Source organism: Pelmatolapia mariae, linkage group LG16_19, assembly GCF_036321145.2.
Source record: "Pelmatolapia mariae isolate MD_Pm_ZW linkage group LG16_19, Pm_UMD_F_2, whole genome shotgun sequence".
Lineage (NCBI taxonomy): Eukaryota > Metazoa > Chordata > Actinopteri > Cichliformes > Cichlidae > Pelmatolapia > Pelmatolapia mariae.
Window position 1 is genome coordinate 55,057,780 of NC_086241.1, and position 144,179 is coordinate 55,201,958.

The following is a 144,179-nucleotide window of genomic DNA, read 5'->3' on the forward strand; positions in this document are numbered from 1 at the left end:
TCCATACTACAATCATGGTGCACTAGCATTGTCTGAAGGCACAACTAATTTGATTTAAACCAAATGTTGGGCTTAATCACTGCCTATTTAATTATCCCAAATTGTGTTATTGGGTCTGATGACAAAGGTTTTTTTGTGCACGAACCTCATTGTCAGATCATTTTTCTGTTGTCTTTTTCAACTCAGTCAAAAAAACAAAACAAAACAGCTGCCAATATGCACAGCATATAGAAACATTAGCCTTTAATGAAGGATGTGCACCAGATACCAGAACAGGAAACAGTGCATTAGGGGTTAAAAAGCTTTGACTATAAGAATGCTTTTTAATTGAGTTCATTCTGAGATTAGGTATTTAAACTGGTATAACATAACTACAATACAGTAAATATATATAGAGAGATTTTTTGTGTCTTCGCTCCCGCTGTTAGGCTAAGTAAAGTAGCACAATATATATAGAGCAGTTATACAGTTTTAACTGGTCTTGTTAGCTTGTCACATAAGTGTCCTATATTTTAAATCAAATTTCCAGAGCAAGTCAAATTAACAGTGAAGTCTGACACATAAAGAATGAAAAGTGCAAGTCAATCACCTTCAAATAAAATGACATAAATACCATGAAATTCCATAAGATCTTATTTCACCTCACTCTTCTATTAATGCCTTTCTCTCATTTGAAATGACATGATATTTTTCCCTGTGATACGCACTGTAATTGACAAAGCCCGGCTACACTTTGCCAAAGAGTATTGAGCTGCTGTCTGGTTGAAGAATACAAATTCATCCTGAAATCGGAGGTGCTCAACAAAACTGCTGCCAATTATCTGAAGCCCTGTAAATGATAACTCTGTGGCCACTCGAGCATAAAACAAGGAGATGAAGATGAATCTTGCTCTTCCCCATCATTTCATTCTATTTAATTGACAAGCTCTCACTCGCTGTTAAATTTAGAAGATTACAAATATGAGCTGAATCTCGAGCACTCAGTCCTTCTGCTCTAATCATATGCAGAACCAGTCGCAAATTAATCTACATATTTTAATAAGGTGCCAGTAGCGGGGAAGGTGTGTGCAGACATTTAACGGATTATCATCCGCCGTCCCCCGAGTTCAGAAATTGAATAAATATCTTTCACATAAATACATGGGAACCTAGGCTGATAGTGAGGAGCTTTTCTCTTACCAACTTGCTTATAGTCTTTTCTCTCCCCCCTCTCTTCTTCTCTCGCACACGAAAATGTGGACAAGGCTTTCAGAGGCTTTCACTTCACTTGTGGACCATAGTCTTACACTCAGACCGATTAACAGTCCCAAGCACTTATTGAACAGAGAAGATGTAATTTCCCCGGCTTGCTAATACCAACAGCTCCTGTATTTTTGTACTTTCAATGTAATCTTTGTGAGCACAGGAGTGAAATATTGAGAATTAAACCTGCTTTGGAGATGATGAAGCCTTGTGAGTATAAAAATGGCCACGACTAAAGCACTACTATGAGTTTAAAAAGTTAAGTAGGCATACTCATACCAAGAACTGTAGAAAAACTTAGGAAAAGCAACTTTGTGATTAAGCTGATTTTATTCTTATTTTACCTCGAAACTTTTACTTTGGACTCTAAATTATTTAATAAATCGTCTATACTCCAACAGATTTCTATCAAATTGTTTCAAATTCTGATCATCAGTCTAAACAATTAAATGTAACTACAGGACTATTGGAAAGTATCAATTATGTGTTAGTTTAAATTTAAAGATCACAAGTATCTCTTTCAAGCTATATGTGACCCACCATTTATATTTTCACCATCTCTTTCTCCTGCTTTTCTGCATCTGCCTCCTTAACCACTGCTCTCTTCTTCTTCATCTCTACTTCATCCTCTTCCTCACATGGAACCTTATCTCCTGAATAGAAATCGGAGTTCTAACATAAGAAAACATGCAAAAACGTGCTTATTTATGACACATAGCCTAGCTAACATTGGGCTCAAGTGTCCTAAAAATCAAACTTTGCCTCTGATAAACAGTTTGTCTTACATCATATGAGAGTTTATTCACTAACTGTCTAAGTCTCACCATGTTAAATCCAATACAAAGAAATTTTCAGTAAATGCAGCTAACAGTAGCAAAAACAACAGCCCTTACTGACAGAAAAGCACTTTATTGACTTTATTGAACCATATCGGATTCCTTTCAGTTTTTCAGTGTAAATAGATGTGGATGTTTCACAAATAGCATTGGACACTTACTACAGATTAATATCGATCAAAGCATTTGAGGTGAATCTGAGATAAAAATAAAATATCACAAAATATTTAAGTGGCACACGTCCCTTATTTACTCCCAGTGTATTGTTTAGTATGTATGTATTTAGTATAGTATGTACAAAAATGGTAAATGGACTGTACTTATAACTTTACTTTCAGTAATCAAAGTGCTTTTTTATTTCAAGCCTCATTCTCCCGTCAGACATGTTTTTTTCGATGCTTAAGGGCTTTGCCTAACATTCACACACCGATGGGGCAATGCATCTTGCCCGAGGATACTTTGGCATGCAGACTAGAGGAGCCAGGGATCGAACCACTGACCTTCCAATTAGTAGACAAGCTGCTCTGATTCCTTCAACGCACCATTGTATATATATATATATATATATATATATATATATATATATATATATATATATATATATATATATATATATATATATATATATATATGTACATACATATATTTATATTTTTATTTTTTTTACATAGACAGCAGTGAAAATGTGCTGCTGGTGTTACAGAGAAATGTAGAATGGCTGGCCACAGCCATTATGGGGTCAAGAGGGATAAAGCATAATACTGAGTAATCATACCCAGAACAAGGAAAGACTCCTAATTTACTTAAGTTTCTACCTACACAGTGCACAGTTCTTTCATACGATGGCCTTGACATTTCCAAAATTAACCATTTATTTTTCATGTGTACTGGGAACACAAACAATGATGGAAAGTGAGGTTAGCTTGAACTGAAGCACAAACGGTAACCCAATAACCCATTTGCAGCACTTTTGTCATTGTTTGAAATTGAACCCAAAGTTTCTAAAAATTTCAGAAATTTCCCCACTGTTAACATTTTGACATGGTTCTGGCCTGTGGGAGTATGGGCCAAGGAAATGATAATGCCACATTAGCTGAAAAGCATGTTAATAATAGGGAATTTCCTGCTGTGATGACATTGCAGGTGAAAATAAAAGAACTCCACTGGGACATGCAAAAATACTTGCGTTTGCAGCAGCAGCAGACGATTTGGCTTATTGGAGAGACTTTTTTGATGGGAATCTGCTGATTTAGAATTTAAAAATACAGAGCTGTTTGCCATTGTGGACAGTGCTTATATATTTTGGATGTCACAAGGACTTTAAAACTAGAACAGGTCTAAACAGGTCAGTGATTTTCTAAACTGCACATTAAGGCATATTTTGGTGCACTTCCAACTACTTATAGTGGTAGGAGGGTACACATTATGTTGACTAAAAATGAACTACGCTTGCCATACACACATATATAATACGTTAATGTAAAGAAAACAATTATTTTATTCATTTTAAGGTGAATTATTGTCTTAAAAGTCATGCTCACATTTGTGTGTCATATGTATCTACAGTGTATCCACGTGTTTTAATCCCTGCTCTAAACACATGCCCTCCAAACCCATAAAAAAACACCAGCACTGAACTTGCAACTTAACCTGTTATTCACCTTCCTAAACATACCTATTTTCCGTATGAAACACTGAAAATTAAAGGCTTCCTCATTCACTGCAAATAAACTGGTGGTGAAAGTCCTTAAGTGGCAGTACAAGGAGTTATAAATTGTTTTTGTCTCACCTTTTCACAATGCCAGAAGGAATATAGCCCCATTACACTCTTGAGGGTCACTTTTAGTGTCTGAAGGCAGTGCTTACACAGACTTTACAGCATTTGTCATTATAGCTTGCCATATAAGGAAGCAGCTAGGATGGGAAAGGGAAAGAAAGAGGATGTCACTGAGGCTGTCAGCTTCCGAGAGGAGGTGATCAACGATTAGTGCTAAATTATCACTACTTAAGTGAAGTGAATCCTTTCATTCCTGCTATACCACCTGTTTGTGAAATCAGCATTTTGAACATGTGGCTCGTCATATAAAGGCCTAATATCTTTTCTTTGTTTCCATGTAGCTAAAGATCTCTTTCTGTGGCGATATTTGAACCCCTCTGAAAATCTGAAATATCACTCTCAAACAAGTGTATTTATCTTCAATCAGTAAGAGACATATCTCAGGACTAAGACAAAACGGTGATAAACCACCACCGCGACAGTGATTTGTCATTTAGAAGTGATTCGTCTTGTGTTGTCCCATCTCCTGGCTGAGTAAGACATCACATGTCAGCACTGATTGACAGTTCCCAGTTCTGTCAGTTAGCTGCAGGGGAGCTGCAGGGAGAGATAAGGACATCTATCTGTGTAGTCCCTAATGGCAGGCTGGGGTCACATGAAGGTCCCCTCCAACCATGATGATATCTGAATCTAGTAGACCTGGATTGACTCCTACTTTAACATCTGTCCTCGACTGACCTTTCAACTCTACCTGACACTGTTTATCTGGATAAATTCACATGATCAGTTGTTAAATAAAAAACGTGACTAAATATAGCCCCAAAAAAGAGAAAATTTCAAAATGAATGCCTCTCGTTAGCTCCAAAGATTCTGTTGGTTAACACGTCATCAGCTTTAGAAGAATCAACGATTATTCTCATATTTTTGTCTCAACCTTGGACATTTGTAGTTATTTTAGTAGTATAAATAGGTGATCATGCCAACACTACATTGGGCTTTATTCTGGCAATCAGTGCTCCCAGGACTCATAATTCTGTAATTTTTAAATAAGTATTGAAAAATGTTCTAAAGACATCATTTTTTATTTTCTGACTGTTCAAAAAGGTCAAAATTTTCACTGAACAATTCACTTTAATGGGAACTTTAAGCTATCAGCTGCGGAAGCTAAGGCTCTTGATAGACCTAACCTTACCAGACTGAACAATACCATAAGTGTGTTAGTAGATTTAAGTGCCCTTTATTTTTATCTCTTCAAATCTCCTTATTTGGGTTTATACAAAAGCAAATGGGGAATCAGGCATTGCAGGGGGTAGAGTGGGAGTGGTGGTGGCAGGGATGGTGGATGGGCTGGGGGGACGGGAGGCACTTAACCCTAAAGTACCTTGTATTTAAATCCCTCAACATATGTAGTCTGGATCTCAGATCTGTGTCAAAGTTTGTTTGAGTGTGTTTAACTGAATTGCTGTTTTGTAATGTTATTAGCTCAGCATTACCATGTTGATGTTACAGTTAAGAGGTCTGGGTGCCCTGGTGTGCCCTGGTGGTTGAGTATATTCTATCCATACCCACGTGGAGCCATCTGAACTCCAATTACTTTACCGACGTATTAGAGGACGGATGGGTTTAGATCAAAACAGGACAAACACTTAAACAGAAAGACCTTTTAATTACAGTTTAGGTTTCACTGTCCATCTGTCACTGCAATATCAGGAAAAGCCTCTTGAGTGATCTGATTGGGGTAACATATGCATCTGCGTATATGTGGTGGCATGTCGACTTTTTTTTTATTAAAAACGAAGACCCTATGAAGCCACCTGGGGTACTTTAGTAAGCGTACTTACCAAGATCTTCCATGTAGGTCAGTCTGACCACATGGCCTTGTGATATTACTCCTTATCATATATGAAATCAAGTTTAGCAACACAATTATCATATAAAAAGTACCAAAAGGCACTAATGCAAAACAAAAACAAAAATAGCCGCTCCAAATTCATAAACGACCTTGTCTGTGAAGGGAGCGAAGAAAAAATTCAAATAGCAACGGGAAATGACAGCGTGGAACAACAGGACATTTAAAGGAGAAACGAGACAGGAAAGAATCGGGGGGTGTAAAGGGTACGAGAGAAAGGCTTGCCTATTATCCCAATCATTGAGCGGAATAATAGGACAACAAAAAGCCTGAGTGTGCCTGAACCTAGCAGCCTCTCTGCCTGCCAGTTGGGCCTGATGTGGTTAAAAAGAGTTTGGCTAATCGACTAAGCTCTAGCCGTCCCCACCCCAGTGACCCAGAACAGCCATCTTCCTCTCCCTGCGAGACCCCTACAGAGCAAACACTGCAGGGACATTAAACACTCATACACATTTTTAACCATTATCCTAAATGGCAAGGACTGTTCTTTTCTCCTTCCATAAGGTTTGAGCCATTGAATAAACTCAAATGATAATCCATCAATTTATTTCTACTTAGGCTGGTGAATAATGGTGCAATATGAAGCCGAGAAGAAGCATTGGGGAGTACAGATAAGTTCTTGAAAAATTGACATGATGTGTTTCAGTAGGAATTTCTATTTAAAACTTTGCAGGGAAAAAAATGCTGCCAGTTCTAACTTCTGCACATTGACTGTCATTATTTTCCTACAGCCCCATTTCGCCCTCCTATAAACACTCACATATGGCTATGTGGCACTAACATGGGCATCGTGCCAGACCCATTGTTAGTGTAAATACTCCAGGGCTAGTGTTTCCCCAGAGAAATATAGTTTGAATAGTAGCTCTATCATAACCACCTGTAACATGTGAACTAAGTTTGTTCCCTCAAACATTTCCTGTCCCAGTAGAGAACATAAGGCTCTGTGGTGAAAGGTGGGTAAAATCCCCATGTGTGGATTTCCTGCAATTACAATAACATTTGAAGTTAATTATGTACAAAGCATTTTAACAGCACGGGTTGCCTGATCTTCTGTGTCATAAATTATTTAAAAACAAGAGGCAAGTTAATTTTGTAAAAGGAGATAAAAGAGAAGTCAATCTACTAAAAAAGTAAAAATAGAAAATGAATATATTGAAATATAGTAAAGCAACCCCAGTATAACATCACTCAGTGGCTACTGTTACTGTCTTGATTATTTTTAGTTTACATTTTAGAGAAAACTGCAGTACTTTAGTACAGTTAGCTGTGGTATTTTTATAATATTTAGTTCCATTTTTTGCTAAGACGTTTTTCTTTGTCTACTATTTTTAAATTGTGGTATTAATAATTTTTCTCTTACCTTTTCAAAAACAGTTGAAACCTTTCAACTACAACTACTGCTGTGAACGGATGTCCACACATCTCAATACAGTATAGATAGAGTAGTAGTACCACAGCCTGTTAGAAGTACATTTTACTTCATCTGTGGCATGGTAAACTGGTAAGGAATGGTGTTATTCATACCAGTGTGGACATAAAAGCATGAGATTGCAAGTTGGAATCATCAGTGAGGTGACTATTTTATTATTATATATATTTTTGTGTGCATTATTTTATTCAAATCGACAAAGAAAGCAGACTTTCTCCTCCTCAAAGTCTAACCTCGATGTCTAGGCGAGATGTTAAAGGCATACCTCGAGCAAACGCTGGGGTAACTTCTGTGCTGTCAAATAAACTTTCATTTTGGAGCTATTTGTCAACAAGAAAAGATGGCCAGCTGATGGTTACTACTCATCAAAATGTTTGCTGGCAATTCACTCCCTGGATTCCTGACTACTAATAGTGTTGTGCAGTATTTTTTTTTTTCTTCAAAGGAGGTTATTGCATGTAGGCCCCTGGACAAGTAATTTTGGTGACAAATGCAGACACAACTTTTGTTTACTTTGAAAAAAAATCTCATTGCACTTGTTTAGTCCACCACTGGTTTGAAAGTCACGTTAAACAGCTCTTTTCACGTGGCACTAACTTATAAAGTCTTCCAGGCAGATAAGAAAACAATAGCCCACTCTTATCAGATGCTCCCCTAATTTGCTATTTGCTTGAAGGACGCGAGCAAGTTGGCATGCTGACTTCCTTTGTGCATGTGTGTGATAAAGTACGTGTGTACGAGTTTGTTATAGCGAGGTGATTGTTAATTTACATCCGTTCATTGGCATCCCCTGGTTTTAATTCTGCCATTAGAGCATTAAAGGCGCTGCTGCCAGAGGCCCCATTACTCTGTAACGGGGGGATGTTGGAATGAAACAGTGTTATTATATAAATACCATTGCACTTTTGACTCCAGGAAGCTACTTCCTGAGGTGTAACCCTTAGTCATTCAGGGACCTGATTTACAGTAACTGGCCAGGGGTGGACGTGCTTCTCTAACACTTTATTTCACCCCTCCGCGCTCCTTCCCTCCCCTCGCTCCTTCTTCTTCCCACTCTTCACAGACACCCAGGTTTCTCATCTAATTTTAGGACTGGAAATCTCACTCTTTGACATGTCCTGGGGTTTATTTTCACCTCGACCACCGGCACAGCTGTCCATCCATGTGACGTCCAGAGGCGAGATGTTCTGCTTTATTAAAAAGTGTGAATATAAAAAAAGACTGGAGCGGGAAAGAGAGTGAGACACGCATGCACAAAAAGAGGTACAATGGCACAGACTGTTAACATACATCTGTCCAATTTGTGCATGCACAGATACAGCCTTGCACAAGCTGGGGCTGAGGTGTGTTTGTTTGAATTATAACTGGCCGCCGTGCGTGTTATGTAGCCTACAAATCCTTAGAAGAAAGCGCAGCGTTGCGAATCCATTCATCTGACAAACTTCTCAGGCAATTTGAGGTAAAAGACAATAACAATTTACATGACAGAGACAGGAGGGGTGGGGTGGGGGGGTGGTGGAAAAAAGATGCAAACTCCCCGCCAATCAAACTTTCTTTTGTGTACACCACAGCTGATAAAAAAGAACCTGACTTTGGAATCAAAAGATTAAAACAAAAGCTCCCTCGTTGAGAGTCTGTAATAACACAGACTCTCTGGCTACTGATTATATAGAAAACAAGTGCAATTACATTTCTGGGCTCAGAAGACAGAGGCGAAGAGGCAAAACCAGGCCCAGGAGAAATGATTAATATTCGTACTTTTATTCAGACACAGCCAATGCACTGACAGCCGCACCGTCTCACCATTTTCTCATCAGCCAAACGCTAGGCATGGCCACCAGGAAAAAAAAAGGCTGTGTTTTTCTGGCACAGAAAACACATAGGCATCCCACTCTTTTTCTTGCAGTCTCACATTTGATGAGAGAGCAACAGTAGCGTTTTAATTTAAATGTGAAAATCCCAGTTCTCTGAAGGAGAATGATGCTATTTCCCCCCTAGTGAGTCTTTGGAGAAATCCTCAGCTCCCCTGCGCCTCTGTAACTCCTAATTTATTTCAAGAGTGAGTGTGATTAGAACCCCCCCACCCAACCCCAGCCCTCCTCAAATTACTGTATCACAAAAAATGGTATAATTAAATTAATATTGGATGTAATAATTACTTTGTGGATTCTCATTTTTCATACACACGGCTGCTTTGTTGCCCGAACCATTAGCATTTGTCTACTGCAATTAACAAAGGCTCTAATGAGATTTCTGTGTACGCCCGTGTGTGTGTATATGTGAGTGTGACTGTATGGAGCCTCGTTTGAGCGTGTGCTTTCGTGTGCGAGTGCTTATGCATGCAGATTTCGCTGTATAGGAGTGCAGGTTAGCAGGCGTGCACCTCACACGTACAAATATATAACCGCTCTGTATTTCATGACGTGCTAAAAGGGTTTTGTCATCGCAGGTTTTTTACGAGTATCTTAGGACAGAGTAATTTAGCTTCAATGAGAACATGAACTTTAAGGAAAAGGTGGAAAAGTTCCCACTTTTTAATGACTAAAGGTTGAAGAATCTCTGTGGTGCCAAGAAAGGTACATTACTCTCAATCTCATCTGTAATGTATTCCACTACTCGTGAAAAATAGCTACATTTGTCTAATGCATGTCATGGAACTGACTTAATTCTGAATGATGACCCTGTCCACCGATTTCATTCACATTCTCACACTTACCAAGGACATGAGTCATTTTGTTTCAGCTTGGAATTAGAGTTTTCCGTTCATGGTGTACAAAGAGTTCAACACGGATGTTTGGACTCAGGGAAATCCAATCCAGATACACTTTCTGAGTTTCATGTCAGCAATAAATAAATTCCATGACATAAATAAAAGTGCTAAATATGTCAGTTAGTCAATAACTGTCACATCCTGTTGGCAGGTTGTGACCCGCTCAACCACCTCCAGTGCTCCTTGAGATAACTGTCCATTTGTAATGACTACAGTGGGTGTCACAGTTGTGTTTTCTGACTGGCAGGTGAACCTCTCTTTTCTTCAAACAGGACAACAGTCTTCTTCCCTCTCCCTCTGTCTCCCTCTCTTCTTCTGTCTACAACAGACACACTTCTGTGCCAGCACTGTCACCACGGATGAAAATGTCCCCTAGTTATCTGCCTGTGTAATTGCTGTCTTGTTTGGTTAGGAGATTAGAGGGCTGAAACTCTTTGTGTGGTCTTGCAGATTGAACAAACAGGCTGCAGTAGGAACCCCTGTCCAAAAACCACAAGACAGACTCTTGTCTGTGTGACGATAGCGAGCCAGATGGACTGGCGCAGGTGATAATTGTGGTGGTTGGCGTGTTGATGGGCCATGTTAGGATTTGACGATGTAGCCTCATTTGAAAGCCATTCCACGCTGTGCTATAATGTTTCCAGATGAGAGCTGAAGTTTTCCTGCAGAGTGTGGAAGAGTATTTGGACAACCCTGCTCACAAATGCATACACATTACACCTGCTGATTTCGATCTAGTTAGCAACGGCAGAAAAAACTGTTGTGAAATGAGGCAAAACTCTTTTGAGCTCAGAACTAAAGTTTGCCTCTATTAACTGACCTGCTGTCTTTAGCATACTGTATACAACTGGTTCACCTCTTCAAGCAGTGAAGTCTGGTTAGGTCTTTTGTGCACTGTCGCTAGTCAGAAGTGACAGCCTATATTTCAGCAGTCTGCACTTTTCCTCCCCATCTCTGAGGGTGGTATCCCATCACTAGCACAGCCTCAGCCTCAGCCCCCACACAATACCGCACTCAGGTCTTCACTATTAAGGCGAATTTCCATCCCAAGCCCTTCTTTGGCTCACATGCTTTTATTTCCCCTCGTCTCACTTCTTTTTCCTTTTTCTTTCTGCTGTCCTCCCTCCCGTGAAAAGCGAAGGGAACGTCAGGCTCCTCTTGTCACGGTGGTTCCAATCAGTGGGGCAAAGCTCAGGGATCATGTTTGATACTGTCAGATGGCCTGGAAAATTAAAAACCCAATTAAAGTGGCAGTCCAGAGGTCAGCTCTTCTGCATATCAAAAGCTCTCCTCTGGCTATTCTGCACAAATTATATCCGTTAACAGCTCACTTTGCTTAGACTGCAGCAGCACAGCACTTAGGGAGTAATAAGTGCTTTCCCGCTCTCTGTTCCATTTTAAATGTAAACCTATGTGCCTGCTCAGCCAGAGGAAATAAAGATGAACAACTCATTACCAAATAATTTTTTTGTTGTTTCGTTCTTTGAGCAAGACACAAAGGTCTGTCGTGGGTGTGTTATTAATGTAGCGGGAGGGAAAGAACTACAACCAGGAGTTTATTTTTAGATATGTTGCCACCTTACTCTTTTTTTCCCCCTTTGTCCACACATGACATGTTACATTTTCGCCCGTATTTATCTTTCGCTTTTGAGAAATAGCCACCAACCACGCTCCTCATTTCTCTTTCACTTTCTCTATCTCTCTTGTTCTTTTGTGTACCCTGTTTTAGCCACGATTCATTAATTCCTGTACAGTGGTAGGGAAAGGACAGAGAGAAATGGCTAACCAAGCTTAATGGCATGCATCTCGAGCCAGGCCATTAATATTCAGCTTAATGTTTCTGATAACAGGGCTGGGGGCCATGAGGAGCTGCTGGCCCAGACAGCCTTATTAAGCAGCTGGAGTGGAATGATGCTCGCTCACGTCGGGGATCAAATGCAAGAGTAAACACATATGCACGCACACACTCGTGCACACACCCACTCACAATCAAGACAGTTATCTTTGGGACTTCAGACAGCATCAGGATCTTCCCACTAAATCGCTCTCACCATCCGCCCTCTCTTTATCTGCGTGTCAGTAGCAGCCTCAAAGGTTTGGTAAGTTCCAGTAGCTGTTTGTAAATGCATCACAGTTCGTTGTCATGGGTTGGTCAGCTTATTAAATGTTTACATCCCCACAAATGAACATAGCTTGACATTTTTTCCTCTATTTTTTTCCGCATTATGGAGTTGTTTTTTTCCCCCCCTTTTCCTCTCTTTGTGGAGCATGCCACAAGTCCTTCGCTTTGGGTCTTTTAGCTCCATCTCATTTACATTTAATGACATGATAATACACATTAGCAGACTATTTCAAATAATTACAGCCTTTCAATTGCATTTTACCCTCACCTCTCTCCCCCAAATGTTGTTCTACATCCTGCAAGCGCTTTTGTCCCACCCCCCCAAAACTTTCATATTTCTAATGGAAATAATAGAAAATGCTTTTCCTGGAAACAATATATAATAATATGTCACAGGGACAGAAAAAAAGGGATTGAGCAATTTTCAGGGCGGACATTAAGTTCTTTTCTCTAGTAGAAGTGGTGAGGGTTTTTTTCCCCTCCGTGTCACGGTGACAGGGTTTTACGTTGAAACAGCAGCCAGGTTGACAGGAAGGTGACAGCTCTCCTGTCAGGTTAGCCATGGCTGATGTTGAATAAGAGCTGCTGTAATTCTCCTGTAAGTTCAAAGAAAACAGGCTGAAGATGCATTGCTTTATGTTCCCTCATAGATTTCCTTGTTTCAGAACTGCATTTAATTGAAGGAGTTTGGAAATATATTAGTTATATCTAAACTGAATCCGACTGAATTAGACTTCAGCTATATTCTTTTTATTCGGCATTTATTTATTTATTCATTTATTGCCCTATGGTCTTGCTCTGTTACTGTAACTAGTCTGTAGCTAGCCGTGAATTAATAGTAAGGGAAATACTGTATCTCCAAAATACTTCAGCATTCACAGTTCCTATTTGTAGTGCATTTACACTACATCCTTTACATAGAGTGTGCAAAAAGCGAGCGATCACCAACCAGTTTTCAACCAGCTGAAGCAGGATGGACGATATCATAAGCACAGACTAAATGCTAATGCTAGCTAGCTAGGTAAAGGCAGCAGATTTTTATGTGCTAATGTGTGTTGTGGGGTTTTTGTGTGTGTCTGTGTGTGTAAATATTGGTTATCAATAAAGAATATTTAAAACAACACGTTTAAAGCATTAGCAGAAGCTAAAACCTGTGGTTTAAGTAAGTGTATTGTAAGTGTCTTGCTGTGCTTGACTTGAGAAAACTGAAATTCATGCATTACACAAGAGAATGAGTGTGCACAGTCTACTTCATGGGATTGTACCTGCAAAAAACACAAGTTGAAACACAGAGAAAGTTAGCTTCTTGTCCAAATTTCTATTTTATTTGATGCATATGTTCACATTACATTATGTTTAGCATGTTTTAAGATTTGTTTTTGGCATATTCGCCTTTATTAGACAGCACAATATATAGAGAGAGAGGACAAGAAAAAGTCTGCTCAACCAGCACCCTACTGCCATGTTCAGGATCAGTGGTAGAGATCATTTTAATACTTTGTGACACACAGTAGAGAGGTATTTCAATATTGCATACATATCAGAGAAAACTGAATCAATGACACAGGAAGAAGAGCCTGAAAATTGTATCTTTCATTTCAGTTTTTATTCTTTTAAATTATCTTTAAAACCTGCCAGTAACACAAACACAGTACAAACCAAAGTTTAGTGTAAAGCTCAATGATCAGTTTCTGTGATGTTTTTCATCCTTGTTTTCAATTCATTGAAATTCTTGTATGAAGCCTTATTGGGTCTGGAAACAGTGAGGAAATAGTGCTGGCACCCACTGTTCCCTCTAGTCTAGAAATGGCTTCCAATTCCTTTGCAGTTATGGTCCCCTGCAGAGTGATCACTGAACCTAATGACTCTGAAATGTTGGCTGACCGTACCGTTCCAGCACTACACCTTGTTTAACAGATGACAACAGATATTGTGGGCTGAGCCTAAAACCATTTGAATTTAGGCAAAGGCGTTAAAGATAAATCACCATCAGACCATTATATTTCTTTGTTATTGTGCTTTTCATACCAAGCAATGCCAGTGCTGGCTAGTACCTATACACACAATACAAGTCGCTTAAGGAAATGGCAGTTTTGTTTAGCATATTTTGAAAGAACTTTCGAGGTTGCTTGTTGTCACAGTCAGTTTATTTTGAGGATTTTTTAAATGGTTTTCATTCATTGTAAATGTGTTAATCAAAAGGACATTTTGCTTTGACTTTTTCTATAACTGACACATCAGTAACTGACAATGTCCCACCTGTGAAACTGCCTTTGTGAATTTCAAAGAAGTTTTATTCAGGGCTATTTAAGTGTTACGCCAGGTCACTGTAACCTGAGGCCTCTCTACAAGTCTGCGCATGAAGCACATCAGCATCTAATTATTCATATTGCAATGCAAGTTGTCCAGTGGATACTCTGGCGTTGATGCGGAACTACAGCATCAACTACATTTGCACATGAATGTCAGTTCGCGCATGCGAGCGTGTGCCTGGGAAGGAATGGAGGGAGTTGTAAATTAAATGGGGTTTTCTAAAGTGTCTATTTTTTTAAATAACATTTTGTGATAGAATTAGTCATGTGGAAGAGTAAGCAGAGCTCCCTCGTGGTGCCTGCATGAATCTATTCCTCACAGTTGCACTGTACTGGTCAAACAAATTAAATTACTACACCAGTATGTAAGTAATTTTATGTAAATTATGGTGTTAATGTTCTGTGTCGTGCTGTTGATGATGAGCTGGTGTGTTCCTTGTCTGGTGGCTCTTGTCTACAGGCCTGCCTGAAAATGAACAAGTACATTTGCCAAGATTGGTCAACAGTCTGCCCTATTTCTTTCTATCGACTGTCTGCTCTTGTAAAAGAATTTAACATGCCTTTGTTGGCTGGAGGCTAGAACACTAGTGGGACTTTGTTAGAACAGTGGCTGCGCTGCACATGTTGGTCTGTTGCTGTGAATAAAGATCTTGCGTCTGCGTCCTGTTTTGTAGATATTTTAGACTTACAATGTCTGAGATATAAATCAGTATATCTCCATGCCACGTGCTTCCAAAACATTGTTTTATCCAACTTTCAATCCATGAAAGTAACCATTGCAAAACAAATTTGGACTTTATAGGCACATCTTCTTTCTTCCTCACCTCAAGTCTCTCCCACTGCCTCTCTCCCTCTCTCTTCCTCCCTCCTCTGTCTGCTACAATTTATACAGCCACAGAGGAGTGCAGGATTTACACTGGATTTTTGTTTCAGCCATCTACGGAATTAAGAAGTGTATCCTTGCATTTCATTAAATCCTGCCTAATGAGATGACTGTCTCTCCCCAAAGAGCAGATGATAAAGTACCCTATGCCATGGTGCATAAATTAGTATGGTGAGGTTAAATGCTGGAACTGACTCATGTTTCACAAGAGGACCCTATCCAGCAGTTAAATCAACTCGCATAAATACTGCCAACTGCACGCAGGCTGAATTCACCTGCCTACTAGAGTCTCCATCCAAACTAATGGATCATTTGTTGGAGCGTAATGAAATGAAAATGTGAAGCAATGAAGTTAAGTAGGAATTAGTAATATTCCCTATGCACTAGTTCTCAATGCGACACAGTATTGTATGGGATTTCATGTAGCTGTGTACTGTAAGAAAAGTAAAATATTAACAGCTTGATTTGCTTGAAATTGAGGCATGTTGGTGTTCAGCTTGTCTTTGTCTGCACTTTCAAACAGGACTGGTAGTGTAGCTCATTTTTAGCTTTAACTTTAACATTATGAGAAAAGTCACTCATCTAGTGCCACCAGATTGGCTCTGGCGGTTGTTTTCTGCTGGGTACAAATTTAAATTATCTCAGAGGTCTGATAGATCTTGTCAGCTGTCTTTAGAAAATAAAAGTTTTAAAAGGTAACGACAGACAAGATTATTTGACAACATATGTAGTTTTGCAGTGTGTGCTGTAAGTAGTAGCTTCTGGGTCCATCAGTTTAACAATGCATGATTTGCCTTTGAAATGCAAGAATATTATGTGGCATAAAGTGTAAATGCTCAAGTGAAGCAGAAGCACCTGCAAGCTGCAATAAAATTCCTCTGATACATTTGTGTAGTATAGTATAAATGCATGTATATTTTGTGTATACTAATTCAGTTGATCATATTTTTCATTGTTATATCCCAGCTGCTTTTTTCTGTTGATGTGGGGTTGAGATTACTAAATGAGCAGTGATAATCAGTTTGATAGCTTTCACCCTAAATTGTATTACTACAATGAGGAGCACTTTGATAGAGGCATTTCCAGTGTATTAGTACAAATATCACTGATGAGAAAACTAACAAAATTTTCTTCTGTGAGTTCATCTGAAGCTGGATCCACATCACACACACTCATTTACTCACAGGTTAAGACTAAGAGTGTAAAAAGAGGCAGAAATTGGAGAAATTGCTGAGAATTCACGAGTGGGGTTCATGTATGATTTGATCATCGCTTCTAATTGGAAGATAATTTTCATAAAGCCTCTCAAACAGCCGACAGCTTCCTCCCTCCATTCCTGTCTATCTCTACGACGCTTTGGTCGTATTTTTCCATGCTTTAAAAGATGCCCTCAGCCAGATTGAGAGTGATTAGAGGAGATATTGTGAGTTTGCTGATATTCCAGGTATTTTAAGCTTTTGGGTCCACATGGGTGTAATGGACTTATTCTCAAGCAGTTCTTGTCTCTCTAATTAGTGGTCCCCCCTCGAGCCGTAACAAGGGCACTGACGAGAGAGGCTTTTTCCCAATGATAATGTGAATGAATACCTGCAGGGGGAGATTTCTGCACTGTTCCTCATCCTGTCAGCCACTCTGGGTAACACTGGGGCTTAATGAACCTGAAAACAAGACACTGTGTGTGGTGACTGGTGTGTGTGTGTGTTCTCATAAATTCAGATAGATACATTATAGTATCTTTTAGAGGTGGCTCTAGTACAGTATGTCTTGAAAAAAAATACAGATATATCTCTGAAAAAAAAAAATGGACCCCCTGTATTGTGATGATGAAGTCAATTATTTGTCTGTCTGCTTTGTATTTGGGAGTTTACTACCTGTAAGGGTGAAACAGGCTCTGGCGAGAGTCACAGAGACACAGTTGATCTTATGTAAAATCGTCAGAGAATCTGAGTCAGGCCGCATACAGCTTCCCTGCTGGAGCTGCTGAACATGTATTGTGATATGTATGTCCTGTCTGTGAGATGGTTTGACTGATAAGTTGACACCGCGGAGATGCATATCTAGGATGCATGCAGTGTCACAAATGTCACGTGTGATCGATCGAACGCCGCACTGTCAGAGTGAGAGGTCATTGCTCTCCATATACAGCCGGGGGGGAGGACTGGGACAGAATGCCTGGTCAGCACATGGTCACATTTTGGATGCACCATTTTCCCTCCATGCCGTCCTGGGTGTGTAATGAGCTGAGTTGTTGTTGGTGGAGCACACGTCACTCCTGCTGACATTAGACTCAGTCAGTGCAGAGCAGACCCTGCGCTTTATCTTGGACACTCGGCCCTTCACTGAGGGGCTGCACCTACCTTCTCGAGCCAACTGACATGAATGATGTATTTGTTTATTATGGCAGATAGGTGTCATGTTAGACATGCATTAAGTCCTTGCGAAGTGAGCTTTGCAATTTTTTTCCCCCCAGTAATAGTGCTGTTGACTAAAGTGAGGCTGAAGTGAGTGGGAAAATGCATGACAGACCAGAGAAAGCACAAGACTTGTGGACAGGTTGCATGTTAGGGAGGTCGAAAGACAAAGAGAGAGAAAAACAGAGACAGAAAGAGGTAAAGACTGAGAGACAAAGATGGAGGAAGGGAGCCACAGATGTGGCGGGGCCTCGGGCAGTACAAGTCATTATGGTGTAAACTGCTCCAGTGGTGATGTTGTTGAGAGAGCATGGAGGTCACCATCTTGGGGTGTGTCAAGCAATACATGCACGCATACACATAGCAGACACACACACACACACACACACACACGGAGGAAATTGAGAGAACATCTGGATATGTGCCACCTGCCTAGAGGAAGTCATCTAGTTTACACGCAGTACAGGAGGGGGTTTGTCCCTTCCTGGATGTGCAACCTTCATGCTAGTCTGCACCACTGGGAGAGGATGGAGGACAAAGTGGAGAGTGAAGAGCGTGCAAACCGAGTGACACACTTTAGGGGTATTAAATGTTAAAGTAAACACGGATATCGTGAGTCAGGACAGGAAATGGGGAGAACTGCACACCACGGTCTCCACCACAGAGCCCTATCATGTCCTCGTTGATGCTTGTTTTACTCAGCTGCAAGTCCCTGGTCAACCGTGTCGGAAGGACACATACCTAAAAGGTATTCATGCAAACCGTGTCAGAGGTAGTAAACTAAGATAGAAGCAAGATGTAATATAACAGAAGGAAGAAATTGTTTGTTTTGTTTTTGTTTTTAGCAGAAAAGCAAGAAAAGAGGAAAAGTAAGATAAGCGCCACAAAACTCTGCACTAAGTATTGACCATCTGGCTCCAGCCCAAGCTAGCGTGCCACAAAACAATTGCATTCATTAGCTTAATTTATCATGGTGGTAAGCTCAATTTACTTTTGCTTGTGCGAGTGTGGCTCATTAAGATTCAGTCTGCTGTTTCCTCAGGCCGTCTTGTGATCACTCACACAGGGTTCAAGCATTCTGGACCAGATAGGAAGCACTCCAGGGTTATCTGCCAGACCTAAACTGTTTAAATAAAGGCAGCGTAAAAAGAGGTGGAGAGAGGGATTGTAAAGGCAAGTCACAGAATGAGAGAGAGCGATGGGGGGAGTATCAGCGGAGGAGTGATCTAAAGAAGAATGCTGTTGAAGAGGACTGGCTGGAAAGAAAGGCTCAGTTCTCAGTTGACAGAATGGATGTTGCATGGCTTTGGTGGAAGAGGAATGGAGAAAGAGCACAGGAAGGGAGGCACGTGACTAAATGTATTCTGATAACTGAACAGCAGATGTCTCGCATGGAGCTCCTTTGTTGCCTGAACAGCAGGACCCTGCACTTCAGTGGGCTCACTTCACACTGCATTCATTTGCCTGCCAGCTGCCAATTTAGGGTAGAGAGTGAAAAAGAAGGAGAAAGAGAGGGAGTGAGAGAGAAAGGAGGGTGGCTCACACCAGTCCGTCCCTCCCCTCCCTCACTATGTCTTGCAGAGAGGCTGCCATTCCGTTCTCTCTTTCCCCGGTGGCCTGTACAATTAGTGATCTGCATAACCACCCACACCTCCACGCACTGTTCTCGCAGAGCAGAGGGGGAGCTGCCTTTGTCTTTTGGCTGCTGTACAATGAGTCGCTTTGGACTTGGCTGGAAGCCAGAAGCTGTGGTACAAAACTGCATGTTCTTGATGGATGACGAATACTCCCGGAGTCTTGTTTCCTTGCGCAGCTGATTTGCCAGGTCAGAGATGAACTGCATCAGCGGCCATCAACAGCTCTTTTGTTAAAACACCATATAAGCGGTAGCGAGGGATACGTTTGTGAATTGTGAACTCTTATTATCCTCCCAGGTACCTTTGCTCAATAGAGGCACACTCTCATTAAGGCCGCAAAGCCCACAGTTCATTAACGCCTCCGTAAAAACAAATTCACACCCCTCTGCTAAGTGATGCGGGCCGACTAAGGCATGATGGCATCGAGGCTTTGGTGAGCTTAGCTGTGTGAGGAAAGAGACAGGTAACTACAACCACAACTTCACAGCTCACCTGATGTTTGATCTCACTGAGAGCCAAATCACATCTCACTTTGTGCCGCACATTTCCAACTTGTGAGCACGAGGAAAAGATGATTGTGATTGTTCCGTTTTAGTTAAAATAATTGGCTCTAGACACTCCTCATATAGAATAGGTTTTCAGAAAATTAGATTTAAAATGATGTTATTAGGCTTCATTTCTATATATCCATGCCTTATTGCCTTCTCCACTATTACAGCACAGTACCACGAACTTTGCCACCATGTTATTTCAAATGTGTTTGCCCTGTTCTTAAATGGTAAATGGCCTGTATTTGTATAGCGCTTTACTTAGTCCCTAAGGACCCAAAGCGCTTTCCACTACATTCAGTCATTCACCCATTGGTGATGGGAAGCTACACTGTAGCCACAGCTGCCCTGGGGCGCACTGACAGAGGCGAGGCTGCTGGACACTGGCGCCACTGGGCCCTCTGACCACCACCAGTAGGCAACGGGTGAAGTGTCTTGCCCAAGGACACAATGACCGAGACTGTCCAAGCCAGGGCTCGAACCGCCAACCTTCCGATTACAAGAGGAACTGCCAACTCTTGAGCCATGATCGCCCCTTAAGACCTGTATGTAAATAATAAAGATTTTAATTTACAACCTTAATTTACAAAACTTTATTGCTAACATTGGAAAAAGTTGGACAGGCCAATGCTTTCCACTGTGTAGCATCCACTCTACTTTTAATAACAGTCTGTAAATGTCTGGGAACTGCAGAAATCCCTTGCTGGACATTTGGGAAAGAAAACTGTCCTATTCTCATCAGATATAAGATTCTAGCTGCTCAGCTGGTTCTTCTTTGTCATGTGTTTTCTTTCATGATGTGGCAGATGTTTACAGCTGGAAATTGGTGGTCTGGACTGCAGGCAGGCCAGTTCAACCCCCGAACCTTTCTACTATGGAGTCATGCTGTTTATGCAGAATGTGGTTTAACATTGTCTTGCTGAAAAATGCCAAGCCTTCCCTCATAAAGACGTCTGGATGGGAGCATATGGTGGTCTAAAAACTGTATATACAGTCCCAAACGTGCAACAGGAAGAGATAGGAGTGAGACAAAACATTTTTTTTGAGCATACAATTTATTGAAAACAACACTTTAAGTAAAACAGGCTGTTTTACAGCTGATTAGAAATTTAGGAATACATGCCTTTAAAAGGGCAAATCTGTGAAAAAATGTGGATTCATTGTCATTTTCTGTCAGGTAGTCACACTGTCATGACGTTCTGATGGCAAAGGCAAAAAAACGTTCCCTTTTTGAACGTGGTCGTGTTGTTGAACTGCATAAGGAGGGTCTTTCGCAGCGAGCCATTGGTGCTGAGGTGGGACGCAGTAAGACAGTCATTTGGAATTTCTTAAATGATCCTGAGGGTTATGAAAAAAAAGTCAAGTGGAAGACCCAAAAAAATTTCACCAGCACCGAGCCAGAGGATCCAATTAGCTGTCTGTTAAGACACTGAACAATCCTCTACCCAAATTAGGGCCGTTACTAGTGTCGACTGCAGCCCCACCACAATCAGACTGAAGAGCTTGAAAACAAACATGTCTTCAAAGACCTCATCTCCTTGAACGCCACAGAACTAACCATTTGGACTTTGCAAGAGAGCACCAAACATGGGACATTGAAAGGTGGAAGAAAGTTTTATTCCCTGATGAGAAAAAAATGAACCTTGATGGTGCTGATGGTTTCCAACGTTACTGACATGACAAGCAGATCCCACCTGTTTTTTCATGAAATAGTAAATTATGTTAGCTTAAACATGTGGTGAGTTTTCCATGTTTTAGCGTGAAGATGTGGGTTCATGAGATTTTTGTAAATCATGGCAATCTATTTTTATTTACATGTTACACAGCATCCTAACTTTTTTAGGATTGGGGCTGTGCTTGCTTGTCACAGTACAAAAGACAGCATTAGCAGATCCCTCTCATCACCCACTACAGTGTCAATTCAGGGGATGAGCAATGGAACAAGCATTATGCCCACTTCCACTTCCAGGTTGGGGTGCGGGTGGGGGGGGGTGATAAAAACTTTTTGATTAAGGGAAGGGAATTTTCTATTTCATTCTGATTCAGAAAGCAGGAGAAAGAGGGGAGGATTAATCTTAAGGCCGTCGTTTTACTGCCTATCCCCACTCCTGTCTCAGAGCTGAAGAAACGCAAGTGAATAATGGGGTGTCCATCAGCCGTGGGCTCAAGCCCAGATTGGGATTTTCTCTGGAGATAATACAAAGCAGGGCGACAATTGATGATTCATAATGTGCAGTTTTAGCCTTGTGCTACCGCTGGCTATTGTGGTGGGGTTGGCATTAGTGTTAGTGTATCTGCCATAGAGGTGTTTCGCTCTGACAGCAATCTTTGGAAGCGTTCTTCTGCTGAGGATTGTAGAATCATGAGTTTATAAATATGGATATGTAGAGAATCTTGTATTCTGTAATTCAGATGATAAATTGCTCCTTTTGAAAAAAAAATTCTCATTCAGTCATACATGCACTGTGTAATATTTACGAATCCTCTGAAAGAAAGGGAGGATCTAACTGGCAGAAACCAGAAACGAATAATGGCATCTTGTTATGTTCACTTGCTTCATTTTGTACACAGGGGCTTTACACTGAACCAAGAATAATCCCACTAACAAAGTTGTCTGGCTCTCCAGTCATGTGAGCAGCACCTGTCGTGGCAGGGAGTGGAGGCTGAGGCGGGGCTGGGGATCCATGGAAGGGACGCTATCCATCAGTGGTTCCATTTGATATTTAATTTAGACTTTTATGAGCCTTAGAGGATGGGCCATGTCATTTTCCTCTCGCAAGCTCTCTCTATAGGGATGGAGGATAAATTCCTTCCATCCGTGCAGCAGCCTTACCAAGGCTCCTGCAGATTTATAACTGTATTGTGTGCTGGTGATGCTAGTGGCGGTCAGTGAGTGGCCTACAAACTGCGTGTAGCTCACAGGTGTCTGTCCAGGTCATATCGCTGAGAAAAGCTTCTGCAATTTGGATCGAAGTTGCACTTCATGGAAGGTTCTAATAGTTCCCATAGAGGTTGACCATGGACATTATTGTAAGGCATTATATTTGCAAGGAGAAACTACTGTGATGGTAATTTTGGAAAGACCAATATTCCCATTTTAAAGCAGCACAAAATCAATTAATTTTGCATCAGTCAGCTGAGTTAGTGATATTATACATATATGTTTTTCTCCATGAGTGATGGATGAAGTAAAATAGGCGCTATCCTGAGAAGGTAATTTTAAGGAACAGCAATGGGTTTTATAAACTATTTCTCTCCTAATGGTCTGTTTTAATGTAATTTATAGCTTCATTCATTACCTCTTTTGTATTAGTAATTATTTCTAAAATACCAAAGAGCCATCTTTTCTTTCCTGGTTCTTCTCCGGCTTTGATTTATGGCCACGGCTCTGGCCTGATGCTGTCTTCCCAAGGTGTGACATTTCAAAATATTTATAGCTCTGGCACATTAAAGGCCTTCCTTTGAAGGTGACCGACCACTCTTCCACACCAGCGTAATTAATAGAATCTCAGCTTGTTCGCCTTGTGTTATTTATCTGCTGTTCTGCTATTCTGTTGAAATTCTATGGAAAACAGCAAGGTGTTGGCTCAGCTACTTCATCTCATAAACAGACTTTTTATACACGCCATTCGGCAGGATGCATTGCACCGAGGGCGACAGGGAGACCATTCCACTTCAAAGCCCCAAAAGTTTAATATTTTATTGATTAGATCTAAACCTTCTGTCCAAAGTGGCAATTAAAATTCAATTAAACTGACTGAAAGCATCATATTAAATTTCATCCCTTTATGAGCTCCAAGATAATGCTGGAGGACAGGAGTTGAATATAATCACAGCCTTTTTAGATTATATTATCTGGTTCATTCACTATAAAAGTGACACTTTTAGGTATACTTTCAATATTTCTTAACTATAACCTTCTAATGAACACATTTTATAGCCATTAAATCAACTGTTATTGGGCATTGCAATAAAGAGAGATGGCTGCTTTTTTGTTCTGCTCTCCACATTAGAAAAGAATGAAGCGTTCCCAGTCTTCATACAGGTAATGAAAAGTCTACCTGTTATGCAGAAACAGACTGATTTATCTAATTTATTAAAAACTTCCATAATTGTTAGTAACAGTGCATAAAACTAGTGACAAACCGTTCTAGCTAATCAGTGCTATTTTATTTTTATTTTCACAAATATTTTAAATGTTATGCTTTGTTTTAAAACTATAGTCAGGGTATTAATCCAGTACTATTTTTTACTGGGCTCCACTCTCCAGCCCTGACAGTGAATTAAAGTTGCAAAGGAGAAAATAAGGACGTAAACAGATGACAGCTAAGCTAACGCTTTTCTGCAGTACTTCTATAAAATAAAATAAAGACCCGCTGTATGTGGACTTTGATCAAATAAATTGGGATATAACCCAAACAACCAAGCAAGTGATGTGTAACCACATTCTGCAGTGAAATGTGGTCACTAGCATGAAAAAACAAAGGCTACTGTTGCTAGCACCGCTACAGTTAGCCAAACACTGCAAACAAATCTGATATTGTGTGTGCCTGCAGAGGCGTTCATGGCACAATTAACGAGGAACGCAATTAATGGGTTCGTATAGATACAAAATATACACATATACAAAATATTTGTATATTTAATATACGACCAATCTTTAACTTCATTCATTTAAAGTGTAATCTTAAATGCTTCCTGTAGATTTTACATTGAGCTTCAGCTATGGTTTTTAAATCCTGGCTACTGCTACCCCTACTGTTGTTGTGACACTAGTTGAGTTGTACAGCTCCAGTGGAAAAGTAAGAGGATCCCTAAAATAATCTTTAGGTGTCATCCATGAGGAACCATCAGTGTCTGGGTAAATTTAAACTGCAATCTCTACAATAGTTGCATATTTTACTGGAAAATCAAAAATTACAAAATGATTGTCACACCAATTGAAAATGTACTAATGTGAGTAGGATTATTCATCTTTGGACGATAAATTTGCTTGGCAGCAGCTGCCGGAAAATTATGTCAGGACCAGAGTGGTGAACTGAGTGATTGAGTACTACCAGAGTGGCCAAAAATATGACCAATATGTCTCAATTATTAAAAGAAAAAGGGCACTTCTCTTAAACTTGTATATCAAATATTCTGTCATGGCTCGTGTTGTACCATCACTACATCCTTTCATCCTTTTTTTTTTTCCTGTAGGCTCCTCCAAGGTGTCAGGTCAGCGGTAAGCCACAGCAAAGCCATTGATCCCACAGCATCCACCACAGTAAGCAGGCTATTTAGATGTACACAGAGAGCAGTGTCAGAGACTGAGAGAGGTTGTTATTACTGAGTGCCTCTCTGTTTCTCCCTAGACTGTTTGCTCTGTGTGATTATTCTCTCCAGCTCCCCGAGCATCCCAGCTTCTGCCTCTGTGATAAAGATATTCATTTACCTGATATGAAAATCTTGTTCATGGTGATCCCAAATGACTCTAGATAGAAGAGGAAGAACGCGGGGAGGTGAGACGCAGTGAAGGTGGGTAGGGTAGGTGATAGAATGGGAGTGCATGAGGGAAAGGAGAAAGAATGACATGAAATATTAATACACCGTGAGACATCGTGATGCCTTGAATTTGTGTGATAGCAAAATAATACTTTTGTATAAAAAGTGGGAACTGATTTCTTTTTCTTTTTTTAATGATTTGTGAAGAAGGCATCACATAGTCATACAAATCAGTTAAAGTGAAAAACATAAATATCTGCTAGTGATTCTGGGAAATGAATGAATGGATGGTGTGTGTTACTGTGCGTGCACAAGCTTATATTATAGGTGGAAATGCATGCGGCTGTTTCTGTTTTGGCTGGCCAGGAGTGTCTCAGTACACATCCTCCCCTTTGTGCTAATGATGAGACTCGTATCATTTTTACTACGTCTGAATGAGGAGGGTTTGCATGCGGTTCTGGCTTCCCTGCACTAGGTCTTCCTCCTGGATGAAGCAGGGAGAGATTGATATTATAGAGGAAGAGAATTAAATGTGTCTTCTCAAATGCATCCTTGTGGTTAAAAGGGTAAAATGAGATGAAGGGGTATGATAGTCACTTCTCCTCATCTTGTAGCCAGCCCCATCCTCTCTTCCTTTATTTTGTTTGAGTATATGGCTCACTCATCTCAGGTTTTATTGTCTCTATCTTGGGAGTGCTGCTTTCCCCTATAACACGGTCACCATGCGCAGCACATCAGGCAAGTTCTTGATTCTGTACTCAGTAATTTAAAGCCTTTATAGAATTGCAATTTCAGGGCTCAGTGCTTGTTTTTCTAAAATGTACTCAAGGAATTAGCTACTCCAGCCACAAATCAGTTGAATTTATGCCCAGTTGTAATACACTTTATGGGCTCATGGTACATTGCTTCAAAAACAGCAGATGTGAAATTATGATAAATATAATGAGGTTTTTTTTCCCTTCTCACTCGCCTCTTGCCTGTCCCTCACCCTCCTTCCTCCAGTCTCTCTCTACTGTGAGAGAGAAGGATGTGAAGCGTGTTTACTCACCCCATACAATACATTTAATGTCTTAGTAAGGGCCGCCAACAAAACCTGATTAATGTCCTCATCTCTTTTATTAAAGATAAGAGTGGCACTGCAGTCAGGAGATAGAGAGAGTGCCATAAATCTTAGGCAAAATGAGCAGTCAAATAATCACTCATCAGAAATGAAATCTACATACATTAACACTCGCAGACATTCTGCTGTGAATATAAACACGGGGCTACGGGCGATGAAGCCGGCTCCATTTATCCACATATTCGCAGTCGGGGGGAGGTAAAGGTGTCTGAAGAGGGTAAGCTCTCAGCTGGTGATGATGTTTAAGGGGGTCCTGTCCTGCTAAGCTACAGTCCGCCAGACTACCCATGTGTCCAGAGGAGCAGACGCACAATCATTAGGGCAATGGATGAGTTGGATAGCAGAGGCAATTAAGCATCTCCCTGAATAGGACATAATGTTGATCCATCCCTACGATTAATCAAGGCATGCACTAGACAGTGATGGGCGACCCTGTGCCTTTGTGACAAAATGATTCTTCATTGCATGTTTGGGGATTGGGATCCTGAGGTCCCTAATGCGCCTTAGAGGTGCCCCAATGAAATCCTGTCATCTATTTTGCTTCTGTCCCTGACAGCTATCAACCTGTCTTCTGTCAGCCACGGAACATTATCTGAACTCCCAAGGCGGTTAGCGACAGGGACTAAGCTTATGAGTGGTGGTCGCAGGCAGGCAGATATGTTAAGTAATGATAATGCTACCTTGCTTTTGTCCTACCAGCGTCAACTCACGTGCATGTTTCCTATATGTACATGCAGACAAAGAAGGACTGCATATAGATGCATGCAAGCTTGTCTTTACTGCAGAAATTTTATGCACACATGCAGAAAGCATCATATATAAACTCTCTGTTGTGCCTCCACCACAAATGTGCCTTTTCAGTCACATCACAGAGGCCTCCCGGTGACAGATGTCATATATTGTGATTAGAAACTTGTGGAAAATTAAAAACAAATGCACAATGCACTATGACTGCTCTTTGTTTTGGTGTCAATCATATCTTAATAATCAAAATGAGCTGTTTTTTTTCTTTCACTCATTCGCCACTACTTTGGCATCAGGCAGGGACAGGCTGACAAGGTGTCTTTGCAGCGGAAATTACAAGAAATGAATTTTCAATGCTTGATAAAAGTCACACACAATTAGTGGGAGTGTCAAACCACTTCATATAGAGTTGTGCAAAGTACTGAAGCTCCACTCATAATATTGACAGCGATGCGTAACAACGTCAGTGGTCTCACTGTGATAATGACTTGTTTGCAAGCTGATACTTTACATGTGCTCCATAGACACAATGCCATAGTTATTTTTTTATTAGTATCTCATGATCTAATCATGATCTCTTATGAGTTTGTTATGTTTAACTCTGTTGCTATTTAACTGCTCTCACCCTGTGAGTCTTAAAAAATGTTTAACAGTATAATGATATGATGCAATAATCTCCCTTCGTTGAATTTATCTTTACACATTTTTCAATGTGTAAGGTGTCCACTTGTTCTACTATGCAGTTTTTCTCCTTTATGTCCCCATTGCCCATGCGGTTATCTATTCACCTGTATTGCTGGATCATGAGATCATTACCTCCATCATTGAGCCCAGGCATCTGAAAGCCTGTTAACCTGGAACAGGCCTGGCTGTGCAACCCTGTGCTGATGGTACAATATGCTCCTTGTTATTCTAGGATCATTGACGCTAAATCCCTGGCAATCAAGTCAGTTTTGTTGAAGCTCATTGGCTCAGTGGGGTCTCATCTCATCTGCGAGCTTGGAATGAAGAAAGGAGTGTTCGGGTTAGTTGGGTCGTTAGGTAGAAATTCTTCGATAATGGTGCATGTTACATTAGACCCTTACAAACCAAGGATAAGTGTTTCAGACTCTGTGTAATGTAATTTGGGGAATGGTTATGGTAGATAAGAAATTCTCTTGAAGTGTGAAGTGTGGAGATGAATAGTTCCTTATTAATCTAAACTCATCACATGCTATTGAGCCAATACAGTTAGAAAGTGAAAAGATTGAAATGTATCATGGACATTTTTATTGCAGATGATATATGGCTTACAGTAACTTTTTAAACTGCAGCTCCAACACAGCAAGCAGAAGGGTGTGCTTGTTGCTGCTATCATATTACTTGTTTAAAACAGTTGTCCAAATAAATGGCTAATTTCATGTAGCATTAATAAGACATTCAGAAACGGCCATTAGTTGTGAGCAATCTCTCAGCATTAACAGGAGCCGGATGAAATGTACACGCATGATGGAATGGAAACAGCTGAGCAGCTGAAGCAGGAGGGCTGAACTCCAGCCACTGGATTCCCCTCATGTGTAACAATGTGTCATGTGACACTTCTTAATTTGAGCTCAGTAAGACCACCATCGCATCACAAGTGATGGACCAAGGTTGTGTTCTATATAACACTATCACGAGGATTCAGTCCTACATTACTGTATGTGTAGCTATGCGGCCGTGCAGGTAAAAGCAGCGTGTCCATCCATGCATCCACCCCGGTCCCATGGACACTATGCTTAAGAAATTGGCACAAACTGAGCAGAACTTGGTGGAGCAAAGACAAAAACCAAGGTCAATGTGACCTTACGCAACACTTTTTTGGCCAAAACGCAAGAATTCACACTAATAATGGCAAAACTGTACAGAAGAAGCAGTGATTACATTTCACTGTGAAATCATAATGTTCTGCAAATAAACCTTTCTGGCCACGTTTCAGTGCAGTCATTTAGGAACTGAGGGGGGAGTTTGTAACCTAAGTTTCACTCTATACTAGTTTAGGGATAGTAATTAATGTCCTGCTTGAAAGTTTCTGTATAGTTTACACTACATATGTATTAGTTTGGACAGATACTCTTTCACTCTTGAAAATAAGTCATTTTTTACACTACAAGCCACATTCACCAGTTCATAGACATATCTGTACAGGGCTTTTTTTCTACACACTTCTACCATCTACTCATTGAAAGGTTGATGGTTTGATCTCCGCTTCAGTCGGTCTTCATGTCAAAGCTTAGACAATCCACTCTACCTCCTGAGCCACAGCTGCCCTGTGTAAAATGCAACTGAAATGTTTTGCAGAGGCAAACAACAACAAGGCAGTAATTCTAGATTTATATCATGACATGGATAATATCTGTTTTTCAACTCGTGGATACAATACTGGAAAAATCTAAGCGCTATGTGAGAAAAAAAAAAGAAAGCAGATTTGAACTCCATTAAAATCAACTCTTCAAACAAATACAGAATGCTTGCCCTTTCTTATTATTTCTAATCTGTACACTTATATAAATAAGAATAAAAATGTTGTCATATGTATATATATATATGTATATATATATATATATATATATATATGTATATATATATATATATATAGTGGGCACAAAAGCCCACTGATCCAACTTGGAACTGGTGCAGATTGTCGAGACTGTTACTCTTGTGGAGTACTTTGGTTGCTGTGTCAGTGCAGCGTGTATGTACGTTTTTACATGGATATCATAACTTCGAGAAAACCAAAGTGTGATTGTGATCATTATTATATTAATACTATTTTATCACTCTTCAGTCCTGGGCTGTCCTGAACACTTGAGCTTACGTAATTTCCACAGAAGTATTTCCAGTTAATCCCTCTCCCTTTGAATGTCGGCCTTTCAGAGGAAGAGCAGGCCATCTTTGAGAAGGTGGCGTCACACATCTGCCACAGCCTAGCAAAGCTCCTTGAGGAAAGACATGTTGTCAGTGCACATTAATCATCGGGCCCGCCATCGGAAACAGATTCCCCTCATAAGCAATTTCACTCATTAGAGTTACTGTGCTGATTTGCTGATTGGAGTTACGCTGAGGCTACTGCACTGCGAGGGAAGGAGAGGAGAAACGACAGCGAGAGGAGAGAAGGAGGGAGGAGAGTTGGGGGGGATGGGGGAGAGAGGGGAGAGAGGGTCTGACACATTTACAGTGACGTGAAAGCTGAGATGTTGATTAATGTGCATTGTTCCTGTCACATAAACTGAATAAATAAATATCAAACAAAAGCAGAGGGAGAGACTCATTTACAAACCAGGAAATGAAAGTTCCATTTAGTTACGGAGTAAGACAGACTGGGGTGACAGTCTGTAGACATGGCTGTAAACAAGAAACCACCACAGTGTAAGTCAAGCCTGTGTGCCCACATGCTCAAAGCACCTGGTGCGCCTGATTCAGGCATTCCTTAAACTAATGCAGTTCACTTCTTGTGTCATAGACAAAACATTAAGTGGAGAGCCCCAAAGCCCTGCCAGCTCCTCTGGAGTCGGCCACTGTGATAAGTGGCCTTCCTGGTAAGAATGACACGTCGCAATCAGCTCTTGAAAGCCCTCCGGCTGCATTTGGTCTCAAAACAATCTAACAGCTCACAGTTCAAGCAAGTTATAAAATAAACACTTTTTGGCAAATTGAAAAACCATCCTGCATGCTGCAAGTGATGCATGATGATAACAGAATATTCTACAACAGCACAACCCCATTCAGGTCATTTAGGGTAGGCTGTTTATATTGATCTTCATATCCCATCCACAAACACCCTTGTTTACATAAATAAACAATATTATGTTTGCTGCCATGGAAACAGAGTTTACGCAGGCCACAAAATCACCATTTAATGGACTAAGATGTTTACATGCCTGAGAATGCTGGCTAATAATGGCATATCTCAGCTGTCATATTCTGAATTCTCATAACTGGGAAATGTGTTTATCCAGGCTGTTGGGAGTGGAATGTAGCATTTGCAAACTGCAACTCTTAAACTTTACGCTGCTTAATACCAGCTATTTTCAGCAGATTTATGCGAACATTGCCCCTCTGATAATTCTCTGGCAGGAACAGATTTAGAGATTTAAAAAACCAAATTGTTGATCGTTACGATGAATTTTATTTCCGTTTATTTTCACACTCGCAGTTATTGCAGCTGCAGGATTTAATTACTACAAATTTGTTCCCCAAGACAAATTAAATCCACTTGTTTAACACCGCCAGCACTGCACTGTGTTTTGGTTTCGATCTTATCTATTACATCCTCTCAGTCAGGTCTCATGACCCCTTTGCCAGTCATTTGATGATTACTCTGTTTTAGGGAGCGGCAAATGTCTCAGGCTGCTTTAGCAACCAAATGGCTTAATAATTAGTCACAAACATAAGCCAGCAGTCACGTCAACAACAGACATGAGGTTTGGCCAAATACTACGATTTAGTGTAGTTACATGCATTTATATGAGAGCATGTTAACTAGCACGATCCATTTGATATTTTTCATGTAGCGGTTTGTGCATGATTTTTACTAAACTGTGTGCAGATACACTCTGCGTGCTAATTAGCTGTTATTTTGGCAAGTTAGCTATGGCTCTATTCCTCTGCCATTTTCTCGATGGGAAAATGCACTCCTGCACAAATTCCTCCGCTTGCTTCCCTCAGCTCCTTTTTTCTCCCCGGTTTTGCAGATTCCTCCTTCTGCTCGGGCATCTTGGGAGAAGTCGTTTTACAGTTCAATCAGGAATTCTAATAAACTGACCTGTGCTTTAATGACTAATTCATTGTCTCCTTTACTACCTTCATGGGTATAAAGCAGATTAATGACTTGAGCAAGGTTAAAAACAGTACCACTGTGCTTTTCCTTCATCTGTTATCAATCATCCTTTAGATTCTTAAGAGAGCAACGGAAATTGAAGGAAAATTAGTAATCCTTTTGATGGATGATACCATAGGTAGGAGTGTACACTTAAGATGAGAGTATGGCTATAGCATTAAAGGGAAATCGGCTGATAAGAAGCATCACGCGAGGAGCTTGCATTTCATTAGATGGCACATATGCTGTATATGGAACAAACTATAATGCCGTATGACAGGAGAATTATCGTTGTCTGACAACAAAGGCGTCACAGTTTAAGTTAACCCACTCGAGGAAAAGAAGTCATAATTTTGATTATCCTCTCAACGCTGGACTTCCAAATACGGTTATCAAAATGGCCCAGAGACATAATCGCACTGCACATATTTTTTTTAACAATATTTACAAAGAGAGCTTTAAGAAAAAACTCTTGAGGAAAAACTCACAGCAGTTTCGAGAGTGGAGGCTAACAATTTCACGTGAGTTGTTAAACTTCTTTGACAGTTTCTTTACTTTTCCTCATACTGTACTCCTCTCTCTTGTTCGGAAATCCCATGAAAGGGGAAAGCAAAAGAAAAAAACAATACAAAGAGGAGGCAAAGGGGAACAGCAAGGAAAAGGAAGAATGGGTATAAGGCTGTGTCTTTGTTTACCATTCTATATTCCCATCACATGCACGTACGCCTTTGCTGCATCTCTGGGCTCTTCCCACTCTTGGCCCAGTCATTTCTGACAATGTTAATGATTTAGTGGAGAGCCCTCCACAACGGATGATTTGTGACATGTAGGAAGGCTCGAAACGAGGGAGGACTAGGCAGGTTTCTGTGGGGAGTGTTTGGGATCCAGGGATGCCTTGAAGATAGTGATTCATTATATTTAAGACAAGTGTGACATCCTACTTCAAGGAAACAGCACACATATGTATGGAGGGGGAGATTTTTCGGGTGGCCAAAGTGGGGAGGGGTAGGTAAGTACAAAGGAATGCCTCTGTGTTTTTGGAGATGACATAGGGAAAGGAGGCAGGCATATGGAGACGGCAGACTGGAAAATAATGGGTAATGGAAGAATTTAGCCTGAGGCTATATGCCTGCTTTGCCTACTTCTGTATAACTAGTATATTTATAATTCAAATACATACCTTTAATAATTAACCACCAGTGAATATTAAAGGAGAATGTGGGATATCTCTTCTACAGATGGAGTCAGGTGAAAACAGGATTAAATTTCAAATTTGACAACAGCACAGAACAAAGGGCCGGAGAGCAAAAACAAAAAGTTGTCTGGCGTTTTTGGGGGCCAATTCCTTATTTTGTGTTGGTGTAAACAAATAGCAGTTTTGTATGAGTGTGACATTTATTTTTATACACAATAGTGAGTTTCCGCATCTATAAAATTTAAAGTAATAAACCGTCTTAGTGTTCCTGGGTTAAAAGATATGTTTATTCACTGTACTTTCATTTCTGTTAAAGGGCAGTTAGTCACCATCTGTACTGTAATCTAGCCGAGGGCTACTCCCTGGAAACATACGTCTAGAGTTACACAAGCAAACATCTCACTGATTTTCTCCGAGTGTCTCATTCGCTGTTTGTCACTGTGAACTTTTTGCTCTGCTCTAATCTCATCAGTCTCACAGTACCAGAAATGTTGACAACCTTTTGTCTAACCGCAGCGTGACGAATCCACATCACCTATGACATCCGTGTGACTGAGTGATAGCGATCCTGCTTTACATTCAATTACATAATTTCAGCCACATTTAGGCAGCTGCAATTTGGAAATAAGAGCGCATTGAAATTCGGTGTATTTATGCCGCGCTCCGAGTGTGCCTTTTAAAATAAAATATCCCAGAGGACAGTGTGTTTTGTAGTCTGTACACAAGTGGCACAGAAGAGCTCTCACAGACTGTGTCATTCGATGTTATGCAAACACCAGAGTTCAACAAGAATCGATGTATTTGCATATTCTGGATCTTAAATGTGTTCCGCTTTTATTTTTTGCATGTGTGCAAGCCCCATTTCTATCTCGGCTCTTTGATGTAGCTCATACATATTGACGAACCCATTCAAGAAACCAACCGTGTTAACTAAAGCATGAGCTCAATTTGTGTATCCTCTTTTTTACAAAAAATGGAGCATTAGTTTGTCCCATTTATATTTCCTGGGTTAATTAGCAAGTGAGAGATTGGACAATTAGTTCATCCATGCTAATTGATTATAATATTACAACCCAGTGATGATAAGATGAACATAGTCTTCGTTCTACATTCCTCTAAGGGATTCAATAATATATACAATGCTTTTGCGTAATGAGGGTTTTAAAAGGACGCACCAACTAGGGAAATTGTTAATTCATTTCCGCTCAGAGTTTTCCAGGACACAAATGACTTGAATGGCAGGGATGCAAGCATCTTATGGTCCTTTTTGCTTCTGAGTCATGTCAGCGCAAATGATGTGCATCACTGGTTCACTTTTTTTTTGCTTTTTTGGAGGGGCCAATCTGCATTTTGAATCTATATAAAGCTTCTACTTGAGCGAAGCTTTTTCTACTCAAGCAAACATTATGAGTGTAAAATTACACTTTATTTAACTCTTCACTGCTCCTCCCTTGTTCTTTACTCAACCATACAGACCCAGCTCTCTTCTTAGTTGTCAAATATCTGCAATTTGAAGATCAGGTATGGCCCTCTAACCACCTCTCACTGGTGGCCCCACTCGAGCTCCATCACAGTGTGACAGTTTGTCATGAGGCCGCAAAGCTGAGCGGAGGGAAAAAAAAAAAAAAAACGCTTCAGGAATGTGTGCCAATGGAGTTCACCTGGAAAGTTAAACAGGAAGCGCTCAGACTTTCATGTTATTCGTTTTAGAGTGGCCATGCCCCTAATTTTGATGTAAGAGAAACGTTTCTGCGCTCCGCTGTTATCATCAACTTTCTTTGCCTTTTAGCTATGATGTTAATTATGTATATTCATACATATTTCGCATGTTCTGCTTGATAATTATTGCTCTCTATTTCTTAACAGCTTTTCTTCAATTTCTACAGCCTCACCGGAAGAACAGTTTTTTGAAATATGACCCATTTCACCTCAAAATGTTCATCCTCAGGTACAGCAAATAAAAAAACAAGATTCAAGTATTACAGTTCTATGCTGTGCTTAATAATTAATCGCCCATCCCATCACACTATGAATATTTACATGCAAAGCGTCCCTGGGAGCCATCCATATGCCAGAGGGAGGGAAGTCTGTGTGTTTATAGCATTAAACGCTCAAATATCGTCACAAACCCCATTTCGCCTCCAACCATGAAAAACACTTACTAAAGCATTGCAAGCATTTTATTTGGTGTTGCACAATGTAACCTATTCAACTCCCATTTAGACGTGGAGAGTCAGATTACAGGTACTCTCTCTATGCTGAACAGAAATCCCAGGATGCCGCTTGTCTAGTTCGAATGTGAAGGGATCAGAAATGAGTTTTTTTTTCTTTAGGTGCTGTTTCCAGAGCAATGACATTGTTCGCTGAGGCCGACCTCCACTTAATGTGTCAAAATGTCAAAGGTCCCGTTGTCAGTGCTGATTGAATTGAGGTGTAGAAGAAATTACACAGTATATTAAATTATGTAGTGAAAGCAGAAACGTGAGGTGGGAGCAAAAAGCGTGTGTGCTGATTTAAAAAAGGAAAAAAAAGTTTTAGACTGTAATACTTTGAGCAAGAAGAAAATCAAAAACAAATATTGCTCATTATAAATGATTATGTGGTTCTGCAGCTGAGGACTTGCACTGCCAAACATTAATGCACTATTCAGTTTTAATCCTGGTGACTACCTTCTCTTTATTCCTCCCTTTGTATGTGATCCAGAGATATAGAAAAAGTGCTGCTGCAGAACATTGGAAACACGGCGTAACAGTGCTGCCTGTGACTGCTGCTTCAGAGTACAATACCATTCATAAATTTCCAACCTTTGACCTCTGAGGGAGACTCAGCAGGATGCACATCAGGAGGGTCCGGGGATATAGCAAAATTCATCTTGTTAAAGTTGCACTGTGGCCACTTTAAAGGATACACAAGCTAATAATGGATAAGTGGGATATGTTATACAAATAAATATGCTGTTACTAGTGAACCTGGGCATGTTTGGCTCTGTTGCTCCCATTGGTGATATTTATCCAGGAAGGGAAGGCTGAATGTTGTTGTTGCCTCCCTGCAGGTCCCCGAGCTCTCAGATCTCCTCTCTGTCTCCTGTGCGGATAAGTAGTGGCTGCAAAGGCAATGCCGGTCTTTGATATTTCACTCCTCATTTGAATCAGTGGTCGCTTTATTTGACAATGCCAGGTAATTACTCGGGTACCTTGCTTGATCATGTGAACTCCTGCAGAACCAGAGCAGAGGGAGGGAGCGAGGAATGGAGGGAGTTTTGGGAAGGAGGGGGGTGTACTGGGCTCTGAGAGAAGATGGAAATGGCAATGCATAAACAGAAAAAAAAGCAAGGGGACCAAAACAAAACACACAAACACAAACAAACCATCTGCATTTGTTTACCTGCACTGTTTCAAAGGGGGGGGGGGGGGGGGGGGGGTCATGCGTAAGAGCTGGACTGTGTTGTGTTAAGCAAGTCCGATTTGGTTTTAAATTGTCCAGCAGTGCTTTTTGTAGTGGGGCTGTCCCATACTGTGAAGGGAGTAAGCAAAAGGTCAGACCATGCAGGTTACAAACAGATGCACTTAAGTGCATGCTTACCACCATTCAAATCAATAGGGGCTGTCTCATGGGTTGAGTCATTTGATTAGTTATAGTCGCTATGGCATAGGGGGAAGAGCGGGGTGTCAGCTAATCCTGGGGTTGGAGGGTCGATCCCTGGCCCCTCCACGTGCTTTGGGTAACAGAGCAAACCTCAACTTGTGCAAGCCATTTGCTATATGTACGAGACAGGGGAGTGATTCAATGAAAACTTACTGAAAGTATGTTTTTTAAAAAAGAGAGAGAATCAAATGAGAGTTTTGAAACATTTTAATTGCGTTTAGATTCAGGAATTTATAATTAAGTCATAAGAATCACAAAATACACAATACATTTATTTTCAGACAAAAAAAAGAAATTTTTTTTAATAAAGGCTATTTATGATACAGGCTAAAATATATGTGCAAACAACAATAAATGCAATGTCTTCATTAACAAAGTAAAAAATAAATGCTGATGCTTAGTTTTTGTATTTCAGATGGCTTTGATATGGGGTCCTTATCAATGATGTTTATTGAATAAGAGAGCAGTGTTTACTCTGTTGTGTGACTGGAATATCAAACCCCGTCGCACCACGTGAATGCAGCTGCGTTCAGGCTGACTAACTGAGCTCTCCTCAGAGGAAACCAGCAGACAACTGAGGCATGGACCTGAAGTTTAACTGAAAGCCTGTGCCAGCAATAAAAAATAAAAATAAAAATAAAATAATAAATCCCTTTCCTATAGGGATGCCGGAATATTAAAGAGGAATTTTATCGGTAGAATTTTAAGTAATAAATACATTTTTTTCCTACACACACGCGCGCACACAAATCTCAAGAAAAGCCGTGACCGGATAAAGGGAGCGTGTATTGTAATGGTCTGCCTGTGTACTAATTCATTAAAGCTCGCTATAAATAAAGAAGAATGACGGAAGTCACGTGAGCCTCTAAATATATCTTGTCTTGGGGAAGTTTTTTGCCTTTTTCTCACCTTTAATTAATTTTTCCAATAAAGCAGCTGCCACCTGTGTACACACACATATATATTTATATTTGTAATATTTAGATTTTGACATCTAGAATTTAAAAAAAAAGGGAAAGAAAAAATTCTGCCACACTCCAGTTTTAACGTCGTGCGCGTTATATCCGCTCTGGGCAGGTTTGCAGGCGCTTGCAATCTGCATTTACAGTTTTATTCGCCTCCTAATCTTGAACCGTGGCGGACCTCCGCACTCACGTTTCCTCTCTTCCGCGCTGGACAAACAACAGAAGAGCCACATTTATATTCGTTTCAAAGTGGAGAGGGGAATTAAGATAATTTAATAAAGACTTAAACCGCTGGGGTGTCTCTGTGGCGCCTAAAGACACGTTTCCTCTGATCAGCGGAGGAGGGCGACTTTATTGGACGTGTTTCTATTTCCAAATCCGCATAACGGCCAACGATGCATGTATTTCCTATAATGCAGATAAGGGAGAGAGGGTTTGATATGTAATAAAAGGTGGGTCTGCGTCGCCTGTTTAAGCCCCTTAAGCCTGATAAATGATGAGCGACAGAGGCACAGCAAGAGGGTCACCGCTATTAACTCCTCGGTTTCCCGGCCTCCACTTAAACTTCTCTCAATTACATGTGGTAATGTGGCTGGATACGGGACTTAGAGGCTTCGACCTGTTCAGGCTGACTGAAAAAAAATAAAATGAAAGAAATGAAAAAGAAATCATAGTCAAATCTTTGCAGTGTTTTTAGGTTGCCCCTAAAGCCACGTGTTCAGGGGAAAACACAGGGATTACGGTCTGTGGCGTTACTAACGCATGCACACCAGGTATTCTGGGACAAACACCCAATGCAAGCTCATTAAATCAGCATTTGGTGTATCCGAGCAGGCGTTAACGACGGGCTCTAATCTCGGCGGTGACCTGCTCAAACTGTGTCACAGCCGAGCAGAGCTGAGACTCTCTCTGCAGAGCGGCTGCACGCACTGAGGAGGGGAAATATTAGTAGTTTGGGTAGTTTGATAAGGGGGGGGGAAAGGAAAAAAATATTTATACATGTATGGGGAAAATGCGTTGGTGAAATACGTCAATATATAATTTTATACGTGAAAGATTTTTTTTCCTGTAAAAAGAAGAATGAAAAATAAAGCACTTTCCAGCGTTAATATTTTATAAATAGTTTTTAGGTGCTGAGGTTGTTTCCAGAATCGTGATGTGAATCGATTTGCTGACTTTTTTGTGCCTTTCTTGCGTAAAAGCCTGTAAAACGTTGAATTTGTTTATTAGTTTATTTCAAAATCGCTTGTAACAGAAAAAAACGGATTTTCAGATTCTATTATTATTAAAATAAGCACGTGAGCGTTCTTATTAAGTGCTGTTGGTTTTCTTTGTCCAGTTTATTTAGATTTATGTGGCTGCAGAATTGATTTCAAAATTGGCTAAAAAAAAAAAGAAAAGAAAAAAGAAACAAATAAAAAATCAGGTAAACTCAATAACTCAAAATATACGCGGTGCCTTAAATTAAATGCAGGCTAGGGCTGATAAAGGCCAACTTTTTTTTCCCTCTTTGGTGTCACACGGTGACCGTCTTATAATAGAATCAAATATAAAGGACGCAGACATTTGAACTTAATTTATTTTTGAAGCACCACAAGAAAACAAATGGCAGATTATAAAAAAGAAAATGCGTGCACTATTTAGATTAAATCACTAAAACAAAAAAAAGGCATTTTATAAAGTTCAGTTTTTGATTTATGGCCTCCTGTACCTCAAGAATAAACAGTTTGATGGAGCTACATTTAATTTTAATTTTAAAACACATTTGCGTGGTCATTTTTCTGGGGATTTATTTCGTGTTAATGTGCTTAATTAAGTTAGGCGTATTTTTGTGGGCCTTCTCGCCTTTGTGGCAAACCTTCCGACGGCTCGGAATTCGCTGTGGCCGCCAGGTGTCGCTAGAGGGCAGCATATTTCATGCCGAGCCCGTGAGGAGGGGGGAAAGCCGCGGTTACGTTTTGTCTTGGTCTCCTCGCTCTCGCTCTCTCTCTCTCTCTCGCGCTCTCTCCCCTCCACCCTTTACTAACCCTCTGACACCAGGCTCCGAGAATCGGTGGAGGGGAAAATGAGGCTTTGGAGCTGAAGAATTTACAGTTAGTCGCGAAACTTTTACAAGTATTTGAGTTGCTCACTCCGCTTTCTGAAACCCTATAGTCACATTTCACTCCGGGGTCAAAAAGAGTTCAGACGCAGAGGACTGAGGTAATGCTTTGTGAAAGAAGGAAACAAAAAAGGGGGGCAAAATATCCTAAACAAATCATGAATAAAATAATATAAAATATGTAATAAATAAATAAATAATCGCATAGTATATGGAGCTGGTAATTATGGATTAATTAACAGTCTTCTGTGGAATTGAAGACATCGGGAAAATGTCGAACTGCCTTGTTTTTATTGAGCGCAAAATTTAATACTGAAGTAAAATTCTGCCAAATTACGTGATTATTTTATTATTATTATAATTTCTAGGAACTGGTGCAAACAAACAAAAAGATACTGCAAGGTTTTTATTTTCCGCGCTCCTCCTGCAGTCAGTCCATGAGCCTGTCTTATCTCAACCTCTCTATACATTAGCTTTCCTAATTTGCATAATCTCAAATACTGAAGTGGGCCAAAGAAAGAACAAAGTTACAAACAAGATTAGGGCGATTTTATTTGTTCCTGCGGTTGAGGGCCAATTGTTTCTTCAGGAGTGTTTAAGGTCACTAAGAGGATTTGAAGCTCGTTTCATATCAGTGATCTTTTTGAGGGAATTAAATCAACAATGCATTTCTCTCCATATTTAGCAACAGGCTTGTGTGTGTGTGAACAACCGAGCCCTGCAGGGCAGGAGAGGGGGAGAGGGATTGTAAGTCCCGCAAAGAGTAAACAGAGGAGTGGGACTTGGAGTGCTGGTGCTCGGGTGGCGCGCAGGCGGTCCTGGTGCACCTTAGGATGTGACATGCAGTGGATCTTTAGCCTGGTGACTGTCCCAGTAGTGTTTTCCTTGAAATGGATCCTCTCCCCCCCCTAATGAATCCAAACGCAGCTGGCCATGTCCCACGCGGACACCGAGAGCTTTAACCCTAAACTGACCTCAATTTGACACCACCAGATGAAATTTTACCGCCTGTTAATGCCATCTACTGATTTTCTTTTCTCTCTCAAACGCGCGGGAGTTGTGCACCTGAAAAGAGCCTTAACGTGAAGAAACATAAAACTACTTTAAAAAGTCTAATTGTCTGTGTTAGGTGTCCTCCTGGAGGTATCTTCCTTGTAAACGCCGTCAGGTTATAAGCTGGGGAGTTTAGGTTGGCACATGTCTTGTTTATGAGGAAAATTAATTTTAATTAACCATTGAGTGAATGATGATTAAAATGAGATTGGAAAATTAAACACCGACTTGTGTAATGCCACATAAAAAAAGTTGTTATTAAGCAGATTTAATAACCTAAATATTGTCACTTATGAAGTCTCGTGTTTATAGCTTTCATTAATTACTCGAGTAAATTTATCACAGAAGAAAAGAGCTTAAAATTTCACGTCGTTGGGAGTCATTGCCGTAAGTTTTATAGGGAAGGATGTGTGTCTGTGGAGCCGTACATTGGACACGCATAATTAGCTTCTCCTATTTTCACACGCTCTTCGGGTGTTTACATCACTCTCCTCCGGGGCAAATCACATATTTTCCTGAATAAATGTGAGGGAAAAACAACAAAAAACATGACATTCGCAAAAAATAAAAGTATGCAAATGGGAAAAAAATAACGATAAGATTCGGATTTGCTAAGCAGTATAGTGCAAACTCACCTAAGCTTAAAAAGAAAGAATTTTGTCTGCATTTGTATAGTCCAGCCTCACAACTTTCCCCATGCTGTGCCCCGAAAGGACGCGCGCTCACAACAAAGCAGTAGATACAATAAGGTTTATGCTACTTACCATGGTTGTCCAAAGAAGGAGGATGAAAAAAAAGTCAAGCGTTAGTGCACAAATCAATGTGAACGACAATATTTAGCTTATGAAAATATCAGTCTTCAATAGCAGAGTCTGCCGGGCTGGTTGTGTTTACAGAGTGTGAGAGAGACTTGGAGACGGTGAATGCCTTGGCTCTCTGCGCACTGCTCTGCTGCTCCTTCCCGGGGTATTGCACGTTGAAATGTCCACACAGCCGTTTGTCAAAGCCTGCAGTCCTACACTTCCCACCCCCCTTTATGCCAACAAACATAACTGTTGTCGCGGTTTCATTTATTAAATCTTTTTCATTTTTTTAAACCCCTCTATTTCTGTAATCGACCCTGAACAGCTCTGCTTTGTATTTTGTTTGTTGGGAGAGTTTATTGACCCTCCAGCAGTAGCCTCAGCCTATCTCCCTGAGCGTGTGTCTACCTTAATCCTAACCTGTGAATAATTAATTCCCACCATCAAAAAATGTCACGGAGCAATAAATGGAGCCTTTATGTGAGAACCTATCAATACAGCCATGATGCCATATTAGCACTGATGGAGCTAAATATTAAAGGGGATAGATGGCCTGCTTCTGTTTTGAGCGTAAAAGTGCTCAGGCTCCAAAGAGGGCTTCACTGCAATCGATGGCCGGAGCGTTGCTCCTCCTCTAAACTTCAATCTCCTCACATGATTGATGATCTCGGGGAGCTTTGATAATTGACTACTCTGAGGTAAGGAACGAGTTTCTATCAAGAGACGGGATTGGACGAAAGAAGCACACAAAATTACTTTCTCCACAAAAGCTTTTTTTCCGCTTGGAAAAGTTCATTCTGGGCTTAGAGGGGTGCTGCGCGCCGTTTAATTGCTAAAAAGACCAGAGCAATAATTAGCAGTGAGATTAGGAGGTATTACTGAGATACTGAGTATGCACACCGGCTTATAACCACAAAACAGAAAACAAGTAAGCGTCATGCTCATATATTAAAGTCAGCATTCATAAGATCTCGTTGTAATAGCTTTCTATCAATGAAAATAAGGACGTAAACTATTTATTTTGCCATGCGTAAAAGTTTGGACTCGTAGTGCGCAATTCTGCTCTAAATGTAGCATTTTATTGTTGTTATTATTATTTTCATAATTCATGCAGATACATTCAGTCGGTGTTATGTTTAGTTCAGCTCGGAGCATTTGTAGCTGAAGTGTTTAAAAGTGCCCGCTCTGGTAAACCTCTCTCATTCAACCTTTTTCTGCTGTTTCTTTAGGACGCTTATCGGCGAAGAAGAATTGGGTGGGAGTTGGAGCTGTTCTGCGTTGGCTTTTTACCCCCAGTGTGGAGTTGAAGCCGTCCCTGTGCCTCGCATATACTCTGCATATCACAAGATTTGGTCTCTCCTCTCTCTTTTCTGGAGCTGCTGTAGGACTGGCTATGGCCACCACTACTTCCGGGATCCGTCATTTCATTCGCCCACCGCTCAGCGCTGCGAACTGACTCTGTTTCTATAAGCAAGCTAGCAGCCAACCTGCCAACACTCGCTGACACTCACTCATCTCAGTCTCGCCAGATAGACGAAATACCTACGGGGGAAAGAAAGGAGAGATCTGAATCGCAATCTCTTAATTTCGACTGCTTTTTTCTTTTTTTCTTCTTTTTTTTTCACAGTGATAATAAAACAAGATAGCGATCTGGAGGCATTAAAGGAGACGCGGACTTGCGGGATGAAAACGGACTAAAAAGATTCGTCCTTCTCTTGAACATCATCACCAACCGTCATTCATTCATTACCTTGACAACCTCTGGCTTTGATTGACAGCTGGAGTGGCAAAAAGCCATGAGACACGACAGTTTAGTTACATGCAGGTTGTTGATGGGCCGATTGTAACCTTCACTTTGGCGCATTTTTTATTTTTTTTCCAGGAAAGAGGGTAAACAAGAAAAATTGCAAAACTCCCTGATGCTACGCTTTCAACTGAACCACACTGGCGAATAGGAGAGTTCGCAAAGTTGGTTGAAAAAGGAATCTTGCCACTAAATCACTTTCTAACCGGGACTGGGATATTAAATATACGACAGATTCAGGAGTTTATTGGAGCGCAGCCTGATGGCGCAAAGGGTAGGTTTTTTAAATCTGCTACACTTACCTGTTCAAATCAACTGTAGGGAGGCCCTCGTATCGCTAACCTCTTGTCGGGTGGTGGCAAATTTACAAAGTATTCCCATCAAAGCAGTTATATTTGACATTTTTGCAGCGCTCTCACTCTTCAAGCAAAGTGACAGCCTCTGCTTTTACCGACAGCCTCCACGACAGCCGTGGAGCAGTTTCACAGAGGACTCCAAACTAATTCGATCTATTCGCCCACCAAACTCTGTTCCGCGGAGCTCCTAACTTATTATGTTTTTGGTAATGACACACCGAGTAGCAGATATAATATATCACACTTTTCTGCCCTGGCTGCAGCGTAATTTTCCACTGCGAACGCTTTTTTTTTTTTTTTTTTTTACTTTCTTCTTTGCGTTTGTTCAGAATGACACGGCATGCTTTACTTTATACATTTGTTAAGAAAAGAAAAAGTAGCTTAACCGGAAAGTCGGCTGACTTTTGTTCTAATTTTAATTCCTAGTACGATGAGCTGGCCCATTATGGTGGGATGGACGGAGTCCCGGCGTCGATGTACGGGGACCCGCATGCTCCCCGGCCGCTTCCCCAGGTCCACCACCTGAACCACGGACCGCCGCTGCACGCCAGCCAGCACTACGGAGCCCACGCTCCTCATCCGAACGTTATGCCCACCAGCATGGGCTCCGCTGTCAACGACGCTTTAAAGAGGGATAAAGATCAAATTTATGGGTAAGGTTTACACACGGATCTAATACGCGCTCACGCACCTTTTCCCCCCTCAACTTTGCAGCTTTTCTTTAAGTTTGCTTTGTTGGAGTTTCTCTCCCACTACCAAATTTAAATAGTGTTTTGTGCAGGTTTGACCGCAATTTTGGACCTCTATTGTTGGTTAGGGGAGTTTTGTTGATGTGTAATTTTACACTCATTGTACAAGGCATCGAGCAGCCTGCAGTAAGTAAGAGTATGAGCCTTAAGCTTGAAATACAAGCTGTAGAATAACATGGAAGCTCGCTGTTCATAGTCCAACCTCCAAATACAGAGACTGCAAGGAATTATGATAAAAAAATATTTTTAACATCATTGCAATTGCTCCATAGTGCAAAGTGTGCGTTGTAATATCGCTGCACACTAATATTCCTCCATCGTAAACACAGGCTATATTTATTAAAACGTTCTTGTTCCTGCATGCAAATATATTGTAAAGGGTTTCAAAAATAGTTTGCAGTGACACACACACATACACACACACACATACACAGCCAGCGCGTTACAAAACATTAAATGTCTTTATAATTTTATCACATTAATCTACAATAATGTAAGAATTGGCAGGCTACTTACTACTGAGGGCAAAACTAAAAAAAAAAGAATTATGATTACAGATAATGCTCACTAATACGTACACAGTAAGTGCTATAATCCCGATATAATCTGGGATGTGGTGTAGAGTAAATCCAGCTCATCATTTCTATTTTTCTTGCGTTTTCATATGGGAAATTGACTCTATTCTCTTTAATACCTAAATATATACTTATCACAATTAATTAAAAAGCCAGTGTCAGATTTATCCAGTTATCGCTGGTGATAGAAATAAGGAGTTTGCTGAAATTATAATCTGCATTTTAAAATGATTTGGGTGATTGCCTCAAGATGTTGGATGACTGTAACAACTGGAAGATAGAGTTTACACATTTCACCTCTGTGAAACGATGAAGATGTAGGCCTGTGTTAAAACAGCAGTAATAATAATATTAAAGTCTTCGGTGACGACATCTTAAGTGTAACTCTGTGTTTTTGTTTTTATCCCTGGCGACCGTATAATTTCTTAAAATTCCACTGAAATCTGTCGACAGTCAGCTTTGTGTTTTGTTTGAAGTTTTGTTCACTTCTCAGTCTTTTGTCTTTCGCACTGCAAGAAATGTCTGTCTCGAGCCGATTAATAACATATGAGACCTCAGTTGCTAAAAGAAAATGTACCAAACGGGGTTGTCCGCATGCATGTGTTACTAGAAAACTACTAAGAAGACTTTTCTGAAATCAGACACACTGTTTTAATTGTCGCCGTCCATTTTTTAACATATTTTAAGACATGTTTTGATAGTAGAGTAATAAAAAAACAAAGAAACAACTAGACAGCGGGATAAAAGTAAAAAAAAAATAATCGCGATAAAAACTTTTTTTTTTATTATTATTATTAGTTGCAATAAGAATTTGAAGAGCAGGGAGCCGACTGATACGCAGGTTGACTGGACATTTTTTACAGTGGGCATTGTAGAGCCGGTGTGCTGTTTGTACTCAGGCCGTGTTTCCCCTCTTGCAGTCACCCTTTATTTCCACTCCTCGCACTGGTTTTTGAGAAGTGCGAGTTGGCGACGTGTACTCCGAGGGAGCCCGGCGTAGCAGGCGGCGATGTCTGCTCTTCAGACTCCTTCAATGAGGACATTGCAGTCTTTGCCAAACAGGTCAATTTTGCAGTTTAAAAAATATTTTTGGATGGTGTGTCTGCGTCACGGCAAATAGTTTTCCGCTTGCTTTATTTTCTTTTTACAATAAAAAGTTCCCTTTTTTAATGATTTATGACTGTTGTTAATTACATTATTTTCACTTAAAAGACAAGTTTTTGCTTTTTTTTTTTTTTTTGGCTTTTTGTTGTATTGTTTTGGGTTTTTTTTTTTTTCAATTTAAAGTTGTAGCTGTGGGCCACATTCCACACATTTCATGCTAAACTAACTTTGACATTTGGTGTATTGTTTTAGGTCCGAGCAGAAAAACCTTTATTTTCATCAAATCCAGAGTTGGACAATTTGGTAAGCGCACTTCTTTGTCTCCCAGTTCCAGTTCCCTCCGTCGGTATACTGAAATGTCCACAGCATCTCGAAGTAAATATGCGAACATATGATTTAGACTTCCGCACTGATGTCAGATCAGTTTAGAATTGAGGCTGTGTGACCACATTTGCCGCTGTCATTGTTCAATCTTCCCATCTAACCTACCCAGCTGACCACTGTGTAATCACATATTAGAAGTGTAAGAAGTTAAAAAATATATAATATATGCATGCTCCCGCTGACTGTCGTGCACTCATAACTGGAAGGTTTTATTTTATGACAATATCCACCAATGTGAAAAAATGTACATATACATTAATCTTGTCAGTTTTGCAATTTTAATTGTTGTTATTTTTGCTCTTTTTCCCCTTAGATGATACAAGCCATACAAGTATTACGGTTTCACCTCTTGGAATTAGAAAAGGTAATTTTTTATATATCTTTACGCTCTCTAAACTTCACCTGCCACACGCACAATATGACTGCAGTGTAAGCGATATCACTAAATGTGCTCCAGAGGTAATCACTGCTGTACATATATCACGGATATGAAAAAGAAAAGGAAAATAAATGCACCGAGAGACGTTCTGAGGATGCTCATTTTCATAAAATATGCTGCTTTATTTAGCCAACTATCGATGCAGATGAAGTGGATATTGATAAAATATGTTAGAACCTCTTTGCCCACGTTGCTCATTGTTATTGATCTGCAGATTTGGTTTCAGCTACTCATTATTTCGCCAGCTTACGGCGTGCTGTTTATTATTATTTTTTTCGTCGTTCAACTTGTTGCTCCGGCCTCAGGAGAATAATAAGCTCTGCAACAATTTCACTATTGTTTCCTCGCCGCCGATAATGCCTCTTAATTGAAGTTATTCTTGGACCTGGCTGAAGCGTTTCCCCATCCTGAGAAAAGGTGTTTTGTTCCCCTTTCTAGGTGCACGAGCTCTGCGACAATTTTTGCCACCGGTACATCAGTTGTTTGAAAGGAAAAATGCCAATAGATCTAGTTATTGACGAACGGGATGGCAGCTCAAAATCAGATCACGAAGAACTTTCGGGATCATCGACCAATCTCGCAGATCACGTGAGTAACACGAGCTTTTTTGTATTCGTAATTTGTTATGTGCTGTTTTTGTCTGTCTGCATGCGCATCTGCTGCTGATAAAGACCAGGGACACATGAGCCCTTAGTTTTCAGCAAACAATGCATTCGAGTGCAATATATAGTAGCAACCATATTCAAATATATATATTTAAAATAATAATTTTATAATAATCACATTGTTTGATTTATTTAATAGAGCCAACTTTGGGGGCTACTTAGCTTCTGCTCAGTGTGTGTGACCCTGCTGTGCCATCAGTAAATAGAGCATGCTCTGTTCTGCAAGGAAAATCTGCCGATCGATGTTCTAAGGTCAAAAGCTACATGTGATACAATAGAGTGAGTTATTGTTTTAGTCTTTTGATTAGGGGCAGTCATGTGTGCATAACGCGTCCGTGCTTGCTTGCGTGCTGGAGGCTTGAGTGGGTGTGTACGTGCGCGTGATAAAGGGTGCGCGTGCGCGTGTGCAAATCGCCGGCCTGCGTTCGTGGAGAGTGGCACGCTGAAAAAAAGACGTAAAAAAACGCGAGGCAATTATCTGTTACGCAGGTTTAACGTTAAAGCAGGGTATCAACGGTAAGCTTTAGCTTTAGGCCAATATTTAAAAAGAAAAAGGCTTTATATTTGGGGGCTGTGGGAGCTGAATATGGCCTGCGCGTAAAGCTGTGGATTTTGCTGCAGAGGTGGAGAAAGTGGTAGCCTATTGAAAGAGATCTCAGAGCTAAAGGCTTACCATCAATGTCAAGTTCACAAGGCATATGATGGTTCGTCTGGAGGCCTTCCATTGCTGTTGATGTTAATGTGTTTAATTGTTTCGTATTGATTGCCGTGTGGTTTGCTCTGCAGTTGCTTTCTCCTCTGCGCCCCCCCCCCCTCCCCCGCCCCCCCTTTATGGCTGGAGGCTCCATAATGCTAAATTCAATTATATGCACCTGAAGTACAGTAGCTTTAAATTTTAAGATCGATTGTCTGCTTTAAATTGTACATTTTCGGCGTAATAAACACAGATTCTAACTCCCCCCTCCGCAGTATGGATCGAGCTGACAGTGTAGTACTAAGTTCATATTTGTGAATTACTGCGTCTTCTATGTCTGCGATAAAGCTAATGTTTTAGTGGGGGTGGCGGGCTGGGAGGGAAATCGGCTAGTGTAACAAAGTGACTAGTTAATATCTGCGCAGCACAAGGCCAAGCCTATTAGGAATTAAAGCAGATTTAAGTGTTATGCAAAGTCTCTGCGCTGCATCTGTTGGGTCTGGCTATAGGCCTAGTGGATTCCCTTTGAAAGCCCGTCGCCTGTGCAGGGCCACGCAGCGCGTCACACAAGGTGAAGCGAAGCGTGTTTAGCCCGAAGATGCCGATGCTGGTTTGAGAAACGGTCAAAACGGCAACATTGTGGCCCTCCAACACAAGTGTAGAAATGAGGCATGCTGTTGTTTATAGTGCAGAGATTAGATAAACTAGCCTGTTTAGTTTCATGGCAGATGGTTGGCACTCAAGCCAATTTCCAATAGTGCCTCCAGTGCTCAGACACCAGCTTTGTCATCAGTCCACTTGTAAGAAATATTTTGATAATTAGAAAATTAAATATGCCAATAAAGCAAATCAGGAGCAGCAATAAACAAAGAAGGTTGCATGACAAGCCATTTATCTCGGGGTTGTTTGAAATGACCACCTCATTAGCTATTTAAGTTTGAGGGATTTATTTCACTTTTGTGGCACCAATGAACTTTTTATTATACCTAACTGCTGGGCTGGAGTTTACTAAAGCAGGAGAAAGTCTTTTTTTTCCCTTTTCCTCTCTCTCCTTATTTGCTTTCAGAGCTGTGTCTGGGCAGAGCAGGGATTTTTTTTTAAAATAATGGCTACAATTTATGGAAGCATACATACTCCAGCTTATTGTTTTTAATAAATAGAGGCGCTGGGCAGTGTGTGAGAACATGTGTGCACCTCATGATGCTTAAGTGGGAATAATATTTGCAGAAAGGGAAAGAAAGCGAAACTACAGTATAGTGCAGCCATGATCTAAAAACCTTGTAATAAATAGTTAACTTCTCTAGCAGTCATTGCCACATCTATTTGAAAAGCGTCCAGCTTTGCATGCCGAAAATGTGTTTTCAGTATTTGGACACAATACACCCCACACTCTCCCCCAAAAAAGGCATTTGGCTGCCAAACTGTGCCGATGGATGGGAAACAATTTCTGTCACTCTTGTCCTGATTTATTTATTCTATCTATTCACTTCTATTATTTGGCTCTATTTTATTATTCATTTCTGTCCTCGCATCTCATTGAGGAGAGGAAGGCAGCTTGATAGTTAGATATGCTAATTTATTTAGTTAGAATCTCACACGTCCATTTTTCTTTGCTTTGATATGCATTTTTAATATATAGCCTTGGGCTACATCTCATTTGGTGAAAGTCGGTTTTTCTAGAGATGATCAGGCTCTTCAGTGAGGAGGCAGCCTGTTGAGCTTGTTTTTTATGTGTGCATGTTTGTGTTACCCCTTCCTTTCTATCGCTTTCTTTTTCGTTCCCGCCCCTTCCTCATACCTTACTGCGGAGCTTTAAAGTGTAGTTGTATTTACATTTGAATGCAGCGTGGTCTTAGAGATGATTGGCTTACAGCATAGATCAGGATAAGGCCTCACTGACACTGTTGATTTCCCTCATTTGCTTGCGGTGACTATCTCAAGCATGTAGCCCACCCAGTGTTTCCTAACTCATTGCCCCTCCTCAGATTGATTCAATCATATTTAAATTAAAGGAAAAATAGAATTTGTATTACACATGAAGGGTGATAGGAAAAAAAACCCCCACACACACAGTGGTGTAGTTTTGCAAATGGTTGGTGTGTGTGTGTATGTGTGTGCACTTGTCACTGGTTTGCTCTCGTCTTTTAATTAATGAATAAAATTTCTGTCTCTTCTATGCTACATCCAATTAGGGAGACAAATAGAATTAACAGTGTCTGAGTATTATCTGTTCTAATGAATTAGCCTTTGTGTCTTCTTGTGCCATTGTGCCGCTTCCTTAGTCAAGCTATTAGCAGAAGGGTTCTCATTTCTTTTATGCATATGCATTATAATGTTGCGACTGCAGTAGAATTTCTGCATAGTTTAAGATTTGCCAGACAGAAATTCTGTTGCATTCAAAAGTCCCACTGCTTTGTTTTGGAGATCTTTCCTCAAGGAGTGACAGTGCTCATAGTTATAGTATAGCTTATTTTGCATTTGCTTGGCTGCAGAAAACAGGAGGAAAAGCCTTTTCTGCTTAGGTCTCGATCTCTGATAAAGGCTCTGGGCGCTGTAGACCAATGGTCAAATGCACTGATGTCACAGGTTTAATCAAGTAATGCAATAGCTCATCTTGAGCCTGTGCATAAGTGTGTGTGTGTATATTTGTGGAGGTGCGTGCCCAATAAGATCCTGTCCTATTTCTGTACGTCACTATGCATAGTGCAGCGCATACGCAGCCCTCTGCCTGTGGACAGTGAGCCCTCAGGCCAAGCTTGCCTGCTGAACCATGCAATTTCTCAGTTTTGGAGGTGTTCTAATTCTACTAGCTTTGTCCTCCTCGAGGGCCGACTACGTTTGGATATCATGAAAACAGTGCATTGTTGACTTGGGACGCTCTGTCTGTTCCATGCAATTGTTTTGTGATGGTGGGATGTCTGGCCGTACATTTCCTATTTGATTTGTGTTCAGTGGCAGGGCCTTGTTGGCAGGCATATCTAATCATCAGTATGGTGGCTGAAGAGAGGCTATGCTAACTTGTTGCATCTTCCGCACTCCCCTTTATTTGGCTGAAAGCATGGTGTAAATGACTGCAGTGATCAGGAGATTCACATTAACTTGTACATTGTTATTTTAAAGGAATGAATGAAAGCACAAGTGTTTATAACATTTTTTTGCCATTTGATTTTTTTGGGATATGTCATATTAAGCTGTGCCAAACCCATGAATCACTTTTTTAAAAAAAAAACGTAATCTCTTCTTTCTTTGCACACATAATGTACTACAGCGAGTAAAACAGCTTTTGCCTCAGAGAAAGTTTTCAGGCATAAATACAATCAGACAATCCTCCTTGTCTGTTAAAACATGCTGTGGTGAATTATTAGCTGCTAAATTAAGGACTTTTTATATTGTGGGTAATTGAGGGGGTTGTAAATGCTTAGCTGTTCAATGGAAGTGCACCTACACTTTTCTGAAGTGGCTGTATATAATTACGAGCTCAATGCAACAGAAATGTGTGAGAAGTTTTTCTCTTTCTTTGTTTATGCCATGTGGCAAGATGCGTCTTGAAATGTCACATTGCCTCGTGATTTACGGCCCCGTGTGTTTCTGGTGCGTCAGCGATTCCTTACATGTTCAGCGTAGGATCTTTGTAGTTGCTCTGCGCACTGATATACGCACACACACACGCACGCACACACACACGCACGGACTCACAAGGTTAGTCGTTCTCAGCCTGTGTTACACTGCTGCTACTGCACCAGATTTCCCCCTTTCCCTCCAGGTTTCTGGGGAATTTTTGAGGGAAATTCAATGATGCTGCTAAATCAATTTTATTTGAAATTCCTAGGGATGTAGGCAGAGTGCAGTGAGGGAAGTGAAATTGTGCCAGGCAGGTGTTTGTAAATGAGAAACAGGGGACAGTGGCAGAGGAGACGGCAGCATTCTCCCACTCTCCTGCGGCCTGGCTGCACTACGAGCCTTCCTTCCCATATTGTCTCCTGCTTTTATATTAATTACAACTTGTATTAGCAGCCGCCAGTTGCTAACCCCAGCAAATAGAAAAGGCTGCCCCTAGAGACCGCTCTTCTTTTGTATCTTATTCTCTATCTAGTCCTGCTGTGTACATTTGTGTGCGCGTTTCCTCCTGCACATGTATGTGTGTTTGCTTGCTGGCATTCTCCTCCTCCTCCTGGTAACACTGCTCTTTAACACAATTAGCGAGGAGCATGGAGTGAACCGTGTTTGACTCCTAATTATGCCCAGCTTTAGGGAATAGTCACATGGGCTGGAGGCCCTTTTTGTCTCTTTTGCATCTTCCCCTGTTTTATTCGAGCACTTCTTGTGTAGGTTGAAGACTGTTTGTGTGACATGATTTTTTTTCCTGCAACTTGTTTGAACTTTATCAGACCCACAGGGGTTGTGGCAAAATGGTTGTGTGTGTTTGTGTTGCACGGCGCAGTGTCTGATGATGCACCCGCCATAGCTTAGAGAGACCCACTAAATTATTCATAGGGAGGAAAGGCTGTTGCTTTTGTCGCCTTGTTGAGTGTGGAAAGTTAACACTGTTGTTTTGATATTCGTTGTCTTGTTTTGCACACACGCTTATGAATGAGCGGTGACTTACAGGTACTAAAAGAGAAGTGTGCGCTCCACTGCATATGCATTGGTCTTGTGTGCACTCTATTATTATTATTAGGTCATATAAAGTGCTGCAGTCTTCTTTTTCCACTGTAAGAGCCAAACTAACAAAGCTTTATCTACATCCCCACATAAAGGCCCATTAAATCCACAGGGTAGCAAATCACAGCAAAATATCATTCCCTTTTACACCATTAGATGAGGTGTCTTTGAATTTAATTTAGTGCCAGCGCCATTAAAAATGACACATTACTCTGCAATGATAGCTAAATTAAGTCCTATCGATTCCACTGTTGCATTAAAACCATAGCTTGCTGTGGCCGTAGCTGGCAAGTGTTAAAGGGAGAGATAGAATGAGAGAGCAGGCATGTGTGAGAGCAGTGAGCACAGTTTTTCAGGTCTGTCTTGTGTCTCGCCGGCAGTGGGTGTCTCATTGTGAGGAAGTAGAACCCAGTCATTTTCTTCTCTTGGAACAACAACAGCCCGTTCTGAGAGCCCAGAGCCCAGCTCTGCTTAAACACACTATTCACTCTGGGAGTCTGGGATTTTTACCTCTCCTTTCTTCCTTCTCTCTGTGTTGAACACGACAAAGACAAAATTAGACTGCTTTCAGGGGGTTGATGGGCTTTTCCCACATTAGGGATTTTACTTAGCCTGCGCTGTGTTGAGAATAACAGAGAATTACTATAACAACAGACCTCGTTCCCATGAAGTGTTCCATGTGTTGATCAGTGGCCCAGAGAGTGAACACATCGTAATCATCCATCGCTCTCAGTACGGGGACACTTTCCCCTTCACTCACTCTGGAGGGCTAAAACCCACGCACGGGCTATTGTTCACGTTGTCTTCTTACCCCTCTTCTGAGTAATTCTCTGAGCTCTTTATCTGATTGCCATCCGGTGAACAGCTGACGCTGAGAGGGCCTTGAGTGGAGCGCGGGGTCTGAAGGGTCTTGTGTGTTTCTGTCTGCTGTTTTCAGCTCCAAGCTGTTTGAGAAAACAGCCCGCCTTCCCCAAAAAACTTAGCAGATAAAAGGGCCTCGCTTACAGGCATAGCAGCAGCCTCGCCTCCGCAGCAGAACAAGCAGCAGCACATCAGGACTGTGTGCCCAGGGGACCTCGGCAGCGGCGTGTCTTTAGTCTCTGTTTCCCTGCGAACCTCGATTAGTCTCCAGGCTCTATCCTGTCTGTCCTCCTCGAGTACAGCTTACTCTGACTGGGGCACAACGGCAAGCAGGCAGGCTCCTCTCTGGCGGGGACTGAGGGAAAAGTTCATCAGGAACTCTGCTCAAGTTGGACAAAATGGTAAAAACGGTCTGTTTCTAGGAATATACTGTGGCATGTACATTTTCCCTCTACTTTCATATGTATGTATATGTGTTTATGTGTGTTTGAGGGAGAAAAAAACACATAGCGGGAACTGAGAAGTGGGTTGAGGTTTGTGGGAAGCCTTGGTGCAGGCCTGTGTTTGTTTGGCTTGGGCTCTGCTCAAGGGGCTGCTTCTCTCGGGCCCCAGACAACGTTAGGCTCAAGTTTGCCAACATTTTGTCATCATACTCAGGTGACATGTTAAACTGGGAAAGACTAGCGAGGGCTGTCGCATCAACTCTGTGCGAGAGGCTGTTTGGAGTGCGTAGCTGATTGAGTCTGTGTTTGTGGGCACAGATGTAGTATATGACGTGATCAGTCTGTCCCTCTATTGCCTGAATGGCAGAGGAAATTCCAGCTCTAGTCTGCCTTCATGTGGCTCTGATAAAGCCTTTCCTGTACAGTAGAAAATCCTGTTTCCCTGTGTGTACTGACAGGGGAGTGGGAATGACCAGGAAAGAGAAGAGGAGCCGAGAAATTGAGCTGGACGTAGGGCAGGAGAGAATAAAGTCAACTTAAAAGCTATGAATTTGTTTATGGTTATTTCTTTGAAGTTAGCCAGCAGGGATTTAACACTTCTTTTCACGATGCCTTTGTATATATGAAAGTGAGTGTGCGTGCATCTGTGTTTATACTTCTTGCTCTATTATGTCATTAGCATGTGTGCATAAGTGTATTTCAGCAAGCCTCTGTGGGCGTGTGTGTATGTCAGTGTGGGCGTGTACACATTTTTGGCAGATTAGCAGGAGAATCACTGTCATATCTTATTTTCATTTCTGACAGTGGTAATGATTAATGGCGGCTGTGGTGTGTTTGGACTTTTTACCTCTATATTTCTCACTTGACACGGAAGTCTCAATTGGTTATGGTACAAATGAACTGCACTGGGCTCCGCCATATGTGTTTAGACTATTACTCACAAGCGCTCTACTTGCAATGTTCAAAATCAAATGCCACATTAACGGTGCTTTGTTTTGCCCTCATACATTAATGAAACACTTTGATTACAGTGTTTTGACTTATAGCCAGTTGCGTTGGTGCATTCATTTGTTTCTATTCAATCACTGTGGCTACTTTGATTATCTGCTAGCTGAGAAAAAAAGGAAAAAAAAAGCTGCGGAAACAAACAGGCCAAGGACCTTCACAATGCATTTAGACTCTTACAGATGTCACTTTCACATTTCCAGCATTCTCATATGAACTCTCTCTCTCTCTCTCTGTGTTCCTTTCCTCTCTATCTTCTTCTCCTCCAACTTCTTCCCCTCCCTGCTCTCTCTCTGCTCCTGGTTTGTGGTTTGGATGGGGAATGTGGTTGGATGCACGGATGGATGGATGGATCCCACGCTCGCTTTCTCCTTTTTCAAACCTCAGAACCCAGCTTCCTGGAGAGACCACGATGACGCCACCTCCACACATTCAGCCGGCACACCGGGGCCCTCCAGCGGGGGACATGCTTCACAAAGCGGTGACAACAGCAGTGAGCAAGGTGAGTCAGTAAAGAAATGGGCATGCACATGCATGCACATTCGTAACACATGCGCACACATTGGTCTAGTTTTGCGCTCAAGCCCTAGCACATAAACATACATAGATTTATGCAGGACATATTAATCATCACGCATGGAGGGATTTGCCAACTCTTCACTTTAACCCTGTCTAATGTGAGCTCTATAGTGAATAGGTGGCACATCTCTCTTTACACATGTCCCAGTCCTTTTCCTTTTGCACTCTGGATTATCCAATTTTTTGACTGGCATCCATGTAAACACAGTCACACCTAAAAATGAACATGCTTATCCACTGTTATACTCACACTGAAATACCAGCAACAGCCACTGGAATACCATACCAACCTAGTAAAAGGCTTTCCAAAGTGTTGCTATTTAGAGAGCTGAACAAAAGCTGGTGATTAATAGTATATTTCTGCCAGTTCTTTCTTGAATTTAAACCATATTAACTTTGCCTGCACAACAGCCCCTAATTATGTCTCGCTGAGCCTTGTGTTATCTACTACACGACCTGCCAAACACTTATAATGCATTTCAAAACAAATGCATTTGAATTTAATACAGATAGTGTGTTTGAGTCACAGCGACCTGCCTCGTATTTTTGTCACGGTCGGTATCAGTTTTGACATGAAAATTGTCAAATGTACGCGCTGTTAGGTAAGTTTATATATGAGAGCAAGCGTTAAATTCGTGTAAAATTAAAGTAGATTAAAAGTGAAATCTGCTGCCTGAAACGAGAGAGCAGATGAAGAGTTCCTGACCCCACTTCTCCTGTCTTCATCTTGTTTTGAATGCACCAGAGATGTGTGCTTTTGTGGGTCTCTTTCTGTATCCATGGTGCCCTCTGGCAGTGTCCAGAGTTTTTCGTGAAATTTCATCACGCTGTCTAAACACAGAAGCAGACTCAGATACACACCGATACCAGCTCGCTCACAGAGCAAAGCTGCTCGGTCTGCCTGTTCTGTGCTATCATTTTGCCAATAAGCAGTCAAATGTATTGATGATGTGTACTTTGTGGTGGGGCTATTTAAATCATCTCCTGCTCCTTAGACGGAAGCCTCTGAAACGTTACTGACCACAGCAGACATCTGTGGTCAGTTGTGTCAGAACTAGTTGGATCACAGCCTGGTTGGAAAGATAACTAAGACTGGTAAAGTAATAGGATATGTCTCAGTAACATTGTACAAGGAAAGAATTCTTCATCATAATGCGACCCTTAATAAATCTAGTTAGGCATTGTTTTTCCTCTTCCTGTGACAGATGCAGAACTATCTGTTGGTTAAAGAAACTACAGAGTGCCCTGCATGCTCGCAGACAGCATAAACAGGACATTTTTGTTAAATGCAACAAATGTCTTAAAACTAGGACCTGATTAATACTGGATCTTGCAAATACAGTATCTGTACATTAGCAGACATACTTCATTTTCATACACGTAGGTATACGTACAGTATGCTAGGGTTATATTGAAAATGATGACATTGTTGTTTATTTATTTAACCGCAAACTAGGTGGAAACTTACTCTGCAAAACCGTCTGCTCAGCTCTAATGTTAATCTGCTACATGTGCTCCGCAGACAGCGCTGAGAGTATTAGCAATGCAGGCAGAGCTGCTCTGTCAACAAACTATGTGATGACATTTTCTGCATTATGTTATGCAAAAAAATATACGTATATATCAGACAGTACTAATATATTCGGCATCGACCAATATAGGCCGATTTTACTGGCCAAGTGATATATGAGCTGAACTATACTTAAAACTTTAGAAAAGAAAAATCCAAGAAATTGCTGTGATTTAAATGGATTTTCTGCTTTGAAGTCATAGTATTAGTTAAAAACGCAGCATGACAGATCAGAGGACAGAGCACACGTAGAGCTTTTGCACTCCTCTTTGTAATTGCAAAAGAAGCACGGGAGATGAAGAGCAACCGAAAGAGGAAGGGGATGAGAGAAAGAAATGCACTGCCTATTGATTATCTTACACACATAAGTACAAGTGACCTGTAATCCACAGAGCACTTATCGACTCCTTTCCCCACCGTATCCAGTAACAGCCAATCAATACGGGCCAAAGACAGTTACGGTATAGCACCGTGTTCTGGGCCAAGATAGACCTAGACTAGATCAGGGCCACAGCCTGACCTGCACTCAGTGTTAAATGCAAGATCCACCAGCTCAAAAATATTTAGCTGTTAGAAAAAACACAAACTAAGCAGCTTAGAAGAGAAGTGGAGATTTGAACATAGCTGAAGAACCACTGAAGTACAAAGGTTAAAGAGCAGAGAAGGTGAAAAAGTAGGATCAGGGAGGAAAAATGACTAAGAGAGTAAAAGGGAAAAAGACCAAGGGCAGCTGATTTAATGGTCTAATGAGGCCGTCCTCTAGCCAGTTGTTTTGTGTGAGGCATGCTCTGACCTTTCGCTTCGCTCGGGAGCCCCGCCGCCTCATTTTTCACATTCTTGCAATTACGTTAACGCTTGAAGCGCTCGCTGACTCCCGACTCTGGCCCTTCCATTCTGACAGAGCCTTCCCTCTCCAACCTCTCCACCTTTCCCTCCTCGCCTCTCTTCTCCTCCACTCCGCTCCATGCATGATCTCGCCTCCTATCTCGATACATTTCAACATAAAATTTGTAGTCCGCACTCTCAAGTCCACAGAGAAAATGTGAAATGTGGGCTTCACTTCAGTAATGGGGTCTTTAACAGCTTGGCCCCTGTTAAAAGGGGTGACAATGTGGATCGGTTGAGGAAGACAGAATAGATGGGAGAAAGTGAGAGAGGAGCACAGTAAAAGAGCGCGTGAGATCCACGGCGCTTTTAGGTTTCGGCTGCCAAGAAAAACATCAACTTTTTTTTTTCTCCCGTCTTTTCCCTTAAACGTGTGTTTTATCCGTGCTTGAGAAACACTGAAATCAAAATTTAATCTAGAAACATCCTTGCATGAAATATGACACCAGTCCATTTGTCCCAGAAATATCAAAGGATCTCTGACAGTGACCAAGTCCACTTTTACTTTAAAGACTAGCTTTTTTCTGCCTTTCCCTGTTAGGGGATGTACACGAGAATAAACGTCTGTATCACTCGCTTACCGTTTCTTTTTCTTTCTTTTTTTAAAGTGCTGTAAGCACCGTCATACAGGACTCAAGAGGGTCGCTTTGAACACAGTCCTCTTCTTGTATCTCAGTGCTGAGCGTTGTTCTGAACCTGCGCCAAAAAGCAATTTAACAAGTGCGCAAATATGTATTATCCCTCGTGTGGAATAATTTATTGTCAAGCAGAAAACCAAGGTGAAGCATGTTCGTAGCTGTCAGTAAAGATTGCCAGCTAAGGTTCTGACACATATTTAAAAAAAAAAAAAAAGTTTTCTGTACAATTCTCAGATCTGCATCCTTACCCTAATCCCTCCGCTTAACAGACTTAAAAAAAAAATACTTTTCTCAGAATTTTCCTCCAAAAAAGAAAATATGAGTTATCGCCCTCGGGGCAAAATCAACGCTCTGACTCTCAGAGAGTGACTCCCTATGTTCTAGCTAGATAAATAAATACAAGGGGAGCCAGTTCAGAAGGTAACACACAATAACTACACTGGCTCTGCATTCACATCATTTTGATTAACAGTCCTTTGGAGCTTTTCCAAGCTTATCTTGAAACATCATAGACATCAGTTGCAGGGAGGTAAACTTGATGAATGTGCGTGCCTTAAGATAGCACTCGTTTCCAAGCAGGTGTCTGTTATATGGTAAGCATCCAAAGTGTGATGGAGCAGTGTGATGAAATACTCTACACGTTTGCCCACACCAAACACAGTAAAGTCAAATGCACTCAGTCATGAACAGTAAATCCCCAACACTGATTCAGCATGGTAGGTAATGCGTTTGCCCTCCTTCTGTATGTGCATATGTGTGTGTGTGTGTGCGTTTGAGCATGCCGCAGCTCCAGTCCACACTTGTAATTATTAGCTATGCATGAAGACCAAATCCACGTTGACATCTTGAGTGCCGAGCAAAGGGGCTTTCTGTACTGTTCCAAGCTTCTACTGTAGACGGACAAGGCTCAACAGAAGAGAGGAGAAAGCATTTTGTACATTTTCTCAGCAATTGAACAATCCCCATGCACTGCGGATAGACCGACTCCCCAGAGAGACTGAGAGAGGCAGAGATGGAGAGAAAGGGAGGAAAGAGAGGGAGAGCTTGAGTGTTCAGCTCCAAGGGAGCACGTTGCGCTTGATGGTGTTGTGGTATGATTGTGTTTGTGTGTGTATATGTGTATGCGTAGGGAGTGTGGTGAGTTCCTTTGGCCCTGGCTAGGGGCCCCAATCAGCAAGGTCTTTGTGGTTGAGCTCACTAGAAAGAGGTCATTCCTGTTGGGGACTCAACTCCTTGTGTCCCAGCATGAACAAGCGCTGTTGGATCTTATAGTTTCCAGACCTTTGGCTTTGCTTTTTTTTTTTTTTTTATATACAGTATTTCTCAGGGCTCAAGAAAATGCAAATGTGCAGGTAGAAAAAGAAAGAACATGTAATCACATTAGAAAAAAACACAGCAATCTTTGGTAAACACAAGATGGAAACCTTGTTGCATTTTAGTAGTCTATACTCCAGCTCTGGAGTGATCGTTGAGGTGTGTCTGTATATTTACAATGCATAATTTGCGTGTGTGTGTATTTGGTTGGGGGGTGGAGGTTGTATGCATGTGCATGTGTTAGCTGGTTTCTTCTAAGTGCCTGTTAGAGTTTAATTTAGTGTAGTAATTAAAGCTGAACACTGGCCCATAAACAACAGATAAACAATAAAGCAGGCCCAAGCCCTGCTGTTTCATGGCTCTCACTCCCAGCTGTTGGAGCACTGATAATTTTTTACACAGTGCCCCCACCTCACCACAACACAATGCTGAAGCAACAAGGTTTTCGCATGTGCGCATGGGTGTTTTTTAGTGTGCGATGGCAGAGGCTGAACAAAAAGGGCTGAAAAGGCACATAAACACACAGGATATGTCCACTTCCTCTCTCAAAAGAAAACAGAGAACCACAGAAAAAGCAAAGAAAGTTTAAGAGTAATATGGCTCTGTGGCCATTTACACAACCAGATCAGCAGGGAGATAACATAAACATGAGTATGTGCAGCCATGACACGCATACAGCTTGCTGTATCTCAGTCAGTAGCCCGCACTTAACATAAACCAAAGGTATACTTGCTTAATGACAAAACAAACAATGCTACAATGTTTCTCAATGAGCTACCGTGCTCAGCTTTAGCCATGCCACTGCATGTCAGTCACATGTTAGTCAGGTGTCTGTTATGGAAAGAGTGCAATATGTCTGTCTGATGGTTTGTTGGGAAGGGGCAGGGCCATTGTTGAAAGCTGAGAAGAGTTGCTGTGCGGGGGGAGAAAACATGGTACAGAGGGGATACTTTCATGATCCCATTAGCATAAAAGAGACTAAATTATTCATGTGGAGTGCTTAATCTATGGGGAAAAGTATAGTTAATGCACATAGTTTTAAAATGGATCTCTCCTAGCCTCAGCTCTAACACCAGATTCTTGCTGGATTCAGCATTCGCGGGCATTTACGGGAATGGCTGTCACTCTCTCTTGCACACACACACACATATAGACATAGAATGTGCGGGCATATGTGCACACTTGCCTAAGCACTGCTGCACTTCAAGCTGTTTCAAGGGTCTCTGCTCTCAGGCTCATCCCCTCTCTCCATAAGTCCCTTTCCCATCCTCTCTCTCCCCCTTTCTTTCCATTTGTTCCTCCATCTCTCTCCTCTTCTCTTTCTCCCACCCCCTCCCTCACTTACTGACTCCCTCGTACTCCTCTCCTCACTCACCCTTCTCTGTCTCGCTCTCAGTTCCGCAGACTACCTGGCCCTCATCCAAAATGTGATTAAAGAGAATGATCAGCTCCCTCAGCTCCCACTTTCCTTCCTCCCTTCCGCTCTCTCTTCGTTCTTTTTTTTGGGTTTCTCTGTCTTTCTTCTGACCCTGTGCTATAGCTTAAAAGACTGGAAAAAAAGGTAATGTAAAAGAATAAAAACTGTCAATACAGCCAGTTTCCAGTAACATAGGCTTCCCACAGTATTACCACCATCACCACCTCTTGGTCTTCCATCCACGCTCCCTTTTTCTCTTAGCATCTCTTTTCTCCTTCTGGTTTTTCCCCTCTATCCACTGACCTCTGCCTCAGTACTGTGCTGGCTCCTTTCACTCTGATCCATAATCACAAACAGGCCTCTGGTGTGACTTGGCCCAGCCCAACCTGGCCAGGTACTGAGCCTACGCCACAGGAAAAACGTCTTTACTGTGTCAGCCTTATGTGCAAACTAATGTTTGGAGAACATAGGGAAAAAATTATCCAGATTATTCTGACAGCAGCTGAGGAGAATTTCTGTTTCACGCCATTAAGGGGAAACTTAGGGGAGATTTTTATTTCTCTCTTTCTTTTCTTCTGTTTCTCTGAGAAGTAGATGAAGACCAGCTTAACTGGGAGTGAGCTGAGCATAGCTAAAAAGCACAGAGGAAACGGTGTTGCAGGGAAGTAATCAGGATTGAACTCCAGTAAAAGGAGGGGAGTGGCTTTTTCATTCTTTTACCCAAAGGCTTTAGGCAAAAACAAAGACACAGTGCAATGCTGTTGTATCAGTTCATTATACAGTGGGTTTACACACCCTTGTTCCATTGCTGATTACACCAGCGCATGTGGTGATGATGAGAAGTGCACAGGGGTCTGATGTAATATGGCTAAAAGGGATTTGAGCGCATGCCCCAAAGGGCATTTCCATGTCCATTAATGCTGCCGCTGCTGCATTTTCACGAGGACGACAGTGCTTCGTTTCTTTAAAGGGAGAGAGTGTTTTCCCAGGAAATTTTCAGTCTTGTTTCAGCAGGCTAGCCTGAAGGGGGTCAGCCAAGAAGTCACCCTTAAGAGGTGATAATCCAATTGCTTTAGTCCTCACCAGATTTGTTTTCCCCTTGTCTGGCGGTGTGTTGGTGTGTGTGTGTGTGTGTTTATAGAGAATGTAAGCATGTGTGTGTTTGAGAGAGAGAGAGAGAGAGACAGCAAGATGCCACTAGTTTCTGTGTCCAACCCCAGGCCCCGTTCTAGATCAGAGAGAGGTTATGGGGGCCAAGTCTGTCAAAGGCACACCTGCAGGGAAACTCCAAAAACCTTGACTGCTAGCTTACATGAGCCAGTTTAAGGTGTGCTTATTTGGAGTTTAACCCCAACTTCAAATGTCCTTTCCCTCTCTTCCCCTTTGTGTTTGACCAATGGGCCTTGCGCTCTTTTACTTTCATTTCTTTCTTCTGCCTCCCTTGGCTCTTTAATCTCTTTCACCACCCCCACCCTCCCAGTTCTCCTCCCCCTGATGTCAAAACTGCACATCACAGCAAAGGTCCCTCCAAAAGACAGCACATGGTTGAGTAGAGTGGCTTAGCAAGGCTAGCTAAAGCTTGTTCACTTGCTGTGTGGTTTTTTTTCTCTTGCGTAAACCAAGGTTTAGACACTAAAGCATATTTGGAACCGAGCAAAGCAGCTATACCCTACAGGTAGTGCTTTAACCATGCTGCCACCATCCAAAAGAGTGGGAGGACGATAAAGGAAGTGTGTTACAATCCGAGTTCTTCCTCTCTGCTGCTGATTTTCACGCGCACATCTTTCACGTTTATGCAAAGCTTTTGAGGGCTTTATGCAAGATAAGCTCATTTTCTAGTCTGATTCCCACTCTAGTACATGCTTTAATGACTCTTAAAGCCAAGGGCTGCTTTTTTAGGCATAATAGCAGTCCCGCGGTCTCTCAGTTTCCGTGTAGCCAGGGTGCTTTTTCCACACCTGATCACTTTTGTTCACCCATTTTATGGCTATTGGGGAGCAGGCGGAGGTGAGCGATTTGACAGTGGTTAGTGCCATGAGCCCTAATGTTTATTGGAAGCAAGCGTCTAATAATTTTTGATTACCCCAGAGGAGGTATTAGCCATGTTAGTCAGCAAGGATAATTTCTTATTTACATGCCCCAAGCAGTGAACACTCCGAAGGAACACTGGGGCTAAATGCGCAACAAAACGAATCAAACATGCCAAACGAGATGCTCCATCCTGGCTGGCTGCAGGGCTGAAGCTGAGAAAACCTTCATTATGCATTTACCATAATTCATTTAGAGGGTTATCAATTTGCAGAATACAGAGGAGATGTTTGGAGGGGGAAGCAAGAACACCATATCAAACGAAGGAACAGAAAAAGGAACAAGGGAAAGCGAGATGAAAAGGAGTGAGATATTCAAGGATAGCTCAGTGCCTGTATTTTTAAAATGTTGTTCCAATTACACACATTTCCATGTTCTGAGGCAGAACTTGCATGGTAAATGGTGCAATCGCTTCCCTTTTACCAGTGTCACGCTCCACCCCCTAAAAAAAGCACAAGCTGATTTCACTTTAATGAAAGCTGTTTAGCTCAGGAATTTTCTTTTCTACATCTTTTTTTTCTTGCAAGATTGAGGCTACACAGAGATGTTCTAGTTCAAATATTGTCATTCTGTTCATTTAGGGTTTCTCTTTGTTTGCCTTCAACCCTGCTTACTCAAGGGTTTTTTTTTTATATCTGTCTATCAGTGTGGATTTTAGGACAGTTACTACATGTTTTCATTTTTCTCTCCTGGCAACACATACGAAGAGAAGAAAAAGACTTTTAAAAGCATCTTTCCCTCTGCCATCAGGCAAGGATGACTAAGGCCCCATTAGAACAATTGGAGGAAACTTAGGGAGACGGGGAGTATTTAAAGGAATGAAAGGAGCAAGAAAACACCACTATCTTGTGATAACCAGTGCTTTCGTTCATTATCTCGAGACAGAAACCCCCACCTTGGAAAAAATTGCACTCACTTTGGTGCTTCATTCAAAAATAAAACAATGAAAACAAGAAAGGCAAGAAAAAGCAAGACAAAAAGGAAAGAACTGTAATATTTTCCAAAGTGAAGGGAAAGCTGCATTGTTTAGCACAAATGCTTACTCCCAGGGATACAGTCCGTAGACAACTGAGTGTCTGCAGGAGACATCTGTGAAGCCTGACCTTGTGACCTTGGAAAAAATGCTCTTAAGGTGGGGGGAAAACTGCCTTTTCCACTGCATCTTGGCCTACAGGACAGCCCAGGAGCAGCACAACAAACACAACCACCACAGAAAAAGAACAACCCAACATACAGTCAATAAAGAAAGAAAATGAGGCAGAAAAAAGTGTGATTTATATTGAGGCAAGTTAACAAGTAAGGAAGCGATGGATACTGGAAAAAAAAAGGGAACTGAATATGAGAAAGAGAGGGAGGGAAAGAAACAAGAGGCAGAGAAGATGCAACAGAAAACACAGATGGACTTGGTCTGAATAGTGCCTCACAGGCCTGGCTGTCTCTTACTCCTTTGGCCCCCCATGAGATCATTTTCATCCTTTATGAGTCAAAAGGAAGCCTGGTTGAAAATGAAAGGTTACACAAGCCAGAGCCCAAGCCCTCGGAGTGAGAGAGGAGAAGATCCCCGCTGCAAGGGCCCTGCTGCTATTCAAAGCACCTGCCATTGTGTGGGCGCTCATCCAGCCCTATTGTTGTGCAGAAATTAGTCGTGCTCCCTTTGGCTCCCTTCGGCTCCAGAGGCATGCGGCAGACCCCCTTGTTGTTTCGGGTTCAGATACATGGTTGGATAGATGCGTGGCCCCGGCTACCATCACCACTGGCTGTGGCCCTTTGCCCTCTCTCCAACAGCACACTATCGCGTCGTGTTTTTCCCCCCCTCATCCTCTCAATGCTGTTCACTTCTCAAGAACACTTGCGAGCCAACATTCCTATAGTTTTCTCCATCTTTCTTTTGTACTCCTACTCTCATTTTTCCTTTGGTGTATATGCTTATTGTTCTTTGGAGCACCCTCATTATACCCATGGTTATATTTTAAGGGCCTCTCTCTTTGATTTTGGTCTCATGGGGAGTGAGTGGTGGGCTGGTGGGAGCTGTAGGCCTGGCCCGGTTCTCAGGGCTCCCCAGCCAGCGTCTCGAAGAGTAGGCTTGGGGGTATTGTTGGGTTGGCTACCACACTAGAAGCACTGGCGCTACTGCTATTGCAGTGGGTGGATGTGAGGGGAAAATTGAAAAGTCAATAGCGAGGCCCCACAAAAAAAAAGAAGAAGAATAGAAAAAAGAGTGTGAAACAAAAGGAGATGGAGAGCTTCAAAAAGCTGAGAGCTATAGAACACTGCTAATTAATAGCATCAGACGAAGAGCTTTTTTCCTTCCTTCTGGAGCTCTAATGCTGCATATTAACTTGTGAGGCAAGGCAATTAGGAGCGCAAAGCATGTGTCATGTCCATCTGTTGACCATGCTATGTGAGGGAGAATTGATAGGTAAACAAAAAGTATGCACTGAGCTTCAAGGAAAATAGAAAGTGTGTAAACACTGTAGTACAACCCTACCTTTATGAAACTGCTGAATCAGCAATAATTGTGATAGTAGTTCATTTCAGTAATTCCTGCAGCTATAGTTTGTGACAGTTCTTATATGTCAAAATTGTGGGACACACATTCAATAAATACATATGTTGATGCCTTTCTTATTCCTATTACTGAACAAAGGAAAACATTACTGTTGAAAAGTATATGTAAGCTTTTTTTTGGGGGGGGGGGGGTGTTCTTCAAAAAAACAGTAATTGGCTCTTATTCTGTCTTTACACGCAGCTAACATCACGTAGACTGTGATGAAGTGCGACTTTTGGTGGGTCAGCGTTGCAGATTGGCACCAATTTGAAGTGGCTTTGCAATTTGTATTTTTCACTGGAATAATAGGCTCCTCTCTCAACCATCGTACCATCGCAATTTCCACTTCCAACAGCTGTCAAGCCCCTAAAATCAAAATTAGCGCCATGGAATTGGGCCTTAATGAAATGACCTGCTGGATTTACCTTAAGGAGCAGGGCGGACAGTCAGTACTAGCCTCGTCAAAACCCTCTCTGCGCGTGCTGCGGTCCCATTAACAAAAGGAAATAGTCTGTAAATGTATTAAGCACTACTTCCATTTTCTAATTATCTTTTCCCTCTCCCTACATAATTCATTCACTCATTCATTAGTTCTTAATATTAAAAAAGGATTCTGTCTGTTCTTTTTTCGTGAGATCACCAATTATTTGTCACTATTTATTACGCTGTTGTTGGGGGGGGGGGGGGGGGGGGGGGGGGGGTGTCTATATTTTATGTTCCACCACAGCATCTGTCTGTCTGAGTTTCAAATTGAAAATCTAGCATTATTCATATAAAATTAGCAAAAAATAAAAAATAAAAAAAGGCTCTGCAACTACCCCCCTACCCCTCCCCACCTCTGCTTCCTATAGGATGAGGTGAATGTGTGCCAAGGCCCAGTGGAGGACACTAGGCCCTGGTTATTGACTTGTAAAGAAGCCGTTAGGTGAGGGGTCTTGACAAGACATGAGCGGCTGAGTCTCTTGTAAAGCTGTATCTGATTTCTCTGCTAGTTGACTCCCCGGAGAGATCCATTCTACCCTCTGTTGATCACACTCTCACTCACAGCTGTATGGAAAATGCAGCGATGAAAAAAAAATGAAAGAGTAGTTTTGTGAAAAAACGAAAAAGTGAAAAACAAAACAAAAAAATACTTACATTCAGTATGCCACGAGTGCCTCGCTCGGTGAGAGTGAGAGCCAAGGAAGGAGGGCAAATGAACCAAAGGAATCAATAGACAGGTGTTGTCTCTCAGTACGGCACAAGATAACTCTCAAATTAACGTTTTGGTGAGCTGTGTAATATATACTTGTCAGTAAGGGCATCTGCATTTGTGTTGGTGTGATTGGATAATAATAAGAGTGAAGTATCAGCAAGAGGCAGACAAAGCAAGCATCAACTTAGCGAGATCTTCACTCCACAAAGATCTGACTAATTTATGAGGGTAAACTGCTCTGACAGAAAGAGAGATGCAGGTGAAGGGAGGAAGTTTTCATTGGCTCTCTAGAGCAGGCCAACCCAAAACCCTGGAGGGATCTCTCTCGGTTTGAACTTTATCAGGGGCTACGCTTAATCAATATACTATCGGAAAAAGAATTAATTACTAAAGCAGAATAAAACAGCTGCATTTTAAACCAAGGATTCATCAATTCTGTAATCTCTTGGTTACAGCTCAGGTGTCAGGAGGATCATTTCAGCTCCATGTAATGAGGAACTGTGGGAGTTTACCCCAGCCCTCTGCTGCTCTCCTCCTCCTCCACCTTTCTCTTTCTGACCCCTCCTTCCAACCAAAACGCTTTCTTATTATCCCGTTCCTTACCTTCTCAGCTCTTTGTCATATACCTACAATATTCATCTCATTCCTTTCTCCCTGCCCTTAATACACTGACTATATTGCACTCTTTTATACCCCCACCCCTACCCCACTACATTCCCTTCCCACCAAATTCCTGTCTTTGCAGGGATGGGACGAAAGGGTATTAAATTTGAAATCTCTGGTGCGAAAGCCGACTAGAACGGGACATTCCCGCTGTTGCAGCCATCAAGCCGGACATTCCTCTACTAAGACTGAGACACCACTGGTATTGTGAAATGGGGAGGGGGGAATAAGAGATGGGGGAAGTTGGTGTAAGACTTGAAAAACAGCATACCACATTCTTGTTGTATATTTTAAAAAATATATTTTTGGTGTATAACATTAGAATAAAAACCAAAGGAGAAGGTGAATTAGAATGAAATTAATGGTGTATGGAAAGAGAAGCCATGCAGGAAGTATCCCCTGTTTCAAAATAATCTTGGCAGCTCTGCCGTCGCTGCCACTGACATCCACCCATCGCAGCCCTTGACCCTGGCCCAAAGCCTGTAAACGGACTGTCCTTGACTCCCCATAATGGGGGATTTCAAGGCAGGTTGAGAAGGGGTTATGGGTGATGAATTGGGTTTTTAGTGAGCTCATTAGGAAGCCAAACAGAGTTTAGACTGTCGGAGCGGAGCAACAGTGCAGTAATCAGTTCTGCTCGCTTTGTTCCCTGCCTCCAGGACATTTGTGTGGAAAAAAAAAAAGAGAGCGAGGAGGAAAGAAAAAAAACTTGGCATTTGGCTGATGAGAGGGCTGCTGAGCAGAGGCTACAATCTGATGGTTGACTTGTTGATTTATAAACCTTTTAATTCATTTACTCTACCAACCCCTCCACCCTCCACCCCCACCCCCAGCTTTATATAGACAACCCCCCCCCCAATCTTTGTTGAACTCTTTGATGCCACTGTCCATCAGGTGTGGCAAGGACTTGACCTCCTCTTCAGCTTAAAAACAGCAAGTTTGTTTGGTTTTAAGTTGTAATTGAGGGTAGAGAATCACTGCTTATGCTGTTATCATGCATTGCCTGAAACGATGTAAGCTGCTCTGAATGAAAAACAAAAAGAAAGGAAGAAAGAAAAACACTCAGTTAAATTGGCAACCAGCATACAGCTGCTCTTTGCGGTTTATGTAGAAGACTTTGATATACAATAGTTCCTAGAGGGGATTAGAAATCTATTTCTTTACTAGCAGATAGAGCCATATGATGTATCGGCACTGTCTCCACCTCCTTTTTTCATTTTGCTCTTTCTCATTTTTTTCCCCCTGCTTTTAAATTTTTTTAATTCCAAAATAGAGCAAGTTAGTAAGTTTTTAGGAAGCATATAGTGTGAGAGCACCTCATTTTACTAATGTTCATGTTTGTTTCTATTCGCTGTACCCTAATTACCTTTGGTAAACACTTCTTCTTTAATATTTAATGCTGCATCAAATCTTGAGATGCAGGTATGCTTCTCTGGGTGCATCAACGTCCTATTGTAAAAATGATAAATTATTGAGCACTGTCAATATATACAATCCCAACACTAACAATAGCTTCAGTGTACCATAATAAGAGAAGAAAATAAGACAGAAGCAGTCTGGTTAGACATAAGCGAGAATTGGACTCATGCAGTGGCAGGTTTGTAAATTTGTTTATGAAGAAACGAGTGATGAACCGAGATTACCTGTGAGACCAATTAGCCCCATTCAAGTCAGAATGTAAGGGAAGAGCAGCGGCAGTTTCTTCTGCAGTGTTAGAGTGCAGGGGGGAGCAGGGTGGAGTTGTCAGAGAAGCAGAGAGTGTGAAATATCTGGTGGAGACCCAAAGCCCTTCATTAGCCACTGATCCCTGTCTGCTGAGTGAGGGGCAGTCATGGGCATCACAACTCCCTTTTAGTCCCCCCCCCAAAAAAAAGCAGGGTGAGGGGGTGGAGGGTAGATCCCCCCCCATCCCCTGCAATTTAGCCCTTTGCCATTCATGCAAATTGGGTCTTGACATCTGCAACAGCCTGCCTCCTTTCTTTTATACATCTTTATTCCATCTCTTTTCTTCGGATCTTTTTTCCTGCTCAAAGCCCCATTTAGATGGCAGAGCTTCGCCGCAGCTGACATGCGTTCTTTTATATATAACTCACATCTATGTAAAGGCAGCATTTTTGCTGTGTGTTCATATAGACATAAATATGCAGAGAACTGGAAGAGTTTAGGAGGGAGGCTTAATTTGTTTGTGGGATTCTCAGTCCCAGTTTATGAGGAAAAAAGTTAATTGTTGTTGCAGGTATCAGGTTGTATTGTACATTCTCAACAGATTGGAATTTTATGAAATGATAAAAAACTGTTGGAAGCAGTGAATATAGACAAAAAAAAAAAAAAAAGCTGTAATCAGACAGCTTGGCCCACCTCCTACCTCTTGCTTCTGGACAAACTATGATTCCTTGGCTACAGAAGTAAGGCTGAAAAGGCTTTGAAATGGCTTTGCTCCAGCCCATATTTTGGGTTAAAAGGTAAAATAATCTAACTGGCTGTTAAAAACAAGTTTTACCTCCCAACCTACACCCCCCCCTCCCCCCTCCTTTTCAATCTTCAGCCTCTATGGTAGGGATGTGCAGAGTAGGGTCAACTCTCTGCCTGTGAGAGGAGAGAGGCCTTCTATCAGTGGAGAGGCGATAGTTATCTCCAGCATTCCAGGGATGACAGAGAGATATCTGCCTGATGGCAGGGTTAGGGGGCTTAGAGAAGGGGGCAGAGATGGGAGGGAGGGAGGGGAAGAGGTACAGGAGTTGTTGAGCAACCGCTCCCCGACATCCCTCCTCCCGCCCCCACCTCCCTCCTTCTTTCTCTCCATGCCTTTCTTACTGCCTGACTGCCTCGCTTCCCCACACATAGAAAAAAAAAACATCTAATTAGAAGCTCTTATTCCACTTCATTTAAGGGAACACTTAATGATGTGTTTTTCAGGGGAGACAACTACACATTATTTCTCATGCAAAAGGAACCACTCAGTTGTAGCCCCCAGGATGCAGATACAGCTGTGTTTGAGATGGAGGTTTGTCCTCATTTCTCTGGGGTGTCATGGCTGTTGGAGAAGAAGAGAGGGGAAAAATGGTAGTGCTTTCTAATTCACCTTTAGCCAGTGTCCTGGCAGTAACGGGGGGTGGTAAAGAGGAGGCGGATGGTGACATCTGAGTTTGGCAGGGGGACTTGCTGAAGGAGAGAGTTTGTTGTAATTGCTCTGACAGGTTTTAAGGCTGTTAATGACTCCGGCCTGAGCGCTACCAATTTGTCAGCATGCTTGCTGTTTACTAAGCTGTTGTTTTATGGTCCAGTGCAAGGGCTGCTGCTTGTTTAAGCACAGATCAGGAAATAATCAGCGTAAAACACTGGCTGCAGTGGTGCAGCCACACTAAAACAGTTCAGTTTAGAGCCCTCATCTACTGTATGGATCTGAATGAGTGCAGTAAACCATATGGCGTCTGTGGTGTGTGGTCACACGAAGACACACAAATTCACAGATGCTTTACTTTTATCTAAAAGTTGGAAGTTTGAGTGTGTGTGTTTAACCGGTATGGCAATCGTGTTTTACTTGTTAGCACTTGTCTGCGTTGTGTTTCACATGAATGTAAACCATATTGCTAGCTTGCGGTTATAGCAAGATGATCTGTAATCCCTAGTCGGCACAGAGAAGCAGAGTAATAGCCATTCCACTAGTGTGAATAGAGCTTCTATGTGTTTGTGTATGTGCCTATGTGAGAGATTGTGTGTGCGTCAAGAGCATGTGGTCCCAGAGCCAGCAAAGACCCCTCCGTAAATCCAGAGTAAATAAAAGGGGTAACCAGACGGACAAAAGAGGAGCCCCCACTGCTTCTCTCATTCGCTGCCATTTGGGGGACTGAATGTGCTAAACGCCGCTTATGTTGGCTGAAAAGTTGAGGAGAAAAAGAGGGAAAAGGGAGGCTCTAAATCCCCCTTCTTCTTTTCACTTCATTCTCTGTGGCCAAGCCTGCATGGATAGAGGTGGTGGTAATAGGAGGGTGTTGGAGGGAGAGGTGTAGGGCCTGGTCACTATGGTGTGCTAAGGCCAGCGAAGCTCCTAAAGCAGCAAAACTCTAAGCTTCTGGTATCCATCTGCTCCTCTTTCCATCTAACTCTCCTCATGAGTTTTTCTCTTCCCCCCTTTTTTTTGGGTGAGCTTGGGTGAACACGCTTCACTAGTTTGGGCTGACAGGGGGCGTGGGGGGTCTGTTGTAATTAGTCACTTTAACCACAGCTTCCATAAGCCACTGCTTCTACACTCTTGCTTCATTACCCTGAAATAAACGCCCAGACTTCCTAGTGCAAAATCCCTGCACAGCCTTTACAATGATACACACACACAACATCTAAAGCTTGTCTAGAGGCTCCACGGTATGATTATTAATGGTATATGGACCACTCTGGAGTGTTATGTGATAACTAAACATGGCTGGATTTGAATGTGTTTTCCAGCTATTGACAAGTCATTATTAATTCACGCATATGAGAATGGCAAAGCAGCAGAGGGAGGGCATTCTTGTTATACTGATAGCTGCAGTATATGTTACTCATGGTCATATACACAAGACAGACTAGACCTTAGTGGGTCCCTAAGGGGCAGGATACCTACTAGACACAATACAACTTTTGCTCTAAAGTCATTAAGAGTCCACTGAAGTCTGCCCTATTCTAAGCAGAGACTGTAGGACACTTTGTACTTTACAATTTTCCATGCAAGAAATCCTGAAGTGACCCTGAATGTGCCAGCATTAGATAAGCCGAGTTGCAGTGTGTTTACAGTCCTATCCCGACCCGTTAATGAGCTCAGCCCTGAGACCAATTTACTCACAAGGAGATATATCTGAATGCATTTTTAATAACCACCCACTGGTGATGAGAGAGGGAATGTGTGCGAGCGTAATGTGCTTTGGACTTGTGCTTGTTTGTTTGCTAGTGCGCTCACTCATTCACTCTCTCGCCCTGATCGCGTCCGGTCATTGTCTTCCATCTTGCCTGATTACACCTTCTCCAATTGCGTGCATCTGAAAATCTGCACAGAAACTTTCATTGCAGACACTTTAAGTCAAGATCTTGATAGCGTGAGCGAGGGAAAAGGAGGGAGGAGGAAAGGTTGAGGGAAGACAGAGAGAGAGTGGGAGAGAGAGAGGGGGGGGGGGCTGTCTTTTTTCTGTCTCCAAGGGCGCTGCTTTTCCAAAAGTGCCTGGGGCTACACTCCAGCACCTCAGCTCCCCTAGGCCTTTCGACTGCCTCCTAATAGCCAACCCCCATCTGTGTCACATGGCCAGATGATGGGACACTCATCCCCCTGCTCTGCACTTTTTTTTTCTTTCCTGATTTTTTTTTTCAGAGTGCACATCCACACAGGTTAGAATGGCAGAGTTGCCAGGGAACAGTCAGAAGCCATTAGCGTTTGGGACAATTTGCCCTGCAGCGTTCCTTCTCTCGCTCATAAGAAAGGAGTGGGGGTGGATGCAAAGCACCAGCCCTCCTTTAGATGTAATGAGGTTGTGCAAGTTGGATCTTCTTTATTCTATTTCTACTCCTTTTTTTTCTTGCGTCTTCTTGTTTCTCTTCTTTCTTTGCTCTTTCTTTTCATGTTCTGTCCACATTTGATTTTTCTTTATTCTTTATTTACTGTGTGCACATTTTCACATATTTGAAGTCATACAAAAGCTGTACACAGTTTGTATTTAAACTGTACACAGAATGAATGCTCGAATGCCACATGCCTGATCTGTGGACACATGTCAGCATCCGTGCGCATGTAAGAGAGAGAGAGGAGCTGAAAAGCACCGGAGTCTGGTTTCATCCTTGCGGGCTAGGGCAGGAGGCAGCGAGCATGCTGGGTAATGAAGTGACAGGTCAGTCTGTAAATACGCACGGGTCGCTCTGGCCCTGGCCGGGGGGGAGGCTATCGCATTGCAGTGAAAATGGAAACGTCAATAAAATTAATCTGCCAGCCTTTTGGCCACTGTGTGGTTCTATTGGATGAGCCTGACTGCTCACAGCAGGAGAGGGATTTGGAGAGTAGCTCGAAAATCAACACAAAACCTAGCGGCATACAAACAAACAGCAAACTGTGTATCAACATTATTCAGTGAAGCTCAAAAGCAGTGAAACAAAAGGGAGTTGGTTAAAATTCACAGCTCACTAGTTGTGTTTTTATTGAAGTTTGGAAGCAAACTCAGGGAGTTAGACTCAGCTTCCGTCTGGGTCACATTTCTCAGGAAGCCCCTCACAGTCAGGGTAGGGCTATGGCCAGACCAAAGTTTATTGTTTTAAGCTTTCCTGAACAAGGATTCGTACTTAGTCTGGGATTTATGGCATTTGCCACTAATGAATGCCCATTCTACAATTACAACACCCCTAGCCTGTGTCCCCATTCCCATGTGTCCTTCAGAAGGACTGTTGCTTCTTTAACTTCACACAGGGAGCGCAAAGTCGGCACTTCTCTGTTTTCCTCTTTCGTGTGGCTCTCCACTAATGATCTGGAAGGAAAACACTGTGCAAGACAGAGAAGAAAAAGAGAGGCAAAAACAAGGGGAAGAAAAAAAACTGGGAAAAGTAGTTTGTGCAGGCCCCTGCTGTCCTTGTATTCTTCATTTATTTTGCATTAGATTACGCCACTAGTCGGATCCTTTTTCTTTCCCCCTTTTTAATGTTATTAGTTCAAATATTTATGCGAGATTAAGGCTTGTATAGGTGGTTGTGATTGATGCCTCTCCAAAAACAGGAGGACATATGAGTCTGAATTTTGAGAATGTCAGGGTCCTTCTCTTCCTTAGTGGAGGAGTTTTTCAGATACATAATTTAGATGCCCTCAAGGAAGGCTTTCAAGGCATTTGTGCCCGGGGGCAAGAAAAAATAACTATGACTGTTAAAAGTAAATCATTTTTGCTAATGCACAATTAATGCAGAGGAAGACGAACAAGGAAAAGGCAAGGGACAAAGATGGAAACTTCAATTTAAAGGAGAAGTCGTGCCCGGGTATGTGCACGCTTTCCTTGTGAAATCAAACGCTGATGGACATTAATGCAGGCAAAGCCGCCACTGGCCTGTCATGCTAATCTCGTGGCGGAAGCTTGGGGGTGGGGTTGTTCAGGGTTTCGGGAAGCCGATGAAGAGTCCATTATGTGCATCGAAGTGCAACAATGAACCACCCCAAATAACATTTACTTCCACGCACTTTAACTGGATGTCCTAAATCCATGAATTTCTGTGTGTTACAGTACATATCTGCATAACTCCATCCTGTCCCCTTTGGCTCTCATCAAAAGATGGGAAAAATGCTCTACATTATGTCAAGCATGCAAATTTAATTGAATTAATGACATGAGTCCATGTCTCTTCTGTACTTGAAGGCTCTGTGTCCATTTTTTTTCTTTCCATCTCCTCCTACTGTAAAAATGGAATGAGGAACCCAGTGTTTCAGCGTCCAACCATAACATTAGAGTCATTAACCCCTATTCCCCTCCCTCGTGCTCTGGGGTATAGAGCAGCTCTGCGAGGCTTCCATGTAAACCCCTCAGTCTCTGTACAGCCCTTCGTCTAAGGCCATCTAAATCCCCCTACCTCCATATATTCACTACACAACACTGGCTTTGCTGTGGAAATTCTTTTGGCCTTAGTGCAGCACTTTCCAGTTCTTTCAAAGTTATCTGTGGTATTTGTCCGTTTATCCATCTTTCATGAGCCTTAAACTCAGCTTTGGCTGTATACCTCTGTTTCATTTTTTTTCTATTGTATTCTGAGCCTGTGGTGTGGTCGGGATGTTATTTAACCCTGGGTTTGGTTTCCGTCCAGGAGATGGCTTAGACAACAGCGTTGCATCGCCTGGCACAGGGGATGACGATGATCCAGACAAGGATAAGAAGAGGCAGAAAAAGCGTGGCATTTTCCCTAAGGTGGCCACAAACATCATGAGGGCGTGGCTGTTCCAGCATCTCACGGTAAGCACGGCCATTATAATTTGGAGATATTTCCATATTATTTAAAAAAACCCACAACAAACCAAATAAACAGTTAGAGACACTCACATTCAACACACATACTCACACGTACCTGTCACACAGTAGCTACTGAGGCAGTGGGGAGAGAGTGATGGTGCTGCTGCGATGCTCACTTGTCAGCCACCTGTCAAAGGGACACAGTGACCGGGTCAATCTAATCAGTTTGGGCTGTTTACTCTGCTCAGCACACTTTCTGTAAAAAAAAGAAAGAAAGAAAGAAAGAAAAGGCCCAACAATCCAAGACATTTATTCTAGTAGGAGATGCACTGCGGCTCTGGCCTGAACAAGTAGCATGATAAAAAAACAACAACTGGGGAATAAAAGAGAACGACTGTGACTGTGTAGCTGTGTAAAGAAGTAGGATGTGGAATTGAAGGCCTCTTTACGTGATCAGTCTTTCTGTGGAATAAGGGAACCTTAATCTACTTATCTCTTGATAAAATTGACATGTGTTAGTTTATTTCTTCTCTGTAGCTCCATAGGAAAGTGTTTACTATACAATTCTGTTAGAAATCTCTGACAATGACTGACCAGAGTCTTGGATCATATGTCTAAATGTCACAGTAATTTAAATGTAAACTGTAAAATCACAAACGTTATTTTCCCGTGAGTATGTTTCTTAGTGAAACGGGGTGGTCCACATGTCCCCTCTCCCTTTCTAATGTCAGGACATTATCAGAACATCAGGCTGTATTGATTTTGCAACACAGGTCAGATTTCAGAAGGAGGTGGCCACGCCGGGACACATAAGCTGCTTGAGCTTGTGGTTCCCCGTTCCAGGGATGGATGGACAGTTTAGGGGGATGGGCAAAATAAAAAAAGAAATGAGAGAGAGAATGTGAAAGTAAAGGAGCCTTAGTTTAGAGTCTTTTAGAGCATCCGCACATTTAAGAGGGTCATGTGCCCTTTGTGCACTCTGTAGCCCCCACCACCACCACAGTGCCCACTCCCAGCTCAAAGGCCCGTACCCTGATTACCTAACCAAAAGCCCAAGTAATAAGCAGCCAGCAAATACAGCCTAATTGAAAGGGCTGTAAATCCATTACATATTGGTCAGGGATAATCAGGAGTGCTTTAATCACTTTTATCTATTCAGGAGCAGTGAAGCTGCAACAGCAAAGCCCTGAGCCTCGCAGGCCTTAGCGGCTCCACCACGCCAGTCTGCACGCTTATTATTCTCATCATTATCAAAATGACTTCACAGCTGTTCGCGGCTCCCATCGCTCTCTGACTGGAGACCTCTCACCAAATGCTACAGACCAGGCTTCAATCAGACATTAAACTTTTGAGTACCACCAACTGTTAGTTGAAAGAAAAATGTTCAAATGCTGTTAAGATTACCTGTTTTTTTGTGTGTCATTAAAACACAACAAAATAACAAATTATATACACAGGCTTTATGGTAAGGCTAGAAATTTTCTCAAGATTGGTCATTTTTTCCTGATGAAAGCCCCATACAGCTTCTGCACAGACCTTTTGGAAGAGTCCCTGCCAATTATCTTTAGAATTGTTTTAAATTTGAATTGAAATAGCGGTGAGGAAAGGAGGGGCACATTTTTTTTCAGAACGCTGGTTAATTCAGACCCTCTTTTTTTTCCCTCTCACCCCTTTATCACAAACCCTGCTTGTAGATGTTATCCAATCTTTATTTGTTTCTTTTGTGCAAAGCCTTGGCCAGTCTTGTACAAATAATAATCCCTCCCTTTTAACCTGCCTTCATTTCTCTGCTGAGGAAGACGGCTAATTGAATTATCCCCCTTCTCTTCTCACCATCCACTTCTCCCACCCATAAACTCTCTCGCTCTTTTTCTCTTGCTCACACACACATACACACACACACACACAAACACACACACTCACACCCATTAACCATTCTTCTTTCTTTTAATTTGTTAAGCAAATGTATTTGCCATAGCTGGATGCATTTGTGCAAGGGTGAATTCTTGGGGACTTTGGCCCCTGAATGGCCTATAGCGGCATTCTGCCATTCACGCATTCATTAACTGAGGGGTGAGGAGTGAAAGGAGCGGGCTTGTATTTTCTCAAACTGAGGGGCCAGCATGGAGCTCCTCTTCCATGAGCCGCAGGGGTCTCTCTACATATGTTCTCAACATCCAGCCATTGTCACATCTTCTGAAAAGCTCAAAAGGACAGGACCCCCTTCAAACACAAAAAAACAACACAGGCCAGTAGTAACAACTGTTGGCTTTTAGATTCAGTATAACAAAATTGCCCTTTGCCTCTCCCCTCCCACCCTCCCTTGCTTTACTCTGACCTCACACTCTCATGGGAGAACTCACAAGATTGTTTCCTTCATGACGGTCATATATAGCAAGTAACCTCACTTCAAGTCATATTTACCGCTAATCTCAGTATGCCAATTTCCCAGGCAAGGGGAAAGTACAGTTTTTGCACCATATTGATCTCAGAGACAGTTCTTCACAATTGCACAATCAGAGAAGGCGGCGATAACCCTGATCTCTTTTATGTCGAGGCCATATGCGTATTCACTGCAGAGCTGGCAACCTTAAATGCCCCATATGCAATTGGCAGAGCGTTGGACAGATCAGCTGGTGTTAGCTGGCAGAAGAGGGTCAGACTGTCTCTCCACTCCCTTCTTCTATCTTCCCTCCCACTCTTTCTCTCTAATACCCCCCCTCCCTCACCATGAGGTTCTGGATGTCTTCCAGCCACATTAGGGGAAGGGAAATCCCAGACTGTTGGTATAAGCTTTTCAATACTACAGGGAGATTATGTTATCAGAAAGGTAAACTTCACTGTTAGGGGTAAAATGTTCTGCTGCACTTCAAAAGCATGGACCACAGAATTCAGGATAGGAAGAGAGAGTCAGATAAGTAGATAGAGAAAGATTTGTAAAATTGCAGTGATGGGAGTTTTTTCCTACCTTTGCAAAAGTAATGCCCTTTTGTGCTCAGCAAAAGCAAACTTTAAATTTTACAATTAGCCCCTTGGCGCCCCTGGTCTTCCTTCCCTCTCAACCCCTGCTAACCCCCCGCTAGCTCTTACTAACCCCTGTAAAGACAAGGGTTGGCCTAGCAATGAAAACAGGAAGCACTCAGATGCAAAGATACCTCTCTGGGCTCTGGCCTTGTCTTTTTGACTAGTGTAAATTCTCCAACACCTATGAAAATAAATACGGAACCTCAGGAGCAATCGGGGCCAAATTGAAAGTTTTTGCTAAGTGTGTGCACTCAAACAAGGGAGTGAGGGATAGTAGGAGAGAGGGAGAGCGGTCAGTCAGAGGAGTAAGTAGGTAGCCAACTCGAGCATCAAGCGTCTCAAGTTCTGTGCTGGGCCACCCTTTGGCCTGGGTGTTTTGGGAAATGCTGTTAAGCTGCTAAGCCAGGTGTATTGGTCCCCTGGGCTCCTTGAAAGGGAAGTGATATATCCTTTAGTCATTTAGAGAGTCCTTGGACTGTGAAGTAGAACTAAATGTTCAGCTCTGAAATGTTTATGTATGGGTAGATGGTATTTAAATGTAGCTATTAGTATAATTGGCTTTTATCATCCTAAATGTAACACCAGTACGAGTATTGACTAATGAGCTATGTTTTGACTGAAAAGTGAAATGTACCTACGAGAACAGTAAAGATACCAGTGCAGATAATACAGGTGTTCACCAGAGCGAGGAGCGTCTTAGAGTTAAGAGCATTGTGCTGAAAACATCATTAGATACACTAGTGACAGTAGCTATCCCCCCTGCCCCACCCACACTTACGCACACTCCCGATCCAAGCCCAACATAGCATTAGTCTCCATGACGACATGGTGTCATCGTCAGGTCGAGCCCTCCTATGGGAGCTGCTCTCTCTGCCACCCTTTATAGACGCACATAAAAGAGTCGGCTAGGGTCATTCACAAGACATGGACGCAGGCACGGCCAAACCTGGCAACGGATGTTTGTTCCATACGATAAACAAGTGTACAAGTCCATTCCTCAAAAAGAGAGGACATGTTGTTTGAGTAGACTAAACAGTCAGCCCTGTAGTATCCCCAGTTTTGTTTAAGCTCCTCTAGTCCTTCTAATCCTTGTGTGTTGTTCCAGTACAAGCAGCATTTAGCTGGTGCAGACACACATCTGCAAACAGTTTGAAATAGCCCTTCCTCCTTTTACATCGAACTGCCAAAAGCTATTTATTCCATATTTGTTGGTGCCTACTTTTTCTTTCCCATATACATGGCACAGTACTTTTTTTTCAATAAACAAATAGTCGACTTACTTATAATTTCATTTAACTGAGCGGTTCAATAAAAAAAAAATAATTGTGTTTGATAATAGATCAGACAAAAAAGTTTTACATTGAAAATATTATTCAAAGTAACTTTAGCCTCTTTTTGTTGACTGCAAAAAATAAAAATCTGTTTGCTTGTCCATCTCTCTAGGTTGTTGATAGTTTGGATGAACAAAGGAGAGGCAGGGGTTGGCTTTAGGGGTAAGAGCAGGGGGTGTAAGGAGGGGACTCCTAAGGGTCACAGAGGTGGACGCCTGGAGGAGGCCCACACACTAATCTGTCATGTGCTTGTTTGCCTCAGGAGCTCAAAAGTCAGTCCTCCAGTCACCCGTAGCAACCCAGGCGACAATTTGGTTCACTGCCACTGCCCGAATGTGTGATCATCAGTGGAAAACGCAGGAAAAAGAGTCATCACATGGTTACTTTTGTGACAAGACCCGCTGCTCCGTGTGTGTTTGCAAAACAGATGTTAGTGACAATATGACAGGATAGTTTGGTGATGTTTGGCACAGGGGTAATTGAAAGTCATTGATAATGAGTGTGGAAGAGACCTTTGGTGGGGGTGGGGGGGTGGGGGTTCGAGGTTTGGTGCCTAGCTATTGTCTAGCCTCTGTGTTCTAATGCTGGCTGCTCAGCGACCCTGGAAAACAGACACAAGCCACCTCAGTCTGCCATCTGTTCTTCCCCAGCCAGTACACCACAGAGGGCCTAACGCAGCAGTGGCAGACCCTCACAGAGAAATGAGGCTTATTTTACTCAAGAATTTCAATCTACAAAGAAGAAAACAGAATGAATAAATGAATAAAATAAGTCAAGTTTTTGTTTTCATTGCAGAGCAACTATGGCATTGTTTTCAAATGCTAGTGTGTCACAGCTCTTATGACTGACAAAAGCTTTGTTTACAGTGCTTTGGCGTAGATGGTAGGTGTTTCTAGAGATTTAGTGCTGTATTAGAATGTAATAAACCCTAATTCGTTTCATGCTCCAACATCAGACCTTTACACTTTGCCCTCTAATCCAGATCTGTCACAGTTCCACTTCAAAGCCAACTAACCCCACTTGGAATCTACTGACATATAAAGCGTGGCACATTAACCTCGCATTCACTATACGCTGAAAAAAGTGTTGGCATGTTTTTTTGTAGTTTTTATTCCCCCTCTTAATCCCATACGCTTGCTTATCCTCAAAATGAGCATCATATTATATTGTGTATCTTTTAATGCTGGGATACCTGCACAAACACACCACTTCTCCTCCTCCGTGTTTCCTCTCATTTCCATCCCTTCCAGTTAATTTTCACTCCTGCTGCTTGCATCTTAATGCAGGTTGTTTAATGAAGTAGCAGAAATGAGTGCTTTCGCTGAGGGACTGTTTACGGTACATTCCCACTGCATGGAGGTGATTAAGTTGCGTGAAACTCCACAGTGTTTGCGAAAGAAAAAAGAGAGAGCAACCTACAAATTATCCTCCAGCAAAAATAAAATAATAATAGTAATAATAACACGTTTCACGAAAGGTGATATTATATGCATTTTTTTAAATAATGGTTTTAAATAAGGTGTCCCGGTTGAAGAGCTCCAGCACAGCATGACTTTGACTGGCCCCTGTGGAGGTGACTGCACATGCCCTGACCACAGCAGACTACAAACAGAATTCAGCCTGTCAAGGCCGCTCAGATTTATAAACTTACAGCTCACAACAGTTGAGAGACTTCCAAGAACGCACGTGCACAGAAAGGAAGATGCTTCTTTAAGTCTGTGTGCTCCACTGAGAATTGACCCCAGTTCAGTAACGTTTCCCTGCCTTCAGCACTGCTGTCCATTGCTTATGTAGTAATAACACTGATCCAAGCTAGGACCTGGCTGAGCCAGCTCAGCGGGACATGGGACAGAATGACATCATATGCAGTGAGGGAGCCCAGCGTCTGCGATAGTGAACATGCCCCTGGTTAAAAAACAAGGTTATTAAGATGGTTGGAGCTGATTGTGTAGGATTTTCCTCCCTTCAACACTTTTCGGGTTATCTTATTCATAACAAAATATATAAGAGGATTTTGGTTTGACGTCTTAAAACTAGTTCCCTTAAATTACCCCTTACCCTTCCAGAATATCCACCCGGCAGGCTGGTCTCATTGCCCCCGCGGTTGATTGCAGGGTTGTGGCAAGAGCTGTTAGAGCAGTGGCGGTTGCTTGCTGGGGACCATGGAGGCCAATGAGATTCTGCTGCAGGCCTCCAAGCTGCCCCACTATTGCTTTGATATTCATCTCACACCAAGAGGAGAAAATGCAAAAGGAGCAGCACAGGCGTGGAAATGGCAAGCCAGGCTAAAAAATGGGAGGGAGGCAAGGAAAGAGAGATGGATGGAGGCACGGAGTATAAATCAAAAACAGACTATGTGTTTCACTGTTTGGTTTGTCATGGGAGCCTAGCTGCACCAAATCCCACTCCTGCCATTTTGTGTGATTTTTCTCTCCTCCCGTCCAACTCTTCTCAAATGCATGCTTTTGTTTTGCCCGGCTCTTAGTCCAGGGGTAGGCAGTGGGATTCCTGCACAGTGGGGTCCTTATAACTGGGAGCCATGCCTCTTGTTCTCACCTCTTCCCCCCACTTCCTCACCTTTTCATTTTCCCCCATTGATATCCTATCTCTATTCCCTCTCTGAACATATGGACTGTTTTTTTTTTTTTTAAGAGAGAGCTCAGTCCACATCAAAGACCCAGGCTGAGCAGGTCAATTTGTTGCTCCTTTCCCCGACTCTTCCCCCTCCACTAGCCACAGTAGACCTTCCCTGCACTGCAACCATTTACCCAGAATGCTTCATTGCTCAAGCATTTCTGCTCAGCGCTTATACCGAGCCATGTGTTGCGTCTGCTCTCCACACAGAGCAGATGTAGTTCACTCCAGAACTCTGGATTTCTCTGTAGCCAAGTCCCTCCAAGATCATGTAAGGCTGAGCAAATGAGCATGTGTGATAGATAACAGTCTCTCTATCAAAAGTAGGCTTTATCACACACTGATAAGAAAAAGCAGATGGATAGAGGAAGAAGAGAACCAATGAAAAATCACATAGGAAAAAACCCCCCAAATATATAAATCCAAATCTAAGCAGAACAGGCCTTGGCTCCAGATGTGAATCTCTCTTAATATTGATCTTGGGGAAAGCCAGTCCCCTACATCCCCAGGGCTGCACCAAGTGACACACAAAGCACCTCTCTAAAGCCAATAAACCCGCTTGTACAATTATTTAGATAAAGAGGGTAACAACAGGAGTATATGCCTCCCAAACCAGCACCTCCTCCTTGGCTCTCATGCTCCTTCTCCAACTCCTGCTCCTCCTTTTCCTCTTTCTTCTCCAGCAATAGGATGAAGAAATGTAAAAGAGTGCAAGTGTGTGTGCGTGTGTGGAGGGGGCAAATGTGTAATTAGCCACACATTTCTGAATCCTCCTTAATGTTCATTACTGAAACCAGGGGCAATTACAAGTTCAAAGAGGTTTAGGGCACCCGCAGCCTGCATAATCAGTCACAAATTAGGCACCGCTCATTTGTCATAGCACAGCATGCACACTTGTACATGCACACAGAAACACACATGCATGCATATTGTCAGAGTTGAGTCATAGATAGGCTGACAGGCATCAATTTCCACAGAGGCACAAATCTCAGCTACCCGAAGGCAGTAAGTTAGGCCGCCCAATCCTCTTATGCTCTGAAGCTTTGTTGTCTTTACACAACAGCAAACACCACTGACACCTTCACCCTAACTTGCTCTACGTTACACTGTATCCTGCTTGCAATCATCCTCTTATAAGCGTCCTGTTTGCATCTACAATCCCTCCCACCACCTGTCCTATCTTGTCTCCCTTTTACAGCTTTTTTTTTTTAAACGGCTGTTTTCGTCTGTGTCAGTCTCTACCCACCTGGCTGCGTCTCTGCAACACGTGACAGTGTGCGTTTCATGTCTGTCCCCGGAGGTGTATCTCAGTTACCTCTGGGGCTGGGTCACAATAGCTAATCCTGTCTTCAGGTGGCTGTTTAGCACACTGAGAGGAGAGCTCGCAGAACCGGAGGTGAGCTCCTGTTACAGGACTCCCTGACCAGGGGTCACCTCCAACACTGTCAGAATGCGCACTGATACATGCACAAACAGACATGCACTCGTATACTGGCAGATGCATGCACACAGGCATACTTACAATCTAGAATACACACACACATTGAGCCTGCTTATCTATCCCAGGTGGTTCAGCCTTCATCTCCCCTCTTTCTTGTTCTTCTTTATCTTCCTACTGTAATACCGTTCATCTAGTCTTTCCGTGACTTCTCTCATTCCCAGATCACTCTGAGTCTTGTTCACATTAGGATTCCCTGATATGATCTCCATGAAGACTTGCTCGAGTGGCCATGCGTTGCCTGTCCGGCCCGACAAGCTGCTCTCACACAGGGGCACAGTTAGGTCTCTAGTGAATTGAATGGAGTCCTATCATGTGTGGCTCTGCCTCAGCATAGTAGGAGAGAGAACTCATTTTTCACTGAGGGAATGACATCCATCTCAGCAGCCAAACGCTGGCTGTTTCATTAAGTAACCCATCGAGGCAGACAGATGTGTTCACCACACAGCCATGTTTGCCTATGCAAGAGCGTGTATTAACCCACAATCCTTTGGGGGAGATTAATAGGGTACCAGCCCCTTTCCATTGATTATCTCCATGCCATTTTCCCCTCCTTTTCTTGGCTAGATATTAAAAACTAATGAAGCCTATTGAAATCGGGAACCGCAAGTCTCTTCACGGATCATTTTAGGTTATTTGGACTCAAACAGAGAAGGATCTCTTTAAGGCACAGTTTGAGTCGAATTAAGAAAATAAATGTGGAGAGCAGTGTTGAAGAAACAAGAGGGAAAAAAGAGGGGAGAGTGTGACTGTAAAAAGATGTGTGTTTAAGAAACGACAACTCCACTCCGACACATGGAGCGGAGACATGGCAGATGTTTGCAATTCCAGAAGATAGCAAAGCATTCCTAGTGTTAGAGCCATGTCCTAATTGCCATAATGGAGGTGGTAAGCACTGACAGTAATGGAATCGTGGGGATCTATCCCCAGCAACCTGAATTAGGGGCTGCCTGGCAGATCCACTTCAAGATGGCCTGTGCTTTTATGTCGAGATGACTTGTTTTCACTGATCCCGTTCTCATCCTTGCCATGGTCTTAGAACTTGAGGTCTTTGGGTTGGGGGTTGGTAGAAGGTGGTGCAGAGATGAGGGGTGTGAAGTAGATCAGTATGAAAGATTGGGTCAGTGAGTGAGGAAAGAGTTAACAGCGTCTATGTGATGGGCTCACCTCTGCACCAGGCCTGTTGAAAGGCGGCGGGGTGCTGTCGGGGAAAATGACTTCCTGAGACATTACCATCAATCACCAGACAGGTCAGGCCCCCCAATCCCGCCATGAGGATGGAAGAGAGAAGAGGGGGATGGGGATGCAGGATTAGACTAGAGGGGACAAAAACAGGGAAGAAGACCGTTGAGGAACAGACTATTAACAATCTCTTCCTCTCGCTGGTGGACTGTTTTATATCCTTCTCTTCCTCTGCCTATCTGTCTCTTCATGTCTTTCTCTGTTTCTATTTTCCGGTCCTCCATAAAACGGCTACCCGGGCATTCAGGAATGGCCCCTGCTGGTCAGAGTCCTCTCCTCAGCTCAATTGCATCATTAATTATTCCACAGGCAGTGGGCTAGAAGCAAATCTAAAGAGAGGAAGAGAAATAGAGAGTGAGCAAGAGTTAGATGGGGAGATGGGGGACAGCTGTCTAACACCCCCAGTTGGTCTCGGTCTCACTCTCTGTCTCTCTCTTTCTCTTTCCGCAAATGAAGGATGGGAGAGGGGAGGGGCTTGGGTTACCTCAGTGAGCGGTTGTGTTACATTCCTGAGAAGGGAGGTGGGGTTGGGAGGGGGGTTCAACGAGTTGTTGAAAAGAACACAGTCGCTTGTCAACAGCCTCAGAGCTGAGGAGCCATGATGCCTTGCATCAGGCCTGCAGGTCAGTGACCTTCTGTTGTGCCCAGATAGAGAGAGGTAGGGGAAAACAGTGAAAAGAAAAAAACAAAACAACCGTATGGATGGTATGTTTCACTGCTTGTCTGTGACAGAGGTCAGTGAAAAGTCTCAAAATTTCAAAAGCCTTCTCTTTGCATCCTCAGCCACATACCACTGTATGTGTGCAGTGCCTGAGTGCCTACGGATTATCCTTCTTCAAAGTACTAATAGAATAGAAGGGAGAGAAGAGGCAGACGGAAAAGGAAAGAGAAAACGGCAAGCGCTGGCAGTCGTGCTAAAATGGCCCATTAGATTTAAGGAGTAAAAGTTCATCAGCTTTATTAATGGGAAGGTATATAAATGAAGTATGAATTACCTGACTTTTATGGAGTGGCGAGAGTGAAACTAGAGTGTCTTATGATATAATGTTTTAGTGAGCTGTTCTGAGCGCTCTGATGAGCAGGCTGCAGAGAGGAGGAGGGTAAGGAAAGAAAGAGTGGAGAGAGAGAGAGAGAAAGTGTGCTGGGGTCCCCTGAGTCCAGCGACTGGAAGGTTGCCTGATTGTTGCAAACATGTATAGCTGATCTGGTTAACTTGGAGACATGACCTATTCTATGGAAAAAAATTTCCTGCACAAAAACCTTCAGTTAAACATGTCTGCATATGCACATGCACATTTCTAAACATGCATGCATGCAAACATGCAATAAATGCATAAGACATAAGCATAAGGACAAACACATATGCCAACACACACACACAGACACACATGCTCCCCAGCATCCTGTAATAAGCAGTAAGCTGAGCTAGCTGATGGTCATCCTCCCATGGGGCTGCTGGGTGGCTGCCAACTTCCTGCCTGCTTTGTCAGTGGATAAAGCGCCTAACAAACGAGAGGGCTGTAGCCAGGCAGGCCAGCCAGGGCAAAGGTCACCTCGGCCTGCGGGCAGGATTGAGCCTAAGAGCACTACAAGCAGGGAGAAAATAGGATGGAAGAATGCACCTAAAGATTGGCTGCTATTGACCAGACTAAAAGCAACATAAGCCTAACAGGCTCTTCTCTTCTCTTCTCTTCTCTTCTCTTCTCTTCTCTTCTCTTCTCTTCTCTTCTCTTCTCTTCTCTTCTCTTCTCTTGGCAGCACTTCATAAAGGCATTTTAACTCCTGTCACATGCCGACTCTCCTTTGAGAAACATTAAGAAAGTGAAAGATCCTGAGGGCATTTGTCAGTCCACACAGCCCCATGCAGCCAGCCGCCCCTGGGTGTTGAGCAATGACAGGAGATATCTCCTTGACTCATACACTCCTAGATGAAAGGGGAGCTCAGAAGACTTGCATTTCTGAAAGGCAAAAATTGTAGTCAGTAAAAGAGAACAGACACAACAGGTAGGGGCAGGGTGGTGACTGATCAGGGCTTGGCTGACTTTGTTCCCTGGAAGTACTTGTGATCTCAGATGAATGCACCTATGCTTACTAGCGGCTATGTTCGTCCGGCTCACTGACAGAGACGTGATCTGAAGTGTCTGCCTGCCACGGACCTTCTTTTACTGGCAGAGGGTAGAGAAAAAGGGAGGCAGAGAAGGAAAAGAGATAAAATGTTTCTTTCCACCCCAGCTGTCCATTTGGAGGGGGAGAAAATTTGACATGGTTGACTTGAACACATTTAGCATCATTAGCAAACAGGAAGTGTCCCCCGCAGCTGTTTTTTGGTAGGGGAGGGGTTGTTCCTGACTGCAATGTAATGGACAAATGTTACCGACCGTGTTTGCCTTTGATTCTTGACCTGAAAACAAAAATTGACATTACAAATGTCCTATGATATCTTCCAAATTGGCTTGACATTCCACAGTGGGCCCTGGGGGTTTCTTGTTTGTCCTCTGTAAGTGGTTGTGCTCTCGTTGTTGTGTCCTGAGGCTTACTATTAGAACGCACTGGCCTTTCTCTTGAGAATGTGGAGTCTTAAAGAAACAGAGGGAGAGAGTAGAAAGAGAGAGGGATAGAGCTAAAGGAGGTGCTGGATGTGTATTTGAATACTTATTCTCATTAAGTTAATTCACAGTGAAAGGGAGATCCGTCAAGTGGAAACTCTCAGAAGCTTCTATTTGAAGAGCGAACACCCCCCCTTTTTTCTGTAGCTCAATCTGTCCATCTTACCAAATGAATCTGTTTCTATTTCAATTGAAGATCAGCCCCACTTTACTTTGACTTAGGAAGTTAAACAAAGTGTAAGGAACACAATAGAGTAAGAGGGTAAACTTAGAGCGACTCTGTATGTTAATATTAAGTACTTTTTCCAACAAGCTCTTAGTTGTAAGTGCTTTACTGTCTTGACACCAGCCCCTGTTTTCCTGACATTTCTATGGGATGGTTTCCAACACTCTGTATTCCTGTAGTATACATTCGTCTCAAATGTACTTTGATACAATGTATTTTTAATTGATTACAAATTACTTTTTAAATCAGTTGCTCATAGCTTCTAAAAAAAACGTAATGTTTCAGCCCAAGAAAATGGCTGCTTCCTTTGTAACATGTGCACACTGTGTGTTACTAAACCAGTGCCGATGTTTATTCAGAGATTCACGTTGCCATGACTTTGTGACTGGCAACAATAACGCGTGGTGCGAATATGGAGCTGTCTCATGCAGGCAAAGTGACTGCTGGGTTGGTCATCGACTGCTATGACCAACCCAGCAAACCTCTAATGATCTCTTCATAGGTTTGAAAAGTACCGTGCAAAGGCAAAACACCAGTCATTTCACAATTCTAACAAGCAACATCATAGCACAAAATGGAACAGGAGAGTCATTACTAAGAATTATTTTTAAAAAAATCCACCAAAGGTTGGAAAATGTATACCAATAAAGTTTTAATAGGAACAAATCCCTTTGTAGGATGATCCTTTGGCTCGGCTGTAGTCATTGCAAGAACATGTTTTAAAGATTTCTTGAGAGCAAGTAGTGAGCGTGGCTGTGTGTTGACATCATGCAAGCTAGAAAGGAGAGCAGAACAGAGCTGGGTGCCCCTGAGCAGGCAGTTACCACAACAAAGCCAGCAGCCTGGACTGAAAAACCAGGCCAAATTCCTGCCCTCTAGGACCTGGCTTAAAGCTTGAGCGGAAACTTTGAAAAAGGGGGACGAGACGAGATGAGAGGAAAGGAGAAGCGATGAGGTGAACTAAAGAGGGTACGAGATGAGGGCAAAGGGGTTAGTGAGTATAGCAAGAGAAGTATTGCTGTTGGGACCTATAGAGTACAGTGGGAGAAGGAGAGATTGAAGGAAACAAGAGAGAGATAGAAAACCAGGGCCCACACTGCAAGGATGGAAGGATCGCGTTCCTCCTCTTGAAAGCACAGGGTCAGCCATGCGGTGAAAAAATAAGCCATGATCTCAATCTGACGATTAGACAGGCGCATTTCTGTGTTATGTCTCCGGGCCACAAGTGGACCCAGGTCTGCAACACAGCACACATGCAGTTTGCAGATATAACTGTTGGCAACGACTAATAGATTTGTGGTTGAGCTCAACAGAAACTCATTTGGGAGTTTAATTTTGATTTCTGTGTACATAATGAGCAGGGGTTTTTTATTTATTTATTTTTAAACATTTTTATCTCCTCTATTGGATAAAATGATATCTTTCATTTCATTATGCATGATAGAATTTGGAAGTGTTACCCTAAAACATCGCGCTCTTTTTGTTGGTCGATCGCTAAGTCTGGAGGTGCATTGGGATTGTGTGGGAGTGATTGCTATTTAGCCTCATGGAGCTTGGTACAATCAGATGCCTATATCTTTCACATCCTCCAGGGTTATTTCCTCACCCTCTCTTCCATTCATTTCTCCCTCCTTCTGACTCCCCGCACCCGCTCTTACTCTTGCTGGAGCTTGGCAGGCAAACGGGGCAGTTATGCCGTAGAGCTTCTCTACAACCTTGCACTGTCTCCAGTGAACATAAATTAATGGTGTAGAGCAAACAGGCTGCTGGCAGAGGTCCAGGAGCTGGCTTCAGGAGCCCAGCCAGCGATTGTTGTGGGGGGCCGTGGCAGCAACAGCAGTAGTAGTACTGATACACTGCCAACCAGCCAGCCAGTCAGAGAGGCAGACAGACAGACTGGGGGCCCTTTTGCTCTATAATAGATGCCGCAGGCCTCACCAGTCCACCTTGTATTTGCAATCATCACTGTTTTACTGTCAGAGGGCAGTCCACTGAGAGCCCTTATACTTACTGTGGAAGCTTTGGAGTTTGCAGCGAGAGCAAGACAAGAGTAGTGGTATGTTCTGAATGCAGATCGTATGAGGTGTAGATATGGATGTACTTTTATTTGCTGTTATCAGAGGTTGGCATGCAGTGCGTGCGGTTTGTTGTTTGGCGTCATGTGAGTTCTGTTTATAAGCTGGCAGTATCCCTGTGTGTGTAGTCGAGTGAGAGCAAGAGCGAGAGAGAGAAAGGGAAAGCAGCAGGGTTGAGTCATTGAGTCATGTGGCATTCTTGCCTGTTTTCAGACTGTTGTCAGGAAGCAGTGTAGTTCCCAGTGAAATAAAGCAAACACCCAAATAACCCTCAACTGCCTCCCACCTCCATTTCCCCCAAATCACACAAAGACAGGGAGAAAGAGAGAACAGAGTAGAGAAAGTTGGAGATGAGCTTGAACGTAGGGAAGGACAACAGCATTTTTTTAACTTTCAAAAGTCCCACATATGTATACCCAAGTTTGCCATTCTTACTTCAGAGTCCATTAAAAACATCACAGTTATTTAGAATCAATTACATAAATAAAACTGATCTTTTAAACAGTAAAGCTGGATTATTTACCAATTGCAAATTTCTTGCAAATTTCTACTCACTATTACCAAATTCAACCACAAATATTTTTTTTTTGCATTTATTCAGACAAATTTGAAAAGTTGATTTCTCAGAAATAGAACACACTTCTCTTTTTAATTGTCATGTGCCCGTCCATTTGATGTCTACAGATGGACGCAATTAACTGTATTCTTCAATATAAATCACAAAACCTGTCAGAAACCTGCGACTAAAAAGCCAAACATTAGGTAGGCTGTGTGCATAGTAAGCACTCGCGAGGATTCAAAAACTCTAACTGGATTTATTTGTCATATCTGTTTGATCTCTCAGTAATGCTGATATGCATTCAATCTCATTGTCATTTGTCAAAGAAGCCAATTGTAACATTATTAACAGCGGCAACTTGATATTTAAAATGTGCCAATCTTACCCCAGCTCAATGCCGAATCCATATTAAAATGTCATTCCTATATTTGATTGCGTTTATTTCTGACAGTGAATATTATTATCATCCTCCAGTCACTTTGATTAAAAACAAATATGATTCCAATCAGTGTGTGGAAGGCGTATATGAAAGGAAATATTGAGATGCAATATTTCCGTAAATTTAGATACAGAAGAGTCACAATAAAGTCCATCAGTGGCTCCAACACATGAAAAAGTTCTGTATCTGTGTAGCAAATGCTTTTGTAAAATTAATTAAAATTACCATGAAAATCAAAAAGAGGTTAAGCTAAATCACCCCATTGATCCTGAGTATATTCTTTGTGTTGTCATTGCACTGAGGGTAAACAGCCAATGGCCTTTGATTTCCTGTGAGTCATTAGCATGGAATTGGTTTGCAAGCCACTGTAACCTTGTGACCTGCCTCTATAACTCATGTCACACACTGATGATGTAATTCATCAATGGGGTCCAACTGCAGCTCATGCAAGGAGCTGCAGGTTCAGGGGGAAGAGTGGAAGCCGCAGAGCAGGAAAAGTGGTGGGGGTTGTACGGAACAGCCGGGATAATGACTGGGCCGCGGGATTTGATGATGGGTGCATATACGTGTCAGGAGAGCACAAAAGTGATATATGACAAACTGGATGTTGGATGAGTAGATAGGTGTGCAAAAGGTGTGGTGTCAAGTTAAGACGGGTCCAGCGGTAGATGTGGTTATTGCATACAATGACATGCCAAGCTGCTAAGCTGGATTCAGGCGGGTGGTGGTGGTGGTGGGGGGGGGGGGGGGGGGGGGGGGGTTGAGGGTGGGGTGGGGTCAAGGACCGTACGCAGCAGATGCTAGAGCTACCTCAGCTTGTAATGTTCAGCAACCACAGGGGCCATTACATCCAGCACTATCAGAGAGCACAGAGCACATCAAACCCTGTAATTTAGCCAGCAGTCGGTCACACACACACACACACACACACACACACACACACACACACACACACACACACACACACACACACACACACAGAAGTACAGACACAGCTCAATTCTTAAGAAAAGACAGAATGTGGTCCACCTGCGTATGCATCGGTGTTTGTGTTGATGTTTGTCTGAGTGGGTTTTTTTTTTTAAGGTCAGACTGCAGGAGCTAGACAACATGTGCCCATCAGGATAATGTGCCCTGTTCCATTAACAGGTTTCAGAATAATTAACGGGGTTGTTTCGATCCGAGACTCGCGCTGCCGGGACAACAAATTGAAACTGCTCATGTCTGCCTCTAATTATTTATAGACTGCTTTACATTTTGTGGTCAATCTTCTTTTAAGGATATTGGCTGTGGTGTTTGTAACTGAACATATTGAGTGGTTCCAAAGCCAGTGGGGAGGTTATCAATACCATCTTTGATCTTCCACTGTGTTTGTGTTTCTTCCATTAAATACTCATGTCATACGTCCCCTGATGGTAGAGAGGGACAGCTCCAGGAAGATACACATTGGACTTTTTTTTTTTTTCCAATTAATTCGCATTCAAGATTTTTGCCATATATATATATATATATATATATATATATATATATATATATATATATATGTATGTATGTATGTATTTTTTTGTGGCAGTTAACAATCAGAGATTACTTTGAGGTCTAAATAACCATTCTCCAATTTCACAGCTACTCCAGACTTATAACCACTAGGCCCACCATGTCAGCTTGTTTCTCATGTCTGTGTGTGTGTGTGTGTATGTTTGTGTGTGTGTGTGTCGCCAGGTCTGGTTTGCATTCTAATTCATAAAAAAATCACACATATGTTGGGCATGGAGGGTCAGCAACAAATGCAAGACAAAGAATGCCGAGCAGAGATGAAGAGAAGAGACTGATTATGTACTCACGCTGTTTGTATGTTGCAGTCTGTTTGCGTTTAGATTTGTTTCTCTGTGTGTACGCTCAGCAGTGCCTATGGGCGAATGCTTACAAGTATTAAGATTGCAGGGGGTGATCATCTGACACAGGGAGGTATAAGTAAGGAGGGGAAGAGGTATGAGCTGAACGAAATAGGATTTTTTTTTCTTGTCTATGCGGTCAGAGTAAATCTCCTTACTCAGGGGTTTTGTGTGCGAGGGGGGCTTTAACATCCCCACTCTCCTTGATGAGACATCTTTCTTGTTTGTTCAAACCATTCATTACGTGGTGGCTGTTGGACGAGCCGTGCCGCTGGCCAGCGTATTTATCACCAGGCTAGAGCGCGCTCTGGCTGACAGTAGGCGATTGATGACCGGGTCTGGGGCTGAGAGGCTGAGGAAGCCTTAATACAATGTAAATGACCCACTCCCATTTCCAATTTAGGCTGCTCCTATCTCCACACTTCCATACAACATCATCTTTAGCCAGCTCTCTACTTGTGTAGGTTTTTGGGCGCATTTGCATACTCAAGGTTTGTATAGTGTATACTTAAAAGGAAAAATGGATAAAAAAAAAGATATACATATATATATAATATATATATATATAAACTACAGCTTGTATCTTGTGCACCCTGTGGCTTCTCTTGAAAATGTTTACACAGAGACACACGCAAATGTGCATACACATACACACACACAATACCTTAGCAACTCTGTCTCCGGTAGCCAAGGAAATGTCAACACCTGGCAATCAAAAAATGTATTTCTATGCAAGCATTATCATCTTTCCTTTGTTAATGATTTTAGCATATTAAAAGGGACTAAGTACACAAGTACAAATCAGATTAATCCCCCTCTGCAGCCGGGAGTCATTATTTGTCCAATCTCAGCCTTGTTTGTTATTAATTGTGCACATTCCTCAAACCATTTTTTCATCCCCTCTTTAATTAAAACAGACTACATTTAAACAGGCAGGGCTACCTGAAAGGAGGAATCTCCTTCTCTGCTGATATGACTTCTCATATAAATTATTACAGCAGTAAATGAGAAAATGCTTCTTGAGCAACTGCTATCGTTTCAAGTTAAAATTAAATTCAATTAACACGAGCTGGGCATACATTGCCAGCTGTGAAATGTACTCAATGAGCATATACCCGGAAAGGAACTGAAACAATCAAATTAAAGTTTTGAAGATTTAAGATATTTTTCTTTTTTTGGGGGAGGGGGAGTTATAAACATCACCTCAAAAAGGATTTGTGTGTGTGTGTTTTGATTTGTAGGTGTCAGGTCTATGAATAATTTTCATCTGTCTATTTGCATTTCTGTTTGCACGTGCTTGTGTGCATGCATGTTTTCTGTTTACAGCGGCTGAATGAAACACATAGTGTCTCATTTGTTTCGTTTGCGTGCGCCCCGACTCCTAATCTGGCCCTTAAAGACATCTGTCACCAGCGATCACTGTTGTTTTGTCATGCTTCATAGCAGGCCCAGGGGGAGCAAGGCAGCCCAAGGTCTGCCATTTATATCAGCCAATGTTCTCTAGATTGGACCTGACACAAATAGTATCATTGCAGACCTTGTTGGAGAATTACATTTTCAGGTAAAAATCTTGGCATATCTGTGGAGCACATTTCACAGCATTCTCTTCTTTTAGCATTAGTCTCTTTTCAGCTGCTCTCTATGAAAGAGCCACCACCGGGATACATGTCAGACATTCAAGGAAAGATAAATGTATTCTCCACAAATCTTCACCCACTCAATCTGTTGCTGTGCTGGTATGTTATAAAAGGATTCTCAGACACCACAATATATGGCTTAGGCCTACTGGAAAGTCATGTTTGTCAAAGTGTGTATGGTCATAAGTGTCTTTTCTTTCTGGAGGTGTGCTATATGTTGTTTTTGTGTAGGCAGGGTGGGGATAAAGAATGGGGGTTATCACTGGTGACAGTGTTGACAAACTTGTTTGGCCGGCTCCTACAGGTTTTGCACTAAACTGTGTGTGTGTGTGTGTGTGTGTGTGCGTGTGTGTGCGTGTGTGTGCGTGGGTGGACACGTGTATGGTGTGAATGTCTATAATGTGCAAGGGAGAGGCGGCATTGGGTGGAGGTCATGAGAAGGTCCAGTCTTAAGTTACACAATGCAACAAACACAGGAACATATTGAATAGATACAGTAATAAGCAACAGCCATGAACTTGACTCGAAGCACGTGTTCGTTTTCCAGCACTTCGCTATACCAGTGCTTACATGCATGGATATTTATGCTAATCTGTATGTCAAAGAGGCTCATGTATGTGTTTGTTTCTCTCTCTCTGCTTGCTCCTGCAGCACCCATACCCTTCTGAAGAGCAGAAGAAGCAGCTAGCCCAAGACACGGGCCTCACCATCTTGCAAGTAAACAACTGGTGAGTCAAGATTTCCGCTCGCCCTATCTCCACCACCAGCATCGCTCTGCCTTTTATTTTCAAAAGCCTTCGCCTCCCTCTCCCCATCAGCCAAGACGGCTAATGCTCCTAAAGTGTGAAAACCGTTTATGTACATCCCTCCCCATCGCGTACAGGCACATGCAGAGGTTCACACATAGACATACACACAGACAACCTTTGTAACATTATTATATGTAAGCTACCAGGATGTTCCGGTGTTATCTGTAAAGTGTTCCGCGGCTAAGTCAGTGGTCTTTGTGGTTTGATGCACATGTATTCACTGGGATATATTTAAGGGAGACAGGCGCTGATCATAAGCTACCCCTACAGCCCCCACACCCACCCCACCCCTTCATCCAAAACCATACCTACCACCGCCACTGGTGCCCCCACAAAAGGCAAAACTGCCTTTCCACCCCCTCCCCATTTTACACCAGCTATATGGTGGATTAAGGTTTTGGTGGCCTGGCCAGCAGGGCCTTTGTAGATGGCTTAGCACATAACTGGGGGTGGTGGATTAAATAAAATGATCACAGAAGCAAAGAAATGATACAGGAATTACTTATCAAAATACTAGCCCAGGTTTTATCTGCAGCTTAATTTTGTTCAGTACATTCTCAGGGTGATGTTCAGATTAATTGAACTGACAGCTTCCTTTCAAAATTCCGGGAAGGTATTTGCACGGATTTCAGGTCTTACACAAACTTAATTATATGGAACCCCATTTTATCATTCTAATTCCATGTAGCGGGGGTTCTATTTACAAATGACAAGTCTGTGCCTTTTATTCACAGCTTTCCTTAATATATTTATCAAAGCGGGTTCATTTACAAAGTGCTCTATCTGTTGGGTACAGGCAGGCTGACATTAACGAAGCTTTTAGGTTTATCAGACTCGCAGCCTGACAAGCCACCCGAGGGTCAATTGATTTTTTGGTTCTGTGATTCATTTTTTTCTCATTTTTCCTGGATCACAATGAGAAACATGCCTGGAGAATTAGCCTGGTTTGTCGGCCTTATCTATCAGCCCCCTCCCTCGTGCTCCCCCCCACTATCTGACATACTCTGTCTCCTTCGTTTCTCTCTCTCTCTCTCTCTCGCTCCCTCTCTCTTTCTCTCCCCTTCTCTCTCACCCTTTGCTTTATTCCCTTCTAGCCAGGGGAAGTCAAGCTACTTAAATTGGCCACAGGAACCGCTGTTATCAGACTTTAATGCACCCTACAGTGTGGATAGCATTTCAATTACACTAGTAACCAAAGATTAGCCCCCGCTTGCCTGTTTCATGCCTCGTGCCACCGTTTCGGGACGCCATGCACCTTACCTACAGGAGCAGAAAATTGAGTTGCCTTGCCTGTGTCATGGTGATTAATGCAGAAATACTCTGCTAACCTGGGAGGAGAGAGAAATAGACAGAGACATAGACAGAGATAGATCTGAGACGAGTCCCTGCCTTCTCATTGGCCATGAAATTCAAGCCATCCATTTGGTCTGAAAGCATCTTGCACTGTGTAACATCCTTGAGCATACGCACACAGATGCATAATCACAGATGATCACAGAGCTGTGTATTAACTTTACACCAGGCCTCTCATAAAATACATACCAGTTACTGAAGAGGCTTGGAGTCCATTAGTGTATCTGTGGTGCATCCCGGCTGATGTCGGGAGGCCTGGGTGACTCTGCCACGTTACTGGCTATGTTACAGTAAGGGAAAGGTGAGAAGAGGGTGCAGAAGTTTTCCACTTTTTACTATCCAGGCTAGGTAGTGAGTTATAGTTAAATGTCTGACCTTTTTGTTTTTCCCTTTGATATTTGGTCCAGTGGCTGCTCAGATCATTCACCCCAGATATGACAGAACTTAGCCATATGAAATTCCTGTTTCAAAAAAAACCCCTCAAATTCCTGGCTGGTCCCTTGCATTGTTCTGTTATTCCCTTTGATGCGTGGTTACTGCCATGTTACTGACCAGAGAGAGGGAGAGAGAGAGAGAGAGATAGCGACAGACAGGGGGAAAAAGAAGCAAAGGATGAGTGGGGGGAATAGGGAGGGGATGGCCGCCGTCTTCGGTTTCCAGAGCTCTCCCTCGGGGAAAGGATGTGCTGAATCAGGGCTTTGTCCGCCGGCACAATCGCAGCCCAGCGAGGGCACAACGGTGCACTGTGTGATAGTCAATAGACAGTGCATCTCACTCTCTCCCCTTTTGCCCCATCAAACCTCCCAGCACCATCCCCTCCAAATGACACCTAGCTTTACATTTACCTGGAGCTCACCTGTGCACGCAGAAAGCAAAACTCAACTGGTTTAAACCCTTTTGTCTCAGCGCCACACTCTGATACTCCGGCGGAGTCTAACTCTAGAATATATAATTAGAAAACAGCCTCACCTGTTTGTAGCTCACACGCCATCAGCTGTTTGATGTTAATAAGGGCAAAGGAAAGGGTTAAAGTCCACAATCTCATTGCTCTGGTGTTGAGCTTATGAGAGGAAAGACTTGATTATCCTGTTAATAGTTTCCCCTGCGTTCAAAGGTGTGTTTGTATGTGCATTATTACTAATGGGAACTTCAGAGATGTGTATGAGTATACAGTGTGTCAGGACACCATTAGTTGACCATTAGATAGTGTGGGGTTTTGTTTGCCCTGCTTACATTTGAGACAGCAGGCGTCATGCTAAGAGAACGTGGGAGTGGTCTGATATGTAATTGCATTTGTTTAAGATTGCAGGAAAAGGTGAGGGCCATGTCACACATGGCATTCTGGGATAGCGAAGTAGGTGAAATGGCAGACAGGTGTTCATAAGCTAAAGAAGCATTTAGAGTTTACAGTGTCTGGCGGCAGATTTGCCTTCCTCAGCAGCTCCCAGTGTCCTGCTATCATTCTGAACTAAATGGAGCCTGACCGAATCCTTTCATGTCTCAGCATCACACCCAGCACGATGTGCCCTCGCTCTCTGCCATAAACACACACACACCGACTATCCTGCCGTTATTTACTACAGCAGCAACGGGTACGCGCGCGCTCACACAGGCGGCATGTAACTACACACACAGGGTTATTACATGGGCCTGAGAGATGACGCCGATGACAGATGACTGAAAGAAATGGCATCTAAAAAAAGGAAGGAAATCGGCCCGTCATTATTCCCTCATCTCGCAGGCAGCCAGTTGGTCATTTCCATGGCTGAGTGAGGGGGGGTTGGGTTGCAGTCGGGTGGGGGTGGGGGTGCAGAACAAATCAGAGAACGAATATGTCATTTGTTGGCATCGATGATAACTGACTGCTGTGCCACTGGACCACTAATAACAATAAAGAGGGCACTAAGCCACACTCTATTTTTACTTGTCTGCCTCCTCTCTACAGCCCAGGGGGGACTACATGCACAGACACACACACACAAACACACACACAGTGAGGAGAGGCTCCAATTAGCGGCAGAAAGGAATACAATGAGTGAGTTATTAAGACACAGAGGCGGATCGCAGCCAACCTTTGCCCCCTGTCGGAGCACAGGTCACATGATAAGGGAAGGATATCCGCCAGACAACGGCGCCAAGCAGCCTGTGCCCACTGAGGAGATGAAATAGGCTCAATCTCTGTGGCAGTTCAGTGTGGAGTGTGGTGCACTGATTGTTTTCTCTTTTTTTTTTTGACCTTGAACAGTCGCCAACATATAACTGTACATGTACTGTATTAGCAATAGTATGTTTAATTACTCTGTTTTAAGAACAGAAGGATGTGCTCTGACTAAGCTAGCAAACTGCGTTATGTGTGACCAATGTCATTCATATGTCGAGTAACTGAGCAGGCAGGTGCACTGGGGAAATAAGCTAAACAGGACTGAAACAGGATCTTGAAAGTATGCCACAACTAAAATAACAAATAAATTAAATAAATAAGCAAATAAAAAATCAAAAGTCATTACAGTCATATGCCTTTTGAACTTTAGCCTATCTATATAGAATCCCGATTATGACCCCTGATTGTGCTCTGCTGTGGCACAGCATGCAGATAAACTGAATTTAGATGGCTCTAAACTGACTGATCTGTAGCTCTCTTCACAGCAGGTTCCCCATTCCCATTCAGATCAACTCATCCTGGATCACCTCTAGATTTTACAGACTTTAAATCACTCAGCGGCGATACAAAGTAGCTGCATTGAAGGTTCATGTGCAAAATGTTAACATTTGTTTGTGGTGTCTGAAAACACGAAAGAGAAAAAGCAAAAGCAAAAGCAAATTTGTTTCTCCACTTAGAAAGCATTTTCCATCCCCCTTTCTTTGGCCAAAGAGACACTTAGGAACACTGCCTTTTACGATTTTTTACGATTTTATGATTCTCTGGTTTGGCAGCGACGCCCATTATGAAATGCAAAATAATAACTAATATTTTCCAAATGTAACATAAAGTTATGAAACTGGCCTAGCCGCCTGTTTTTCCACATTCTTTATAAGTATTTACGTCTCATGAATCTCACACAGAGGCTTTTGAGGTCCCCCCCACCCCACCCCGTACTCTGCTCACTGCCCACTCCCTCCTTTTCTATCTCTTCTTTTCTACAACATTGGTGGGCTAGTTGACTGAAGTTGCTGGTTATCTGTCTAACTTTGACCCAGATGGAAATGTCATGCCTTTTTTTGGCTGCAACCAGGGACTCCCAGCAGTGGCCATCTCATGCCCCTGGCTTTCTAAATATACAGCCAGAGTGTGGAGAGGTTGTGGCTGCGTGTGTGTCTCTCTGGTGTATCTGTGTGTGCAAGCATGAGTGTATATGTGTGTCTAACTAAAAAGAGAGACTATCGGGGCGCTGCCAACACAGGCATCATGATCCCTCTCATTTAGGGACCGCTAATTGGCAGTTAATTAGCAGAATTGACTCTGTTGTCGGATCCCAAGTGCCATCCCCCCTACCAACACACTCTACCCGCTAAGTTCATTTGATCTGGCTGCTTTCTTGATGCTGTAATAATAATCCCGTTTCATCTGTTTTGGAGGAAGAAACACATTTAGAAAAACATATTCTCACTATTGGCAAGATTAGAACACAACGGGCTCTCTTTTCGTAGCAGGTTTCATTTTCTTTTTCATTTTGTTCAGCGGTTGTTACAGATCCAAATATCTGTTAACTGCACAATCTAGACACATGCTTTACTCACAGTTTAAGCCATGGGAGTCTTAAACAGCTGACGCTAATGTGTGCCACCGTGCTCTCACAGTATATGTGAGTACATTAGCCCTGCTGAAATTCTCACTGTGATTAACAGGGCTCACTCACATTTTTATCAGGCACTGGGGGCACGCTGACACGTAGCATGGTATGGACACCCAACGAGGCTATGGAGCAACCCAGTGCCCACCTCTGTATGAGTTATGGAAAACAGGTGGTACTTTAACAAAAACTGGCAATGTCGGCTGATCGTGCACAAAAATGAATGCCTTTTTTAACTTGTTTTCCCATTGCAAGCTCAAGATTCTCCAAAGCGCAGGCATGCAAGAAGAACGAAGCCAGACCAGGCAAGATAGAGCGGCAAAGAGCTAAAAGAGGCATTACAGAGAAAGCATTAGAGAGAGATGGGAGGAGGGAGGTCTTTGTACTTCTCTGCTCCTTTTGGCTCTTTTATTCCTCAACGGCTTGGTTTTTATTGGTGGGTCGTTTAATAACAAGGGCTCTGCTTTTGAAATGAAGTCGAGCTGCGTTTGCGTGGGCAGGCCCCCTTTTTTTATTTTAAGATGGTAATTTCTGTACTAGGGGTGAGAACTGGGGAGAGATCGAGAGAAAGAGAGAGAGAAAGAGCGAGGAAGGGAATCCACTAGAGAGAGAGGGTGAGACTGTGGGAGAGGGAGAATTCAAGGAGAAAACAAGGCAGGAAAGTAGGTTAATTTATTTCATTTGTAAGAAGAGAAAGAACTTAAAAAGAAAAAAAGGGTTGATGGTAGTGAGAAAGAAAGTGTAGGATGCTGTTTTCATGAACAAGCAGCTTAATGCACACGGGCAGCCACAGTAAGCCTGCTAGAATCTCCCTGCGCCTGAGGCCATCTGTGAGCAGAATAGCAATTTTATTACTTTGTCATTAAACCAATTTCACAGCAGTATTGTTTGTTAATGAGCAGCCACAAACGAGCGAAGATGTCACGTACTAGAATAGCAGCAAGATTTGTGACCCCAGCACTCCTCTATCTCATTCTCCCAACCTCTACCTCATTCTTATTCTTCTTCTCTTTCTGCCATCATCTTCTTTCTTTGCATCCTTACTGTCATCCTTTCTCTCTCTCACTCTTTCTGCCATCCTCCCATCCTGCTTATCCCTCCATTTCTCCCCCCTGTTATAGAGATCCCTGGCTCATAAAAGGGGGAAACTGCTGAAAGATAAAATGCAAAGTCTATACAGTCGAGTCTCTGTTTATGAGCTTCCATTTGCCTTTAGAGCTCATTGGGACGAATAGTTTCTCCACAGGCTTTCAGGGTGTGCTGCTGGAAAGCCTGGCATATTGGCCTGTTATTTAGCTCTAAAGCCTGACATGGGTGCCAACATCAAGTGCCAACAGAGGGACTAAGCATTTGAATAGGTGCATAAGTCCCTTGGATTGTATGCCGGATGATGTCATGCAATAATTGTGATTTTTCAAAGTTGCTCAGAGTGCAAGGCTCGATCCCTGATTTTTATTGTGTTGTGCATTTTTTTTAAATCGAACTTAAATTTTGGCAGTTATGTTGAATAGTCTGGTTTCACAAAGAAAGTCATGCACTTCAGCTGTTGTGATGCTATATGTGTTTTTATGGCTAGTCGCTCTGTTTATGTTTTTACTTGGGAGGTCATCTGGCGCAGATTCTTGGTCTTTTTGTGGCTTATGACTGAGAGCGAACCAATGACACAGGGAGAGAGACAGACAGAGGGAGAGAGAGAATTAAACTGAGGCCCCAGAGGATCAGACAACCTGACAGAGTAGATTTGGAATAATTAGTTTTATCTGCTGAGGGAGATAGCCAGCGGAGCTGTGTGTTAGCCACAGGGTGCTGCTATGTGTGCCTTGGTGGTGATGTGAATTAGGAGAATGGATGTTATGTATGTGTTTTTGTGCATTGGTGTGTGTGTTCAAAAGCAGGGGTGGGGTGTAGAGGACTAAAAGGGATAAAGGTGACCAGGTGTAACAGAATGGCCTTGAGGGTATATGTGTGTGTATGTGTGTGTTCGTATGTGTTGGAGCCAGAGAGGACAGGAGCTCCTTCTTTGGCTGAGCTCTTTAAACTCCCTGAACCTTACCAAGGTATTTTCTCTCTGTCCAGGCATGCTCATTCTCTCACTCTTTCTGTTACTCTCTGTTTTCCTTTACCTCCTCCTTACACAATTTGCAATTCCCTCTGTCCTTGTGTTTGGGTGCACGGTAACACGATGTAAATAGGCATGTTCGTCTGTCTTTGCTTTGTTTCTGTGGTGCCACATTCAAAATAAGCTCCAATTACCGCCCACTCCGTCCTTTAAGACGTGATGAAAGTAAATGTGGTCGGGACAGAAAATGGGAGAGAGTTGTAATCACATTCTTAGCAACACTGCAGTGTAATATTCTTACCTGTTGTGCGCTTATGTATTTTCTGAAGCTGTGATTCATGGCCCTGTGCCCTCTGTGGCTTTGAGGTGTAGGCCAATAAGCCCATCACGGGAGACCCTATAAATCAATATAGTCCTTTGTTGGTTTAAGCCATGCTCTGCCCCAGTTCAGGCCTGTTATGGATGAGATATCAGTAGACCTGGTGCCAAGCAGAAAAGGGAAGGGAGAGCAGGAGGGGGAGAGAGGGAGGGCCTCTTCACAAAAACAATCCAATCTTAATTGGAGTGTGGCCCAAACTCCTGCACATATCAAACCTGCTAATTTGCAATTTGGGAGAGGTGAGAAATAAACAGAGTAGCATGCTGCCACGTTCTCTGCAAGCAAACAGAAACAGACACACTTTGATGAAGTTATCAGAGGTAGCTTGAGGAATTAGCCAAGATTATCCAACACCATAACATGCATAACAAGATACAGAGATATAGAGGAAGCGCTGGCAAAAGGAAAGGGAAAGAACAATGAAGAGTATATTACCCTAATCTTGGGTTTCTCTATTCCCACCCTTATGAATATTTATTCCTCCCATTACTGGTGATGATGTTTCAATTGGGACTCTCTGTGAGCACGTGAGGTGGAATGGGGTGGCAGCCTGGTAGTAGAGGGTGTCAAGCACCCAAGATATGCCTGCTTTATCATCCTCTTGTTATATTGTATGAGATATATTCTTTATAATGTATTTGGATTGTTGAAATCTAAAGAACACGGATGGCTGAGAATTGAGTTTTCTGTATTTTGGGACTTTTACTAGACGTGTCATATAAAAACATCCCACATGACAGTTCTGAGGCTTAAGTTTAAGGACCTTTAAGGATCTTCTGCAGTGTAGGCTTAATTGAATGTGGCTTTGTTGTATTTGTTTAAGGCTGTCACATATGAAGGAGGCCAGTCAAAGCTTTTACACAGTTGGTGGTAGAGCTGATCTGAGAGGCAGAGGGCTCGCTTCAGGCCACCAAGCACATCAGAGTCCCTGTGGTCTGCTCCACAGTGTCACTGCTGTTTCTGCCAGCAGTCCCTTCCACAAACAACAGCTATTTATATCACTAGCCTGCTGCTGGACTTTTTAGCCCTAAACTCTGCTTCTGACTGTGCCGGCGCATGTGTGTTTGTGTGCGTGTGAGTTCACTCGTGTGTATTTCAAAGCGATTATGTGCAATTGAAACTCAGATTAATTATTCAATAGGGAAGTGAGAGGCAAGCTGACAACATTTAACCGGTGACTCTCTCGCGGTCACTAATATGTGCCAGACGCAAACTCGCTCGCTCAGACACATCATGGAAACGTGCTCGATGGAAACACTCAGTCACACGCCAGAGACGCAGTGATGAGAAGATGATGACATCCCAGAGGGAGGGAGAATCCCTTCCCAAACATACACACACAGACTGAATCCTGTACTCTGCAGTAGTCTGGTTCTGAAAGACTCTCAAGTGCAGCGGCACCTAAAGCCAGGCATTAGAGAATCTCACTGGTCGATCCACTAGGTTTAGGTGTCACTTTTTAATTGCTCAAACTGCAGTGCATTTTCACTGCCCTAAATTCACGGTTAGTAGCACACCAGCATGAGGAGTAAAAACTTCAAGAGCAGGGGGAGAATATGAATGTATACATATGTTTGGGAACGGGGTGGTAAGATGAGGGCACCTTTTATTCTTAATGCCTTCTAATACATTTTTATATTCAGGAGTGCAAGCTGTCTGCAAATGTGAGAATACATGTACATGCATGCTCACATGCGTGCATCCAATTATGTGTGTGTGTGTGTGTGTGTGTGTGTGTGTGTGTGTGTGTGTGTGTGTGTGTGTGTGAGAGAGAGAGAGAGAGAGAGAGAGAGAGAGAGAGAGAGAGAGAGAATGTAACTGTTGCTCTTGGCAGGCCCCCTCTCTTCTTCTCTTTGAGCTGAACCCATTACAGTCTTATAAAAGAGGGAGAGGAGAGAGGTTTGATATGAAGCAAAGGAAATAGATTGGCCTTATTTCCTGTCTGGCTGCCGCAGAGCAGACACTTGTGTTGCCTAGACGATGCAGGCAATTGACACTCAATTTTGTTTGAAATATCACGCCTCTATCATGTCATTATCAGCTTCTCATGGTAATCCACAAAGCCGCACTGTTTGATATCTGACAATAAGGGGGAGTCACAGAGTCACGGAATCTCTCACTCGATTACCAGGCAGAGAGAGAAAACGGGGTTGAGAATGAAAGGGAGCAGAAAACGAGAGAGCGGGGAGACAAAAGACGGGGTGAAAGAAGAAGAGATGGAAAGATAATTCAGGGGAGAGAAGCGAGAAAAGCCACAGATTTTCTATGTTGGCACTAAGAAGTGGAAGGAAACTGAGATTATACCTGCCCACTTCGCAAAGACATGAAAAGGAGTCCAACAGGTCTGGCATAGTGGAGGGGGAAAAAAAGAGAGAAGCGAATGTGGGCAATAGGGGTGGCACTCTTCACAACTGTGAAATTGGGGTGATCTTGTAAGCACACCCACTCATCTCAGGAGAGCTGATGGGTAGGCTGGGGTAATGATAGTGCTGCAGTCAGTTTCTCTATTCCCCCCGCCTGGCTGTGTGTGTGTGTGTGTGTGTGTGTGTGTGTGTGTGTGTGTGTGTGTGTGTGTGTGAGAGAGAGAGAGAGAGAGAGAGAGAGAGAGGCAGCCTGCCAGTATGTGTTCTGTGTATCTGTTCTATTTCTTGCTGGTCCTTCATGAAAGAAGGAAAACCTCACCCATCCAAAAGGTGAGAAGCTGGCTTATGAGGAATGAGCATTACCTTCCAGCGCTGATGGCCTCTGTCACGCGCTATGTACTGGAGCCTTTGACGAGGGCTAATATTGACCTAAGAATGTTGGTTGTTTTCAGGCGCTCTTCAAACAAGAAAAAATGCAGCTGTTGGTCCCTCGGCTCCTGTGCAGGCAGAAAATACCTTTTGTACACCTGTGCACATTAATAAGGTGTTGTCTTAAGGTGGGTGTGGGAGCAGGGAGGGGGGGTGTCTTGCTAACAAGGGATTTGTGGGATCAACTCCTTTCGTATTACCCCCGTCGAGTGGCAGTCGGTTAAAAAAAAGGAGGAAGTTAATGAAGGAAATATTTTACATGACGGAAAATTTTAAGAGAGTGTGTCGATAGAAAAATGTAGATGAGATGATTTGGTCCTTCTTTCTAACTTCAGAAAACTGGTAGTGCTAGGGCAAGTTAGTAACGCTGGGTTGCTACAATAAGGTCTCTTTCATACAGGTGTGTTGACGCCTGGGGCGGGCTTGGCCTCAGTCCATTCCATTCACCCTGGCTGATTTGAACAATAACTATCGTATCTTTTAAGAGAAGGGAGGGTGAAGCGTCAAGAAGTAGATGCCTAAGAGCTCTGTTGGGGCCAAGAAAAACCCCCGCTGCCGTTGTCAGAGCTTGTTGATGTTGTAGGGAGGAATTTTTTTTTTTCATTTTTGCCCCCACCCCCATAACCCCCACATTTTTTTTCCCACTTCTGCGCTGGATTTGGTGTTTTGTGCCGTAGGACAGAGTGTGGTGAGGAGACAGAGGAACAAAGTGCTGCTGTGTGGAGCAGCAGCTGCTGCTTGCCGGATCAAAGGGGCAACAAGCGTGGTCTTCCTGGCCCAACGCTGCTCTGGAGGTGTTTGACGGACAGTCAGCAGCTGGTGCCGTACAGCCCGCCCTGTAGGGGTCAGGCTGCTGGACTGCAAGGCCCAGAGGTGACATACCGTCACTGGACAGGGGGAAGAGGGGAGAAGGTGTTAGATGGGAGGGTAAATAGAGGGAGAGATGTCTATGTTTGTTTCTTTTGTTGTGTGTGTTGCTTTGGTGTTTTAGTTTAGAGCGAGACTTTTGGGATTATTGTTCCATATTTCTATCAGATATTTACCCTTTTGTGATGAGTGAGTCAGTTCCCACTTATTCTTCATAATGCATGGATGACGGCTGCCTGGTTTTAAGGCTAAACAATTACTTTCCTAGCGTTGCGCTCCACACTGCAGTATTCCACCTCTTTGGTACTGACAGAGAATCAGAGTGAGAAAAGAGAGACAGAGAGCAAGCATGCCGCAGTGCTATTGATTTATTTTAATTAGCTCCTCGTTAAATCTTGTCAGTTTGCAACACAAATATATAATTCTTTGTCTGATTTTCCACTGGAGTCTTAATGACTCGTACTCAGCGGGTTTCAAAGAGAAATGACTTCTGCCGCTAGACTGACAGAGCAATGCAAATGTTAGTCATATAGGACTGAGGGGGGGATGCCACAAATGGGCAATGAGTGGAGTAATAAAAAGGGAAAGAAAAACAGGTCAGTGAAAGTCCATGGAGGAGAGGTGAAACAGTCCCCCTTTCAGAGGCAGACAAAAGAGTGTGTGTGGGGGGGTGAGGTGGCGTGGGAGGTGGGAATATGGAGGCACAGTGGATGTGAGAAAGAGAGCGAGAGAGGGGAAGAGATAGACAGAGGTAAAACTATGTAAACACAGTGGCTGCCCTAAACGTGGGCCCTCACCGACGTTTCTAAAAAAATGATCCTGTCTTGCTCTGCTTCACATCTGCACTAAATCAAACACAGGGGTGAGGTAATGTTCGCCCGGCACATGTCTCTCGACTCCTGTTTTAACTTAAAGAAGCAAAGAAGGTATAGAAAAGGGAAACTCTGTCGCTGATGAGCTTGAGAAAGCTTCCCCATTCCTACCTCCTTGTCCCTTATCTCTATCCTAGAGGAGTGAAAAGCTCCTTTGTGATAGTTTATGATAAATCCACAGATACTGTAGGTTCAGTCTGGTGGCAAGCTATGTAGAAACTGTTACAGGGGCCTGCCTGGACCATGTGAGCTGATTAAATCACCGTTGTTGACACTACAGTGGATCAGTGTTAGAAGTTCAGTAGCCTTGGACTACCCTGTGTCTGACTGGACCATAATTAGTGTTTGCTTATACTAAACACACTCTCTTCATGGGGTTAATTTGCATGCACTTCCTGGTCAAAGGACATCCAGTTTCCACTCCTGTCTCTCTGCCTTTCTTTTTGGTGGAAGAGCATCAAACTAAAGCCTTCCTCCTTTGATTCTAGTGAGTTGTGACTCAATCGCTGGGGGTTTGGAATCTTTATTTCTGTCTGAAGCGGAAGTATGGAAGCAATGAGCTTTAATAGGAACCAGAGGACAGTCATGTTTGCAAGCAGTGATCATGGATTGAGTTCAGTATGTTCTTGTACAGATAGTGTTGCATCTAATCTTCCTACAAAGCCAGACGAATAGGGGCCCAGGAATCGGAAACTTGCCCCCCCTCTCACTTGGTATATGAGCTTCCAAAATGGGCATGTGTAGGTCAGCCATGAAGGCAATAAACTGTCAACGATTTTTGTGACACTGTTTCAAATGCTTTGCACACTGTGCAGCACTATGTTTGGAGTAGTCCAGTGCTTATTTTTTGGATAAGGCACATTCAGTTTTCTGCATTTCATTCTCCTGTCTCACTCTGTCTTGTTTTTTTTTTCTTTCTTTCTTTCATCACAAACTCGTCAAACGAGTGACCCCACTCCTGATTGGCTAGGTTTCCTGTGATCTCCACTGCAATTGGCTAACTAAGCATTGAGACTCTCTGTTTCGCCTCTCTCTGTCTCGTCTCCCTCCCTCTCGCTCTCCGTCTCTTGGCTGTGCTCCAGGGTAGGGTGGTTTGGCATGACAATTTCTCAGCGAAGGAATGCTGACAACAGGAGCGAGTTACCAGGTGTGGCTGCAAGTCAGTTAACCAGAAACAAGGCCTTTCTGACAGATTGAGATGAGGAAGTAAGAAAAAAATTTAAGACAACACTGAGTGAGACAGACTGGTTTGCTGTGATTACATCTGCAAACCTCCAGTAACCTTTGATACTATTATGCTTGTGATGCAGTTGGCTTGCTGCATTAAAGGGGAGCGTCGTAAAATTGAAGGACTCTACTTAAAAGTATTGTGGTATGCTTTAGGATTATGTAAGTTCACTAGTACATCTATATCTCTTCTTCTGCGCCTGACCAGATCTTAATCTCAGTCCCCCCACACTCACGTAACTACAGGTTATAGCAAAACACAGCATGCTAGCCAGGGTATTTAAACCTGGCTGTGAGAGTAGGTATTGGTAACAAGGGATTCTGTGTTGATCCAGCCTAGCGGAGACTCTGTGTCAAGTGGACTCCTGCTTCCCTGTCTCCATTATTCATATCTGCCCACTATGTTCATATCTGGACTCTGCATAGTAATACTCCTAACAGCCGTAGTAAGTTTAGCTTCTTATATCATCAGGAGGATGGGTACCAGGTCTTCCTGTGGAGATGCATTATTGTATCTGCACACAAGCTTGTGCTTTTCAAGTGCGTCTTTCACGCCATCTCAGTGAATAAAAGTGTTTCTGTGAGCCAGCTGGCAGTAGTATGTGAAGAATGTGCTGACATGCATTATACACACATATTGACTGACATGTGCATACATATTAACATGCAAGCTCTAAAGTGTACTTAGCACTGTGAGTGCAGTTATTGAAACGCAGCTTGAAAATGTGTTTAAGGCCTATTGGCTGGACAAAACCAGTTGCTAATATTAAACAGCAGTGGGCCGCAGCCCCCAACAGCCCACTTTTTCCTGGGGTATTGTACACATTCTGAGCTGTATCCCAACGAATGACCTCCACACGACCCCCTAACCTTGCCTTTAATTATTTGTTTGAAGACAGCACGGAGTTCCCATGCTGAGAGGTACTCTGTGTACTATGTGTGCATGTGTGCGTGTTGGTGTTTCTGTGCTCTAACACTGAGCAGAGGCAGGCCATAATAAGCTAGACCACCAGATGTAGATAATAAAACATGGGCTTTGGGTTGGAGGTTTTTTAGCTAGTGTCCCCTGTGAGCCTCCTGTGTTCTGGTTAGCCTATGGACACACTGGCGGTGGTTGTGGTTATGTCCATGGTGTTGATGTGTAGATTTACAGCACACACACACACACACACACACACACACACACACACACACACACACACACACACACACACACACACACACACACACACACACACATATTTTAGCAAGTGGCTTAGGAATTCTAAATCCCTGTGGTCAACCTCTGTATCTCTCTCAGGACTTTGGGTCCTCTGATCCATCCATCTGACTGTCCATCTGAGTTGACTGGCCCTCATCTCTGGAGGATTCCTGGTTGTGTTGTTCTAAGCACACTCCATTAGCAGCTCACGGGTGGAGGGAAAACAGTGTTATCGGGCCCAGCTCTGATAATCTCAATTGACTTTACTCAGACTGATAAAAGGTGCTCTAAGGCCACAAGAGGCACCCCCACTCCCCACCCCACCCCCCAACTCTTTTCGGTGCACATCGTCGCCTGCTGGTAACTGTGGCAACTTGTTTAGCGTGCAAAAATAGTCTTTGTGAATCTTTATCGTGACAGTTAGCCAACAGGGAACACTGACAAGAAGCAGGTCCATTTGGGAAAATATCTGAAAATCCACATTTTTCCATACCCCAAGAGCTGTTTGGATACTAAAAATTAGTAAACACTGGCAGCTAAATGCTTCCCGGCATGCTTACATTTATATATTTTCTGTAAGAAGATGGAAAAACACAAATATAAACAGCTATTTTTCCATCTGAAAATGACACTTTGATCCTACTGAGTACTCTCCAGTGCACAGAGTATTTCCTCTGCAGTCACTAGAAACCGTATGGTTGAATTTAGCACCTGGGAAGAACATTCTTAATATTATGTGTTTATGGCTGTGACCCAGAATACGTTAGGTAAGAATGCACATGGTTGTGATTTTGAGCCTGTTGGTGCATCCACAAAGGGCGAAAGCAGGACATATATTTTGGCAAGCCTTACACTCTGTACTTAAAGAGGGGAGTGTGATACGAGGAATTTCTTACTGTTTACTTGCTCAGCTGGTTTCGATGCTGGAACCGTCTTTCTCCCTGAAGCACCTCGGGCATTTCTTAGAGCATAGCTATCGCGCAATGTTTTGTCCCCTTTGTTCAAAAATACTTCAGAGTTAATAAAAGTTCATTTTTATTCCTCCCTTAAATTGCAAATCATGCGTTACAATCGTATAATTTCCAATACAGCTCTCTCCTTCACTCCATTCCACTCCACCTCTCATCTTCCTCTTTCATTCTCCCTTATTCTCATGTGGGTTTGTTTCATCTTTTTTCTCTCAGGGGCCTGCAGTACCCCATGCGTACCTGCACTCTGGATGCCCCCTGGCAAATGAGCACCGCGTCTTTCTTTTCCCAACTGTGCATTTTGTACATTTAACCATGTCACTTTGAGCCGGGCAGATTACAGGCGTTTAAGTTCATTGGAGAAGGTAAGGGCAGGTATCAGGGCTTCATGGGGGATTAGGAACCCAAATTGGTTCCAGCTCTCCCTTCCTTCTAATGACCAGTTCTTTAGCCGTATTGATGGTGCCTTGGCCCGTATGTTAGGAGAGGGCAGTAAAGCCTTTTTTTTTCTTCCCTCCACTGTGTTTTTTGGAACTAGCAAAAGACTCCATGCTGGACAGCTCCAACGTGATTTGAAACCCCACTTTAATATCAACCACATGGGGGTACCCCTAGAGCTAGGTCCATGCTATGTTTTCAGGTTTATTAAAGCGAATGAGAGAAAGTCGGAATGGAAAGAGGTGGCAACAGAGGTAAAAAGAAAGATATAAAGGTGGAGAACTTCCTTGGCCTTAGTGGGCAGATTGTGTTTGACACAGCCCAAGGCATCCCATTCCAAGTTAAAAAGGTTGCCCCTGGCTGGCAGTCACCTCCAGATGACCTCCGGCTCTACACTGGAAAAGCCACAGGAGCAAGACTGGCTGGGGAGGCTTTGTGGAGGTGCACTTACTCGCTGCTGTGGTGGTGATAAAACTTCAGACAGCCTAATTGATGGGCTCACTGACATAACAATACCTTGTGAAAGCACGGCGTGGCCCATGCCTGGTCCTCATTTCTGGACAGCTGGAAGGGGAGCAGAACCCCCTACAATGCAGCCAGAGTTGGGGGTCCCACAGAGGGGGAGGGAAGAGATGGGGGTGCAATGAAAGGAACCATTTATGTCCTGCATTTTGAACTTAAAGTTCATTTTGAAATTCAAGTATCCCCACAAAAAATAACATTTTGGTGCAATAACTGTAGAAGATGCAGTACATTACATATAGAGTTGGTGAGTGTTGGGTAGAACTATAGCAGTAGTGACAAAAAAAAGAAAGAGAGACGGAGAGAGGAATGGATGTGCCATGTTGAGGGTTCTTCTGTGCCCAAGTTGCACTTAATACTTGAGGAATGTCTCCCTGGTGCCCATAGCAACCAAACGTAATCAAAAGCTTTATTAAAAGAGGGGGGAATAGATCATAAGGAACATTAAAAGTATCCCTCACTGGGTTCCCAAGTCAGCAGACAATTGCCCTTTTGTTTGTTGCTGTTGTGTCGTGAGTGCCTCTCTCAAGGACTCGGTGGCTAATGTTGCCATTAAGTCATGCAAAACTGTTTTGTCTTTGTGGAGGCTCGTGATGAATCTTTCTGTGTGTGAATGCGGCGTGATTTAACGTTTGCTTTTCTCTTCTCTGTGTTTATTTTTTCCTCTGCCAGGTTTATCAATGCCAGGAGAAGAATAGTACAACCCATGATCGACCAGTCAAATCGAGCAGGTAAAAAAAAAGAAAGGAAAAGACAAACAAAAATTTAAAAATGAAAAAACCCAAACAGACAATCCAGCTAATCTACAGTGGAGTACGGCTTCTTTTCCCTGCATGAAGACACCCTTTCCAAATCCTTTACTGGCAAGCACATCATGCCTGGAGCCCAGATTTTTAGAGGGGTGCCCTACACCTACTCCCTCCTCTTCCTCTCCCATCGTTCATTCCCTTTTCCATTTTCTCAATGAGATGTGTTCAGCAGTGGTGCAGGCTGTTTGCTGATTGACTCTAATTGGAGATTTCCCAGTCTAAGTGGCAAGAGAGGTATATTAGCAGTCTCTCTGTGAATTACTAATTGGACACAAGAGGAGTGCCAGAAACGCTAGCAGCAATTTATGAGTTATCTCCCTTTTTTTAGGCTATTTTGTTTTTCTTTCTTTTTTTCAGTTAAGGGTAGGGGGCTTTCCCCTGAATTTTTCTGCTGCATTTTTATTTCCTTCCCTCAAGAATCACTCTTCTAAATTTTGATCTTAAGTAGTCATTCACTGCATTGCAAATATCAAAACCTCTCTGGTTTTTTTAATGGATTCCACCATTATGTCTTGATTTATCCCCCATGCACGAGAGATTTACATTGGTTTAAAAAAATGATGGAACACTTTATATTGGTAAATCATAACACACTAATTTTCCATGTCTAATGTGTTCAGATTTCCAAAAGCACAACCTAGTAGTAGCAAGTATGCCACTATGTGATCCTGCTGAATGTTTCAGTCACCCTAAGCTTCATTGACTTTGGCATTACCAAAAAAGAAAAAAAGAAAGAAGAAGAAAAAAACAACAAGTAATTTGTCTCAGGGAGGGAAAAGCTTTGTTGATTAGCAATCTCTTCGTTTTATGAAGATCCCTACACTCAGGGATGGAGATTGTTCAAGCCGACACGAGCCATGATTAAAATGAGATGCACTTACAAATGTGGGCGCCTCTTTCTATACTTATTGCTCTTTTGTGTGGAGTATTTGACAGCCTGCATCCAGTGTGTGCCAATCAGCAATCTCTACTAACACAGCATGACTAACATCTCCCTCTAATCTTTGAGAATTACAGATTATCCAAGATAATTCTGTTATAGTCCCAGAATGCAATGGTTTCTGCAGTCTCCAAAATGCATTAGTTCAATAAGCCTAATAATAAACAAAATAAGATCCAGCTGAGCAAAGATTGCTGCTCTGTCTTCTTTATTATTATAACAGCTAATCAGGTAATTCATCCATAATACATATTAAACGATCTGGCAGTTTTGGGATTATCTAAATTTGTATGTTATGTTCTTCTTAAGAAAAGAAACATATACATGTGCTATGGATTTAACAAAATATTTGAAAGCTGAGTCTGGATGAATTGCCTGCCATGGCATAAATTCTTCCCATCCTGTCAAACTGCATGCTTTCTTCTCTCGGTTAGAGAACAATGTGTCTCCTGTGAGCGTGGTTTTGAATGACACTGGCTGCATGTACGCACAAGTGTTTGTGTGTGTGTGTGCTTGCATGCATAAGGACCCACTGTATGCATGTTTGCATGCCACGCGTCAGTCAATGCTGTCCACAAACATGAGCACAATGTCTTACAGTATGTTTGGGCTGGAGCTGGGACAATTGCTGATTGTCTGGTGTGTTTTCTCTTCTTCTTCCCCCCTTCCTTTTTCATGTCCACGTTTTGACTACAATCAGGTTTTCTTCTTGATCCTTCAGTGAGCCAAGGAGCAGCGTACAGTCCGGAGGGCCAGCCAATGGGTAGCTTCGTGCTGGACGGTCAGCAACACATGGGGATCCGACCAGCTGGTAAGTCCATCCGCCTCCTTTCCTTCATCCGTCTTCCCTCCACCATGCCTGCTTTACCACACGAGAGTTATCAAAGAGCTGAACGACACTGACCCCGCTGTCTGTAGCATGAAATGTAGTAACCTCAGCATGGAGAAGGTCTCCCAAGTCAGTCGCATAAACCTAACACTAAGTGTGCACCTCAACCACGATAACGCTTGTCTTTAAAAGTCCCCCCCGCCTGCCTTGCTTGTGCTTTTTCTAATCTCATAATCACAACAAATGGGTCTAAGGGATCCAGCGAGAAATGTAAACTCTTAAACCGCTTCTTCACATCTTCCTCTTCCTCTTCCCTCATTTTCCATCTAAAGCTAACCAACCTCATCCCTTCTACCAGTTGGTCGTCTCTGACCTCGCTGTGATTCAAACTCCTGCTGATGCTTTTTCTGGCATTTATCTCTTCTTTCTAGGGCCTATGAGTGGAATGGGGATGAATATGGGCATGGATGGGCAATGGCACTACATGTAACCTCCATCTTGTAACTCAAAAAGCAAAGAAAAGGGGGAAGTAAGTACTGGGCTCTTTTCCTTGTTTTTTTTTCACACGTTGGGGTTGCTGGGTTTTATTTTTATGCTATTTTTTTTTTACCCACAATTCCCTTTCACTTGACCAGCACAATGTCCTCTCACACTGGGCAGAATTTTACAGCAAGCTTGGGCCCCTTCCTTCCCAGCAACAACTTAGGTAGCCAGAAAGATGCTTTAAACGTAGAGGATGAATTGAAGACTTGAGAAAAAGGGGTAATCATCCTGGGACAGAGAGGACCCGACTTGTGGCGCCAGACAACATGAACAACAACAGAAAAAGGGGGGGAAGAAACAACCTGGCATGGCATGCACAAATTTATTTATCACAACAGCGCCATCGCTCTCCCCATCTTGGACAGCCAATGCAAATGTTGGACATTTAGGGAAAAAATAACATCTCCTGGGGAAGGGCCTGACAGGGAGAAATTAAGCAGGCTCCAGTGAAGCGATAAAGAAGGAGAAGTGAAACTGTCCTCCGAGTGACATAAATCTGTCTGGGGAAGGATTGATGCCCAAATTATCTTATATGCAAAGACGGGAACACCGCAGTACATTACGGCCCCTGAGCAAGATATACGGGCCGCGGGTGACATGGCCGATCCTTCACTGGGGGTTTGGTTTGAGCTGTGTAAAGGGAGGAATGAGTGTGTGGGGGGGCTGTGTGTTTTGATTATTTTTTACTGGAGGGAGACGATTTGGGGAGCGGGAGGAGGCAGTGAGTTGCCTGACCTGAGACTCGCAGACAAGAGCAGGGAGACACTGAGATACATTTATAAGGTAGAAGACACAGGCATGCACACTTTGTCCAAAAGGAGGGGGTCTTTTTCACACATACAGATACGGCCTCTCCGAGTCACTGTTTTCCTGTCTCTGTCTCTCTTTCACACACATACACACACAATCCCTCTATAGCTAAATGGCGGCAGTCTGATTAAGCTGGCCATTCTGCCACAGTGCTGACATTTGAAAAATCAAGACATATAACATCCCAAAGGCGGCGGGGCAGATGAAATTTTATTTAACACCTAAACTCCCTTGCCCAATGAGGCACAATATAATAACACTTACCTTGATTAAAAGAACCCTTTATATGTAAATGGAGACTGGATTTTCCAAAGGGTCACAGCGGTAATTCTGCCGACAGAGATCATTTCACCCCTCTAGTCCTTGCATTCTCTCTCTCTTCCTCTGTTTCTCGCTGCCTCTCGCACGTTTTATCTCATCCCCTCCTGTCTTTGCTAATGGCAGGAGGGAAAAAAAAGAGAGAGAGAGAAGGGAAAATCAGGAAGCAATGTTCCCTAAAACAGCCACACAGAGACAACATTTGCTCAGGTTGGCTAATTCTTAATATAGGGCTATATAATTTTGAGACTATTTAATTACGTAACATACTTTATGCTTCATGACCAATTACATTAATAGCTTAATACAGAGCAATATTATCCTCTCTTGATTTGATTACACAGTCACACAATATGGTATATTTGGTACTTAATTATGGCCAGCCATTGAGCAGGACTACTGTGCCATAACAGAAGTGCGCAGCCAGCTAGGGAGGCAGGCATGCAGAGATGGCAAGGGAGAGAGGCCCAGTCTGTCCTCAGTCATTGTCTTCAGATGGTTTTACCACTCTTGTTAATAAAAGAAGGGGTGGTGGGTGGGGGGGTCTCAGATCTACTTAACAGAATGACTGGAGCTTACAAGACTAGAGATTACCAGCTTACAGTGTCAAAAACATCTGCTGGGCCTTTTAACAGGAGCTGTCCTGGGTTATATGGAGGTGAGGGCACCCATCATACCCTACTAACACCCTGAATGATTTATTTATTTTATGACCTGAGTAGTGAGGTTTTAAGAGACCTGTTCTGACAAACACTTGCATTTCAAATGAACTGACATGGAAAGGGAGTATTAGAGAATGGCATAGCTTTCAACCAGCGCGACTGGCCATTAATCTTGGCCTTTGCTGTCCCTCTCTCCTTTCTGTCCTCCTCCTATTCCCCTCACCGGGGTCCTCCAGTGTAATTTCTTAATTGCAGTGTTCTAAGGTGGAGGAATGCAGAGAGTGAGCATGCCTAGTGACCTTGCAGCAACCTCTCCCCTCCTATTACAGCTTCTAATCCCCCAGGGGTTCACATTACAAAGCAGGCCAGCCCAGACCCAATCCCAGACCCAGGCCCCCTGGCTCCAGCGGGACCTCCTGCTCACTCGTTTCTCCCCAAGGTCCAGGCCTCTGGACCAGCCTTGTTCCCATACTCCAGTCCCAGGCCCCAGGAACAACACCCCCACATTTGACTTTTTTTTTCTTGCTGATTACAACAAACAGCCATGTGAAAAGCCAAACAGTGGCACTGCTGAGTCAGCCCTGTGTCCTGGGTCGTGTCACAGTATGAGAGATGCAGCATGCTGAGGTCTCTACACATATGAAGTGGAGTCCACCTTAAGAGATATCAGCATAAGCCACCGCCTTTCCCTTTGCTCTCTCTTTCTCCTTCTTTTTGTCTTTGTTACACTGTCTTGCCGCTGTTTGATGAACAACTGGTACTTTGTTTTGCTTGAAATGCTCTTATTCAGAGGCAGAAACAAGCCTTTAATGTTCTCTATATTGGTGATGCAACTAACCGAGACCTAAATTATTTAACGATGTCTTTAAGAGATTCTAAATCAAATATGTGCACAAAGGCACATCCCCATGAGAGAATGCCTGTTCAGTTAGTCACTAAATTCAGCTGGGGAATTGACTCTTCCACTTGTAAAAGTATTAGCACTTCTCCACATCAATACGCCTGCTTGGTTTTCCTCACATCCTCCAGGACTACAGTGTCTGTGGATGACTGAGGATCATTTTCCAACCTGAGACCTGACCACAACGCTATTGGGCATTGTAAACCACTCACCATCGCCTAAAATAGTCTGCTGCAATAATGTCTCTCTTTACTTGTAGGAGCTAAAAGCGCTGCAGTCACAGGCGCAGTGTCATAAAATCTGTTAAGCTCTTTGTTGGAGACGTTGAGTTTAAATTGAATTAAGGTCTGTTAATGGAGAGGGAGCGTGTCAAAGCTGCGGCGAGAAAACAGTTTTAGTGACTGTGTAAATACGTTCTCGTCTTTCTGCCTTTCTTCTCAGGTCTGTCAGGCATGCCAGGGGAGTACGTACCTCAGAGTGGTCCTATGGGCATGAGCATGACCCCACCCACTTACACCAACCCTCATCAGCTGACCTCTCACCCTTCCCAGCTCCGACACGGGCCCCCTTTCCATGCATACCTACCCGATCATCCCCACGTCCACCACACTCATCACGCCATGCTGATGCACGGAGGACCCTCGTCGCACCCAGGAATGACCATGTCTGCACAGAGACCCCCTTTGCTTTCTCCCGTTGACCCCAGTACTGGAGGACAAGGCCTGGACATCCATGCCCAATAGCATAAGGGAACTTTGCTACGACATCACAACAACAGCAGCTACTACAAGAAACCAATAAGAATAAAAAACAAACAGCAACCAACAATAAATCCTATTTTGAGACTATTTTTAAGAATAAGAAGCAAACCCTTTTGACCAGAATTTGACACGAACGAAACAGAATTCCAGATGAGCTGTGATAATTCTTTTTTTTTTTCTAACTTGTCAATTTTGTTACTTTCATCCAAACGGAGGACCAAGCTGACAAGAACACTTTGTAAAGTCTTGGGCTTTTGGTAAAGATCAACAGAGGATGTTTTGACATACGTGTGCAAAGAACGGACAGACGCACCCGCTCGAAAAAAAAAAACAAAACACACACACACACTTTTCTCACACTCACGCACCGTCATAAACACGTTCAGTACACATTCATGTGATGCGCTCAAACGCTTCTATAAGATCACTCTGGAAGATTTAAAAAAGAGAAGAAAAAAAAAGAAACAACAGAAAGACTCCAAGAGTTATAACTACTGTAGTATAAAAGTATAGATAAATAAGTTAAAACTTGTGCATTTTTTTTTGTTGATCACATGGTTTCTGTTTCCTGAGCTAGTTTTAGAATTAAAGGTTAACCTTTTCTCTCTCACACTGTGTGTGCTCCTTCCTGGAGGAGAAACTGTCTCGCAGCACAGCACTATTAAAGAAAAAAAAATAAGAAGATGGAACATCTCAAAAAGGCTTCAAACCACAGAGGGCAATCAGGTCCTGTCCCCCATAAGAACAGGGCATGATGGGAAAAGGCTGCTAAATGACACCGGATCTCTCCAGAAGATTCAGTTTGAACATTTGTCATGCCCCTCTCTCTCTTTTTTTGTTTTTGGTTCATGAATGAATGTTGCCCTGTAGGTTTTAAAGAAAAAAAAGTTCTTTGTTTGAATTGCCCAAGCACTGGATTGTGTTGGTTTTATACATTTTTATTTTAATATTATTTTATTTTTTTTGTACCCTGGACTCTCATTGATGAAGAGCATTTTGAAGGAAGCTTAATAGTGGAAAAGCAACATCCTGCAGCGCTTCTTTATCTGTGGATCAACATTCTTGCCATAAGGACAATGCTGACACAAATGTTGATTCTGTGGCACTGGAGAAGCATTTGATGGTTGATGCACCAAAAAACCTGAAACACACACACACACATACACACACACACAAAAAAAAGAAAAGAAAAGAAAAAAAACTTAAATTATGAACTCAATGCTTTTGGGAGAAAAAAGCTGAGAGAATATTGTAACAAACTTCGTACAGAGTTCAGTCTATTAATTGTTTCATGTTAGATATTCTATGTGTTTACCTCAATTGAAAAAGAATGTTTTTGCTAGTTTCAGATCTGCTGTGGCATTGATATTGTATGTCCATGAATTCCTTCCTTTTTCAGCACGTGTTCCTCACTAGATGATAAGATGCCGTCTCCCTTAAGCTTTGTCAAAAATACATTAAATACTTGTATGAGGACTGTGACGTAATGTTTAAAAGGTGTTCAGTCACAAATGCTGTAATAAATATTTCATTTTTGATTTTTGTTAGATTTTTGTGTGATTAACTGTGTTGCATACAAGTCTTAATTCACGTACCCATTTTAACAGAACACAATTAATTGGTTTATTATTATTAATAACTCAGAAACCCTTTTTTTGTATATATATTGTTGCCTGTTGAATTTATTTTTGCAAATGGTCATAAAAATACACCATTTCAAACTTTCTTCCAGCACTCTGTTTGCAATAGCTTGTTTTAACCAGACTGCCCGTTTGAGTGCCCTCTTAAACTGACAATAACAAATTGTGGTTGAAATACATCTTGCCATGGTCATTTATTTAGGCACACAAATATGCCCTCCACGTAATAGATTACTGACAAATGCAAATAAAGTGTGCAAATTGCAGAGCAAATTCAACACCAGCCCATCTCAGACTTAGAAGGCTATTAGCAGTGAAGTGGAGGCGCATTTAAAAGAAAGAAAAAAAAAGGCTGACAGTGGCCTGGACTTATTGATAAGCATAAACAAAACGCTTTAAGGGGCATGTATTTTTATTTTATCTATTTATTTATTTTTCTAAAGATATCCAACATGAGGAAAGTGACTATGAATTGAGTGGAAGTGAATTAGTTGAAATATATATTTAAAAAAAATAGCAAAAATAGAAATAATAAAAAAGCCAGGGTTTTCCCCGTACCCTCCAAAAAAGAAAAAAAAAGTCCACATAGATTCACCTTTTAAAGTCTTCCTACTTGTTCTAACAACAGAGCAATGATTTGTTCCCACAATAATTGCCTCTTCGGTCAGAACCATGGCGGCCCTCTGTATGTGCTTTGTGCTAATTTCTGCCGTTTTGCAGCGCCGCCTGTCGGTCTTTTCGGGCAATGTCGTCCAGGAGTACAGAGATGGGCTTTGAAAGGCTATCTCTTCTCTCTTGTTTCTATCCCTGCGCCGGTGTTCTCCCGCAGCCACCCAAGTCATAGCCTTAAACCAGAAATGACAACATAACTTTGGCTGAAACATTTTCTGTCCTTTACTCTCTTGCACTGGATTCAGGGCTATAAGTATGTTTCAGCTCCTTCATTTTTTTCTCTTAATTATCATTGCAAACTATTTTTAATCTTGTTATTGTGTGTGAAGCAACAAATACAGTGTATGGCAAATTATGGGTATTATTATTATTATTATTATTATTACCATTATTATTATTATTGAAATTTACTGTTTATTTTGCACACTAACCAAACTGGCTTAGGATTCTCTTTTTTCTTTTTCTTTTTAAATTTGTCATGCTTTATTTCTTCTTGTGTTGTCGTTGTTATATAGATTTTTCTTTTTCTTTTTTTTAAGACTTTCGATTTATTTTTTGTGGATTTAAATATTAACCGAGCCTTGCTTTGCGTTTTATTTTTATTTTCAGATATTCTAATTTATCGTAAAACATGATGGGTCTTTTTTTATACATTATTGTTTAAATTTGTTTGTTTGTGACGCATTTGCAGGCCTAATCAGGTTTTTAACTGTTGACTTTAGTTTTTTATTATGTATTTTCTCCGGTTTTGCACATCGCATATTTCCAATCTCTGCATGGAAAGTCCTTTTTTTAGATTTAAATCCAGCATTGACAGATTATTATTGTTTATTTATCGTTCATATATTTTGGCCTGCACGACAATCCAAAAGCAATATTTCCTTTTAGGTATTTTCCCCCTCTTTTAATTGGTTTAAACGATTCCCAGGTTGTAGGTGAAAGATTGTTTTAATTGCAGACACCATACCTGAAGAGATAATCGTTATTTAACAATATTTTTTTCCAATTCGGAATGCTGGGCCTTAACCAGGCAGAAGAAAAAAAATATTAGTTTTACACCAAAGTCTAGTTTGGTGTATCTTCTTTTGTCGACTATTTAAAACCTAAAAGCCCTTTTTGTTTTTTTAGTGGTCTATTATTCTGTGGATAAAACGGAAGGAAGAAACCCTTCGTTTTGTGCGGAGATTATCAGATGAAAAAGAGAGAAAACGTGAGGATTACTGTGGATGGAGAGGATTTTAATATTAATAGTTTTTTTTCTTTTCTCCCCCCCTCGTCCCGACCCCTCCTTCCTCCCCCTCGTCCTCCTCCTCCCTCCCCTCTTCCCCGATGAGACAGAAGGTAGATTGCCTCTGCTGCTTTCCTTTTGCCGATTCGGTGTGACAGGGATGATGGATGATCCAGCCGAGCTAAACAACTCCACCCCTTCATCTCCTCCCTGTCAAAGCCAGTCCGGGCCGCTGCTGCAGGAATAAAATAAGGAATATATTCCCTCTGCACTGCTGCACAATGCAGCCCGTTCCTCTGGAAGACACTCTCCTCCCGTGCAACAATATTAAAAGTCCACACACCCAGTTCACCCGCTAGAAACACTGAGTGCGTTACAGAGGCAACATGTTAATAATACTCATGTTATTGGATATGTTTGCGTGTGCGTGTGTGTGCGTGTGCGTGTGTGTTTGTATATGTGTGCGTGCGCGCTTCCTGCAGAGCATCTGGTAAAGTGGGGTTTATGATCTAAGAGAGACGACTGCAAATATATATTTTTAGATACACAAGTGGATCTGCTGGCAGCGACGGGGGGAAGCGCGTTAGAAAAGTTTTGCTTCTTCTTTGTTGTTCTTTCAAATTGCTGATTTGGATAGTGGTCGTAAAAATGAGCGCTTACGCAGGGACTGAGTGTCCTTCGCTGTGCAGCTGGCTCTCCCCAAAATGGCTTGCTCTGGGGGACAGGGACAGTTTTTTTTTTGTTTTTTTTTTAAGTTTCAGTTTTCTGTGTGTGTAGGCCCATGAGTGTGTGTACGCATGTGTGTGTCTGTGTGTTGCCCTCCTTTTTTTTTCTTTCTTTCTTTTTTTTCTTTTTTTTTTAACATTTCAGCAGTTTTCTCTCCTCTTGCCATAAGGTGTTTCTATGACTACGTTATGTAGGCCTGTGCGAGGCGGGTCAGAGGCGGGGGTCCCTGGGAGAAAAGGACCGCATTTGGCTGATCATTTATCAATGTCAACCGCATAATGATTCTCCCTGCAGTCCCCCTATTGATGAGGATAATTACATTAGCTCAGAGTGACTGATCAATAAAGCCCAGGGAAAATGGTTTATTATAGCACCACCGAAAAGGCTTTCTGGACAACCCAGTCTCACGGCAGTGGCTTTTTTTTTCTTTTTTAAAGAAGACTTGGTTGTTTTTTGCAATCCAAACTCAGCAAAGGCAACGGTGTGAGTCTAAACTTCATCTATCCGTCGAGTTCACATTGTGTTTTTAACTTCTAATGCTTATTGCCCCCCTTTTTCTCAGTACTGTGATGTGATATACTTTCACATTTTATTTTCCTATAAGTGAACCATTTCCTTTTGGCATAAAATAAAATAAAATAAAAATACACGAATTTGCACACCAGGAAATAGCTCACCATGTAGAAACCACTCAATTTTAAAGCCAACTAGCAGGGGAATGGCGCATAAAGACGCATGCATTCATATCTTACGCGATTAATCAAAAGTCAGGCTGGGAGTTAAGAACCAAATGCTCCCATCTACCTGAACTGAGCTGTGATTTCACATACACCTCCCTTTTCATGTAATGCATTTTGTCTGGGTGTTGAAAAAGCAAAACACGCGCTCAAACGGCAGCAACACCTGATATGGTGTAAAAGTCAAGCCGGCCTTGAGGAGAAAGTCTTCAAATGAAAAGCAAACAAAAGAGAAAAAAAATTAGCACACGGAACCAAACAGAAATAACCAACAAAGACAACCAGTAAGTGCATTTCTGACCTCTCTTCCCGTTCCCATCTCTCCGCCCCACCACTCTTTCTCTCTCCTTCTCTCTCTCCTCGTGTGTGTGTGTGTGTGTGTGTGTGTTCTTTAATTGTCAACAACTTATCCCCTGCAGGAATGTTGCAAACTCTTTCGCCTTAATTCTCCGTGGTGCTCTGCGCCAGCTCCCATTTACCGCTGATGAACGTGTCTGCAGGAGACAGCTCCATTATCTATTTATCATTTATGATACTATTTCCTCAGACAATAGGGGAAGAAACGCGCCCGCAGATAGTCCCACTAATGACTCCTCACTGGCCTTCTGCGATATTTACTCGACGGCATTTTTGATCAATAGAAAATTTGGATTTTTGTCTTAAATAAAAAAAATAAAAAAAATCTCTGGAATATTGAATTTAAACATAGCATTTTATATAAATATATTTTTTGCTGCAAAAAAAGCAAATAAAAAAAGAGCATCGTGGCTTATATTTTTATGAGGACCACCTTAAAAAAATCTTCAACTGGCCGGGTGATATTCAAGATTGTTTTCTTGCCCGCTACAGGAATAAGAGGCGATTTTTTTCACACTTCAATGATACTTGTCTTCTTAAAAAAGAGTGACTGCCACCCCCCTCAACACACATACACAACCCCTCTCCAATGCACACTCACCCTGCAAAAAAGAAATCTTAATGATGCGAATGTTATAAATAGTCAAATAACATAGCTATGGGGGGTTGGAATTAGCAGAAACTGAAAATTGCAGTGGCCAGTGCTGAGGCTGCTGGAGAGGCAGAAAAGACGGCATGTTAGTGCAGAATAAATAAGGCGCAATAAAAAGGGAAATAGCCGAAGTTTAGTCAAGCCTTGAGGTACTCAAACCTTCATTTCAATCAGTTAAGATTTAATTAGGCAAGCCCCTGGCCTCCTTTTTTCCCTCCTCCTCCTCATTATATTCCCTTTTCCAGCACCGTGTTACAATGGCCCCAAGGTTGTCAACGTTTGACCGGTTTTTCAGTGAAATAATCACGGTTTATGGCTTGAGAGCCCATAAGATTGGGGAATAAATATGGCATTATTCCATTATGAAACGAAAGTCCTAACACTGAGTGGCGCAAATATCGATTCTCTTAATTTATGGGTTGTTTTCCTAAGTAGATTTTTTTTATTCCTAATTTCCTTCGGTTATTTTGAGAGCTTAAAAAAATGGTTAGAAATATCTTGCGGGAGGCCGAGGGCAGCAAAGTGAGACATTTCACAAGAACTGTAAATAACAGAAGAGGGCTGAGGGAGAAGCAGGGGGAGAGAAGCGTGGATGCGCACACATAGTGGATTTTGTAAAATATGAAATTTCTCGGGGTTATTGATTAATGTGCATATTTCTAAAGGCACGATGCGCATTTCAAATCCATTAAATAACTTCAATATAATGTAGATGTTCTCAAGCGAGAGAGAAAGAGAGGGAGAGGGAAGGAGCGCGATCTGGAGACCCCCTCCCCACCACACCCTTGGGCGCAGTGTTATTACATGATGGCGACCCCTTCTGGGGGCCAGAGTAAATGTATTTATGGAAAGAGAGGAAGAAGAAGCGGTTTCTATGTCTTTCTCTTTGAGAGACATCAGCGTTCATTCGTTCATTCCCATTTATGTGTTAAATATTGCAAACAACATTGAAGTTTATACTTAGACGTTTATATTTATGTACATCTATACAAATACGGATATCCTACTTTTTTTCTTCCTTTACCTCAAAAGTTTATGTACTGGGATCCCACCTTGGCTATTTCAACATATGAGAGAGACCCTGACCTGCTGCCGTAAATGTGACCTCAGAGACTCTCGTTTCATATTTACTCACAGGTAAAAGGCTCCTTATGCATGTATTAGGAGAGCACGTTGATGGTAAAATCAATAAAGATGGATTGTAGGGTCAATATAATGCTTTGCACCTGGGGACTTGTTGCCCGGCTCCCATTCCTGAGTGTGTGTGTGTGTGTGTATGTGACAGAGAAAAAAAGAGAGAGAGAAATGAACAATTCATACGCGACCATCTCTGCAAGCTCTGTGTACGCCGGTGGCTGTGCGTCTGTGTTTAAAGAAAAGAGAGGAGGTTTGAAGAGCAGGGCAGCAGGGCTGAAGTCATCCAGCCGGGGACCCGAAGGACCCTGCTAACTCTGACATCATTAATCACGGCCCACTTGAAGATTATGGCTGAAAGTATAGAATCGGTAACCATTATCGTCTCGGATGGCAGTTAAAACCTCGACAATTCAATGGCATACAGGCATCTATACGAAAGAGAAAAAAAGAAGAAAAAAAAAGGAGCGAAGACAAGTGAAGGCAAAAAGAGGAGAGGGAGTCTGGTGACACTGGGATGGAGTTATAAAACATAGCGACGACAGACACCAAGCACAGCCAACCGCAATTTATTTAAATAATAATAATATTAGTAATAATAATAATAATAATAATAATAATAATAACTTTTCACACAGAATTGATCATTGATGATTTCTTATTTTAATAGCATCACATTGCTACTGAAATAAGTAATCATTTAATTTCGTTTAAATATGAATTGAAATGCGTTTTATTGCCTTTACAATAGTGGAAAGTGGAAATGGCTTTATATTATTTAAAATATTTTCCACAAACTTTAAGACCGGATAAGTTGCTCTTATTCAAATTACAAATAGCCCAACAACTTCGGATAATCATCATTTTATCCAGTGAAAAGCGGAAAAAAACGTCTTAAATTTAGATTACTTTTTTTCAGTTGCAAACAACATTATTTCGGTTATTTTAAACTATATAATCGGGCGAAACTAATTATTTTAAACTATCAAGATGAGCTTGCAAAAAACATGGAATGTGCATGTGCGAAAAAAATTTTCACACAACATCCACGTCAGCGTATTATTATTATTATTATTATTATTATTAGTGGTCATGTTTTTCTGCACAACACTCTAATAGCAGGTGATTCAAGGACCCATTTTATGCGGTGTCTTGCATTAAAATTGGTCGCTGTGAGCATTTTCACAAGCACACAGAATACAGGGGAGGCAAGAAACGCTAACTTGTTCCCTGTTAGCAGGGGAGCTTCAGTGATGAAAAGCAATAGCTGGTGTCAAGAACTTTTTTAGCACGTCACTACAGCTGGTGGGAATAAATAGTCAACTGAAGAGGAGGGGTTGGGTGGGGGTTGCAAGCCGTGACATAAGGGTATTTGGGTATGTGGCCACAGGGAGCTTTCATATCTCCTCAACACAATAAAAGCCTTGTGTTCAACTGTCTTACAAGTTCAACTTTGTTTCACAACAAGGAGTGTAAACTGTTGTCAATATTCAGATAGCCTTCATCTACCAATAATGACAGGCAGCCGGCTTTCTATCTTATCTGTGGGCCAGGTAGCGCCATACCTGAGGGGAATAACTGCTGCGATAAAGAGTGCCTGGGCCAATAGAAAGGCTCTTGTCTGTCTGTGAGGAGTTAATGGAGAACGCCACTGGAGACAGGAAGTCCTCAGAAAGTGAAAAGCACTTTATTGCACACCTGAATGGCCTGGAATAGGGTTTCCCTCAAACCCAATGGGAAAACCACATTACAGGTCTTTACACAGGGTCATTACAACAGGGCAGTGGAGTTCAAGTGATCCATTGCATTTGAATGACAACATCACATCGCTCTATTCATTCTTCCCTCTTGTGTGACCTGATGATGATCCCTGTGGGATTGGGATGTTGTCAGTGGAGTGATGTGCTGAAGTTACAGTAGAGCATGTGCAAGACTTGGCCCATGCAAGTGTGCATAAAAACCCACTCCAGCACACATGCGGCCCTCACCCTTTGTCACTAACTGTGAGTCAAGACCGTTGAGGTGATGTGGTTTTCTTGTCTCAACAGGTTCTTGGTCCCATAAGCCACAGTACACTGCAAAGTGACATCATCAGGCCTCTAAAACTGAATTGCAACATCGATCCCTCTCAGGTTGACCTCCCATAAGTCAAAGGCAGACAATGTGAGACGTGTGTTTAGATGGAAGTGTATATTTACCTGCCAGTGGGAACTCAAGGACATGGCTCCAGCAAGGTTATATCCAGCCACATCGTGGAGTGTTTTGGGGTGAAAATGAGTTGTAAAAATGACAAATGGCCTACAATTCTCTAACTGAAGCAGCACTGCAGTTGGCACTGTGTTTTAAGCAAAACAGTTAATTGCTCAGCGCAGCAAAGGCTCGATGAAACACTCATAAAACATCACAAAAAAAAAGCCAGTGCCTTCTTCTGTTCTTGTCTTCACTGGGCAAACGACTGCTTCCATCCCTGCTCTTCATAATTTCCCAGCGCAAAAATATTATGTTGCCTGTGGCAACAATTCAATAAAATACCCAATCACATCTGTTCTTTCATATATTTCCCAAATTAAGCTAAGTCTGTACATAATAGAGAAGTCTTCTCATCTGTGTGCTAGGATTTCAAGCCAGGATTTACTGCAGGGTGATAAATGACAATAAGGCTTGTTTTGACAAATGCAATGCTACTTTTGAATGAGCGAGGGGTTGGCACAGTGTGCAGGGCCAGACCCACTGTTATCAGCTGGATTAGTGGCTCTGATTATGCCCTGGAAGCTTTTGCTCTCAGCACCAATCAAAACCTGCGGTCTGTGCATCCCATAATAGCCACGTTCATCCGTACAGTAGCCCCACCTCCTCCCAAGTGCACTTATTTCATAATAACAAGCTTGCCTCAGCTCTCATCAGGCCATAATGCTCACAAATAGAAGACAAGGGAGAGGGTGAGCCAAGGTTGTTTTGACTGAATCATTTTTTTCTCTCCACCTCATGCAACTAACCTTTTTCCCCTGACTAGCTCTAGTCGTATTTTCCGACCACGCAGCTCTAATCTTTTAGGATGTCACTTGTGATCATACATCTACTGCTGCCTTTCTGCTGTCTGTTCCTCTTCTACCTTTCCTCTACCCTGCTGTTTTCCTCACCCCTGCCCATCGCCATGCTGGCCTGAACCTGATTTTGGGGTTGTTACCGGGCTTCCTCTGGACCCTCGCTGTGATCAGGAGATATCACAGTTTCTGGGTCACTTCTGTCACAAACCAAATGCCATTCAGGGGGGGGCTGACCTTTCTAGTGGCTGATGCTGGAGCAGGCATACTCCATGCGGGTTGTCACCCCTGTGGTTCCAACCACAAACGCACACTCGGTTGTATTCCCGTTATCTCTTTTATTCATTGCTATACATGTTAAAACAATAGGCATGAATGTAGCCGGAACAAAAATAGCTGATGTATGACATCTTGGCTAAGCTCAGGACTGTGACAGGCCTAAGTGCTGGCTGCAGACACATGGTATATCAGATCTCAGTAGAAGGAACTCCAGATATGCTTCCTGGATTTATTTGAATGCAGCGGGTTATGCAGCAAGTGCCACTGTTTTCACAAATGGGAGCTTAGCTCTAAATGGAATACCTCAATCAGCAAGAAGCCAAGTCAACAGCTTTCTCTTTAAAATACTGTTGCATACCATTTCTATTGCCAAGCTGTTCATTTCAACTAAGAGCATGTTGAGTTGCTCATTTAAAGCTACTGGCCAGACCTTGGTTGCATGTGATCTTTGATTTTTGCAGGCAGTGCAGAGCTTTAAAATTTTGTTGTTGTTTGTTTTTTTTAAAGCTCTCGTCCGTGTCTTGTCCCATAAAGCCAATGAGTCATAGGAAACTAAATTATCCTCCCCCACCCCTCAGAGTGGATTTATCTGTCATAGTTGTTCAGTTTCCCTCAAACATACCATCTGTCCTCCATCTTGTCAATCAAAAATCCACCGCGTTGCCATTTAAAATCCCCCCAACCATTTTTCTCATGATCTATTGTTGTTTTTAAATAACAGCCTCTGATTAGCGGGTAGAGCTTCCTAAAAATAAAAATGAAGTCTGTTCGCGTCTTCCTCGGCTCAGAGAAGAGAGACCGCTTTTTCCCAGTGCTGTTATTCAAGCCCTCACAACAAAAAAAATAAATAAAATATGTAAAATCTTTTTTGTTGTTGTTGTTTTCTCTTTTCTTTTCTTTCTTTCCTTCTTCTTCTTCTTTTTTTTTTTACATTTCATACTGACTGTTTGGACTCTTCCTGGATATAATTTTATTTATTTCCATGCTGTGATGTCTGGCTGGCTGAGGGAGGCTGAGAGGATCCTTACTAAAAGCACTACGCTGCCTGCGGCAGAAACAGGCCAGAGCTCTCTTCACATAAATAACACAGGAGCGTGGAGAAAGTCCTTTTGGTGGTCTGCTAGAGGGATAGAACCAGCTCTTCCAGGTTCTGTCCTTTTTTCATTCTCTGTGTCTCAGTGGTCTATCTATGAGCTTGGATGAAGAAGCATAAAACAGCAGGATGTGGAAGAGATTGGGCCAAGATGTACATCTGAGTGGATAGTGGACTTCCAATAGCCTGCAGGCTGAGACCAGACAGAGTGGATGCTGTGAACTGCATCAAACTAATCTGACACATGGGAGTCCCAGATTTAAGAACTGTAACCAGTATTATAATAAGGAGGGAAAGGTGTAACTAAATCACCTTACACATCATTTCTTTTTAATGTTGCAACAGCAAAAAATGATGAATAATATGATCTCAATTTTCCTCTTAAACTTTTTATTAACATGTGCATATATTGTATTCAGGTTTTTAAACTTTTGAGGTTTCCACATTTTATGGTCTTCTCAAAATGCATTTAATTATTTTTTTAGTGTGTTGAGAGCATTAAGTGTGTTTTGTTAATTTATTAAAAGAAAAAAATCATCTTTATTAGGTATTCAGATTCTTCGCTCAGTGCTTGATTAAAGCACCACTGGAAGCAACTGCAGCCACCATTCTTCGTGGGAAAGATCCTACAAACTTGGAATCTCTTTTCTCCCTTTCTTGACAGAATTGTTTAAAGTCAATTATGTTGGGTTTGGAGTGCTGTTATGCAGCCATTTCCAGGTCTATTAATGCTCCTTTGGGGTTCAGGTGCAGACTTCACACAGTTTTCCCAAAACCACTGCTGTGTTTTTCTCTGTGCTACGCTTTGGGTCATCTTCTTGAAATGAAACCTTTGGTAACCTGAGATCCTGAGTACTCGGGATCGAGCTATATGTTTCGGTTTCCCTGTTTCCCTCTATCGTGACTAGTCGCTCATAGCACAATTCCACCACTACTGTGTTTGACTGTAAGATGATATTAATGAGGTTATGCTCAGTGGCCTGTCTCCTCTATGCCATTAAGAACTGAGAACAGATAGATCAAAATTTTTTTCATGGTCTGGAAGTCGAACTGCCTTTTGGCAAATCTGGGAACACAAAGTCTGCTGGCTTAGCCTCTGAGGGAAATGTTTTTATCCTTTGATCACTGTTTAGAAATGCAAAAAACAAGCAATACCAGCATAAACAACTAATGGTTTTTGCATGAATTTTTACAAATGCCGACCCTTTTACTTTTCACATGGACCGCTAGCCTCTTTGAAAGCAAAACCTGCTCAAATGTGTCAAGTCAATAGCCCCTGGACTACCAGATAACTTCCTGAACTGCTTGACTTTTACCTACAGATTCTACATATTCATATGCAGAATCTCATCCTGGTGATTATCTTTTAGAAAACTCCCAGTGGGCTGTCATGTGTCTTTCAGTGAAGCATGGATTTCATCATGCCACTCTACCACAAAGCCATAATTGATAAAGTGCTGCACTGAGAGCTGTTCTGCACTAAGCTACTCCAATCTTCAAAAAGCAAATGGGTGGAAAGGTCTGGGGAGACTGTTGGTGGTTACTAACTTCTTCCACCGAGCTCCTGGGCACTTGACATAGTCATGTCAAATATTTCTATGGCAAATTGCTCTACACACTTTAGAATGTATCACCCCATTGATAATTCTTTGGATCACTTGGCTCTCACTCTGACACACAGTCAACTGGGGGACTTTATATAAACAGGTGTGCTTTTCATTTTGGTGAATTAGAGTTCTGTGAGGCATAGGTGGATTCCAGTCAGGTTTAGGAGCATCTCAAAGACCCCTCATAGAGGCTGGATGTATTACAGTTCCAGTTTACTATGCTAATGGAGTATTTTTGTCTTTTATTTTCACAAATTAACAAATTACTTTGAAAACTTCGTATTACCTTACCTTGGAGTACAGGAAGAAGAGACCCCCCCACCCCCTCTCCAAATAAATAAGTAACTAGTAACTATAAATTTTAATTTTAAGAAAATTTGGAAACTTACAAATCATGAACAACTTTTTGAATAATCTATCTATTGTTAATGGTTTTTTTCCAGTGAAAAAACAAAGAATGTGTAGTTTTGTTTTTGCTGTATGCCACTTGAGGATCAAATTTCTCCAGAACACGGGTGTCACGGGAAGTGACCTCTCCAAACTGGCCTTATTTGGAGAGTGCTCGAGTGCCCCATTGTTGTGACAGGAACAATGACTCTAACAGGGGTGGGAGAGAAAACACAAAATACAGACGTCTGGCTCTTAAAAATCATCAGATGGAAGCTATTTTTTCTATATTTGCACTCACATCATGGAAATCTGGTCACCTGACACTGATGCCGTGGCTCGCCTTTGAAGTCCGTTTAAAAAAAGCTTTATTTAGTGCACATTGTGTGCAGAACCTAATTTATAGGAGCTGACCTGGCTACTCTTTTGTGCAACAACCACCTTGGAAAACAATGGCAGGAAGGCTTGAAACTTGAGAGGAACTGAATCTGCTCTTTTCCATTTTTTTTCTGCTCTTATTGAATGGAGAATTTTCCCTCCCCGAGTAAAATAGCTCTGTTTTTTTTGTCCAACAGGAGCCATAAAGTGATGTCTAAGCATACCATGACCAGGCATTCGCGCCGAGTTTAACTGGACACATGGGGACAGTTGTTTTGTACCACAGTGTGCAGAGGAGCGGGGGGGCACAGAGGAAGCCATGGACGCCTGGCGACCCAGTGGTGACCCAGTGGCCTCCTCATGGAGGGGATCAGGGCCTAGATAGGGAGTCGGCTTAAGGTTAGAGGTTTAAGGGTAACAAATCAAGCAGCACTTTAATGGCATTTAACCCCCACATACCATATCTCTCTAACTGTTTGAACAGTGCATAAATGCAGGCCAAACATAGGAACACATATTTTTGTTTCATATGGGGAAGTTGTCTTAAATAACAGAAAAGGAGGCGGTCGGATTTGGTGATTAATAGACTGAAGACAAAAGCTTTCCACTAACTTTGCACCTGAGGTCTGTTTTGACTCATTTCTATGCACAAAAACACGTGAAGCCTGCAGTTTGAAAGCACGCTATGAAAAAAATAGTTCTTTGTGCGTGTACTTTCTGAGGTGACAGCAGGTTCTTCACCCTTTCACTTTCTTTCCTCTTATCGTTTTGTGTGCCATAAAGAAAGGGGCAGGACAGGGACCCCCTATAGGCAGTGCATATCTGCCTCTAAAGCCATCACTCAACTTTATGTTCACTTCTGGTTCTCCTAGCCCGGCTGTGTTTCTTCCATTAGTATCCACTCATAAAATGTACCACGGTTATAAAGATGTGCAATAGACGACTACTAGACAGTCACTTACCTTTACATGGTAATCAGGTGTTTCTACGTACCTGTCTTTTACCTCACTTGCCTAAACGTGCCTGATATATAAAGTTTATGATTTTGACAGTAACATGGGAACATATTAAAAATAGTTTACACAACACATTTATTAATATTTACATGTACAAAATAAAACATGCAAGTACAGTAGATTTACTTTAAATTGTTACAGGTTAAATGTGGGACAGAATGTAACAAATGCTGATTCTAATAGTCTTTTCTTTTTATTTATTTTTTATTACTGTGAAACAAGTAAAAAAGCTCCTGGTTTTGATATTTTACTAAGTAAACACACTGGTCAAGCAAACGTAGGTTCACTTATTTTTTATCCTTTTAAAGTGAATACTGTTAGGCTACCACATTACTCCCAATTTCAATATGGCTTTGCTTTAGGCAAACTGTCATGACTATGCTCATTATTTTATGACATTATGCAGTGAAAAACTATTAATATATTCAACGTAAAAAAATAGAAAATTATTCAATTTTGATCACTGCTATTGGAAATTCTATCAATAACTTTAACTCTACAGTAAACATGAAGCCAACAAATGTGAAAAAAAAAAAAAAATTCCTTTTTTGTAATTGTATCAAAATTTGCGCTTAATTAGGTTAGTGGAACTTTCGAATTTGAATTGTAGTTGCACGGTTAAGAAATAAACACTGACAGCAGCATGAACAGTTCTGTCAAGCATATGTGCTAACAAAAAAAAACAATTTTATAATGTGAAAAGGGTCACTGAGGGGCCAGCCTTAATCAGAAACTATCCTGTTTATCCCGCTGGAGAGTGACTGAGAGGGCACTGAGTGACGCAGGTGAGAGACAGGCGTCACCCAGCCCCTAGACCGCACCTCTCTTATCTGCCTATGGAACGGAGGAGGAAGGAGTGACAAAGGCCAGGGCCTGAGCGTGATAAGGAAGGGCCTTATGTCCTGCTTCGGCCCTGGCTTGCACCGTAGCCTCCAGTGCAAGAGGCCATCCAAGGGCCAGGTGTTGACCACGACCAGAAAAGCCTCCCAGATCATGTTTTTCATTTACAGGTATGACTATGAGTGACGTCAGATATATAGAGAATGCTGGTGTGCATTTACATGCGGCCGCTTTGGAACAGTGAATGAGAGGAAGAAAGGGAGAAAGAGAGCGAGAGAGAGAGAGAGAGAATGAGGGTCAGGTGAAGTTCAGGGCAGATTTTTTGCCAGTAGTCTCACACTGCAGGAAAGCCAAATTGCTTCCGGATCTAGGTATCCACCCCTGCATAGTTCAGTGTTCGTACCCTTCCCACCTCCTTGTTGTCATCCCTCTTTCCTCCCATTCATTCTCTCATCTGTACTTTGGTTTTATTATGCTTCTGATCTATTCTCATTCTTTGTCTTTATTCTGGCTCTCAGGTGATCGGTCTTGTTGCGTGGCATGGCACAGGGTGACAATGTCTGTAGGGAAGCAGTCTTTGAGTAGGATACCTCTGTCTCTCTGGCAATCCAGCTCTCCAATAAAGCCATACCAGTAGATCACAAGGCCTGGACCAAACCTGCAGTGCATGAAAACAGAACAAACTGTTAGTACATTACCGCTGCTGTTTTCAAGAGTTCTCAGTGTGCAAATACTGAGATACACTTTCAAATTCATATCTGAAAATGCTGTTGACTTTGGATAGGAAATACAGAAAACATCAGGAATAGGTTAGTAAAGAGATAGAAAGATGGGACACTAGTGAGATGGATCTATGAGCGATAAGATGGCTTAGGTATTTTTCCTTTGATCACATCCAGGAAACTTGCGCTGAATCAAACAAAAACACCGCCAGGAAGATAAAGATCTTTCTGACAGGGTGATACACACTCAATCACATTACAATGGCAGTGAAATAACAATAATCTATGAAATAACAAAGCACTACACCAAGGCCTCCGGATCCTGACATCAGAAGCCTTTGGCACATAAGAGAGCATGCAGAGTTCAACACACTGCATATGGTGGTTAAGGTTAGCTAGTCAAACAGCATCCAGCTGTTTCATTTACGTTCATTTTGAGGGGAAGAGCAATCTGCACTGCGGTGCCTAATGGCAATAAAGATTGACTTTCCAAGCAAATGTGAGCTCAAATTAGGAGTGTTTAGATATAGAATGTTTTTCCTTGTAGAACCTGTAGCAACTGTATCCCTAAAGATGTGCTGAAAGATGCAGTAACGCTTTAAACAGAGGAACTCGTCACTTGGAATGTGCAACTACATTTCACTATTTCTTTTCAAAAAGGAAATAAAGCAGCTTTCAAGATATTTATTAACCCCCAAAGAGCCACCAGTGGCCCCTCTCTTCTTTGAACCTTAGCTGCCACGCATAAAGACGTGTCACAGTTGAACTCTTGAGTGGAGAGCACTGTAGCTGCTAGATGCTAGAGCAGATTCAGGGGGCTGACAGTACTGCTCTTCATCCTTGGACAGTTAACGCTGTTGTGGGGCCTCTGGAGGCCAAGACAGGAAGCTAGCTAAAGGGCCACAGAGAGCAGTACAAGTTCAGCTTCAAGGTAAAGTTCATAAAATTTTTTGACATTTTGGTTAGATTATAAGAACTATTATAGATGCTGTATTTACAGAAATCTTGCAATTTAAGAATTGACTATAAACATACAGATTGCATTGTGACCACAGAAATAATAAATTCTCAGCCTTTGTTCTTTTGCCAGCTGTTACATATGTCTTGTTATAATGACTGGCCTCGAGGCAGTGCGCATGCTACATACAGTTCCCGTGTACAGACAGACGCATGTACATGAAGATATGTGCACCTCCTTCTAAGCGGCCCTCGCAGTAGTGTACATGCTCCTACACCCCATCCCTGCATTCTGCATTTTACAGTGCGTGATTTACGGTGCTGTATCTGTGAGCAAACAGGCCAAAGCCAGCAGCCCCGAAGAAAGCCTGCAGATGCACGCTCTAAGTTCACCACAGTGTCACACACATAGCTCACCCTCTCAACACTGCACAAAACTCAAACCCTCAAATTCTCATCATTTCCACGCTCCACTGCTGCACATGGCTGTCAACTCTTAATATGGAAATGTTTTGGAAACAAAACCTAAACATTTACATTAGGTGGCTTCAGAAAAGGGCTTATGCGCTTCTTTTTATTCTGCCGCCGTTCTCTATGTATTTCCTGTGTTCTGGATGTATGCGTGTGTTTGGGGAGGGTGAAAAGCGTAGAACGGGCAGACTGGTCGGCACACACTGGAAAGAGGCAACCTTCTGAAAAGGTTAAAACTGTACATCAACAGATAAGGCAGCCGTGCACGATTCATCATGTCCCAGGTCTGTCAAGGGAGGCTGAGTACAAATTGAAACAAGCAAAATTATAAACACTGGGGAGCCATGTCACCAAGGCCTTTCCATACCGTAAAGAAAATAAATGGAGTCTGAATCCTTCTCAGGATTAATACAAGTCAATACTACTGGGACCTTGAGGTAAAAATCTTGGACTGGGAATAGTAACAATAACACTGAAGGGGGAAGGGAACGGTCAGGGGGTCAAGACTAAGTCTGATGGTTCCAGCATGATTTTCTTGCAAAAAAGTCTAAAACTAAGTAGAAAGCAAGTAAAAATACACAGCAGGGTGCTTTAGGCACTACTACTGCATATATATATAATTCCTCTGAAGTTTGTGTGTTGGAACGCTGGAGGAAGTGAGTGGAAGTTCAGTTTAAATTTGTAGGCAAATTATGGTTTATTATGTGGGCTGGCTCATTTTAACCTGGCATGTGCTTATTACGCACACCACCTCGAAGTCAGAGTCAACCATCTTCCAATAAACACCTCGCTATGTAACGAGTTGGTGAAATTGTTTGTGAAATGTAGCTAATTTCAGCAAGAGGGCCACTTGACGAGCCTGGGCGTGGATTGCGGGCTGCCAGCCGTGCTTTCGTTAGTGTTAATGAGCTGCTGGTGGTCGCATTTTAAAGCAGGTGCCAAGCAGCTTACTACAACAGCTTAATGAGAGCAAGGCAGTAAGAAATAGAAAAAAAAAACATGAATGGAGAAGAGGGAGTGTTATTAGTATCTGCCTGTGCACACACAACATGCCATGAAGCCAGCAATACGGAATGTCTGAATCATAAACACATGCATAAAAATATACCAACTCTACCCTTCAAAAAATTTGCAGACTTATTTCTTGATTTTAGTTCTTGCTTTTCTCATTTTGGGGGGAAATGAAAGCATGGCTGAAAGCCCGTAATCCATGCATGGGAGGTCAGGCAGTGTAGCCTTTTAAAAAATCTCTGAGTTGAACATTTCTGCTCAACACGCAGATCAAGGTTAACTTCCTTTGCTACATTTGGTGAAAAAAAAAAAAAGAAGCTTCAAGCACAACTCGGGTTCAATCACTTCTTCCAAAGTACATTACACGACATGACGAATTATCAATAAAATTGAGATGAATTTATGCTCGACTTTAAAACGCCCTCACTTCATTTTACACACCGCACAGGTCCACTTTAAACAAACACCCCAGCAATGATTTAGACAGTGCAAGCCTTCACCTGAGGGTGAAGTCTATGTCTCTGAGGTCTCTCCACAAAGACCTCTTTGTTTTCAGCATCCATACATCAGGTCACAAGGTAGGCAGCTAAAGCACTGCCAAACATTAGTGTTAGTCAGTCTTTTCTCAGTTTTCCCAAATGCCGTAATGGAACCCGCTCAACTTCTTTTAAGACAAAAAGCATTCAGACTGATTGTGAGAGAAGTACAGAGGCATAAAAATGTCTGTGTTGAAGTCTGACGAACTGCGTATGTAGTAAAAGACAGAGAATAAATGTGTAAAAATAAGACTATACTTTTGAGATCCCTTTGATAGATGTCCACCTATCAAAGAGTTATAAGAGTTTTCTTTATAAAAAAAAACAAAAAAAAGGTTAGACACTGGTGTTGTGATGTGTTATTATTTGCAAAAATTTACAGGGAAGGCAGTGACCCAGAGCCTGCATGTCAGCAGGTGATACAGTTTCGCATGAATACTGTACCCAGCTTGTGTATTTTAATGACTTTGTAGTGCATTTTGCTGCAATTCAGCCAGACTGATGATGAAGACACCCCTGACAAGTAAAACTGCTGTGCACAAGTAGGATATTTTAAGGCTGGTTCTACCCAGAGGGGCGTCCTCGAACAGGGAGGTAAATAATCCCTTGCTACAAACTATACATCTGACTGTCCATAAATAACAGGAATTGAATAGAAGAGTTAACCTCCCACAGACAAGTTATTAACATGACCATAGCTAAGAATAGAAAACATTGCTTTTTTTTACTTTCTCCACCCCCTACTTTGTCTCAGTGAGCGGCGAAAAAAACTTAATTCAACTTAGGTACTCAAAACACAATTACAAAGCAACCGCAGCACACGATTGTACATTATTATCACCCAAACCTACGCAAGCGTCGTAATTAAGGAGGAACAGAGAAGAATGCGGTTAATCTTTGTCACCAGTGAAGAGTATGTCATATTCATATGCATATGTAGTTTTTAAGCTAGAGGTGTGGAGGTGGAATGTGTAAGTATGAGAGTATGAGAGATGTGGGAGGTCAGGTCGACTCAGTGTGTTGTCAGTTTTATGTTGCAGTAGGAGCTAATTTATGCTCACTAATGCAAGATAACAATACCAAAACAGAGACAAGAGGATTCCAGAGCTTTACTTGGTAAACACAGCAACCACTTCTGGAGCAGGATGTAGCCCGAGCCCTTTAAGGGATCACAAAATTAGTTGATGGTCAACCCGATTCAGCTTTAGCAACATTTCAGTCCCGTCCTACAAATGCAAAAGGTGAACTTTGTGCTCATTAACTATAAATGTAAAATAGGCAAAATAATATACTAATATTTTATATTTTCAATTCACCAATAATGCTACTAAAAGATTATATGGACAAATGGTTCAGCAATTTGAGAACAATGTGCAATACTGCAAAGAATTTGGAAATTTAAAGATTCTGGAGAGATTTTTGCACATGAAAAACTAAGGTTAGACCTTTTTCTATATGATAAATAGAGAAAACTGCTTATTTTTAAACACATGCATCCATAATTGTAATTTTTTTTTCTCCTGTTAATTATTTGATCAGTTATCACTTTCTGGCTTCAAATTTCCCACAAGCTCCTATCACTTCAGCCACTTTCTCACAATAACCAAAACCTTATCACCGTACAGATACACAATCTGACATCCGACTGATACCTTGACTAACACATGATTACGTGAATGAGCAAATAAGAAATAACCTTATATTTATTTGCTGGCTCAATAGTAACTTACAGATATCCTACTTAATTACATTTGGTCCCAGTTAGAAACCATTCGCTCAATATCATGCTTCCAAAACATCCTCCAGCTGAAGGGAGGAGACTTAATCAGTGTTTTGAACTCGTTAAGTCCCTTAACTGAGCATGTCGCCTACCACATTAGCAACACATATCTGAGAAACAAGTGTGCACTGTGTGTGTAATGTGTGCGGGTTCCCTCTCAGATCTACGGTGTCACGGTCCAACACGCTTTGACACACTCTGGTCTGCATTGGATGTGAAGCAAAACTAAACAAGGTGTGGTCTGGCTCTAGCTTTGTCTTTCCAGTGTTCAGAATTTGGCCCAAGCAGCACAGAGTACACTACATACAACAAAGCGGCCTAATGACGACAGCTCTGTGGTGGCACCATAATCATAAACCCAAAACTTGTCCTTCAGACAAAAGTGTCCTGTGTGTTAGTGTTTTGCAAAAAAGGATTGTTTTGAACAGGCTTGTTAACATAAATGCAAGAAAAAGAAATGTCCGTCTCAGTCTCTCCGGCTTTTAAAGGGTTAACGTCCAGGAACTAGGAGCACACCTGATCTTTTTTTTTTTGTTCGCAGATATCGACTCCTCACACTCCTTAATGACACTGTACGTCATGAAAATGGCTTGATCTCTTCAGTTATGACACACTGAGTGGATATTCATTAACAGTTAATGATGATATTAATGAATTCTTTCATGGTGATGACAGCACATAGTGTCTCTACCGTATTTAACTGAAATCTTGAGTGGGTAGTAATTTTGTCTGGGAATCTTGATTTATGTAAACACATTTTAAATGTAGTTATAAGAACAAACAAAATACCGGTGCTCGCGGATGAATAAACTTAATGTTTTAGCAAACATTAAGTATATATAGTTTCAGGTACAAGCTGTCATCTGTAATGCCAGTGAAGCTGATGCCGGCTTGTAGCTAGAATAAGTTTGTTTTACCTTTTAACAAAGGGTATACTTATCAGTGAGTGCCAGTATTTTGTTTGTTATCGGTTTTAATCAAGTTCCTATACATGTTTAAGATAATCTAAGTAAAAATATGATTTAAAAAAATAAACATCTGAGGTTTTCCCTTTTTTAGATAATGCTCCAAGTTCTAAAAACTAAACATTGACCATAGTGCTAATTTGGAGATCAGTCGAAAGCCCCTCGGGCCTTTGATGAGTCCTCGTGTCTATGAGTTCTGCCTAGAGACAAGAAGCTCCCCACGGTAGTGGGCAAGAAGGCTGGGGGCTGGGAGGCTGTGCAGACAGAGAAAACCACATCGTCAAGGGGATACATGCTCCTTTAACCTGTTATTGTGAACTCCCAGCAGCCCTGGCCGATAATTGCCACCTGTCCCTGGGGAAACAGTCAAAGACAAGCATTGGGACAGCCTTTTTTTTTTTTTTTGACCATTGCTCCTTATGCCACACAGATCTGGACCTAATCCTGCCCTTAACCCCTGTGGCTAATGTGTCTTCAATTTAGGATGATCCCCCACTACAGGCACAGCCCCTAATCAACAACATTTTGTACTGTAACCCTATCCACCCTTGCTAGGGCAGCATCAGTCTGAATGGGCGCGGGCACATCTAATGCGTCCAGCGGAGGAACAATGTCATGCGTGTGTACTTATGGATATCACGTTTGCATATGAGGTCATGGGATGTGTGCCATGCACTCAGCTGTTTTTTAATCGACATAAGCTGTTGAAATAAAACATTTAATATCCACATGCAACTGTACTTAAAACCACAGAAACACAAACAAGTTGCATGAAATTTGTAATATGTAAGCCACAAGTATATTTTTTAAATGAGACTTTGTAAATTCTTATTTCTGCTCCTCATTGTTCTTCCATTCTGAAAAAGCCATGCTATCCATTGGCCCAAGGTCTCCATCAGGTTCAAGAATAAGTACTTCATTGTAAATTCTGGTACCAGTTCAGTGAATCAAAAGTCATGGAAAGGCAGGTGTGAATGTTTGTTGTGTAGGTCTCTTGGCCTCTGCGTCCATGAGTACAACCCTGCCCCAAAATTAGAGTGTGGTCTCTAATGTCTCCCTGTGAGAGAAAGAGGCCTGGCTTTCGTCCAAGTCAGCACCTTTGGAAGTGCAGTCGTGTTACCACCACTAAATCAACATGTCAGCGCCCAGCCCAGTGAACTTCTTCACCCAAACTCCACTGCTTACAGCGACCCCACACACCTAATGAATTGGTGTGAATGCCTATCTGTCTGCTAAAATGAAATGGGGGGAAAGGAGATATGAGGAGTACAAGGGTGGGAAAAAAGTAGATTTGTCTTTCAGGTGTTACAAAAAATATTTGCAGTTAGGAAAAATGATTATCGCTGTCCTGTTACTCAATCAGAAAACTACTGTAGCAAACCAGCCAGCGCCAGGTTACCGTAGCCTCCGCATCAACCTTGGCTTCTGTGTCCAAAATGGAACTGTCCCACTTTAGGGGGGCAAGTGTGGAGAGGGATGCAGGCGAAGGGCCACAGAAATCTGTGTGCTTACTCGGCAGTCTGTTTACATTCCTGAGGGTAATTTTAGCCCCTGGGGGGAGTAAAGCAGGGGGGGCCGACATGTTGTTGGGGCTTGTCAGTGTTCCATAGGCCAGCCGGCACAGTGGCGGCACCTGGACATCTGGGTGGTAAATATACAAATACACACAGATGTACCTCCTGCAGAAAAACCACTGGATACCTGCTTACATCACTTATCAAGGTTAAGGTTATTATTAGGAAATTCTAAAGGTGAAGTTGCATTTTCCACACAGTATCAATAGCTGCTTTGTAAAATGACTAAACAGAGCTACGCGATATCAACGAGGCCTTCTGAAAACCACAGGACTAACCAACAGGCCCAACACAGCAGAGTGCCATTAGTTTTGGACAACACAGGATATCCCCAGTGTTTTTACTGACAATCTGGGGTGCAAATCTAATTTCACTGTAGTTTTAAAAAATTTGCTAAGCAAACAAAACAATAATCCTAGCTCAAGAATAGCTTAGGGCTTCTGTGTGCCTGTCGGGATTTGTCTTTTTATTACTCCCAGCCCACAGTGTCCCTTCAAAGTGAAAGAAAGCAAAAAGTCCATGCGTTTGCTGTGTTTGTGTGTGAATGCAAGTGTAAGAGTAGGACAGAGAGATACAGAGAAGGAGGGAGGGAAAGAGAGACTCTGAGCTTATCGAAACTAATTAGGCAAGGGATCAGGATGGAAGTTAAATACTGGGCTACATGTAATGAAAGAAGCAGAGTGGGGGACATCTAGGGGTCAAGCCCACACCAAACAGTGGTCCTCAGGCAATCTGGTATTGATTTTCACTCGTTTGGGGATGAATGTGGATGGGAGGGAGGGAGACGAGGAGAGGCAGTAGGGCAGTCTAAGGGTCTCGTGAGTTGTCAACTTGACAGTTTAACCCCTTTTGGAGAAGAACAAACAAACAGAGGGATCTCTTGGGCTGACAGCGTTGATCTGTCATAGCGATGACACTGCAAAGCCCCACAGAATGGCCACACAGGAGAGGCGAGTGA

General features: G+C 42.3%; 2 protein-coding genes across 7 annotated transcripts in view; one reads left to right on the forward strand and one right to left on the reverse strand.

Moving 5' to 3' along the window:
- The first annotated feature begins 42,624 nt into the window (after positions 1-42,624).
- On the forward strand, positions 42,625-119,751 carry meis2a (Meis homeobox 2a). Of its 4 annotated transcripts, none has more exons than XM_063497815.1 (14): positions 42,625-42,751; positions 43,053-43,901; positions 44,410-44,636; positions 46,228-46,369; positions 46,664-46,714; positions 47,109-47,159; positions 47,673-47,822; positions 55,952-56,066; positions 76,256-76,401; positions 96,216-96,292; positions 113,515-113,573; positions 115,292-115,402; positions 115,852-115,949; positions 119,096-119,206. In XM_063497815.1, exons 2-13 carry the CDS (start codon positions 43,890-43,892, stop codon positions 115,908-115,910), a joined length of 1,200 nt encoding a protein of 399 aa, XP_063353885.1. In that variant the 5' UTR covers positions 42,625-42,751; positions 43,053-43,889; the 3' UTR covers positions 115,911-115,949; positions 119,096-119,206. The 4 variants fall into 4 exon arrangements, with proteins under 4 accessions (XP_063353885.1, XP_063353887.1, XP_063353886.1 ...); XM_063497817.1 differs by having other exon boundaries at positions 115,313-115,402; XM_063497816.1 differs by having other exon boundaries at positions 76,259-76,401.
- A 14,712-nt stretch (positions 119,752-134,463) lies between these two features.
- cdin1 (CDAN1 interacting nuclease 1) overlaps positions 134,464-144,179 on the reverse strand; it is a 51,818-nt gene continuing 42,102 nt past the window's right edge. For all 3 annotated transcript variants that reach the window (XM_063498618.1, XM_063498619.1, XM_063498617.1), the window contains exon 12: positions 134,464-135,863. In XM_063498618.1, coding sequence (XP_063354688.1) covers positions 135,695-135,863 — 169 coding nt within the window. In that variant the 3' untranslated portion in view covers positions 134,464-135,694. The remainder of the gene's footprint in view (positions 135,864-144,179) is intronic.

Bases quoted from the DNA above. Each gene is read 5' to 3' on its own strand.
- meis2a (XM_063497819.1), top strand. The intron at 56,067-76,255 runs GTGAGTCAGTAA...GTTTCCGTCCAG, and splicing joins TGACAACAGCAGTGAGCAAG to GAGATGGCTTAGACAACAGC. The intron at 76,402-96,215 runs GTAAGCACGGCC...TTGCTCCTGCAG, and splicing joins GGCTGTTCCAGCATCTCACG to CACCCATACCCTTCTGAAGA.